The sequence below is a fragment of the Parasteatoda tepidariorum genome, chromosome 12, assembly GCF_982258835.1.
Source record: "Parasteatoda tepidariorum strain Cologne lab strain chromosome 12, Ptep-v5.0, whole genome shotgun sequence".
In the NCBI taxonomy this organism is placed as follows: domain Eukaryota; kingdom Metazoa; phylum Arthropoda; class Arachnida; order Araneae; family Theridiidae; genus Parasteatoda; species Parasteatoda tepidariorum.
The window spans coordinates 39,201,357-39,333,913 of NC_141766.1; the positions used below are offsets into that span (position 1 = coordinate 39,201,357).

The 132,557-nt window shown below is 28.6% G+C and overlaps 2 protein-coding genes across 4 annotated transcripts; one reads left to right on the top strand and one right to left on the bottom strand.

The window, feature by feature from the left end:
* Positions 1-77,950: 77,950 nt before the first annotated feature.
* On the top strand, positions 77,951-120,757 carry LOC107455087 (pyridoxal phosphate homeostasis protein). 2 transcript variants are annotated; one of them, XM_043056392.3, is made up of 8 exons: positions 77,951-78,170; positions 78,837-78,941; positions 82,308-82,343; positions 84,769-84,844; positions 88,477-88,611; positions 90,392-90,651; positions 94,011-94,117; positions 120,586-120,757. In XM_043056392.3, exons 1-7 carry the CDS (start codon positions 78,084-78,086, stop codon positions 94,080-94,082), a joined length of 771 nt encoding a protein of 256 aa, XP_042912326.2. In that variant the 5' UTR covers positions 77,951-78,083; the 3' UTR covers positions 94,083-94,117; positions 120,586-120,757. The 2 variants fall into 2 exon arrangements, with proteins under 2 accessions (XP_042912326.2, XP_042912320.2); XM_043056386.3 differs by lacking the exon at positions 120,586-120,757 and adding an exon at positions 100,337-100,518 and having other exon boundaries at positions 77,952-78,170.
* On the bottom strand, positions 103,621-114,535 carry LOC107455079 (lopap). Of its 2 annotated transcripts, none has more exons than XM_016072501.4 (4): positions 114,347-114,535; positions 109,225-109,310; positions 105,349-105,456; positions 103,621-103,903 (listed from the first exon to the last, which is right to left on the bottom strand). In XM_016072501.4, exons 2-4 carry the CDS (start codon positions 109,289-109,291, stop codon positions 103,758-103,760), a joined length of 321 nt encoding a protein of 106 aa, XP_015927987.2. In that variant the 5' UTR covers positions 109,292-109,310; positions 114,347-114,535; the 3' UTR covers positions 103,621-103,757. The 2 variants fall into 2 exon arrangements, with proteins under 2 accessions (XP_015927987.2, XP_042912337.1); XM_043056403.3 differs by lacking the exon at positions 114,347-114,535 and adding an exon at positions 113,226-113,312.
* Positions 120,758-132,557: the final 11,800 nt, after the last annotated feature.

The following is a 132,557-nucleotide window of genomic DNA, read 5'->3' on the forward strand; positions in this document are numbered from 1 at the left end:
GTGTGAAATCTGTGTGACGCTATACGGATACCATAAATATACTCAACTAAAATTTCATAGTGAACACGAAATTTTAAAAAAAAAATTGCTTAACTTTTGATTTAATGTCTAATCTAATAGCCTATTGTCTGGATCCAATTTTAGAAGGATTTGACATTAATTTTCTGAATGAAAACCAAATTAAATGTCGAATTTACGGAGTGAACGTAAACGTTAACTCGCATTTGCTCACCTCTAAATTCAAGTTTTAAAAACTTAGGAATTTCATAACTATAAATGTAGATTAAAAATTATTTTTCACTGCAATTTTTCATAATTCTTGAGTTACCCAAGTAAGTTTTTATCCCTGTAAAATTTGCTCCTTCTACAACGGAGTAATAAAAACAAAAAAACAAAATTTTCATTTCAAAAAAAAAATTATCTTTAAATAAAAAAAAAGAAAGTTTTATTAATTTAAAATAAAAAATTATGCAATTAGCTTCGAAGATGCAGCTAAGCTTGAAAAACCTAAATGTCACAAAGACAAGTTTCCAAAAGACTTATAACCTTGGCCATAATCTTGGCCTAATTTTAGTACTCACGCGTAATACTGACTTAGTTTCAATCATCAGATTTTGTTCTATAACCAAGTAATCGTACTCAATATAATCGTTAGCCAAGTATCCCACAAATGACCAACGATTAAAAAAAAACACTTCGAGAGAATAAATATCTTATTTCCTAAACAGAAAGCAGTAAACCGTACTTTTCCATATCTTTTCCATTTGTCTTCAATTGCGAAATGCACGGTGCAATATGCAGTACTGTTCACTAAGCAAAGTAACTTGTAATGGTCTAACATCCGGCAGAACATATCGTTTAGTAACTTTTTTTTGTTATAAGTACTATTTTTAGCCATTTTTGTAACTAATTTTCAAACTTAAAGGTTATAAATTCTCAACTATCTTGTGCCAATCGTAATAAACTGTACGTTTGCATTAAATAAATTATCTTAAGAAACTTAAGTGGTAAGATATTACTTGATTTAATATCACTAAATGGAAATAACATTTGAGATGTTTCAAGCTCTCAAAAAAGGTACCCATTTTCAAGACTTGCCTGACGTGAATGAGAAGAAACAAAAGTGATTTGAAAAATAAAGCTAGTCACTATTTGTTTCTTCTCATTCACATCTATAAAGTCTACACGTTCGACTAATTTATTTATATAAACCAAGAGTAAGTTTTGCACTTCCTCCATCAAGTTTTAAATCTTTTTTCCTTTTTTTCCAGATCCCTGTAGATGCAAAATTTGAAGCGTAATCCAAGAATTCAATCCAATTATACTTCATTATATTTTGCCGGCATGAAGAGAGAATCAATCTTGAGCTTCAGATTTAAAAACCATTTACTAAGAATAGAGTAATATTTCTATAAAAACGGTACATATCAAGGTTTAAGTTTGAAAAAAATGATTTCAGTTACGTAATTTGCGATGTATTTTCACTGTAAAATCTGATGCAGGAAATACAATTCATTTCAAGTGTAAAATAAAAATCCAATATCAGTGAATTCAACACTATGCCGGATAAGTTAAATTCAAATTTTCATATTGCAAAGTTTAAATGCATGTGACAGAACATATTGTTTTGTAATTTTTTCAGTTTGAAATGCTTTTTTTTACCTATTTTGTAATAGATTTTTAAATTTAGAAGCAATAAATTCTCAGCTATTTTGAGCCAAACGTAGTAAACTGTGTACAGTACGTAAAATTAAAAATGGATCACACTTAATAACTTTTGATCTAATGATCGGAACTTCACATTCTGGAAAACAATCGCAATGGTTCGTGGGGATGACCTCAACTAATTAATTAGTGCAGACGATATTTCAAAATACGAAATCAGATACATAAACGTACTTTCTCTGAATAAACATGCCTTATTTTAGATGGATTCAAATTTCTGGCCCCCAAAATATAGGGGGTAGCCGCAATCTGGAAGATATGGTCCCAATAGTTTAGTTAGGAGAGCTGTCCAAAGTTTGAACCTCATAATGTTAATTTCACTTTTTGTGTATTTCACCATACATTGAGATCTTTTAAATGAATTAAAAATGCTTGCATGCAATTGTAAAATTTGTTTATCCGAAGATGATTTCATGCAAAAAAAATAATTTTTATTAAATATTTGTTCTATTTTATTATTTTATTTAATAATTGTCAAAAGCCTTTTGAATTGTAAAGTATACAAATTTTTACATTAATTCAACGAATACAATTTTATATAGCAAAATACAAAATTTAATCGAAATCGGTCGAATAGTTCCAGAGAAATAAAATATTTTAAAAAATTGTATTTTTGAAATCCGATTTCTCAGGAACTACTATTCGACCATTTTGGCACAAATTTTGATTTTTGCCATATCAAATTGTATTCTTAAAATTAATGTAAGCATTTGTATGCCTTACATTCAAATTTTTTTCGACTAATATTAAATAAATGATTTTAAAAAATATCCGTAAAAAATTTTTTTACATGGAATCATCTTTTTATAAACGAATTTTATAATTATGTACAAAAATGTTTCAATTCACTTCAAAAGTTCGCGAGATATGGTGAAGTAAAATAAAATTAACATTAAGGTGTCCAAACGTTTGACAGCTTTCCAGACCAAACTATTTGGACCATATCTCCCAGATTGCGGCAATACCCTACATTTTGGGGGACAGAAATCCGAATGTGTCAAAAAAGGGTATGTTTATTCAGAGAAAGTGCGTTTTTGTGTTTGATTTTACCTGCTCGAGACATTAAGATTGAGTCCTAGAACGTGAAAATCCAATCATTAGATCAAAAGTTATTCTGGGAGGTCGATTTATTTTTTTGAAACACTGTACATTTATATATTTTTATTGCTGTTCATTTTTTCGAACATTGACCATTTTCCAGATCACTTATTAATTGTCTGATACTATTCCTCAAAACAGGATAGAAAAACGAATCACTCCTGAATACAAATCCATTTTAAATTAATTGTCTGATACTATTCCTCAAAACAGGATAGAAAAACGAATCACTCCTAAATACAAATCCATTTTAAATTAATTGTCGGATACTATTCCTCAAAACAGGATAGAGAAACGAATCACTCCTAAATACAAATCCATTTTAAATTAATTGTCTGATACTATTCCTCAAAACAGGATAGAAAAACGAATCACTCCTAAATACAAATCCATTTTAACTTAATTGTCTGATACTATTCCTCAAAACAGGACGGAAAAACGAATCACTCCTAAATGCAAATCCATTTTAAATTAATTGTCTGGTACTATTCCTCAAAACAGGGTAGAAAAACGAATCATTCCTGAATACAAATCCATTTTAAATTAATTGCCTGATACTATTCCTCAAAACAAGATAGAAAAACGAATCACTCCTAAATACAAATCCATTTTAAATAATCAATAATTTAGTTCTTATCGTCATTGTACAAAAGAAAGTGTATTAAGCAACATTTTTCAAAATATTGTAGCTATCAGTTACACGTTCTTTTAATTTATTGATATAAACCAAGAGTAAATTTTGCACTTCCTCTCTCAAGCTTTAAATCTTTTTCCTTTCTTTCCGGATCCTCGTAGATGCAGGATTTGAAGCGTAATCCAGGAATTCAATCCGATTATACTATATTATATTTTGCAAGCATAAAAGGAAAATCGATCCTGAGCTTCAGATTTAAAAACCATTTACTAAGCATGGAGTTTTATATTTCTATAAAAACGGTACATATCAAGCTTTAAGTTAAAAAATTTCTATTTCAGTTACGGAATTTGTGATGCATTTTCACTGTAAAATCCAATGCATGAAATACAAATCATTTCAAGTGTAAAATAGAGAACCAATATCAGTGAATTCAACATGATGCTGGATAAGTTAAATTCAAATTTTCATTTTGCAAAGTTTAAATACATGGAAGCTAAGCCAGGTGTAATAGTAACATAATAATTTGGAACTAATTAACCTTCTGAGTAATTAAAACAGAAACTTTAAATTGTTTAAATTTTAAAATTCATGGGTTTTTATGAGTTCAAGGGTCTTGTATCACTTCTGAAAAATTGTTTATAGGATACATGTTTCAAAATAACGCATGTCTGAAATTGCATGGTTTAAATATAAAATTGTTTAAATTGGCAAAGTCAATTAGATTAGAAACTTTCATGTTACCGAACCACCATATTAAGTTAACATATCAAGTTTTAAGTTAAAAAATACATCATCAAGCTTTACATGCATATGAAACTTTAAGTTAAATATATTTCCATCTCGAATAGGAAATTTGTCTTGTATATTTACTATAAACTCTAATGCACGAAATACAAATCATTTTAAGTTTAAAATAGAAATCCTATATCAGTAAATTCAACACTACGCTGGATAAGTAAAATTCAAATTTTCATATCGCAAAGTTTAATCATGGAAAGTAAACTTGATGTATTAAAAATATAATAATTTGGAGCTAATGGAATTTCTAAGCAATTAAAACAAAAACTTAGCTGCGTCGAAAGAAATTCATAGATTTTTATGAGTTCAAGAGTCATGTGTGCCGTTTTTGAAAAATTGCTTATTAAGAACATATTTCGAAACAAAATATATTTTAAATTGCATGATTAAAATACAAAAGCAATTAGATTTACAAAAGCTATTAAATTAAAAGCAATTAAACTTATATTTCACCAAATCATCACATTAAGTTAAGAGCGTATCAAGCTTTAATTTGAAAAATACATCATCATGCTTTAAGTTAATATATTTCTATTTCGGTTGCGGAATTTATAATGCATTTTTACTGTAGAATCAGATGCAAGAAATACAAATCACTTCTAGTGTAAAATAGAAAACCAATATTAATGATTTCAAAACTATGCTGGTTAATTTAAATTCATATTGCAAAGTTTAAATGCAAAGAAGGAAACTACATATAATAAAAACACAATAATTTGAAACTAATGCTCTACAAGAAAAATTACCAAGCTTTTTGGTGTTCCCATAGAGCCAGAAATATAGCGAATTTTACCGTATTCTGTAGTTTTGACCATGCTTTTTTTTCTGGGTGTGAATCAAGTCATGAAAGATTAATGCGTACTCTATTGTACCGGCTGGATGGCTAAACAATAGACAATTCAGACAATGGCTAGACAATTCACAATAATTATCCGATTTAACCGCTTTCAACTATCAATGTAATATGTGGTCATGATTTTTCATGATTTTAAAATAATGAAATTGTATTAACGTAACATGGGCTAATGGTTTTTATTTCCTTATTTATTTCTATTTTTAAAGCTTCTGAAAAATACATTGTATTTAAATTTCTGTGGTTGCATCTAGAAATAGAAGTTATAACTCTAGAGTTTATTCATAAAAATATTACTTAATAATTAAAATAAATAGTTGAAATAAACAAATTTTCATAAAGCTAAGCGAAATACTGCGAAAACTGTTTGAAAATATGTAAGTGGAAATGAAAAACATTGAGATATTTTGCTGCTTTTAAGACAACGAGCACCAAATAATGAAAACATTTGATAATACAGGGTGTTCTCTTATCACTACTCTTACTATGTATAAATAGAATCCTTGCCTATATTGAAGTCGGAACTAAATCATCAAACCAGTTGAATCGCCTTACAAAACTTCGAAGTCCTTCTTGTAGTTTATCTTTCTTGTAGTTTATCTTTCTTTCACACTCGCCTCACTTTTTGTCTGCAATCAAACAGTGTTCACTGCTTTTAATCTTCCATACCTCATTAATGATTAGTCAGATTATGAAGTTTTTCTTTTTTTCCCATTTTATAAACTGACTATCATCGTATGTATAGTTCTGACTTCAAATATTAAAGGATTCCATAAATGCATATTAAGGATGGAAATAATTAACACCTGTATCGAAGTAAACTTGATAAAAATTAAAATAAGTAAATGAAAAATATAAAACGATTATTTGTAGGTACTTTAACTTATTACAAAAAGTATCTCTATATATTATCCTGCAACACCTATTTAATAACATTTATGTTTAAATTTCCATTACTTTATTATAGTTTTTTTTTCTTTTTTAAGAAAAAGTGCTTATAGGATGAATGAAATCCATGCAATAAATATTTCTAACAATAAATAAACAACTAAACAAAGAAACAATCTAAAGAACAATTTATACTCGAAAATTATTCATAATTGATTAAAAAAGTTTTTAAACATTGATTAAAGACAAATCTAAATGAAAAATTCCTTGAAAAGGGTTTCATATTAACAACCCATACAAACAAAGACATATTAGAAAAGAACATATTAATATTCTTTCATATTATACTTATAATTAATTATGAACAATAATATTTCATCATATTAACAATCATTAATGTCTTTTTATAATCATGTCAAAAAGGAAGTGAAGAAGAATAAACATAAAGCAAAACATCGAAGAGAAGTGAGGAAATTCTATTGAAATCTAATATATCACTAGTAACTGAGAAAGATTGAGATCTAAAACCAAAACATGTTTTATTGCATGTATAAGCAAAGAATAGTTTAAAAGCAATGTACAGAAATAGCTCCAAGGTTCGTCATACAATCAAGCTTATTGTAATGCTTTAAATCCTACCTTCCTCACTAGTAATTCGACATATTTCGATAATTCAAAACATTTAATGAGAAAGCTTTTTTACTTCTTTTTTGAAAAGGATGAAAAAAATATATGTTATAGACAGCCATTACGGAACACCCTCCATTTAACAAATTTTAATCTGCAAATAATTTTTATCGTAACAAATTCTTCTGTTAAGCAATGACTCTTATATTACGAAATTCAAATCATAATCTATATAATTCATGCGGAATGAGAAAAACATTTACCTGTGTTACAAAAATAAAATGAATAAAATTGAGTTTAAATCCCTTTAAAAATATCTATATTTCCTATCAATTTAAAATATACCTCAAGCATAAATTTAAAAAGGCCTCTTTATGATGCCGTATAACGTTATTTCTGATATTTTTTCCCCATATTTTTAAGAAATATTTCGTATAAAATACTTTAATGTTTGAATGATAAAATGTAGCATTTATTTTATTTCTGAATTTATAGCAGAAAATGGGTTTGAAATATCACTGGCTATGTATATTGAGAAGCGCTTTATTGATGTAACTAGTTACATTGTTATTGTATGATAAAATTCTTGTTATTGTGCTTCATGAAAATCGTTCTATTTTTATACTGACTTTTAAATTATTCATTCGAGTTTGGTTGAAGTAAAACTTTAAAAAATTTAGGAAGAAGCACTTTATATCTATCCATCCATCGATCTATATATATATATATATATATATATATATATATATATATATATATATATATATATATATATATATATATATATATATATATATATATATATATATATATATATATATATATATATATATATATATATAGATTGATAGGTATGTTAGATAGATATAATTCAATCAAAACACTGCACAACTGCACAATAGAAAATATCCATAAAACAAAGAACAAAAATTGAAATGGAAAGCACTGACGAACACGGCAGAGTCGTCGGAGAGGCATTACCATGCCATCATTGCAGGAGTAGTTTCTGCGGTCGGTAGCAATATACTACAAACTACCATACACCTGAGAACATACAAGAAACAATACCAAGTCAAATGAAGATAATATACTAAGATTCTGAAAATGAAAGTGTAAATAAATATATTCGACTGAAAAGAAAATCGATTTTTCAGAATGTCGCAGGTTTGAGTATTAAATTAGCTTAAAAGCCATAGTGGGAAACCACTAAGCTACAAATTAAATGCCTAAAAATGTTGAAATGCAAAATCTTAAAAAAAATATAGAAAAAATGAAAACCAAATTAATCAATTAGAAATTTAGACGGGCACCTTCATTTAAACCTTGGACATCGCCTTGAAGCACAATTATTTTTTAACATTAATTACATAAAAATGTAACTTTCATAATTAATTTCTTAAAAATGAATTTTATATCAGCACTTGCTAAAAAAATGTTTCCTTTTCATTCCTTACTTAAATGTCATTTTTGTTCATTTTTAATTATAGAAACTGACATTTTTATTATTAAGTCACTATTAATTTAACAGTAAATCATTTATGAAATGTCAAAAATATTATCAGTCAATGATTGAACAAGATTATTAATGTATTAAAATATGATTGGTTTTCATAATCAGTAGTTTAATAAGCATTCATACGCTTGTGTATACCTAAAATAGATTTTTTTTTTAATTTTATTTTACTTTTATTAAATTTTCTCCTAGCAGGAAGTGGTTTGAAATATTTTCTGAGAAGCAATTCTACTTTTATTTAACATTAATATTGCAAAACGTCATTTTCAAAAATAGCATTTCAATATAGAAAATAATCATTTTGCATCAAAAAATCTTGAATGTTTCATGCCAACAAAGTAGCTAACAGAAAAAATATTTTGATGAAAGAATTTTAATCCTTTTCAAAAAAAATTTATGTTTTTTTTTTTCGATATATATTCAATTCATTTTTAATCTTCCCTTTATGTTCAGAAAAAATATTTTCAAAAAATAAAATCGAAATAAATTTAAATATTCTGAATATTGTTTTGCAAAAACAAATGCATACATGTACCTCTCAACATTCTACAGTGAAAAAGCAAATAATATTATATTTGACTTACATACAAAATATTAAATAATGTCATTCATTGATTGCACGTTATTTAAAAAATAGCATTTTCGTTCACAAAATAGTTATTTAACTGCAAAATTGTTGTGATTGAACACTGTTTTAAACATAAAAATTGTAGCTTGCAAAATTATCATCTAACAGTAAAAAAATCTTCAACTTTTTATGTGAGCAAAATAATAAACAGAAAAAGTGCGATAGAAAATATTTTGATTCGGGAATTTTAATCCTTTTCCGGAAATTCTTTGTTTATGTTTTTCTGGATAAATTTTATTCATGCTCCTACTTTTTGACTAAACATTTCTAAAAAGCAACATGAAAAAAAACCGAAATCAAGAATTTCATTTTCAACAAAATACAGATGTATGTGTATTTTGCTCATAATAACAATATTATGCCGAAAATAAAAATATTTGTCGAAAATAAGAACATATTTTAACTTTTAAATTCTCGAAACATGCTGTAATGAAAAAGTTGAAATATGTCATTTTTGAAATTAATAGCTTAATTATCTAGTTTCAGTTATCAATTACTTAAAAAAGTAATTTTTATCAATTCTTGCTAAAACTGTCATTTTTATCATTGCTTACTTAACATGTCAATTTTATTAGAACGTACTTAAAATGTCATTTTGTAACATGACCAAATTAAAAAAATGAACATTTTTAATGTGAGTCAATATATATTTAACATTACAAATTGTGTACAAAATCTGAAAAAATGACTTTTTGTGATTGAAGATTATTTTAAACATAAAAATTGCAGCTGGCAAGAGAATCATTTAACAGCAAAAAAATCTTCAACTTTTTATGTGAACAAAGTAATAAACAGAAAAAGTGCGATAGTAAATATTTTGATGGAAGAATTTTAATCCCTTTCCGAAAACTCTCTGTTTATGTTTTTTCGATACATTTAATTCATGTTCCTCCTTTTAGACTAAAAAAAAATCTAAAAATCAAAATGAAATAAAAGTAAGTTTAGATGTTGCGAATTTCTTTTTCGTGCAAAACACATACATATATGTTCTTCTAAATATTCTGCAATGAAAAAGTGAAAAAGCAGGATCGGAATATAAAAGTGAAACGGGCTTATTGATATCTCGTAAGAGTCAAGTGTAAGAAAAACAAAATATACATATTGAACATTGTTTTGAGAATCTGGTGCTCTATATTCTTTAGTTTTATTGAAGAAACGCCTCTATTTATAAATATATAAAGTGTGATTTTCTGGCTCCAGGGCATAACATTTTGACCTTTTTCCGCTATGAAACAACAATAAATGTAAGCTTCACAATCTTTTATTTTTATTCCGATTTATTTGCTTTGTTTATGCTCGTAAAGTGAAAGAAATAGATTTTATTTTTCAGTTTCTCCATCTTAAATCTCATGCAAGCTTTGCTATATAATTATTTATCTAAAATTTAAAATCAAAGAAGAGTTTGAGCTGTTTAATATTTAATGACCTTAATGGAAAAATCTTAAATTAATTCCTGAATAAATACGAAATTAATTTTAAATGAACAGGAAAGTAATTTTAAATTATTAAGGAATAAGCTTAATAAACATAAAACCTATTTTTAGCAGGTAAATTTAACTTTACATATTTATAATTTGCTTTTAAAGATTACGTCCTATACAAGTTTATGTCAGGTTTAAGAAACGGGAAATTCTCTAATTTTTGATATTACTTAATCCCACATCATAGCACATTAGGAATTTATTTTTATTAAAAAAGTTTTTAAGCAAAACTACCATCCCTTAATCTAATAATTAATGACTTTACTTCAATAAAACTTCATTCGTGTCATAAGTATATGAAAAGAAAAAAATAATCGACATGTTTCAAGCTATAAAAAACAGATATCCATTTTCAAAGATTACCAGACTTGAATGAAGAGATACCAAAATGATTTAAAAATATAACGTAAAGTTGCGAACGAAAAACGAAAAATAAAGGTGAAAAACAAAATTAGAAAAACCACAATAGTCGAAAGAGAAAAGATTAAAAATAGAAGAAGAAAAACCATAGTGGCCAAGAGGGGCAAATCAGGGCAAAATGAATTTCCATGTACTATTAAGTGCTTGAAAAATTTCGACAATTATTTCTTATTTATACATATTTGAAGTGAATGAGTTTTTTAACAAATAATATCTTACACCTTCAGTTTCTTAGGATTATTTAATTAATAAATGATCTTAATGAAAAATTCCGCAATTAATTTCTGAATAAATATGACAATAATTTTACATAAATAAGAAAGTAGTTTCAAGTTCAATAAAATAAACTTAATAAAAGTAAAACCTATTTTTAGCTTTCATATTTATTTTTCCCTTTATGTAATTTGTGTTGCAAGTTTGCGTCATTATACAATTTCATGTCAGGCTTAAGAAACAGAAATTTCTCCCATTTTTAATTAAATTTTATCCCGCGTTATACTGGGAGTTTATCTTTATCGAATTATATCATTTAAACATTATGTAAAATTCCAAAAATATTTTATAAAATACATTATCATCTTTTCATTTTATATCGTAGTACGCAATTCAATATCAATATATTGATCTGTCTACAAGAATTATTTTTATAAAAATCACTGATATAGAAATAAATGATGCATCTATTCTTTACTGACAAAAAACAAGATAAAATAGTTTTCATTAATCGTAAATACATTTTTAATATTATTCAAGAGAGCTATTATTCAAGAATTATTATTCAGAATTATATATCAAAGTAATATTATTCAAGAGAAAGTTTTTAATAGCGTTTTTTGGACAAAAACACCACAATTTCCATGTAAGTGATAAAATATTTAAATATATTATGTTATTTTCAAGTGGAAATTCCGAAAACTTGTAAAATACCTATATGTAAATAATACTGTCACAGTTTGATGTTTAAATAAAATAGCACAATTGGAAAGAGTATGGCTAATCACTATAAAACTGTAAGTCAGGTTTACAACTAGAATATAAGTTTTTCTCCTTTTATTTTGAATAAAAAATTATCCATTGCTGTTAGCCAATATAAGTACGCATCTGGCCTAGGAATATCGGTTGATTACCACTGGAAATATAATGTGTCAACACCTGAGTTAACTTGATTTGCTAATATCAAAAGTTATTGCCGGCAACTTCAAAACAATCCACGTCTTGAAAAGTGGTATTAGATGGTTTATCCATTTACAATAATGCCAAATTGTGATTGAATTATCAAAGAAATAAGTGTTTTACGAAGCTTGAAATAACAGCAAACATAATTACAAAGTACCTATTTCATGATTAAATAAATGTTTTTGAGATTTTTTTTTAAATTATTCAAAGTATAAATTTTCCAAACATGTTGAGGTTCCCTAACGAGCAATTTGAACTTCATTTGATTTTTCACTACGTTTGTTTTTGGAAGTTGTCCTTACGCAATGCATCACTTTTGCTGTCATGAAATATTTTTTTTACAATCAATAAGCCAACAAATTCATAACATTCCTCGTCTTAAAAAACGGTATTAGATGGTTTATCAATGACAATAACGCCGAATCGTAATGTAAATATCAAAAGATTTTAATGCTCCTACGAAGATAAAATAACGGCAAATGAAATTGCAAAGTACCTACTTTAAGATTAATAAAACTATTGCCGATTTTTTAAAAAAGAAAAAAAGAACCGTATTTCGTTTGCAGTATGCATTTTCAGCGATTGTTGAGACACCCTGAATAGCAAATTCAACTTCATTTGATTTTTCACTACGTTTGTTTTTGGAAGTCGTCCTTTTTACGCAATGAATCACTTATGCTGCAATCAAATATTCCTTCTTACAATCAGTAAGCATCTAGTATATCAATCAGCTATTAAATTGCTGCCTGGTCGGTATGATCGATAGATGAAAAATCCAATTCATCCTTGCATTGTCATGCAACTTAACACGAAGATGAGCGTATTACTTTAATCCACTACGGGAATAAACCAGTACCAGAGTAGATGACAAATCCTATTGTTTATCGGTTTTTAAAACCAGATTTGGTTAAAATAGTCAAACTAGATAGCAATGAACACGTTTAACACAATCATGATTACCTCACAGTGTTAGAAATGTCTCGGAAAAAATGTTAAATGGCAATTTATTTATTATTTTTCCATATTAAAACAAAACAGTAAAATTACTATAAAAAGATGGTATTCTAACTGTCTTTTTTCCATATTATTTATTTTGATTTTTTTTCATATATATATATATATATATATATATATATATATATATATATATATATATATATATATATATATATATATATATATATATATATATATATATATATATATATATATATTAATCTCAAAACCAGCTGAGCGAGGGTTCGTATCCTATTGTTGACACCGCAATGTTTCCTTTAAGACGTTAGGAGCTTCCGGTTCTCCGTACTCCTTAATTGGTAATCGTGGACTAATGAAATGCGAAACTCTCTTTAAAACATAGATATCCGCACCAAAGAGTTGTTCAACACAAACTTCCCATCCCTCATGATAAATGGCACCACGTAATAAACTAATAAAGCCATAGTACACGGTTGACTTTACAAAACACAACTCAACCACAATCAAACTCTAATGTCCATTTTTTAACGAAAGGTCTTACGTAACCTAACTCCAATGCCCAATTGAATTTCATTTTTACGGTTTTAAGTCCGTGCTATTTGTAAAAGGTTAGAAAACCATATGGTTTTGTAATTATGACTTTCTAAATCATGATTGTAATCAGCTTCAAACCGCAAAGGTAAAAAAATGTTCCTAACAGTTAATTAAATGGTTTGTTGTATACCACTTGTTTCAGAATGAAAATTTGTACTGTGCGTAACTTCAACAATGAAAAAGTTTTTTTTCTGAGTTGAGAGGTTTTCTGCAAAGAAGAATGTAAGTCAAGATTTAGAAATTGTCTGTAAGAACTGAGCTGCTCAACGCAAATAAGTATAGTATTTGTTATATCGTTATGATTTTAAATATATATATTGAATGAAATAAATAAAAACATAAAAGAGTGATCGTAATAGTGAAATGTTGTTCAAATCAATTACCTGATCCTTCGTTCCAGAAGGATCTCCAGGATCGTGTGGTCTAATGGTGCTACTTGGATTTGAAACATTTAAGAGTTCTTTTAGGAAATTTTAAGGAACTTTATTTCTTCTTCTCATGACTGATTCTTAGATGCTGGTGGCTCCGGACAGGTGGTGTTAACACATACGGGATCTCGTGGGGAAAAACTCACAACTTAGACAAAAAGGATAATTTTCATTTTGAATGAAGATGGATTCCAGTTCATCAACAAATTATTTGAGTCGTGCCGCATGCACACTTGGACAGTAGAACATCAGGAACACGTGTCAAACTTCATTGTTTTATCTTAATGGAACGTGATAGTGTCTTGAAGTTATTTTTGTTAAAATTTTGACTTAATAAATCTCCATAGCTATTTCTTGTGAAAAGGGACAAATGTTGAGCAGAAAGGCAAGAGCCTTGAAGCTATCATAAAAATGAGAGCGATACTTCTCTCTCACGGTGGCTTCCTCGACTGCCGCCAAGAAGGCACGCGGAAAAGCGATAAAAACGATATACGGTTAAAGTTAGGGTAGGGTTAATCGATACGAAAAAAGAGTCAAACAAGTTAAATGAAGTAAAAGGCTATTGCGGTTAAAAAGAACGAAAACTGAAAAAAACTATTGAGGAGTAGAAAAACAACGCACGTGTGATGTAGCAACATCACACTATCCCCCTTAGGAAGAGAGAAAAAAAACTTACATGGCATGATAAAATAAAAAACGATAAAAACAGTTACTTAAAGTGGGTGAGGACCGCAAGGAGCCAACAACATCTCTTGAACCTGCCAAAACAAAAAATACAAAAGACAGTATTGTTGATAAAACAGAACATAGTAACAAAACATCAAACACAAATGAATGTGTAGTTCTTGGATATACATAAAACCTGAGTTCCATATCACATGCAAATTATCACATTAAAATATAAAATTACCAAAATTAATTTTAAAAATTAATTGTCAAATCCATATTTACGAATATCTGTTACTTAACCTACCTAAAATAAGCATGTACATTTCAGCTTTTTTTTTTTTTGTGTGTGGTGTTACATAAAACTGTAGAAAGCTGCATAAAACTACTTGATCATTTCATTCATTCAACCAAAAGCAAAAACACTATCCTAATATGCTTATTCTACCTTTTTTTTAAATTTAAGTAACAGAATGCTGTGCGTCAAATAACATATTTACATATATACAAAAGGAAAAAGAAAATGTGCATGCATATCAACAAATCATGCTTATCACATTTTATAACATACATCATGTTAGAGAAAATTTAGTTATAATAGTAACATATTGTACACTTGAAATTTTGGGTGGTGGACTGTTTACCTACTCGAACCAAACATTTATACATTAAATTTTTAAACAGTTTGTAAGTATAAATAAATACAACTCAAAAGATATTATCACAAGTTCAACATACCAAACTGAATTGAAGTGAGAAAAAAAATCAAAATTATGATACTATTCTGATACATTTAGAAAAAGGTATAAATATTTAAAACTTAAATTGAACAATAATTTAAATGAAAGTACAACTACTTAAAATTTATATTACATAATATTTAAAGATTAGGTCTAGTGAACATTAACTTAACCATAAAATAAACACTACAAAAGCCTTTCAGCTGGAGAAACCGATCGTATTTTCTCCAACAAAAAACTACTCAATCAGAAGAAATTATGCCAGCATAGTCTCCTTAGAATGAGGCAGTAAAAATTTGACAGGTAAAGCTAAGTCAAGAGAACCAATTACTTTTGTCTAGATCTTAAAGAATAATGATAAGAAGCAGTGCTTATAGCAGGTTTTTGATCTGATACAACTAAATGAGGAAGTCTTGGTAAACAAGTCCTCAAACGGCTAATATTAACTTTAAAAGCATCTTGAATTGGGAATTAAATCTTTTAATTGAGACATTGATGTCATTATGAATTTCAGTTATAATAAATGGGCCTAAAAATTTTGGCTTAAAAGTACTTCCAGAATGTAAGTACACAATATCTTTAACATTAAATATCCTATGTTTTGCTTTCTTAAGTTGAATCTCATTTTGCTTTTGTTGTTGTTTTTCTAAATTATCATAAGTTTCTTTATATACAATATTCAAATCATCTAAAAGATTTTTGACATATTGGGTCTTATCTAATTGCTGTGGTTGAATTTTAGGGTCAAAGGTATCAAAAATTAAGCTTAATTCTCGTCCAAAATGCAAAAGATTAGGAGTAAAATTGCTGGATGGATGCACAATACCATTATACAAATTTTGATGAATTAATATCGAATTTTTAAATGACACACCTGCTTCGTTTAAGGTAATTAAAGATGTTTTAATAGACTGATTAATTCTTTCAGTCGCTCCATTACATTTTGGATTTTTGGGAGTAGTATGGGCTAAATGAATACCAAGTGCCTTATTTACACAATGAAAAACTTCACAGTTGAACTGTGTTCCTAAATCTGATAACACCATAGCAGGTCTACCATTGTTGGCAATATAATCAATCAAATGTTGAGAGACACTCTCAGCTGTTAAACTGTTCAATGGATATAATTTTACAAATTTAGAGAAATGGTCCAAAATAGTGAATACATATCCACAGTTTTTAATGGGGCCAACTATATCAATTGATATGAATTCATTGGGTACCCTAGGAATAGGTAAAGATTTAAAAGGCGGTTGGGGTATACTATAATTTTTGGTACGTAAACATACATCACATGAAAGAACAAAATTTTTAGTGTCTCTATAGATATTTTTCCAGAAATATTTATTAGTTAAAAGTTCATATGTCTTTTTCAGACCAAGATGAGTAATGTGAGAAATTTTTAGTACCTTGGCTTGTAAACATTGAGGCACTACTATACATTGAGATAAATTTTTATCATTACGAACATGCATCAATAACTTAGTATCTGAATCAATAATAAAATCTTTAGTTTTTTTAGCATTAGTTAATGAAGGTGAGTTAATCATATCAACAATTTCTAAAATATTTGGATCCTTTTGTTGTTCACTATAAAAGGTGGTTAAAGAAATTTCATTATCAGGGTCAGAATTTTGAATAGAATTTACAATTTGATCATCAACATTAGTATCAACAAAAGGTAAAATTAACTCATTTTCTGAGACTGGATTAAGAGCAGGGGTGTAATGGTCAGGGTCTTGACTTCTACTAAAGTAATCGGCTAATTGATTCTTTGGACCAGCTATATATTTTACTTCATATGTGAATTCTGACAACTGTAGAAGCCAACGAGTTATAATGTCAGCAGGGGATGTTACCTTTTTATAGTGAATTAATGGTTTGGAATCAGTGAGGATAGTAAACTTTTTATATGCCAAATAGTGTTTAAATGCCATTACTGATCTATAAATAGCATATAGCTCAAGTTTTATGGGGGGATAATTAAGTTCTGATTGTGATAAACCTTTACTAAAATAAGATATGGGTTTAAGTTGACCATCAAATTCTTGCATTAAAACACCTGAAATAGCAGTACCACTGGCATCAGTATTAAGGATGAACTGCTTATCCCATTGGGGAAGATGTACAAAAGGCTCAGAGAAAAAGATATTTTGTAATTGATTAAAGGCATTTTGATGCTCTTCTCTCCACTGAAATTTTGAGTTTTTAAGAGTTAATTGAATTAGCACACTAGTGAGTTGAGCATAATTGGGAATCAGGTGACGGTAAAAACCACAAACACCAAGAAACTTTTTGACATGTTGAGAAGTTTTAGGGGGCTTAAATTGAGTTATTTTTGCTATATTAGTATTGATAGGTTTAATGATATTTTGACTTAAATTAAAACCCAAATAATTGACCTCAGTTTTGACAAAGTTACATTTTTAAGGAGAAAAGGTCATATTATACTTAATAAAAATTTTTAAGACAGCAGTAATTTTATCTAACATCTCATCAAATGAGTTAGCACCTATTATTACATCATCCTGATAAGAATATATTCCCTCAATACCTATGTTTTCAATTCATCTATTATTAAGTCCATTAAAGCTTGAAAAATACTAGCTGCTGTTTTCAGACCAAACACCAGGCGTTTGTAGGCAAACGTACCAAATGGTGTTGTGAATGTTAGTATGTCTTGTAGGTTTTCAGGTAGTGAAATTTGATGATAGGCTAGAGGCATGTCAAGAACACTATACATCTGATATTGTGAAATTTCATTAATTAAAACAGGTATTCGAGGTAAAGGATAAGTTGATGCCTCAACGATTGAATTAAGTAAGCGAAGGTCCATGGCAAGTCTAAATTTTACAGGGGCATTTGGATTTTTAGGGTCTGGGCGCTTCTTTACTAAAATTAGAGGACAACTCCAATCGCTTATATTTCTTTTTATTATGCCAGCCTCTTGTAATTCCAACAATTCCTGTTTAACCTGGCCCTGTATGGCATAAGGGATTTGAAATGGTTGTGTTTTTATTGGATTATTAGACCTGAAAGAAATTTTAGGGATGACATGGTCAGTATGACCCAAGGTTTTAACCGATTTAGAAAAAGCAGTAGAGTGGGACATTAAAACAGTAAGTAATTTTTGTTTGTTATTAGGATTCAAATGAGAGAGATCAAAATCATTTTCAATAAGTTGTTCTTTTCTTAATGTTAAAATATCAGATGAAGGAGTAATTAAATTTACATAATCAGTTAAATTTTCCTCAGTAAGTTCTTGAACATTTTGTTCAGAATGTTCCTCTAATTCAGGGTTAAACTGAATTTTTCCTATACAAGTATTTTTGTTTATATGCAAAGTGACATCAGAATTATTTTTAATTACTGTGGTAAAATTAGCACTATCAAAAGTGTGCAAAGAAGCAAAAATTTCAATTTCAGGTTTCTTAATTAGGGGTTCAAACAGAAAAATATCACCTTGTTTACAATTATCATTCTTAATAATAAGATTAATTTGAGTAGACTCATTGGGTTCCAATAGTACTTTCTGTCTAAGAAAACAATTACTTTCACAATGCATAATATTATTACAATTAACAACATCTTTAGAAATTAAAGGTACTTTAAAATTTTGAAATTCAGCAACATTATCTGACGGACAAATTTTTACATTATTTTTACTCAAAAAATCATAACCAATTATTGCTTGAAAAGCATCGTGTTGAAAGTGTGATATATAAAATGGAGATTTGAAATTATTTTTCTCAATTTTAAATGAGATTTCTGAACAAAATAAAAAATTTAAATTGGAATTAATAGTCTTAATCTGCACATTAGAAGACAGAAGTCTAGTTTTAGTATTACATTTTATGATATCATAAGTTGTTTTTGACATTAAGCAAATACTGGAACCACTATCGAGCAAGCATTTTACAACATTGTTACCAAATTTAACATGAATCAATGGAATATTATTATTATTAAAGGCATTATTTGAGTAAGCAATATTTAAATTATGTTCATCATTAGAAACATATGAAAACAGTCCATTTTTATGCATAACAGTATCACTGCCATCGATATGCACTGATTTGTTTACATTTGAATAAACAGTCTGACTATCAGACTTACTCAACATATTATCACATATATTATCATCATTACATTTGTTATTTGGTAGAGAAATATACTGCTGAGAGGAAACATGTCCACCACCATATTCCCTCACATTTAGTTTAACGATTTTGGTGTTGTTTCACCATTATTAAAATTTGGGGCATATTGATTAAATTGTGGAGGTCCAAAAGGATTTAAATTAGGTTGATAATTATCATGATTCTGAGGTATAAAATTTTGAGTAGGATTGAATTGACTAACATTGGGATTAAGATTAGAAAAACTAGTTTGATTGTGAAAATTTTGCCTCGACATAAAATTTCTATCTCTGAAATTATTGTGAGAAGAAGAAAGTTGGGGCATAGATTGCATTTGGTCGTTAATAAATTTTCTACACATGTTTTGCTTATGACCAGGTTTCTTGCAATAAAAACAAATTATCCTTTTGCCTTTAAATGTATTATTCATTCTGGCAAAATTTATAGTTTCAGAGCCTCCATGTTTAATTAAATCACGAAATTTTGTACACTCTGCCAGTGAGTGGGAATCATTGCAGTATGAGCAGTTTTGAAGCAAATTTATTTTATTATTAAGAGAGTCTATCTGATTTTGTATATGTACTAGATCTTTATTAACAGGGACTGAACTTAAAATATTATGGGCCTCGGCTTGTAAAATAGTTTGCTGGGCAGTTGATATACTATGGGCTTTATCAATTAAATCTTTAAAGTTATCTGTCTTTTCAAGCATTAGTTTTTCTTTCAAATTCAGAGGCAAAGCATTTATGAGTTGTAGGGATTTTATTTGGTTTAGTGCTTTTGGATCCGTAACTGAATTATAAGTTTTAGCTACTAGGGTGTTTATTCTATGACCAAAATTTTTGATACTCTCGCCTGGCAATAACTGAATATTATTCAGAGTTAATAAATTAGTAGAGGGGCTATCATCATTTGAAAAGAAAGACTTAATTAGGATAATTGCTTCATCAAATTTTACATTTCTGAATTCGGGGGATGTTTGGAAGTATTGTCTAGCATTTCCTGTTAATTTAGATTTTAAAAACAGAAGAGCGATCTCATCTGACCAGCCATTAAGTTTTTTTAGATCACAGAGCTGTTCCAAAAACCACTCCGGAGACTCGTCTCCATTGTAATTTTGAATCGAAATATTGATCTTTTCAGCCATTTCGTAATTTTTGGCTCGTGTAATAATATTTGCAATTTCAATCATAAAACATTATAAAATGATCATCAATTAAATAAAATATAAAAAATGCATTTCCATTTCATAAACAAAAAAATCAGCACCATACGGCACCATTAATATGTTATATCGTTATGATTTTAAATATATATATTGAATGAAATAAATAAAAACATAAAAGAGTGATCGTAATAGTGAAATGTTGTTCAAATCAATTACCTGATCCTTCGTTCCAGAAGGATCTCCAGGATCGTGTGGTCTAATGGTGCTACTTGGATTTGAAACATTTAAGAGTTCTTTTAGGAAATTTTAAGGAACTTTATTTCTTCTTCTCATGACTGATTCTTAGATGCTGGTGGCTCCGGACAGGTGGTGTTAACACATACGGGATCTCGTGGGGAAAAACTCACAACTTAGACAAAAAGGATAATTTTCATTTTGAATGAAGATGGATTCCAGTTCATCAACAAATTATTTGAGTCGTGCCGCATGCACACTTGGACAGTAGAACATCAGGAACACGTGTCAAACTTCATTGTTTTATCTTAATGGAACGTGATAGTGTCTTGAAGTTATTTTTGTTAAAATTTTGACTTAATAAATCTCCATAGTTATTTCTTGTGAAAAGGGACAAATGTTGAGCAGAAAGGCAAGAGCCTTGAAGCTATCATAAAAATGAGAGCGATACTTCTCTCTCACGGTGGCTTCCTCGACTGCCGCCAAGAAGGCACGCGGAAAAGCGATAAAAACGATATACGGTTAAAGTTAGGGTAGGGTTAATCGATACGAAAAAAGAGTCAAACAAGTTAAATGAAGTAAAAGGCTATTGCGGTTAAAAAGAACGAAAACTGAAAAAAACTATTGAGGAGTAGAAAAACAACGCACGTGTGATGTAGCAACATCACAGTATTTCCCATCGCTCACGATGGATGACATGACTTTAGACTTTATAAACTAATCACACCCCATTCTACCGTCCACTTGACAAAACACAACTCAACCAAATTAATTTAAAGTATTGATAATAGGTTCTTGCAGCTTTTCAGCACACTATTTATGATATAAGAAAACGATGCCACACAGCCAGTTCTAACACTAATCGAATATACTATATTATCCATTTTCAAAAATGCTTTAAAAATTGAAAAATGCAGACACATTCTTGCACAAAAATGCTTCTGACACATTTTTTTCCGAAACTGCGTGGAAGTTACAAGTAGAAGCTCTATTATCAACTAAATCATAAATTTACCACAACTTTTATACATTTCATAACGTATAATTTATTCTTAATAGCCCCCTGTAAGATAAAAAATAAAGAGCAATTTTGTTGAAGTAATTTTAAATTGTATCAAGACAAAGTAACTATTAATTACTTTTAGTTTGTTAAAATATCCAAGCTAATAAAAATGTATTCCCATGTCTCGTAAATACTGGATACTTCTTTCAATTTTTTCTATCACTCTATCAAACGCTTATTTCAAATAATACTTTTTATTGCTTGCTTGGATAAAAGTTACTCAAGTTAATGATGAGAAAAAAATTATAACCACCTTTATTTAAGATCTTTTTACAAGCTCTGGCGCAGATGGAACACCACTTAAAATGAAAGGTTATAATACGATAACATTTTATTACACTACAAGAAAACAAGATAATTTAACTATAAATAGTTAAATGTTTAACAGCCTTTTTCTGTTAGGTTTTTTTCTGTTAAAGTAAAAAGAGTAATGTTTTATTGAAATGTTCAGTGCAATTGAAACCGTCTGGGACCAATAAATGAAATTTGCTTCGTTGAGTGTCATTAATTATAGATGAGTGAGAGCATAATAAGGCGTTATAATTAGTTTCCAGTGAAAAATAATGTAATAAGTTTAAAGCCTTTAATTTATCAAATATTTAATTACAAATAAACATTTCGCCTTTGCTTTAGTTGAGATGGTAATTAACATCAAATAAATTCTATAACATATAGTCCAACTATACAACGTGCAAATTAAAAACGGAACGTCAAAATACCTTTTAATCTAAAGAACGGATTTCTAATATAAGGATTTAAGGATTTTTTTAATCTAAAGACAGGAAGTTAGATTAATTTAGGAAATGAGGCACAAGAATGAGCTTCTTCTGAATAAACGTACTTTTTTTTCTTGACAGCAAATTCAATTTCAAAAATATGGTCCGAATATTTTAATCAAGAGAAGAGCAAAATATTTCAATTCCTTAAAAATAAAGTCTTCCCACAGCATCCCATCGTGAGCCAGGTGCTCATAGAGGTTAAGGCTCAACAATTTCGTGACCAATTACTTAATGGTGACAATGTGGTCAGCATAGCGAACCAAGCTAAATTATTTCCCAAGCAAGCTGCTATACATCGATCTGAAGCTGTGTGGGCTCCAAGTCACCACCAGGGATCGAACCAGAGCTCTTCACAATAACTGTCCGGAGCCTAATTGTAAATAAAATTAATAAAATTTATTTAGTTATAATTTATTTAAGAAAAGCTAATAAAATTAATTGAGAAATATTTCATGTATAACAGGACATTGAACTGTTATGTTAATAAAATTTCAAAGTTTGAATTTCTAGGTATATTTTAAGAAATTCGTGATTATGAATTTTCATTTCTCAAGAACTATTCATCCAATTTTGTCCTAATTTTGGATTTTGCCATTTAATTTTATGTAGTTTAAAATGGTATAAAAACTTGTTAACTTGTTAAAAAATTAAAAAATTTTGAACAATTCTTTAAATTAAATAAAAATAAATATCTTACATTATTATTTTTATGGAAATATCTTTGGATAAAAGAATTTTATAATTTTCTGCAAGACTCTTTTGATTCGCTTAAATCGTCGCAGAGATATGATGAAATAAGTGCTAAGGGAAATTAATATTAAAAGGTCTAAACTTTCGGTCTTTCTTCTAGTTAGACTATTGGGACCGTATTTTCTAGATTTTGATTGCACCTATACTTTGATGGCAAAAAATACCTACAAATTGAAAAATACATACACATTGTTCATTCAGTAAAAATATGTTTTTGAGTATGATTTCGTAACTTAAAGTATAATCTGCACTAATTAGTTAGCATATTTAAGGCTACTTTCGATCAACCGTTATTAAAAGGTTCGTGGTAACCCAGTGGTTAGAAAATCGGAATCCATTCCGGAGGGTCCGGGATCGATCCCCGTCTGCACTAAAAACCAACGAGTACAATTGAGATTTTTTTAAATTGAGGAAAAAGCTTTAATGAATGTGTGTGACGAATGAGTGGTGCTGCCATCTATCCGTTGTTTTCTGAGCTAAAACGTAATTTTCACCCTTGCGGTGTTCTTTTGTCAAACAAAAGGCGCACTTTCCTCACTTAATTTTCAAAAGGCCAATGGTTGGTGAGCTTGGCTTGCACATGTATCATGAGAAACAACAACATCGCTAATCAGATGTTTCTTTTCTTATTTTAGTCGCATCATGTGACTAAAATATGCTCAGTGCATACATTTACAGATTAATATAATACAGGATATTCCTTAATTTATAATCAAGTTCCTAGTATACATAATTTATACTTGTAGAATCAAAATAGCATACATATTTGGGATTGCATATTAATATTTAAGATGCTACTCTGTTGAAACTGCTTAATGAAATTACAGTAAAAAGTATTGGAACTCTGAGTACAGCATTCGTGAAATTCATTTTACCAAAAAATTCTTTTTTTTTTCCATAAAATTTAATACCATAATTTTTGTAGTTATATTCATGTAATTACAATGATTCCGTGATTTGACAGTACATCTTATTTCAAAAGTTACTGTGCATCAGATTTTTTTTTCAGTAAAATGTTACGTTAAAAATGGATTTTACAGAGAAATAATCATACATCTTGAATGCCGGTACTTTTTTACCGTAATTTGATTCGGAATATTTAACAGTGTATGGATTCATTCTAGGATTTGTGGGACTTTTCTAGGATCTTTGCATTTAATTAAATATGGATAGGGGGAAATTTGTATATTTCTAATTGATTTTTTTATTTGCCAAAATGAAGAAAATCATTTAACTATTTCTGACTATAACTATATTTAAAATTTCAAAAAAGGTAAATTTTTAAGTTATTTCGACTTTTAAAAAGACCGAGAACTGAGACTGCAGTTTTGAGTTTTATTTAAAAGGAAACAAACTTGATACAAATCATAAAGAATCATTTTTCAGTCTACAAAACTTGTTTCACGCAATTATTCACAATTCATAAACTATAAAATGCTTTAAATTGAATTAGAATAGGGAAAATTTTGAATTTTTAATGGTTAACTACTTTTATTTCTAGAAAAGCTATAAATGTATTTAAAACTATGTATTAAGGCTTGATAAAATTAATAAAGCGTCCCATGTCAAAATGGATTAAATACTTGAGTTCCATACATCAGTTGAGTTGACTACATAATTTTTAATCAATAATGAATGTTTGAAGAAGAGGCTAAATACGAAAAGCCTTTTATCTCGGTGGCTCCAGACTTCTGGAAACTCTCATTACATTATAGAAAATACTCTTCTTCAAAAATTCGGAATTTAATATTACTAATACAATTTAACTAACCCTATGATTTAGAAGGTAAATCGGATTAAATTAGAAAGAGTATTTTTCCAAAGAAACTGTAGCTTAGAAACTTTAACAACATGCTTTTTTTAGAAGTAAATAATTTTTATAAATCAATTTACAATTGAAATGTGCCTTTCATTATTAAAACAACTTCACAAAGAATTATAATCTATTTTACCGAAAAGTTCATTTTTACCATAATTTTTATAGTAATTATAGCAATTATTTTATAGTTTTTAAGTACAGTGATTTGACAGTACATCTTACTATAAACATTACGGTATATCAGTTTTTCTTTATTGGTTCCGCAAAATTTTACTATAAAAATGATTTTACGGAGAAATCATGATACATCTTGAATGCCAATTCTGGTTACCGTAATTTGATTCAAAATTCTTTACATGAATCGTATGAATCCATTCTAGGATCTGGGGATCTTTTATAAGATCTTTGCATTTAATTGAATGTTAATTAAAGCTCATTTTTACCATGAGATTTTTACCACAGTATTTATAGTGATTATAGTAATTATTTTTATAGTTTTTAATATAATTACAGTGATTTGACAAAACATCATACTATAAACATTACGGTATATCAGATGTTTTTTTTCTTTGTTCCGCAAAATTTAACTGTAAAAATGAATTTTACAGAGAAATGATGATACATCTTGAATGCCAATTCTTTTTACTGTAATTTGATTCAGAATTTTTACAGTATATGAATCCATTCTAGGATCTGGGGATCTTCTCTAAGATCTTTGCATTTAATTAAATGTGGATAGGCAAATATTTTTATAATTGAAAGTAATTTTTTTACTTTATGAAAGACTGAAACTGCATTTAAAATTGTACAAAAGTTAAGTATGCAATTCATTTCAATTTTAAAAGGAACAAGAACTGAGACTACGTGTTTGAGTTTCATTTAAAAAGAAACAAACAGTTATAAATGTAAAAAGGAAAGTTAGGAAATTTATTTCAATTTTAGAAAGAAAAAAAAAGGAGAATTGAGACTATGGCTTTGAATTTCATTTAAAGAGAAAGAAATTTTATGCATATTACAAAAAATAATAATCACACACTGTAAAAAAATTCAAATCAAATTACGGTAAAATGTACAGGTAGTCAGGATGTAGATGCTTTTTACCATAAAATCCTTACAGTAAAATATAATGGAACCAAAACTCTATAATACCGTAATTTTTATAGTAATATTTATTGTAAAATCACTGAATCACTGCAGTTAAATAATTATAGCTGCAAAATGTATTATATAAAACTTTGCGGTAGCATTGGATTTTACGGTAAAAATAATTTTACGAATGATACCTTCAGAATGCCGGTACTTTTTACCAGAATTTATTTCGGAATTTTTTGCCGTGTGTGAAGCGGAATTTAAAAGTAAATTTAATTGAATAAATGGTTTCTATGCCATGCTCAACATTATGAAATTATGAAAATTTTACCTTATTTACCAAATTATAACAGATTATAAAACAATATTTTATTGTTAAATTTAGCAAAACTAGTATCAAAGATCATCGGCAAAAATTACCGTGTTTTTTTTTTTTTTTTTTTTTTTTTTTTTGGTGTTCCCATAGAGCCGGAAGCATAGTGAGTTTTATTATATTCTGGTAGTTTTGACCGAACTTTTTTTTCTTAATTTGGAAATAGCAAATTAATATTAAAGTGAGAAGAAAATATTAAAGTGTGAAAAAAAATATTAAAATTTCACCAATCCATTATGCTGCAACAATGTCTACTTCCCTTAATTTACTTTAATTTTATATTTAACTGCGAAAAATTTCGCTTCACCTTTATTATGTGTATCATTATTTTGTGTATACATGCATACAAAATGTATAATGTGAATTTATTTCCAAAATAGATAACTTTTTAGCATAATAATAATCAACACTGTTAATGAATGCAGCTAATGTCCCATTATGTATAGAATTTTCTTAAATTAATTTTAAGACACCAGCTTTAATATTTCAGTTTAAAAATATTCATTCAGATTTTGAAAGCACAATAACTGATTAAAAATTTATAAGTGTTCTTCCTTAAATGTTGACTTATGTTGATTTAAACGTTAGCAAAGCTTTAAACTTTAGTTCCGATATAACCACTAGATAAAATAATACATGCATTTCTCCAAATATTCTAACTCAACTTGACAAACATTTTTTGATAAGCTCGTGTTTGTATCATGTCATTGGCAGCATCTAACTGAAAAAAGGTAAACAATCTTTACTTTGTCGAAATATTTCTTTACTAGCTTCTTCTTTTATATTGTAGGTTCATTCTTCAAGTAAGTAAAATAAAAAAAATTCTGTGGATAAATTTAGAGCTATTTTTTTTCACGATAAATTCTGCAGACAATGTACCATCAACTAGAGCTACTTTCCCGTTTTTTAGTAAAAATTGCGGGTACTTCTCCATCAGCTAAAGATATAAAGATCAATTCTAGACTTTGTTTAGGGCTTAAATAATCCATACACTGTTAGAATTTTAATCTGAAAATACGGTAAATATTTTTCAGCGGTGTGTCAGTCCAATTAACCATAAAATTTATGGCTAGAAACATTTTTTTACCTTTACGGTTTCAGACCGTTTAGAACTGAACCAATTAAAAAAACTATGAATACAAATCTATACTGTTTTGTAATCATTTACAACTGAGAACCATCACAGCACATTTTTTAAACCAGAAAAACTGGAACTAAATGGACATTGGAGCTTTGTGGGTTCTGCGCCATTTATCAGTGAATGATAGTTTCGTATTCCAATAGTCCAGGATCATCGATTGGAAAGTGCAGAGCACTATACACTCTTCATGACTTGAAAGTAAGGAAGAAATATTGCAGCATCTACGTTGGCCTTCGAACCACCGTTCAGCCTGTCTTGAGATTAACCGATTACCCTCCGAGTTGCAGTATGTAATCAGCTGTATGAAGCAAATGGTTTTCTAAGGTGAGCCTAGTTGACGAGAATGGTTTTTCAATCGCATTTGAAAGAAACAAAGAATAAAAGTTTTTTCTCACACTTAACAGTTAGAATATTATCTTTTTTATGCTTACTTGACTGTTTTCGTTGAATATGATAAATAACACCTAAATAAATTTTACCATTTTACCCAGAAATTTCTAGTAGTGTATATGGTGTAAAAATATTTTTTCATTCAGTAAAAATTCAACAGAAATGGAAGGCTTGGGCAGCTTTATAATTAATACCCTTCTTACAATTGCTTTATTATTATCTTCATTAAAGTTGTTATTATTCTAAATTTGATATTTTTTTCATATTCATATGAATATTCATATCCATATTTTTTTCATGTGAACTAGAGCAAAGACTTTCAGTCCTATATGCACTTGAAGAGGGAACAAAATCGTGATGAAACGATGCAAGCAAAGTCAATATGCAATTTTAGTTTTTTTAATTCGTGATATCTGTTTTGTATCATGTAATTAAAATAATCTGAAATTCTAAGTTTTTCTTCGAATTAAATTAAATTATTTTATAATTTGCAGATTCTGGGACATTTGATTGACGCAAAACGCGCTTCTGCAAAACTTCATAAACCTTACAGTTTTAGAGCTCAAATTTGCGATATTGTGATGATTGGTGCTGATGAAATATTTGCTACATTTTATTGAAGAAGAGATGTAATATTGTTGGTTTGCAGGGAAAAACTTAATTTTGTGGAGAGAAATACTTACCATTTCCATCTAGTTCGCCCCTTTGAGTGTTAACGAATAATATATCACTCAAAGCAACAAATTGAAGACTAAGGCTGCTTGCATTAAGAATTATTTTTCATACTTAAATGAAAATAAAAGAGGATCTCCACATTTAGATGACAGGTTATCTGCTCCATAGTAATTTTTTTAAAAATACTGAACTGTAAAAAGTAGATAGAAAAGTGCAAACTAAAAGTAGACAGAACCTAATCAGTGCACATTCTCCTTCTTGCAAGTCGTAATGCATAGTGGTAATTAAACGTTTTAACAAAAATCCCCCAGCATGACTAAGTAAAGTATTGTAATGTTAGTAATAGCTATTGATTAACGCCTAAGTTATAATTCTCCTTCATTTCAAGTTTTCAAAGTTTTAAATGCTTTCGAAGGGGAAAATTAGTAATGATCAGCATATAAAGTCATATTTTTACGATTCTCAAATATTTGTGTAATTGTGTTATCAAATAAAGAAACAATAACTATTTATAGAATTTCATTTCCTTTGCAAGATTTTCTTAAATAAAGAGCTAATTCATATTTTTATTGAAAAAATAAAAATAGCTAAAGGATATTAAATATAAATGTAGTTCGTAAAAGAAAGGATCGTATTTTGGCAAAACACATAGATCCTGCTAAAAATTAGTGCAAAGAAGCCCTTTTGAGTAATTAGAGGAGCATGATAAGGAATGCATTTTGTTGGTCAGATGCAAAAATATACACCTGAGGTAGAAATGAGATTATGTTTTGCACTAAAAATAACCTCATTTATAATCCTCAATTTCAACCTCATTTACACTTCAAGAATCAACCTCATATATTACTCAAATAATTTCAGTTTTCATCGAGAGAAATTATTCACATTGCAGATGTGCGTATTTGTTTGAAGTGTAGAAAAAATAATTCATGCATCTCAAAAACAACATCCCTAAGCTAAAAGTAGATTTCCATCAGCATCAAGTGCAAATAAAACAAATTCATACACTTTGATTATACATCTTTTAAAGTTGTTTTTGAAATTAACTTCGAATAAACCTCAAATCAACCTTGACACCTCAAGACAACCTCATATAAACCTCAAAAATACCTTACATTTTTGTAAGGGTTATTTTGTTTTTAAAATAAAATAAACACTTAAAATAGTTAGAAGCACGTTTACTTTAACTGTTGAGGAATAAAAAAATACAAAAATTTCTACATATACCAAACAAATTAGAAATAAAAATATCTTTCAACAATAGATTTATCTATTATTTGTTACTATTATAAGTTAAAATGTTCCTTTTCGAATAACATGTTTTGAATGTTATTTTGTTCTTAAAATAAAATAAGCACTTATAATAGTCAGAAGCACGTTTCTTTTATTTTATGAGGAATAAATTGTATAAAAATTTCAACACATACTAAAAAAATAGTAAATAAAAATATCTTTCTACAATAGAATTATCTATTATACCTTACTATTGAACGTTACTGTTATAAGTTAAAATGTTCCTTTTCGAACAACATCTTTTGAGTGTTAATTCGTTTTTAAAATAAAATAAACACTTATAATAGTTAGAAGCATGTTTACTTTATTTTATGAGGAATAAATCGTATAAAAATTTCAACACATACCAAAAAAATAAGAAATAAAAACATCTTTCAACAACAGAATTATCTAGCCTAAAACATTCTATTTCATACATTTATAGAATTCCGAACTCTAACATCTCTTGATATGTTACATAACTTGGACGATACCATTGTCATACATTATTAGAGTCGTAAATAAATTTGACAGTGCGGGGTCTGTACACAATTTCGTTGGTCTCAATTCAAACATTGAATTTAAAGCAATAAAAACATGTCAAATACTGGGAATAAGTCTTTTTGATATGCTAAGAAAAAAAAGTAAAAATAGTTCTTTTAAAGCTTATTCGATTTTCCCCCACACGGCAGGGAATAGAAATACTTTTTTGCGAGCTTTATAGAGAGGATCCCATTTCAAAGTTTGCCAGAATAAGACTTTTAATGTATTATGTTTCTAATAAAATAAAAATCTGTTTTGATATTGGATATCGCTATTCTTAGAAATTTACTAGAGAGTATTTGTAATGGAATTTAAAATGTAAGAATTTGCCCAAAATGTTCGTGAGTTAGTTATATTCTTTTTAAAGAATCTACATTTGGGATTTTCTTCTCTTGGTAGTTCTATAATACAAAGTGATGTATGGAATATTTATCCTTAGAAACGCAAAGAGAATAAAAAAAAATTTTGTGCTCAATTTTGTACACTGTTGGAGAATTTTCATTTCAAAATTACAGCAAAATAACGAACAGCAATCTGTCCATTCAATTAAAGATAAAGTTTAGAGTGAGGTACATTTTTTCCCTTTACAGTTTTGAAACCGTTTGTAACTGGTATGGTTAAAAAACCGTGAATGCAAAACTATATGGTTTTGTAACCATTTGCAACTAGCATAGTTTCTAAACCATAAAAATGAAACTCAACGGACATTGAAGCTCTGTAGGTGTAGCGCCACTTGTACGTTGTTGATTGAAAATTTCATATTCTAATAGTCCAGGGTCACCGATTCAAGACTGCAGGACACTAGAAACTCTTCATGTAATAATGAAATCGAAGAATTATTAAGATGGCAATGCTGGAATTCGAACACCTGTTCAGCAAGCTCATGAGATGAACCGATTAGCGTTCTCAGCTGCAGTATATACCCTGCTGAACTGAATAAAATGACTTCATATGGTCAGCTTAGCTGTCACGGATAAAATTCTGGTTGTTACACGGTATTAGTTAAGAAGCAATCAATAAACGTTTTTTCTCCCACTTAACAGATTGAATATCATCTTTTTTATAGTTATTTAACTGTTTTATTTGAATATAGTATAATAATAAATAAATAAATTGCTCTTTAATTATTTTTACAGAGAAATTTCTAACAGTTTATTTATAATTTTACCCAGTGATTATATTTTAAACAATTTTTCTAAATTAAACGCTTTCACTTAAAACGGAACTTCATGATTCGTTAAATTTAAAAATAATAACTATGATGTAACTTGATGTTTAGAGCTCCTCTTCATAATTAAACCCAAAAGGTGCTAATGTTTCCATTTAAGGAACATGCTCTTTCATTTTCCAACAGATTAAAAGCTTAATTATTTCATTCATGTTATTTATTTCACAAACCTTAAAGGTCAGTGCTTTTCATAATATATTAGGATAACAAGAAAGTAATTTCGGTTCTTTAATCTATAATGAAACTTTAATTTTTTTTTCTCTACAAAAAAAAAGCTTTAATCCGTCAAATATCTTCCATTCTGTTGAATGACATGTTTGCCATCTTTCTGATAACTTCATAGAAACAATTTACCATCCTTATCAATAAAATCCTCCACCAAATTCGATTTAAAGTCATCGTCATTACTGAAGTTTCAACCATTTAAAAATTTGTAAACTGTGATATAAATTATAATCCAATGGTGCGAGTACAGGGCTATATGTGACTCGTAGACCTCAAATGAATTGTAATCCACCACGATAATGCGGGGCCTCACACATCTCTAGCAACACGTTTGAATTATTGGAGGTTGGTTGGGAAATGGTGTCGCGTTTAGTCCCACCATTGCTCATAAAGTTTAAAAAACTTTTTAAACTGTAAAAACTTCAGTAATAATAATGACTTTCAGTCACGCTTGGTTAAATTTTTTTCAGGTAAGAGTCAGAGCTCGAGATCATGAAGTTGAAAGAAAATGACAATATTTCATTGAGGAAAATTAAAAAAGTAGAATGGAAGGTATATGAGTAATGCTCATTTTTTGTCTAGTAAAATGGAGTTTTATTTCACGTTAAAGAACCGAAATTATTTTTTAATCAATCCAGTATATAATCATAAATAATTTTATTTAGATTAGAAAACGTTCAAAAAAATTGCTTTAAACTATTAAACATAGTTGTCAACTATTTAAACACAATTGTCACGTGACTTATAAGAAAACCATGTTTTCTCGCAATTACAATTTGTTGCTTTTACGTTCCTCGGCTGTCTAATTCTTTCGCCTCTTATTTTTCAATATTTATTATAACTTAATAGGAGAAAATACGAATTCATCAGACAAATATCTAATCCATTTTTAATCTATTTTTCCTTAACTAAAATATTAATTTCCATTTAATGTTGTTACTATTTTAAAATAAATAATAATTTGATTTATGCTGTACTTGGGAGGATTAATTTATTTGGCTAATTTGTTAAATGAACTATATTGATGGCTTATTATATAATATTAAAAATATTTAATTTGAAATATTTTTCGGCTTATTTGTAAATTTAATTTTATTAAATAATGTGTGCAATATTTTTATATTAACTTGCTGAGCAAATTTGACAGGAAGATTTATGCAAGCAAGTTTTATTGAATTATTTTTAAATAAATTTTATTGAATAACTTTTTTACGTAAATTAAATTGTTTCTGAAGTAATAATGCTCTTAAATTATTTTAGTATTTTTCTCCAATTACTTAAATGAACTTTACTTATTAATTGTTAGATCAATTTGTTTGTTTATAAAATAAATTGTTTAGTGTATTTAATTTAAATAATTCTTTGGTCTATTGGTTAAATAAATTTATCGACTTCTATAATAAAATATTTAGTGCATTAAATTTGATTTTACTTTACTTTAATTTCATACTATCAGAATTAAAAATATCATAATTATAAGTATCTTATTTCAAAAGCTTTTCAAATTTCAATTTAATATTTGAAATGTAAAATAATACTTTCTTTACTTTAAAATACTAATATTTTGCAACGTTATTTTGTATAATATGAACTCTGTCGCCGGACTGGATAAAAACAATTTAAAGATTCATGGAAACTACTGCTAGACATTTTTCTCTTTTTCTTAACAGCCTTTAATTACCCCATGTTGCTGTAGTCAAATATGTTTTTGTACGATCTGCTTTTATTAAACGGATAATTAAATTAATAATAGTAAACTAATTACATGAATACCGTTATTTTTTTGCGGTTATAATATCTTAAGTCTGAAATTCTGAAAGCGAATACATTGGAATTTTTTTTTCATAGTATGTTCTTTAAATATAGTTATATATTTAAACTATTTTTAAGTATATAATTACATTTGTAAGTAGTAATTAAAGCAATAAAAATAGTAATTTTAATGGAAAATTATATGTTTTCTCTTCAATGATAGCTTTAAATAAATGGTGATATACAAAACAAAAAAGCTATATATTTTGTTAATATTTCATTGAGACGATTATTATCTTATAAAACAGGGAAATACTAGACATTATTTAAATTAAACTGATATTTAACTCAATGGAATGCTTTGACGTTTAACTTGTAAAGTTTCGCAACTTTCTGATATTGAATAACTCCAGATAGATACAGTTTTTTTCTAATTTGTTAGGGAATTCAAATTTTATTTTTCGGTACATAAGACTTTTTTATTATTCCTGAGAAGATTAAACAAGCCATCAAAGTCATTTTTTAATTTTTCTGGAAAACATTTTTGATCAGTTGTTTTATGTCATTTTTAAAAAAAATTTAAGGAATTTAACTGAGATGATACCCCATACTCGTGAAATTTTCTTGACAGATAAACATGGTATGATAAGCAAACGATTAGCTTTTCGGTGTATCTATGTTAACCCTTTAATGGCCCCTTTATTTCTAGTAAAGGTAAATTTAAGTATTTTTGGAATTGAAATAGCTTTAAGAACAGTAATTGATATAAAAAAAACTCATTTAGTTTATAAAAATGCCATTTTTTAGGTGGTAAATATATTTAGCATAACCTATTAGGAACTTACTGACTTTTATTTCTCTTTATTTATAAAATAAATTCCTTAAATGCTACAAACTTCAAAGGGAATTATGTATTTTATTACTTTTATACGTTTTTTAAAAGTGACAAATGGTTACCAATTTTATTCAAACTCACTTCAAGAAAGCTGAAGTTATTGAAAAATGGAAACCTAAATTAAAAGTGGTAAAACGTGGTGGTAGGTATACTTACCACGGCCTTCAAAAGGGTTAAACGGGCAGCAGAGGCGACACCTGTAATGCGTATAAAAACAAGGGTTCGACGGCAATTTTCTCATATTTAATTCGAGCGTTGTTTTCGACTTAAAAAGCAGTTGAAATGCCTCGAGAAAAAATAAGATACGTCTGCCTACAACTGTCTGACTTTGATTTGGGAAAGATTCCTGCCAACGGGGAATTGCGATTTATCGTGCTGTATCACTGCGGCTCATGTTGACCGGTATACCTTAACTGTCCACGGAACATAGAATAGGTGGATTCAGTACTGTCATACGATATGCCGTGCAAGATTTTAGCAACCTCCAATACTAACAGTCAAGAAAAAAGACCTCTTATCAGCTTAACTACAAAGGATCCCACTACCACATTATTAACCATGAGTATAAAAATTAAGTTGTTTGCAGGACATCAAGTTTGTGCTTATACAATTCAACAACGTTTGCGACAATATGGACTGCCAAAGTGGCTACCGAGGCTTCTGAAATCATTGACGCTGCGTCCCAGTCGGGTACATCTTTAGTAATGAGATCAAAACCATAATCGAGGTGTTATTTTAACAGATAAATGTCAATTCCGTATACAGTGTGATGATTCCGGCATTATGGAGAACGCATACTTGCATGCAAAATCTTACGGAAACTTATATTCCAACTTGCATGCAACATCATCATAACGAACGCTATTGGATATGTTAGTCGATTACCTTTTGTATGCATTCCTGGCATTTTGACGGCCAACCGTCTCATTTCAGGAGTGTTAAGATCCGTGACTCTGCCCTATCTTTAAGGCCTATCTAACGTTATTTTTCAGCAAAATAATGAGCGACTGCATGTTGCCTGCATTGCTCTGACCTACCTTGTTACAAAACATAATGTCACCATGGCCAGCAAGTTCTCTTGATTTTTGAACAATTAAAATATTAGTTAATGGTTGTCTGGTTGCCGAGTATCTGACTAACCACGTCGCACCAATTACTAATGCCAATGAATTGTAGCAGAGTCCTGTTTTGACAGAGGTTCCCGAAAATGTCATATAATCTCTTGACTTCAGTTCCAGGTGATTAAATACTGTTATTTCTGCAGGAGATGGAAACTTTTGGTACTGATATCTAAGGGCCTATATTCTTTAATTTCTTGCACCCACAAATTATTTCACTTTCCACTAGATTGTATGAGTCCAATAAATACCATCCTGCTATTTGAATTTCTTAACACTTTTAATAGCCTGTTATGTGTCTGTGTTGCCAGCAAAGCAAGAAATGTCTGCATTCTATGGAATGCCTAGACAAGCAGCATTTCTCATTCTATAGAATGCATATACCTAATGCTTAGACATTCCGTAAAATGGGAAATGCGATTTAGACAAAGTATGGAAAATAATCCTGAAATGGCTATTATATAAATAACGTGCATTCCTTAAAAATACAAATTTTATTCTGAAAAATTTATGAGTGTCATTAAAAAATTAATTCAAAATACGTAAAGAGAAGAGAAAGTTGTACAAAAAAATATTGCCTCTTCGGGAGAACAAAACTTTCAACAAAAATATAATAAGAAATTAATATTAACCTACTTGTTGCAAAATAGTATGCATGAATGACATTTTGAATTACATTTTATTACATTCGAAATGAATCGGAGATGTATTTCATACTTTGCCGGCTAGTTTCAGGCATGCATATATATATATATATATATATATATATATATATATATATATATGTAATGTATGTATATATATACATAATGTAATGGCCCTTCGGTATATATATATATATATATATATATATATATATATATATATATATATATATATATATATATATATATATATATATATATATATATATATATATATGTAATGTATGTATATATATACATAATGTAATGGCCCTTCGGTGTATATATATATATATATATATATATATATATATATATATATATATATATATATATATATATATATATATATATATATATATATATATATATATATATATATATATATATATATATACACCGAAGGGCCATTACATTATGACCACCCTCCATCCATCTACAACAGTGGGCTCGCCTAAGTTCTTATGGTTTCTCGCCCAGGAACAATGTTTTCATGGAGCACATTAGGACCCATAATCCTCATAGAACAATCCCATACGTCTGTAAGCTACTTGAACATAGTTACAGACCAGATTCACCCATTCATGGCAACAGTTTTTCCTGCGGGTGATGGTGATTACCAGCAGGATAATGCACCATGTCATAAGGGTCGAATCGTCGAGGAACATTCCTGTGACTTTCAAGTCATGTCTTGGCCCCCAAATTCACCTGACCTTAATCCAATAGAGCATTTGTGATCCTACTTGGAAAACCAAATTCGTGCTGCCACGCTACCCCCTCGTAATGTGAGGGAATTGCAAGACCAGTTGGTGAGCGCTTGGTACCAGATACCTCAGATTACCTATCAGCACCTTGTGGAATCAATGCCACGACGGGTACTAGCAGTTTTGAGGGCTAAAGGTGGTCCTGCATGTTATTAGCTGGATGGTCATAATGTAATGGCTCTTCGGTGTATATATATCTATATATATATGGTACATGGCGGTATTGAGTATGAGCAGTTGATATTTGCTTAGTGTACTTATATTTTGCTCAAAAAAATTTTTATTCAATGTAATATCTTTTTTTTCTATTAGATTAGTTTGTCTTCTAAGAAATTGATGATTGCATACAAAAATTGTATTATAGCATTTAAAAATATTTATGAAATGTCTTCAGACTTTTCAAAAACACAAATCAATAATTTTAATAACAACAGCAGAATAGCGTATATTTTTATTTTTACTATATTTTCTATTGAATCTTTACTGGCATGTTTAGAAATTCTTCTTGAAAGTTTCATATGTTCCACCTATTTTTACATTTCTAAAATCCTTTGCTTTATAGTAACATAAATAAATTTAAATATTTAGAACGTAAATAAATTTAGAAACTGCAAAAACTCGAAGAAAATTTTTAATGTCTTAATATTTATTTCTAAAAATTCCTTTTACAATGGTAAATTATGAAAGCTATAGATATATCTAAAAGTTTCCTTCTAAAGTTTCTCATTTTCACAATTTTTTTTTTCGCTATTACCATTTGTCAGTGGGTACTGAATACAAATTATTTTATCCAAACATTAAGTTACTATGTTAAACACAAGAAACTCTCTAAATTATTATGCACTAACATAGAACATTTCTGTAATACCATCGAAACATAAAAACAAATAACTATTCTTATTGCGTTGAATAAATAAAATACAATGTATTAAATTCAATGGGGAGGGGCACAAAATATGCGCATATTCGCAAGAATCGTAGTTGTAAACATATATTTACAAGTTACTCAATATTCAGAGTTGATTAAATTTAAACGTGACTCTTCATAAGAGTTTATAGAAATGTTCTAACAATGAATTCTTTGCAACTGAAAGCTTGAGTAAGTTAAAGGTAACTCTTGTTGAGAGTATAACAAGAAACTGCAATGTTATACTCTCATAGTTAATATTATAAAACTTCAATGTTCAACTAATTATTATTTGAATTAAAAGCTGTATTGCAATGAATCGAGATAACCGTAATTAATTCACGATTAATACGTATATTTAATTCCTTCGTCAAAAAGTATGAAAAAATTGGGAGGATAGAAAAGAAAACGCAATCAAGATCTAACGAATCACTATTTGGGACGGCAGAGTTCTAAATATCAAAATTAGTTTAATTGCCGGAAGAAAATTACAGATTTTTAAATACTCCCTTTTCATCTCCTAAGTTTCCCTAATTTCATCTGGTAATCAGACAGATTTTATTCCCGCTTTCAATAAAGATACTTTAGATTTCGATTTTCTTTTTTTTCCTTTTATTTAAACAATAACAAGTTGAGACCCCTGAAGTGTATGTGTTTTTACTTCATTTATGACAAGGGCTTTAAAAATATGTTTTAAGGGCAGTAATTACAATACCAAGTATAGTAAAAGAGGCAACGTTAAGTAAAAATCAATCATTTTATTTTTTTTCATACTTTATATGTTGACAGCTAAAGTAAAACTATGTAATTTTCTGTTATAGGAAGCGGTGAATTGAGTGTTGAAACATGAAGATTTCGAATCATTTCATCTTGAGTGGCAAATCAAATTTAAAAAATTGAAAAATATTTATAATTAACTGAAAATTCATCCGTTAACCTTCAATGGTATAAGCAAAATCTTTATACTCTAACTTTAACTTCATACTTCTCTTTTAGATGTCGTATATTCATAAGAGTATTAATAAATTTGTTTTTTAAATAAATGTCTTCACTTTTCTGTCCTTTGCATTTGGTTAACCACTTATAAATACGATTTTAAAAAAGTTGCCTTTTAACCTTTAACACGCTGCGGTCAGATGAGATTACTAACGACACAAATATCATATGATTTGAGGAGATGATTGATTGATTGAGGAGGATAGACGTAATTGACAGTTTTCTAAAAACATTACAAAATAAAATTAAAAACAACTTGTGAACCTGCTTTTTTGATACTGTGTATATTTATTACAAAACTTTAAAAAAAAATTAAATTTATCTAATAAACAAACTGAGCTGTAAAGATATCTTCAAAGGGTTTTTTGTTTTGGATAATGAGCTCGAATTAAAATGAGCATGGCAGTAAAGTATGAAAAATTCGCTGCACAAAATTTCGCGTGAACAAAACTTTGAGAGGACAAAACTTCACGAGGTCAAACATTCTGCAAGTAAAAAAACTTCACAAATTCAAAATTTTAAAATAATAATAACATGAAATTAATAATTAATCCATGCATTTAATTTCATAAAAATATTTTATATATTATATAATTTTAGTAAGTTCAAATGCATAATTTATTTAATTTCAATAGTAAAAGTTTTAAATTAAATACTTGCTTATATTTTATTATTTATATTTAAAAAAAAATAAAAAATTCTAAATGTTAATTAAGAAAAGCTATTGTTTCAAAGCTTTAAAATCATAATTAATGTATTTGCAATAAAAATGAAAATATTAAATTGAATATTTTTTATATTTAATTGATATAATTTTAAAAAATGGAATAAGAAACACGTTATTGTTATTTATCAAAGTACATTTTTAAAGCTTTAAATTCATAACCAATTCAATTTTAATAAGAAAAATATTAAATTAAATATTTTATGCTTTATTTTGATTACAAAAATAGAATAAAAAGCGCTTAATGATAATTTAGGAAAGTTAATGTCTTAACGTTTTCAGTTCACAAGTAATTTAACTTTAATAAAAGTAAAAATATTAAATTAAAAAATTTTATACATTATTATTTTAATTTAAAAAATAAAATTAAAAACTCTTAATGTTACTTTAGAAAAGTTATGGTTTACAAAATTATGGTCCAGCGAAGTTTTGTAAAGACGAAGTTATAGATCGGCGAAGTTTTGTTCACGCAAAGTTATGGATCGGTGAAATTTTATTCACGCGAAGTTATGGATTGGCGAAGTTTTATTCATGCTGAGTTACGGATTGGCGAAGTTTTGACCTTGAACCGAGATTGGCGAGTGGGGAAGATGGGTTTTGAATCCTCGTATTTCATAGTGTGTTTTTGGTATGCGTTGTGGTTTTGTGCGATTTGTATAGTGAGGTGTGGTTATAAATATCAAATTGCACGCTTGCAAATTTAATGTTTTTTTTATTTCTATCAAAAAAGATCTCAAAATCATAAAAGATCGAAAAATTAAAAATATTTCGTTGAATCACGATGGCATAGTAATGAAAGCACTGAATTATTATTATGTAAGACCAAGATTTTATCACCGGTGGTTGCTAGAGTTTTAGTTAGAGAGTGCCACAAAGTTTTAGATGGACTAGTACTTTTATTTTATAACCATTGTTCAACAGCCAACCAAATTTTGGGCTTAAGACTACGAATGTTCAACTCTGTAGTCTTGTAATTTTGAACCCAATCCCGAAGACAATCGAACTGCTGGATCAAGTGTTGGGAGAAGTTTTCCTCGTGGATAATTTTTTGATGGAACTAATCCGCATTTGTGTTACAAGGAGAGGAAAAACCTCCCATGGACAGCCTGCAACAAAAGGACTCTAACCCACAATCCGTCTACCATTCAGGATATTTTACGTCAGCACTATGGTCGGTGCTATCCGGGGGTGGAATTCGTATCGACCAACCATCGCTGAGATTCAAACCCAGATAGACTAGTGTTTACTGGTTTGAGAAGAAGAGGCTGCCGTTGCATCTCTTGATCTCTAATGTTCTCTAATGTTGATTTATCTCTATTTCGTCTCTTTATCTCTAATGTTAATTAATCTCCTTGATATCTAATGTTGATCTTGATTTTGATATCTAATGTTGATCTTGATTTTGATATCTAATGTTGATCTTGATTTTGATATCTAATGTTGATTATGACCTTGATCTCTCAAGAGATCAAGGTCATAAAAGATCGAAATGTTAAGAATATTTCATTTAGTCGCAATGACATAGTATGTAAGGCACTGAATTATAATTGCGAAAGACGGTGGTTGCTAGTGGCCCACCCAGCTTTTGCATTAACTAGTACTTGTTTGTTAGGAAGTCGAGGCGACCGTTATAATGCAATGCTAACCCCATTCCCACCCTTTTACCGTTGATTTCAAAATTATTAAGCTATTAGGTAAACCTATAACAGACTATTTCAAACGGGGTTTATTTTTTTTTTAAATATTTTGCTATAAATGGTACTTTATGCAGTTTCAAAATATAAACTCTTATTTATAACAATGTAAATTAAACACTTCTGTCTAAAATCTTTAAATATAAAAATAGCCTAGACTAAATCCTATAAAGGTATTCTTAAATAAAAAGGAAAGGAAAGCTTAAATTTAATAAAGAAGAAGTTTTTCCAAACTAAACACTTATTTCAACTTCAAATACATTTTTCGGGCGTTTAATGGAATTTTCCAAATTAAATCTTTAGGCTATTTCCTCATTTACTTTATTTTTAAACTATATTGATAATATTCCTTGATAGCTCAAATTTTATTTGAATCTTAAAAACTGATCTTTAATGAAAAAAAAAATTTAAAAAACCTCACATAACTAAGATATTCTTTAAAAAAAATAAAAGAACAAGTTAAAATCAGTTTTTTGTATTTTGGAAAAAGATAAATTTTGTAGCACACTCTAAAATAAAAATTAAAATACCTCCAGGAAAATCAAATATCTCCATCTTAATATCAAGAATAAAATAGTTTCGCAAGAAGAATATATTTTTTATTGAATCGGCGCAAACCGTTTTTGAAGGGATTAGAAGTTAATTGTTTTTAAGGACTAGTCTAGTTCTTTTATGTCTTGAAGATATAAGTTTATGCAGATTTTTTTATTGGTTTGAAATAACAAAGAAAAGTTCAGCTTTTATTAAATATACCACTGTGCTGAAAAAGTGGGTCCATTTAATTCGTTCGTGGACATTTTAAAGAAAAATACTTATAAGTTTTGCTTTTAAAAGAATAAAAGGTATTTCTTATTTTAGCGCAAGTATTATTATAATATGTAACGAAGAAATTAAAAAGTGATAAACAATTCTATTCATTAAAAATCTATGGGATTATGCTTTATACAATTCTTAGAAAATCATTTTTAACCACACTGTTATAATTTTCATTCTAAAATTATGGTAAAATAGCCAGCAGCTGTCTGTCCATCCAATAAACTGTAAAGTTTAAGGTAAAATACAATTCTTTACCTTTACGATATTTAAACCGAGTACAACTAGCACGGTTATGAAACCATGAATACAAAAATATGTGGTTTTTTAACCATTTACAACTAGAATGGTTTCAAGACCATAAAAAAGATAATACTGATATCTTTTCACTGATATCTATCATGAGATAATAATACTGATATCTATCATGTGAGAAAGATAATACTGATATCTATCATGAGACTGACAGATCAGCTCTATCGGCTATAATATGCACCCAACTGCAGGAACTAAGTGACTTCATTAGGTGGGCTTAGTTGGTGCGATAAAATTATAGGTTTTTTTTACCGTAAAAGCAGTTAATAAACTGTTTTCTCAAAGTTAACAATTTATATACCATCTTATTTATGGTTATTTGATTGTTTTGTTTTGAATATGGTAAAATCACAATTAAATAAATAGTTATTTGACCATTTTCTCCAAGAAATTTCTAACAGTACCAGAAAGGTATGAACTCTCTTTTCAAATTCGAAATGTATTTTGTTTTGAAATGCATTACCGCGCAATAGTTTCAATACTATCAGATTTCCCCTGAAGCTATGCGAAATATGGTACTTTAATGCAATAATCACGTAGCTGCTACTTGTTGGTTACTAACTCTCCTGTTTTCTTTATTGAAATCATGCAAACTTCAATACTTTATTGCAATGTTCGACAGCTGCTCCATGTAAAATACCTTCCATTCATTTCTGTGTCAATATTGTTCGTAGAAACAGCAAAGAATATTTTTTTAGTTAGCCGTATTAAAATGTAACTTTTTAACAAAACTTTGTTAACTGCATCCTATTAATCAGAATACTTCTGAAGTTAGGTAAATATTTTGAAAAAGTTCAACCAAAATATAAATATTACAAGCAAAAATCATCTGTTAAAGGCTTGTTTTTTTTGTCTCTTTTTTTTGCAAATGGCATGAAATTGGATCCGTAATTTTGGATAAATTAAAATGACCCGTATATATGAAACAGTGATGACTTCTGAAAGAGGTTGCTTTGATTAAGGAGAAATTTAAGACAAAATTATGATAATTACATGATGAAATTGTCTTTTTACTGCATTCATCTGAAAATTTATTACTTTGTATCCCTTGAAAAAAATTAAAAAAAGTAGGTCAAAATTATCCAGTATTCATATGTGTATATCTCTCCCTTTAAAAGATTTTCAAGATTTTTCTAAATGCTTTAATGTTCATAATACTTTAATTTTTTTAATAAGAAAAATGTAAGCTGTTTTTCAGAAATTCCTTAAGGACTAAAAATCTTAGGCTTACAGAAAGACATTCTGCGAATTTTAGAGAAAACTTTAGCTTGATAATCTGATATTCCCTGTGGTTTCTAAGCAACGGACTCCTGAGAAGAAATCCTTTTTAAATCACGTTTTAAATCTCTTGATAGTCACTTCAGTATTCTTAACAAGTAGACGCGTTCATAACCAATTTTTTTTTATTCATTTCTCTACTTACAAAAAAATCATTCCCGCAGTTCAGCAGATTTTGATGTCGTGATTTATTTTCTGACTTAAAAATTTTTTAAAAGCATAATTTTAAGGAGGAATGGTTACAGATTCAATGTCTTCAGTAAACTGAATCTATAAATAAGTCTTTTTCTTTAAGATGGCAAGTATCTCTTTTAAGTTGTTCAATGGTTGGTTGGTTGGTTTCATATGCCTGTTTAGGCAGAGGAGTGCGATTGTTCTTGTTTTCCAGTGGCACCATCTATGTCCAAGAATTCGACTTCCGCCACACCCGTTTATAGGGCGGACAGATTCATTCATCCACAGATCGTAATTTTGACCTGAATCAGAGAACGATCGATCTCCAATCCAGTACCCCTGCCTCAGAGGTATTGATTTGTTATATGAACATGGAGGACTTTGCGACTCGACAGATTTAACTTGCATCAGTCACCATTTTACTACACCGGCCGGTCTTCGGTCGGTGGGGTTCGAACCCACGAACTTTCGGACATGGGTCCAGCGCCCTACCGACCACGCTAGCCCGGCCCCAAGTTGTTCGATAAAATCTCAATAGATTTGTCAGAACACGTGACATTTTTTAGTCGATAATGCCATATGCTTTAGTATAATTGAAATACGTGATATTGTCTCAAAGGATGGGGGAGTTCTGGTGGCGCAGACGTTAAAGGCATAGTGTGCAACCCTGGTTGGAAAGCTGGGGATAGTGAGCTCGATCCTGGCTGCTGACAAACAACCGGCGTATGTACGGAACAAGGTTCACGATAAATCTGTCGTGTATGAAAGTTCTCTCGTTGGTTGTGTTGTAGAAGTTTAGAAAGAGGGATATCAGCTCAGGCCTTGTTCACGTCATCTAACCAGGGCGAAATTACATTGCATTCCTGCAATGGACGTTTAAAGATCGACCCATTGAAAATGGCGCTAGGTGCTTGGTCATGGTTGAGTGATGATGATGATTTAAATTAAAGCTATTACAAATTTGGTTAAATATGTTTAGCAGAATCTCTCAGATACAATTTTTGAAACTCGTTGATCAATGGAAAATTTTTCCTTATTTGGTAAACTATTTAATCAAGTTTCCCTTTTAGTGTGACTTAATTTCAATAAAGAAAATTTAATCTCACCCTTATCAGAAGAGTTTTATCCGAAACCCCTCTTTGCATGTTGGTTACTAATAAAGTGAACAAAATGATTCCTTGTCCTAGTATACAAACCTAGTCCTTGTAGTGAATGCTTCTCCTTGCATTAAACCACTCGTCTCTGTAGAAAACACTATAGGTGTTCATGTAAAGATTCTTTGTCTCTGAAGGACACCTTAATTCTTCATTTCCGTAATTCCTCCCTGTAATTCTGTTGTGAACCCATGTCCCTATAAAGAATCCCAGTTCCTATAGTGAACGATAGTCCTTGTAATGAAAACTAGTCCTTGTAATGAGTAATAGTTCCTAAAGAGAATCCTAATTCCTGTACAGAATTCTTGTATCTGTAAAAAAAACTGTAGTCCTTGTTAAGAACTTTATTTCCAGCACAAATCCCTAATCGCATTAAGAAAAGACCAAAACCAACAAATGTAGATTGACGTCAGATACAGCTGCACGATTATAATTTTAAATACAGATTAATCAAAATTATAATTCCTAGTTTACCATTGTACTATTTGAATATACATATTGTCTGAGTTAAGGAACCTGTTCTTCCCTTTATTTTACAGTAGGAATTTTAAAGTAAATAAATGTGTCTAATTAATACATACATTACAATGAAAGTATATTATGTTTAAATCATAAATGAAAGTGTTTATGCATATTTAAAATGAATGAGAGAAATTTTAAACCATAAAACCGCATGAAGATTAAATGATAATTTCAAACAAACCAATATTTCATACTTAAAATACCTCGCAGATAAGCGCACATTTTATCATTAAAAGAATTTTAATTTCAAGATTGTAAATTGGCATAATTTCCACAAAAGCCACTAATATAAATATTTTAATTATTCACGCATTTGTATTAATGAGGTTTTAGAAGATTTTACTAGAGAAGCTCATAAATTAATTTGACGAAATGTAAATTTCGAATGAAAGTAAATTTAGTAATCTTCGTTTGGAATGATATTCGAATGGAAAACGGATCGTTCTATTGAAATAAATAAACCTTTTCCCGTGTCTTTCAAATGTTTTAAAATTGAAACGGAAAATTCTCCATTTTAACAGCATGCCTATCAGTGATTAAGTTAATCGAATTTGTCAAATTAGAGGATTATGGTGGATCAAAACTATGATTAAATCCTATAAGGCATGCAAAAATTCTATGCCAGACGGTTGCAATAAAAGGATAATTATTTAAAATCGTACTTCTGCTCTGATTTGGCAATAAATTGTCACCGTTTGAAATCCAATTACAAATAGGCATCGATTTAGATTTTCTAAAATTTTCTATGTCTTAAAACCAAACTCCACTGTTGTTCACATTTAAAAAACTTTTGGATATGTATCTATCAAAAAAATACATTACGTGTTGTAATTTTAGAAAACTTTTGGATATGCGACTATCAAAAAACATGCATTCCTTGTTGTAATTTCGGAAAAATTCCGGATATATGACTGTCAAAGATATATTCCGTGTTGTAATTTCAAAATCAAGTGAAGAAAGAAACAATCAATAAAGTTTTAAGTTTTAGAATAATTTTGAATGTATCACTATCATTCAATCTATCTATTGATTGACGTAAATAAACCTTTACTCGTCATTCAAATGTTTTAAAGTAAATTAAATTAGAAATTTCCTTTTTTAATCAATACGCCTACTAGTGATTTGGTTAATCAAATTTGTCCAATTAGACTATTATGGTGCATTGAGACCATGGTTAAATACCGTTGGGCGGGCAACAATATTCTGACAAACAATTTATAACAAAAAAAAATATTTATTTAAACAATATTTAAAATATTTATTAACAAGCAATAAAAAAATATTTATTTAAAATCATAATTTTAGAAAGATTTATCAGGTAATTACCAGCGTTTGAAATTTCAAACACAAACGTACACCGGAATTATCTTTGAAATGCTGCTCTAGAGTAATTAAGTTTTCGATTAATTTTTTGATCTATAACTATTAAAAAGAACATTTTAAATTGTATTAATAAGGACATACTATTTGGCTTTATTAACAAGAACATTTCCTCAGAATCTAAACATAAAATGTCTTGTTTAGACACTGAAATTTTATGTCTAGACATTGAGGAAGGTTCTTGTTTGTAAAACCGAAACTATAGTATGTCTAGTTCTGTGCTATTATTTGAGATTTTTTTCACGTTGTCTGTTTCATACTTAAGTAGCACAAAGTACACCCTATTCTCAAAATTCAAAGATAAAAGTATGATTATATTTAAAAATAATTCTTTATCCAAATGGGCATTTCTTGATGCAATTTAAAAATATAGAAAAAACTAAATTAAGAATAAAGAATTTTAATGTCTGTGCCACTACCAATGTTATATTAGTGGAGGGAACGTAGTTGTCAATTGCGCGTCATCCGCCTATACTTTTCAGGCAAGCTCTCTAAAGATGAGTGAGCTGCCTGCCAACAAAGGGGAGGGAACCCCGGAACTTCGTAACTATTCAGAGCCTTAACAACTGAGCCACCGTTAGTCACATATTCATCTAGTACAATGAAATTATTAAAAGTAATTTATAACTTAAATTATATTCCTCTGAAAAAATTTATTTTATCCCGAAATATTCAAAGAAATTTAAACAATACTTTAAATATATACTTTTTACTAAATATACCAAATTTAGCTTTATCTTCTCAATGTCCTTTTAAATGCACCGTTTATCTTTTCTCTAGGTTACATAAATCACATCAATTCAGAAAGCTAAGTCCCGGTCATTTATCAAACCTAACTTAGCAATATCGCTAAAAATAACATTGACTTCAAAAAATATTGTAAAGATCGTCAGTAAACTCAAAAAATGATATATGTTTTGAAGGATTTCTAATTCAGCATTCTCCATAACTTTCAAAACAGCTTCTTCATGTGAATTGAGTTTGAAAAATCGTATAAATGTATCGAAAAGAAAATGAAAATTTTAAGTACTTCGGATAAAATATTAATTTTAAACTTTTGTGAGATTTGTGTTAGAATATTTATGTTAATGGATTAAGAAATACAAAAATAAACCGAATTCTTAGTTTATAGTTTTTATAGAAACAAAGAAATGCATTAAATCTAAAAACTTTACTCTGATACAATTTTCATTTAGTGTTTTTTTTTTTTAAATTATATATTTTTGTCAGAGTTTAACGCCTAAAACTTTATTTAAATCTATATTAGATATTTAATCGAGTGTCCAAAAAATACCCACTAATTTTAAAAATCCATTTAACACTGTTAAAAATTTCTCGGAAAAAATAGTTATGTAAATTTTATTTAATTTTTAGTTTACCATATTCAACCAAAAACAGTCAAATACCCTTAAAAAAAGATAGTATTCCAGCTGTTTACTCTGAGAAAAATCATATATTGACTGCTTTCACTTAATACGGATAAGCAACCAGAATTTCACTTGAGGCCAACTATGCCCACCTTCTGATGCTGCCAAGTTCTTTGAAGCAGGATACTTATTATAGCCGAGAAGCATTGCCGCCACCATATTTCTTCTTTACATTCAACGCATGAAGAAGTTTTAGTATTCTGCTCTCCCCAATTGGTTACCCTGGACTATTAGAATGCAGTACTCTCATTCACGCATCTATAGCTGCACCACAAAACAGAACACAAAGAAGTGAAGTATTTCCCATCACCAGATAAACTAATTAAACTACATTCTTCGATTTATTTGACAAAACACAACTCAAATGAAACCTTACTCAAAGGCCATTGCACATCGGAAAAACTATCTCTTATGTTCAATTAAATTTTTTATATTTATGGTTTGGAAACCATGCTAGTTCTAAATTGTTAAAAAAAACATATAGGTAAAACAATTCCTAACGTAAACTTCACAGTTAATAGGATGGACTGACTGCTATCGGATATTTTAAAGTAATTTTTGAGTGAAAATTCTATCGCTGCTTTGCTCGAATGCTTTGAAAATAACTTCTTTTTATGGAAGTCAAAAAAAAAAAATTTTAATCCGTCACCCATATAATAAATTTGCGGTTCTTAGTTGGGGGAAAAATGCAGAAAGTTATTTTTTGAAACTAAAAATGTCATTTAAAAAGACGAAAGTTTCAATATAATTATCATGTTCGGCTATTAACCACCTAGTTTTTGAACAAAAAAAATTATAAGCTTGCTTGCTCCTCTTAATATGATAAAACATTGAAGATCTTATTCTTATACTTACGATTAATATAATTATTCCATTAATTGAATTATATGATTTTACTTTTATACATTATTTATCTAATTAATTTTATATTAGATTTCTAATTAACACTACTCAATTTCATCATGATTTTTTTTAAGGATTCGAAATTCATCTTTTACTTATCCCTGAAGTTTCCCGAGAATGAAGTCATTACGAACATTGAATGCCTTTCAGCAATGGAACCTTCCTCAAATTACTGAATTTGCGCTATTTTTAGATTCTTATTTCAGATGACACAAACATAATTTACAAATTTTTTATGTATTTAGAATTTATGTCATTTACGAGAACGCGATCGAGTTTATTTATAATGAAAAAGATCTTTATGCACTCATGAGCATATGAAAGGAATAAGCTTTTGAAAATCTTAAATGATGTTTTAATAATTTGAGTATAATATGATAATTTGAGGATAATAACTTGAGTATAGTATGAGTATTTAAAGTTGCTCTCTTTTATATTGCACATGCGTGTAAAAATTTAATTTTTTTTTCATACTTTTGTAGTGAATCGTATATGGCAACTAATGAAAAAAAATCTGATTTAAATATCTTATACATTTAAAAAGTTTCAAGTAATTTTTGAAGTAGCTTTTGTACTTTTTAAAAGAAAACTAGAAAAGGATACGGGGTTTTTCACAAATTATATTTTGTTCTATTAAACAAGATTGATTAAAAATGACACTGGCCTTGTGGAGGGATCTTCCACCATAAAATTATGTTTTCTTTCACATGTTTTCGTTTCTTTTGCCACACATTTGTGTGTACGGATGATTACTGTTAGGTATTATTATTTGTTACTAAATTTTGTTGAAATAATAAATAAAATTGAAAATAACATTTGTAGAAAACCCTTTATCAATTGAAGCTTTCTGTTAAAAAGTACAAAAACTACTTAGAAAATTACTTGAAACTTTTTAAATTTTTAAGATAGTCAAATCAGACTTTTTTCATTAGTTGCTAAATACGATTTACTTCAAAATTATTCGAAAAAAAAAAATTTATCTTTTCGCGCATGCGCAGTGTAAAATAACTACTTTGAATACTCATATTTAAGTAGTTTATACTCAGTTTTTAATGATTTTTTTTAAATTTTAAAACAATGTCTTTGCTAAGAATTTAAAATTGCTCCAAAAATATTGTTTAATTTTATTGAATATTTTTTAAGTTACAGTAAAAAAAAAATGCAAAGCAAAAACGTTTTTTCAAACAATGTCTTTTTTCCCATAAATATATAAGCTAGGCTTTCAAAATTTTATGCAGCTATTGCAAATAACAACCAAAGTAATTGATGCAAATAAAAATCTTATTGGTTGATTTTCTGGCACAGGATGTTCAAAAAGACTTGCTTTCTTTCATAATTTATTGTCAGTCCCTCAAACCTCTGAAAGTTTAAAGCTTATTGTTAATTATGAAAATTGCACAAACTAAGCACCTCTGAAAACAAAAGATAATCATTTTAGTATATCTTGAGAAATTTAAGAAAATATCAAAAACTGAAAATGTCTCTCGCATTACTGTAGGGTAGTGCATTCTGTAGTACTGAACTTCACTAACTTTACATTTCAAAATGCGACACGCTGGTGTTATATATAAAATCAATGTGACGATATTACAATATCGTATTTTTCATATTCATAAATTTTTTAGTTCAAAAAAGATATGAATATTGGATTCATTACATATTAGAAATAATCTGATTTTAAACTCAGTGATACAATTACGAACTCCAATAACTTTACATTTCAGAAAAAAAAAATCTAAATGTAGAGCTTATAAATAAAGAATTCCATGATAAATTTCCTGCGAAAATAGCCTGTTTTTAGACTCAGTAACTTTGTTATGAACTATCATAATTGTATATTTAATATCTATAAGACCTACTCGCTTATTTCTTAAACAAAGGACTGAAATATGTTCATCTGTCATCGAAACAAGCTACATATTTCTGTAAAAAAATGTCATTTTTATTTTCAAATATAAGAAATATATATTTTTTTATGAGTGAGAAAAATTTTTTTAAGAAATTTTGAACTTATCCTTTATTTGTATTGGTGGTGAAGACAATAGGTTTAAAACAGCGATAGAGAGTGTTTGCATGGATTACGATCTGCAAACATTTTTTTTTTTTTTCAAAAAAATTGTTAGTTCGTAAAATGCTGTCCTAGTTCAAATGATTTTCTTAGGATGAATAGTGCATCATGTGGTAAAAGGTATTCAACCAAACTGTGAAAACATTTCCATTATTTTCCGAACTCAGTGAAGCGAAATATTAAAAGAGATGCAAGAAGTATTAGAAAAGGAAGAATAACGACACCAGGAAAAAATAGATATCAAAATAAATACTTTGAAAAGAAAAAATTTATAGTTGAAGCGATGGAGCACATTATATAAATTGTTTCATTCAAAAATATTTGTAATAATAAATACTCAGTGTTTCAAGAAAGCTTTATGAAAATAAGCATAAATTGCAAGTCAATTTACAGTTATTTTACTTCTCTATATAAGATGTTCATTAAATTAATCCTTTGAAAAGAAAATATGTACTTTTCGAAAACAAAGTAAATACTTTGAAAAGGAATAAATGTATATTTTAGGCAAAAGAATATATTCTATAAATTGTTTCCTTTGCAAGTATTTGTGATAAGACATACTCAGTGTTTCAAGAAAGCCTTATGAAAATAAGCATAAATTGCAAGTCAATTTACAGTTATTTTACTTCTCTATATAAGATGTTCATTAAATTAATCCTTTGAAAAGAAACTATGTACTTTTCGAAAACAAAGTAAATACTTTGAAAAGAAATAAATGTATATTTTAGGCAATAGAATATATTCTATAAATTGTTTCCTTCGTAAGTATATGTGATAAGACATACTCAGTGTTTCAAGAAAGCCTTACTAAACTAAACATAAATTGCAAGTCAGTTTGGAGTTATACATCCTCTATATGAAATGTTCATAAAATTAGAATTTTATTAAGCAAAATACTTCAAAATGTATTTTGCTTGGTAAAATTCAAATTCAATACATAAATTTGAAAGAATGGAACATAATATATCAATATAATTAGCTTATTTGTAAAAGAAGAATTCTTATTATTTGAACTAATATTATATAAATTGTTTCATTGAAGAGCATTTGTGATTAAAAAAAAATACTCAGTGTTTCAAGAAAGCTTTATGAAAATAAGCATAAATTGCAAGTCAATTTACAGTTATGCCTCCTCTATATAGGATGTTCATAAAATTAATGCTTTAAAAAGAAAATATATACTTTTCAAAAACAATGTAAATACTTTGAAAAGAAAAAATATCTATTTAAAGCAATGGAACATATTGTCTAAATTATTTCATTCAAATGCATTTGTGATAAGACATACTCAGTGCTTCAAGAAAGTCTTAATAAAATAAGCATAAATTGCAAGTCAATTTGGAGTTATACATCCTCTATATACATGCTCATAAAATTAGAATTTTACTAAGCAAAATACTTTAAAAAGAAAACTACATATATTTGAAACGATGGAACGTAATATATTAATATAATTTATTTAAGAAAGAAGAATTCTTAGCATTTACGATACAAAAATATTCATTATTTCAACAACAAAAAACTCAAACAAAAAAACAAAACAAAACAAAAAAATAAGGATGAATTGCAAGTCAATTTGGAGTTCTGCATCCTCTATATAGGTGTTCATGAAATTAGGACTTTAAAACTTTAAAAAGAAATATACATACATTTGAAGCTATGTATATTAATATAAATTATTTTATTTAGAAAAGAAGAATTCTTAGCATTTGTGAGGAAAAATATTCAATATTTCAAAAACAAAAATCTCCATGAAAGTAAGGATAAATTGTAAGCCAATTTGGAGTTTTGCTTCCTCTATATAGGTAGTTCAGAATGTATGTTTTGACGTCACTCTGGAAAAGAACTAAAAAAGATACTAGAAACTTAATAAAAACAATAAGATTAATTTTAATGATTACAAAAGATATTCGAACTAGATCCTGCTGACGTCATTGCATACTTTACAACTATGTAAAAACGATTTCTGGACGTGCTCGCAGATGCAAGGTGTGCTTTTAAGGTGACAAGGGACTTTCAAAGAAGCAAAAATTTACCAAAAAATCGATATTTTACATTTTATATTTTTGAAATCTTGGCATTTAACTGAACATTTTTTTAAAAAAATTTCTAGAATAAGAGCAAAATTAATGAAGTTATGGCCATTTCAGTTTTGACCACGCCTCTTTGTTTACCTTTTTTTACCTGCAGGTAACTGCTAAAATTAGTTTCGTTTAAAATTAGTTTAAAATTGGTTGAATATTTTGTTAATTTTTTTAAAGAAATTTAAATTATGTAATTATTAAACTAGTTCGTTAGACAATATTTATAGGTATTTATATTAAAAACAAGAAATATTTGTTCAGAAGTAAAATTTGCGATGAAAAAGTAGTAAATGTCCTTTTTCTCAAAATGTCTTTTTTGACAAATTTACAAATTTCAAACTGTTCCAGCGTAATGAATTTTCATTCTATTGACCTGAGAATTTAATGCTATATATTTATGAATATTATTAACATTTTGTTGGAAAAGTTTTTTGAATTAAGTGAATAGAATTTTTTTTATACATGATATTTTATAGAGGTATCATGATTTTTTCCTAAAAATGTAGGTTTTTTAATGTTTTTTTAATGTCATTTTTTTCTAAAATAAAAAATAAAAAAAAGTACTCCCAACAATTTTTTCAATATTACCTAATATGTAATATTTTAAAAGAATTTTGTCATTTTGACAAAATTTCAGACGCAAGGAGCAATATAAAAAAAAACATAAAAAATTCAAAAATTTAAATTTTTTAATTTCTTAAATTTTGAAATATTTTTTTGTAATTTTGTATAAAAGTTGTTTTTAAGAATATAAATGTATTCTGAAAATTTCCTTGATAATTTCAAAAAAAAATTTGAAAGTCCCTTGTCGCCTTAACGTGTGCTAAAATAGTGACAATCCACATTGACGTTTTCGTTTCCTCATTTACAACGTGATTTGAGATTTCTATGTTAAGTTTTCACCCTCTTGTTCTCTTGATGCCTTTTATCAACCCCTCCCCCCGTTGCTAGGCAACCGAGAAAAGTTTTATAAAATTCATTGATTTTACCCTCCTACAGTATGAAATTTTTCCCTGTGACAATCAAGTAAGAGACTTGTACGAGAAGGATTTTCCCCTAAACACTATAGAGAGTGCTTTTATTCTGGTATTGCTTCAATGATTGATTGAACAACAAATTGCATGACATTAAGCCATTCATACACGGCGAAACATTACCTTACAGAATGGCAATGGCATTTCTGGTAAAAAAATAAAAACATTATTTTCAATAATAAAACTAAAATTTACAGTATTTAAGTCATTCTTTAGGTAATCTTTCATTCATATGGTGTGGATTACTGAAAATTCTGGTTTTCAAAACTATTGTTGTTATTACCACGCATTTAATAAAAGACACAAAACTGAAAACGAAATTCAACCGAATAAATGGTTTTCAACTGAAAACAGTTTTGAAAAACCGGGTTTTTCACATTAAACCGAATAAATTTCCAAATTTTACGATATTTACCAAATTTTATCATTTAATATAAAATTATATTTTATGGTTGGTTTTACCAAAACCATTACCAAAGCGCTTCGGTAAAAATAAATTGAGCATTTTGGTGTTCCCATAGAGCCAGGAATACGGTACATTTTACCATATTCTGGTAGTTTTAATAATACTTTTTTATTCAGTATACTCAAATTATAAACAGTGGCCGGAAGACCTCGTTTCTAGACCACATATTGGTTTACACCTTAACCCATACGCATCAACAAATTAATGAAGTAGCATTTATCATATATTTTTGAGCTTGTAATTTTATATTACTTTTTCCAAAAAATATCTGATATTGGCCTTAAACCTTCACCCATACGCATCTTCAAATTAAGGAAGTAACATTTATCATATACTTTTGAGCTTGTAATTTTATATCAGTTTTTCCAAAAAATATCTGATATTGGCCTTAAACCTTCTCCCATACGCATCTTCAAATTAATGAAGTAGCATTTATCACATATTTTTGAGCTTGTAATTTTACATTAGTTTTTCCAAAAAATATCTGATATTGGCCTTAAACCTTAACCCATACGCATCTTCAAATTAATGAAGTAGCATTTATCATATATTTTTGAGCTTGTAATTTTATATAAGTTTTTCCAAAAAATATTTGATACTTCATACTTCAGAAGGTTTTTCCAACTCTTTCACCTCTTGTAAAAGAAATTAAGAAACATTTTAAATTGTTTATATTCAGTTGCGTTTTTAAAACATTTTTATAAAGATAATATGCTTTGTCTGATGTGAAAAGTCAACAACTTCAAAGTTACTTTATCGATCAAAAACCCATCATTTTCTACTCTTCTTGTAGTAATATTTTCTTCCTATAAAGTTTCAATGTTGAAATCGGTCAAAATAGCCCTATCATCGTTTTATCCAAATTCATTATAGATATGTTTACCCCGAAATTGCTTTTCCGCATTTTCAAAAGAAAATCTCAATTCCCTATTTTTGAGCTGTAAATACTTCTATTTGTAACATATTTTTTCGGAAAAACAAGAAAAATAAAAATATCTTTAAAACCATATGAAAGAGTTTTAGAATAACTTGATAAATCAATAAATCATTTTCTACATAGTTTATATTTCTTTCTTTTTTTCCTATTTAATTCTTATCCGTGTCTTAATTTTACCGAAACCATTTCGAAATCGCTTCTGTAGAAATTTCGGGGCCTTTTGGTGTTCCCATAGAACCAGATACAAGACCAATTTTACCATATTCTGGTAGTTTTTACCATACTTTTTTCTCAGTGTTTTCTGATTTAGAACAGTAGCCTTAAGACCTCAGTACTAAACTACACAATGGCCGCACACCTTAACCCATACCCATCTCCAAATTGATAATAAAATAGCATTTATCAAACTTTTTGAGTTTGTAATTTTATATTAGTTTTTCCTAAAATGTTTAATACTTCACATTTCAAAACTTTTTTCCAAGCATTTCACCCACTGTAAAAAAAATTTAAAAACATTTTAAATAGTTCACATTCAGTTGATTTCTCAAAAAATTTTAATAAAGATAATTTGTTTTGTACAATGTAAAAAGTAGACAACTTCGAAGTTAAGTTATCAATGGAAAACCCATCATTTTTTATCATTCTTATTGTGATGTATGTATAAATAAGTTTACGCCGAAATTGCTTTTCCGTATTTTCAAAAAAAAATCTAAATTCCCTATTTTTGAACCATATATACTTCTATATATACTTCTATTTATAATGTGCATTTTTAAAAATGTAAGAAAAACATCTTTAAAACCATAAGAAATAGTTTTAAAATAACTTGGCAAATCAATAAATCGTTTTCTACATAGTTTATCACGCTTTTTTTTCCCTCAATTTGTTCTTTTCCGTGTCTTTAAAAGCGAGCCATAAAAAATCGAGCAAGTTAAAGAGTATCAAAACTTGGATATACGCATATTTTTCATCCTATAAGCCTTCGGGATCCGACAAGAGGGATTAATCATTATCGCAAATACAAATCAATGAAATTGTCACTTCATTATAACAAAGATTAAGCCACACATGGTATAACCTTGAAATCTATACAATCTTTAGTATTTAAAGTGACAGCGAAATAACAATTAAAATAATCTAAATTTGTTTCATTTTACCAACACTTAAAAATTTCACTACCAGATTCAATTAACCATTTTAAAAATCTCCTGATGCGTTAGTAGCAGAAACAAGACATATCATGTTACTTAAAAATATTAAATTTATTCCATTAGGAAATCTTTTGATACATTTTATTACATATAAGTTTTTCTAAAATCTAACTTATATTTTTATATGAACACATGATTGTACGCAATAATTTTCTGAAGCATTGCAAATTTTCACCATTTATTCATCGTTTTTCAAAAAAAAAAAAAAAAAGAAACTTAAAAATAGATACGTTCAGAAAGTTTCATTATTGAAAGTTGTATGACGTGTTTGTCTTTTTATTTACATGTTTCTTTGTTTGACTAGCATTGATCTAACTAGGACGAAAAAAAATAATAGTTTAACTATTATAATTTTCTGTAGACATCATTTTCACTCCATAGCATTAATTTTCATTCTATTGTACTTCTCACGTTTATGTTCCAAGGCAATTTGAACCAGTTTAATTATTTTTTCTAAACAAACAATATTTTTGTTATGATGTTGGATATCATAAATTAAAATGATTAAAGAAGATAACATTATAGCTAAGTTTATTGAAAATACATCTTGTTTACATCATACTGAAGATCGAAGTTACAGTGCTTATTCAAAGATAAAAGTTGAAGTAAATGTTTACATGTTGCAATATATTATCTATAAATTGAAGTAGAAGTTAATAAACTATATTGATTGATGGATTGATAATTTACAATATATGACATGCCCTTTTTTTTTTTTTTTTTTTTTTAATAAAATTAATAACAAGTAAAGTTACACAATTTAAATTAAGGTTAAATTAATATTTACAAAACCATAAACTAAATAAAAAAGTTTACCAGATAATTCTGTGTCTGATTTTAAAATGGGTGGAAAGAATAAGTTTAAGTTCGGTAGCGCAAAGGTTTATTTACAGTTCTATGGCTGCGTCTTGGTTCGGAAGTTGGTAGGTCAGTTTGTTTAGATGCAGGAGAAATTTCAGGGCCAGCATCGTAAAGATCTTCTACGGTTCTTTCATGGTTAGTTACAGTATCACTTTTGAATGGGTGTATAAAAATGCGGTTTCTTACATAAACTCCTCCATTTTTTGATTGGATAGTATATGTTCTAAATGAGTCTTTCTTTATTATTTTCCCTCTAACCCATGGTTCTTTTGGCTTTAATTTGAACCAAACCTGTTGATCCAACTTTAGTTCGGGTAATGGTTTGCGTCCACGGTCTGCATATTTCTTTTGATCTTGTTGTCTTTTTAACAGTTGGGCTTTCTCTTCTTTAATGTCAAAGTTTGGTTGAAGATTTTGTGGCAGAGATGGAATAAAAGATCGCAGGCGCCGACCCATTAAGAGCTCTGCTGGTGATTTGAGACCTTGTGTCGGTGTAATTCTGTAGTCCAACAAGACTATATGTAAGTCTTTACCTTCTTCCTGTGCTTTTTTCATTGAATTTTTGAAGGTTTGGATAGCTCGTTCAACTTGGCCATTAGAACATGGCCAATATGGTGAAGATTTACTGTGGAAAATATTCCAGCTGTCCAAGAAAGTTTTGAATTCATTTCCATCGAACGGAGGGCCACCATCACTCACAAGCTCCTCGGGTATACCATGGCGGGCGAATACACATTTCATTGCATTGACAACGCAAGCAGTGGTTGTTCTATTCATGGGCTGCACTTCAATGTATTTTGAGAAGTAATCAATTATTAGCAAATATGTTGTTTCCATAAGGGTTAAAAAATCAGTACCCACTTTCTGCCAGGGTCTTTCAGGCAAGTCCCTTAGTAGCAAAGGTTCTTGTGCATTTGCTCTCTGATGCTTCTGACATACTAAACATCTTTCTACAAAAGTTTCTATGTCTGTGTTCATTGTAGGCCAATATAGGTATTCACGGGCTTTGGTTTTACATGCAACAATGCCTCGGTGACCAGTGTGTAGTTTTTTCAAAACATCAATTTTTGCAGATTCTGGAATGATTAAGCGACTTCCCCTACATAAAAGACCATCTTCAGTTTCAGTTATCTCATGTCGACAATGCCAAAATGGTCTTGCTACTAGGTTTACTCTACACTTTTCACTAGGCCAGCCATTCTTAACAAGCTGGCTAAGTTCTTGCAATGCTTCATCAGCTTTGGTGGCTGATGAAAGCTCACTCCATTTGGATTTAGTTGCAATGGCTAGTACTGTCTCAGAAGTAGCTAGTGGTGAATCACACAGATTGTCATTAAAGATATCTGGACAGGTAGCTCGTGACAAAGTATCAGCAACTATGAGCTGCTTTCCTGGGGTATATTGTAGAGTAACTGTATATCTGTTCATGCGCAAAAGCATTCGTTGAAGTCGTGGTGATATTTCATCATATGGTTTTTTACTTAGTCCAAGAAGGGGTTTGTGATCAGTTTGTACAAGAACATGTCTGCCATAAGTAAAATAATTGAACTTTTCTAATCCAAAGATGATAGCTAGAAGCTCCTTTTCTATTTGAGCATATCTTGATTGTGCACTAGAGAGTGTGGCAGAGGCATATGCAACAGGTTAGTTTTCTTGGGTTAATACAGCCCCTAACCCTCTTTGACTAGCATCTACTGACAGGAGAACAGGTTTTGTTGAGTCAAAGAAGCTTAGACAAGGAGCTTTCATGAGAGCACACTTAATTTTTTCAAAATCTTGCTGCATGTTCTGATCCCATAAGAAAGAATTACACTTTTTCAGAAGTTGTCTAAGAGTATGAGTTAAGTCTGATAGGTGACTTGTGAACTTTGCTTGATAAGTCACCATTCCCAAGAATCGTTGTAAGGCTTCTTTGTTTTCTGGAGCAGGAAATTCTTGAATAGCTTTTATTTTCATAGGATCTGCTTGTATTCCAGTTTCCGATATGATATGCCCTAGGTATTTTATTGATGGCTGTGCGAGTTGAAGCTTTGAGATATTAAATTTTAGGTTTTCTTTCCTAGCAATGGTGAGAGCCTTTCTTAAAAGCAAACAGTGTTCATTTATGTTTTTTGAACTTAAAGCTATATCATCAAAATATGGTTGGATTTGAGGTTCATTCTCAAAAATTTCCTCCATTGCTCGTTGAAATTCTTCGGGAGCATTGTTAAGCCCAAAAGGAAGGACTAAAAATCTATATCTTCCCCATGGGGTGGAGAATGTTGTCAGATAGGAGCTTTTTTCATCTAGTGGAAGTTGCCAAAATCCATTTTTTGCATCTAAGAGACTAAAAACTGTACAACCCTGCAAGCTGGTAAACAGTCTTTCTGATGTTGGAATTGGGTAATGGGGCCTTAGGATAGCTTCATTTAAAGGTCTCGGGTCAATGCATATCCTCAGTTTTTTAGGACTGTTCACAACTACCATGCTGCTAACCCATTCTGTAGGCTGTTCAACTTTGGCAATAATGTTTTGTTGCTATCGATAAATGGAAATAACAAGTAAGCTTGACCAGATTAGTATTTATAATGCTTAGTAGGCAGTTTAACTTTACTCTGACACCATGTTATGATGTTGGATATCATAAATTAAAATGATTAAAGAAGATAACATTATAGCTAAGTTTATTGAAAATACATCTTGTTTACATCATACTGAAGATCGAAGTTACAGTGCTTATTCAAAGATAAAAGTTGAAGTAAATGTTTACATGTTGCAATATATTATCTATAAATTGAAGTAGAAGTTAATAAACTATATTGATTGATGGATTGATAATTTACAATATATGACAATTTTAATATTAGTACTTTCTATTAATCATTTTAACTCATTAGAAAAAATTTAAATTTCAAAGATTTATTTTAGTTGTAATTATCTTTTTATCAGATTTGGATTATTCTATTAATTTTGCTTTCTCTCTGTCTCTCGCATTTATGTTCCAAAACAATTTGACCCACTTCAATTATTTTTTCTAAACAAACAATATTTTAACATTATAGTATCCTTTTGACAGATTTAGATTATTCTATTAATTTTGTTTTCTTGCCGTCTCTCTCCCACACAATTTTGAGAATTATTACTTTTTACAAGTTTAGCTGAAAGTATACTTTATGAAAGCAAACGATAATTCTATACCTTAAACCTCTTGAGAATCAAGCTTTAAATTATGACAGAAAATGCTATTTTTAACTTATAAATTTGTAGCTTAGAAAAAAGTAAGCTCATAATTGCAATAAAATATTCGTTTTCTTCTATTCTGGGACCCAATTTCTTAAAAATTCTAATTTCATCAAATAATTATCTTTTCTTTTGTGAGGATACGAATTTCGTCAAAAAATGCATTAGGCTTTATGCTGTTTGTCATCTAGCCAAATTGATTATCAATTACAAGATATAATAAGAGCGTAAATGAAAGATATCTCAGTCACTACCCAGATTCAACATCAGTAAACATGCTACCAAATGAGTACACTACCCTCTGTATCATCCCGGCATACAATGTTTGCTATTTTAAAATCACGTAAAAAAATCTCCTAGAATTTCTCGCAGAATATACTGAGATGAAACACAATTAAAAAAGTAGTTTCCTCCAATCATCTCTCGTGTTTTGTCAAAAACTCACGTGATTTCATGACAAAATAACTGTCAAAAATAACGCAATATAATTTTAAGAATAATTATTAAAATCAAGAATTTTATTTCTGAGGGTAATCCTTACTTGTTTGAGGACACGATTTCGACTAAAGCATTAGATTTTTACTGCTATGTATAGTTTAATACAATTGCTTATGAAAGACAATATAAAATCAAAAGAAATGTAAGCGAAAGAGTTTTCTGGCATTACCAATTACCAGGATTCAAACCCAAAAAATCTGTATGTCAAGTGAGCCCACTACCCTCTGTACCATCCCAATATATTAATACCATCTAGGGTAGCCAACATGCACTAAGATGATTAATCCATTTAAGACTACTGATGCGAAATGCAAACCTTTTTTTTTACTTAAAAAGCACTTTATGAAAAAAGTAATGGAACATTTATGCTTAGACTAACCTGATATTTTCTAGTGTTGGCTACCACTTTTATTTTAAAATATCGCAATTATCTTATTTCATATCAATGTTTATGTGCAAGTCTAATAATAATATATTATGCTAAGCACGAATTTCATGTTTCTCCAAGATAAGTTACAGGAACGAAATAATAGAGAATTGAGTAACCATTTTTTATTTTTCTGAAAGAAAGGATCTCATGGAAACGTTAGTCCATAATGGGTTAAAATGGAATTGTTATATATTTATTGATTATTGATATAGATACAATAAATTTTCCTCTAATGAATCTACCAATGAAATACTAAAATCAATATTTCAAAAATGTAATTTAGCATTAGACAATTGCCCATCTTTAGATTTTTGAAAACGTTAACAATGTTTTGGAAATATTAATTGATAAGCAAAAATTGCCAAAGAACGTAGAAATTTACAACCTAATTCAGCAACCACTTCAGCTTTAATATTTAAGATACGGAATTTCCATGTATGTTTTAGAGTTACCGAATTATTGTAGTGATCAAGGAGGATTTATAATAAATTTGAAAAAAAAAATGTTTAAAAAATTATAATAAGAAAAACAAGAAAAACTTTTGTTATAAAATAAATTTTTCTACAACTTTAACTATTTTTGCGAGCTACTGGGAGATTTGAAATTACTGAATAAGACAGTGTTTATATAGCAAACATATTTTTAAAAAAATAACTATTGTTCTTATTGTTACAATCATTTTTACTCTTATTTCTTTTTCTGAAAAGTATTTCTTCATGTAATTATGGTAAATATATATATATATATATATATATATATATATATATATATATATATATATATATATATATATATATATATATATATATATATATATATATATATATATATATATATATATATATATATATATTAGGTTTTTTTAAAGTATTTTTAAAAAATAACGAAGTAGATAAAATCTTTTTTAATGAAAATAAAGGAAATATAGATTTCTCATCTGCTTAGTTATCTTATAATTTTGTAGGAGCTTAGCGCCATCTTTTGACAAGGCATTGAATGATTGAGACTGTTTGGCTGAAAAAACATCACAACATAATAAAGCCATTTAAACAATAAAAAATATGTAAAATATTGGATTAAATTTTTTTTCCTACTTATAAACTAATATCTTATATCTAATAACAAATAAAACGTAATTCCTTCTGTAAAATGTTTTTTTAACATCTGAGAAAACAGCGATTAAAAAAATTTGATTGTATTTTGGAAAAATACAGTAAATCACTGGAGATGGTTTTTAAAATGATTTTTATTTAATTTTACAAAGTAAAAAATTTATTTAGAATATCAGTTGTTTCATATTTTTTTAAATAAATGTAGTTAAGCATTGTTATTGCTTAAATTAATATGAATGCCATTTACGATCAAAATTCAATTCCTATTCTAAAATTTTTGAATAAGTACATTTTTTCCTTAGATAAAATAATGAATCTTGCAATATGTCCAGATGCAACAATGAATTTATACACCCCTGATATTGCATTAGGACATTCCGTTTAGCATAGATTAAATGCACAATCAAAAAACGAGTACCAAACAAAAAACAATCAAAATATGTTTTTCGAGTACCTTATTACTAATTATTATTATTAAGGCTCGGTTAGGCAAAATAGCCCCTCGGGCAAAGAACATAGAAAGGAGTACAGGGGTGGACAAAATAATGAAAATACATCTATACTAATAAATTTTTTTTACATTTCCCAAGAAATACTTAAGGAATCATTTTATAACTTCAGAAATGTTTGGATCATGCGATTTCTCATACTTATTAATAAAGTTTAAAGCTTTTAGTGGCTTGAGGGACCGATAATAAATTACAAATGGAAAATAGTGTTTTTGAACACCCTATGCGAAAAAGTGTGGCAATAAATTTGTAACATATACAATTATTTTGATCATTATATGTAATAAGTGCACAAATTTAGTAAGCCCAGCTTATATTTTAAGGAGATATGGAGATTTTTACAAAATACCAATTTTTTTTTTGTCTTAAGTTTTTTTTTTTTCGTTTTTTTTTTTTTTTTTTTGCTATAACTTTAAAAATATTCAATAAAATTAAAGAACAATTTTGGAGCAATTTAAAACTAATTACAAAATTTTTTCTTTAAAGTTTGAAAAATAATTCGTTGATAACTGAAATATATAAGTAATTGAAAAAGTTCTTTTATATTGGGCGTTTAGCAAAATTTTTTTTCATAATTTTATAGTGAATTGTATTTGGTATATAATAAAAAAAAATAATTTTAATTTGAAAAGTTCAATTTAAAAATTTTTAAGATATTCAAATCGGACTTTTCTTATTAGTTGCTAAATATGATTCACTACAAAATTAAGTTTAAAAAAATTAATTTTTCCCTCTAATGGATTGTATAAGAGAACTATTATAATTGCTCATACCTTTAACAGTTTTAAACAAATTCATCTCAAATTTTTAAACCATACTTTTGTTATTTACTTTAAATTGCTCCTGAAATTTTGCTTATTTTTATTTAACCTTTTTAAAGTTATAGCGAAGCAACGTAAGACAAAAAAATTATTTTTTTACAAAAATGTCTAAATCTCCATAAATAATTAAGCTATATTTACGAAAGTTAGTGCAGTTATTACACATAACAACCAAAATAATTGTTACAAGTTACAAATTTATTGCTACATTTTTTGGCTTATGGTGTTACAAAACACTATTTTCCATTTGTAATTTATTGTTGGTCTCTCAAACCTCTAAAAGCTTTAAACTTCATTAATAAGGTTCATTAATAAGGCATAGCTGAAACACTTCGAAATTTAAAAAATGATTCTCTCAGTTTTTTTTGAGAAAGATCAAAAAATGCATGAGTAAGGAAGTGTTTCCATTATTTTGTCCAATCCCTATATATTCCTTACCTAAATTGACCATATTTTTGTCTAGCTCAGGTTAGCTCCATTCCAGAAAAATTTAAAAACTGGTAGAAATAGGTAAGAGAACCAAAATGTTTTAACTAATTACAATCAATCGAATAGATTTGTAAATTAAATATCTGTTTTAGAAATGATAAACTGAATTCCTACAATTGACATGAAATTATGAAGCATATAAAATTTACAATAACTTCATTTAACATTTGTCATAAAGTTGTACATTTTTCCAGGCTGTGGCCATCCTGCAGCTTCAGAAAATTCTAGAATCTTTGCTACAATCAGTAACAAAGCGCGAACGCGGCCGAAAAAAGAATCAAAAGCTACCTAGTTCCTGGATCACGATTATGGTTAGAATTCTCTATCAATTCATAACCTTTAGAAAAATTTCAACTCGCAAACATTCTAAAGAATATTCTGTCTATGAATAGAACTCCTCCCGCGGCAGAGTATGTTGCTGCTATGGGAACAAGTTTAGTATATTATAGAGAGGGGCCTTACGATATTTTTCTCACCAACCCCTGTTAAAACTTGTCCGAAATGTTTATCTTATCTGTAAATAGTTCTACCTTGTAACCAAGTCAGCGATAATGCTACACACAAATGACGAGAGGAGTCTTTTACATAGACAAACTGTTTGCTTGTTGTTGTTGTTGTTTTTTTTTCCTTTAATGTGGAGCCCGTTAAACTAAAATTTCTGTTAAATTTGCTCCGTTTTCAACCAAAAACATAATAATGATTGGTTTACTCCAAAAAGAATTGGTTTCTTGTAGCAAGCATTTGAGCTCGTTGTGGATAGCGCTTCAACAATTTATATTTAATTGATTGTTTCACTACGCTTTAAATATTATTTATGCTATTGATTTTTATGTGCTTCATAAAAATCGTTGTAAGAGCAACTTCAATTTATCTGAGAATTTATACTCTCCGGCAATATTTTTTTTTCTTTCAGCTGTCAGTACATGCTTTTAGTGTAGAGTTTTACTGAAATTTTGCAAAACACTTTTTTTTAAATTCTTGTTATTGCAACGAAAAGATGTTAAAATAAACAACGCTTTCTAACATATATCTTTTAGTTCGCTATTAAAATTGAGTGTAAGAAAGATTTTCGTTTTAAATTTATAACATTGAAAATGTAATACTTTATAGTTACGAATAAATAATAGAATCAGTTATAATGAATAAAAGTTTCAGCAACACTTTTGTTTTCCAGGAGCACGTATCATCGTTGCTCTATACCAAATTATTTCGTATGCCTACTTTAGGAACTAAACATCATAGAATGTAGTTACTTTTAGCAATCAATGTCTCTATCTTTTTTCCTACTTTTAAAACTAAAAAAACTACAGAAACTATCCTTTTGTTGAATATTAGCTCAAAGAAAAAATATTCACTTTCAAAGAAAAGGGGGAAAAAATCTCGTAGATTACCAAATTTTTAAAAAATATAGCTTGAGCAAATAACAAAAAGAAATACGAACGGAAACGAAATAACTGCATTGTGTCAACAAAAAATACAATACATTCTAGTATAAAGAGGAATAACAGTACTTTTACTGAAACGCTTTTCTCAATAAGCTACAAATATGAACTTCCCTTCTTTGGCAAGAAAAAGGATGCAAGAAAAAAACGAACTTTCATCCATTCCCCGAAAATGACAGATTGCGTCAATGTTTGGGCTTTCAAAAAAAAAATGAGTAAAATAAAAGCTGAAGCTTCCCACGAATTCATTTCTCCCTTCCTTCGATTAATTTTCGAAGTGGCAAGGACCAGTTATGATTTATTGCTTCGTAAATTGCTTCTGATCTACACGTTGTATTACCTTGAAAGTTTCTCTTTATGTTTGTTCTTTCGAACCATCAAGAAGATTCACTCGATTAAAATGCTCACTCATACAGACTTGCCTTTTTGTCACTGATACAAAGTAAATTGAGTAAGAAAGGAGAAAAAAATCTCCACATTCTTCAAATATTCGATTAACCTATACTTCCCGGAAAACAAACATAAAAATTAGTTTCAAAAGGTCTTTCTTCGTTGTCTCATACGCTATCTGGCCTGGACAAAAAAGAAAAACGATCGTTGTTAATGTTCCAGATTTCTTTTTTTTATTATTATTTTTTTTATTGACGAAACAAAGATTTGAGTTTTGTGTTAATGTTTGTGGAAAAAATACTTCCTATTATTTGTTAAAAACTGAATTAGTGACTTCAGAGTTTTTGAAAGCTTTGAATTCATTCAAGTTATTTTTATTTATTTATTTTTTTTTTTTTTAGTATTTTAATCATAATTATTAAAATTTCTAAACAATAAGCAATCAGAAAGTTTTCTTACCAGTTATGATCAGCAGACGCTTAAGTGGATAATAAGAAGTAGAATTTTATTTAAAATTTTGAGCTGAACCAGATTTCTCCAACTACCTGTTACAAACAAATTTATAAGAAATTTCAAAAGACATGGAGTCTCAAAAATACAGCGAAAAAGCAATTAGCAATCAGAAAGTTATTTTGCCAGTTATAATCATCAGACACTTTAGTGAATAATTTGAAGTAGAATTTTAATTAAATTTTTAAGCGGAACCAGATTTCCTCAACTGCTTGGTGGGAATTTAGGTGAAATTTTACGATGCATAGAGTCTCAAAAATGCAGCAAAAATTATTTAGGAAAGTAAGACCCATCATAGGCCCAGATTCCAGAAATCTTCTAGCCTTCAGCGGGTGCTGCTGATAATCAGAACATCTATAGATAATTTTTCAGCTCAGAATTTTCAAAAAAAATTTCGCAATACCTGAAGATTTTTTTCCATTTAAGATTTAAGAAACAAGACAAAAGAAAAATCATTTTTAACTCCTAAACTTAATTACTTACAATTTGCTATTCAATAATATTTGTCCCTAACAAAATTTATTTACCAATCTGCAAATGTATGATGATTATGCAAATGATGCCGATATTGCTTTATGAGAAGGATGATTTTTTTCCATTTTTCATCTTTCCACCCGGAGATTTTTTTTCCATTTGAGATTTAAAAAACAGGCCTAAAGAAAAATCAGTTTAAACTCCTAAACTTAATTAAATACCATTTGTTATTTAATAATATACTATTTGTCCTTAACAAAATTTATTTTCCAATCTGAAGATGTATGATGATTATGCAGATATTGCTTTATGAAAAGTAAAAAAAATTTCCCTTTTTCATCATTCCATCTGAAGATTATTTTCCATTTAATATTTAAAAAACAAGACTAAAGAAAAATCATTTTTAACTCCTAAACTTAATTAATTACTATTTTTTATTTAATAATATACTATTTATCCATAACAAAATTTATTTAACAATCTGCAGATGATGCGGATATTGCTTCATGAGATTGAATCGAAATATGATAACTTTCAAAATATTCTACTAATAATTAACTTAAATAATTTTTAATTACGAAAAATATAAGATTTAAATGTAAAGATTTTGAAAATAAATTTTTAATTTCCGAAAAATCTAGCTGCTTGTTTATATACTGTGTACGGACTTATTCAATTTTTTTAACTTTCAAAAGTATTTTTTAATTTTTTTCAAACTAAGGAGCCGTCGTTAAGCGATGTCACACTTTTTCAGTAGTTTTGACCCCCACCTCCCCTTTAATCATAAAGTTACACTTTATATACCTTGCCCCCCCCCCCATGTCACATGTCACGCTATATTACATAAACATGTTGTACTAGCAGTATAGAAACGATACACACGTTATAGAACATATTTCAAATTTTAATTTTGAACGTTTACTTTGATCAGAATTGTGAGCTTAACAGTTATAATAAGATGTGTATGCATTTTAATGAAAAATATTTAAAAAAATATTTAATCTGCTGATTTTGAATGTTCTTATTTTTACCTAAAAGTATGATATCACCATTTGTGTTAAATCCTCCCAGCCCCTTGTCACAACTGTCACAATTTCCTTTATCTCCAAGAGTGATATCAGTTGTGAACAGCCCCTAAACAGATATATAAAATCTATTTCAATCAGTTATTAAATATTTAAAAAAAATTAAACAGCTATTCAGAATTAGTAGTACTATAAGTATCAGTACTTTATTTGCGTCACACTAGAACTGCCCAATGGGCTATTGAAGGTAGTTTGACATTCCTGAGAATGATCCCAACACATGCCATCTCAACTTTGATCTTTTTCAGAGGGTATGGCTGCTCCGCTTTGATAGACCGACGACCTTGCGCGTAAAGTTTATGGTGGAACAGTTTAATGAAGAACGATACCGCAACCCTCGGTTCATTTGCAGACTGATCGAAATTGTCACCCACCAAATCAAAATTGTTACTGAGACTTAATTGATCAAAATTGTTACTGAGCACAGCCAAAGATACTTGACTGCGATGATCTACTGAAAGCCGTGTCTTACGATCCATCCACTGTGGAACTTAGAATTAGCAATTTTGAAATATAAAATGAAATGATACAAAAATAAATAATCTCAAATTATTTTTCTTATTTCTAAACACTTTTCGGCCTTACATCATTTTAAAATTTGTTTACTTATTTGACATATTACGTATATCTGGCCACCTGTACTGTGTGGTTAGTTTAATCTTCACTTACCACGATTTAGGCGGAAGTTCAATCACCCATTCTAAAAACTGGATATCAGTAGGATTGTGCTTTTTCCGATTCTGTATTATAATTGGTTCAGAATCCCCTATATTGTTATGTTCCCGATTGTTTCAGTCACATACTTGATCAGATTTTCACAATTGACGGTTGGGGAGTATGGTACGGAAAAGATTATTACTACGCCCATCTGCCTTCCGATATAAGTTGTAGCAGTGCATTACATGTATGTGACAGTATTGTCTTCGGATTATCATTACGGATGAATCCTAAAACGTTGCCAATGGTATCAGAGTGTAAACAATAGCAAGCTTCCTGAAATTGGATGAAAAATTTAAAACATCCACTTTCGTTTTCGCAGAACGAAATGTGAACATCCCCGTTATTTTGAAGAGTTCCACTAATAAAGCAATGATTCAGAGTTTAACCCAACATTATCGTGATGTATCGTATGATATTTCAAAATTTCCTGCCTGTATCTCATCAGATTGCGTATCGCTATTCTACTATTCTAAAATCACTATTCTAAAGAAATTAGAAAAAGTGAAAGAAAATCATTCCCGCAACAGTTTGTTTTGAGCCAAGGCGGTCATAAAGATTAAGGTTTTACAATTTCGAAAACAGCGCCATGATTGTGACAAGATGGTAAGCATTGCACAACACCTTAATTATTCATACAGTGGCAGTCAAAAGTATTCGTACAATGAATTTTGAAGTGCTCATCGCTTCATAGTATTTTATTAATTATACTACGTCATTAAACACAGATACCAGGCAGGGCCGTCTTAATAGCAAGCAGGGCCCCCGGGCACGGAAATGTTTTGGGCCCCTATTACTGTTTAAAATAGAACTAAAAAACTTCACATGCATAAAATTAAGCATTTTTAAGATATGCAATAATTTTAACAAAGTTAAATACATTTTTATCGCCCCAAAAACTCAATGCACATAAAATAAAGCATTTTTAAACTAGGCATAATTTTTCTTAAAAAAATGAGATGCTAACAAATTGCAATCCTCAAATAGTAAGTAATTTTCAAAACGAAGAAGCTAATTAAAATAAGTAAAATAAAAAGCATAGGGGTATTGTTTATTGTTTATTTATACCTCGTCCCGCCCTAAAAACTTTTTTGTATTTTATTTTGTAACCGTCGCTGAGCAGTCGACCCAATTTTTGGGTTTACGACTACCAATGTTCAATTCCGCAGCCTTGTAATTTTGAACCAATCCAGAAGACAAGGAAACTCCTGGATAGGAGTTATTTGACTGTCATACCCCCAGAGGTATGACTTGTTATGGGAACATGGAGGACTTTGTGATTCGACAGACTTAACGTGCATCAGTCACCATTTACTACACGGGGAGTTTTCGGCCGGTGGAGATCAAACCCACGAACTCTTATACATGGGCCCAGTGCCCTACCAACCAGGCTATCCCGGCCAAGGGTTAAACAATTTTTTCTTTTTCTATTATAACCGTCATTGAACAGCAGATCCATTTTTTGGGTTTACGACTTCTAATGTTCAACTCTGTAGCCTTTTACTTTTGAACTCAATATAGAAAACAAAGGAGCTCTTGTATCAAGTATCGGGAGAAAATTTGGCTTCGTGGAGTACTTTTTCAGTGGAACTAACCCGCATTTACATTACATGGAGATGAAGACCACGAGAGCCTCCCACGGTTAGTCTTACGGCAAAGGGACTCTAACCCATGATCCGTCTGCCACTAAGGATATTTCACGTCAGCACTGTGGTCTGTGCAAGCCGAATGCAGATTCGTATCGACCAGCCATTATTGAATTCGAACCCGGTTCACCTCATTGGAAGGCGAACGCTCTATCCCCTGAGCCAACGCGGCTAGGGTATAGCAGTTAAAAAAATTCAAAAGTTATGAATTGTTTCGTCAAACTATTAAAAAGTCAGTTATTATAATATTAATATTTAAACATCTTTCAATGCATATCAGACATAACCAGTTTAAAAGTTGCTGTCGTATGATTCGAAACACTTTCAATTATTACTTTAATTAACTATAAATACTGAACAGAGTTGGTTGAGAAGCATATTTAGTTGTTGTTGTAGTTCATTTACGTCACACTGGAGCTGCACAACGGGCTATTGGTGACGGTCTGGGAAAGATCCCTGGAGGATGATCCGAAAACATGCCATCACAATTTTGATCCTCTGATGAGGGGATGGCACCCCCGCTTCGGTAGCCCAATGACCTGCACGCGAAGTCGAGCACTTTACGGTAGAACAGTTTAACGAGGACCCATACCGCACATGCTCGGTCCCTACGCAGACTGATCCAAGTGGTTACCCACCCTCACACTGACCGTAGCCAGTGATGCTTGACTTCTGTGATCTCAAACATATTCAGAGACATTATCACTTAGGGAGTTGAGCACCTAAAAACTTCATTTTAACGAAGAAAAATAGATTTCGGCTGACTTTTTATTTTTCCGAGTGATAAACTATTCAAACTGTTGGTGTTTGCATGGTAATCAGTCACTATTCTTAGAAAAAAAAATGCGCACTTTTTACACTAGTATATATATCCCAGAAAGCATGCAACCTTACGGCTACCTTCTGTCGGAATTTTCTTCTTATTGTCGAACGAAAGTTTTTGTACTAAAAACCTTTTTTTAATAAGGCAAAAATATTTCAGTTTTTAAACCTTTCATCCTAAAAGGATTACAAATTATTTTTTAAGACTTTTTTTTAAAAAAATAAGTGTTGTCTCTTAAGTAAAATGGTCACTTAGGTCCATAATGACGGTTTAGTTGACGTCACACTAACGATAGGATCAAACTGCATTGCTCATTAAAATTTCATGACAAGGTGGATTTTAGCTGAGCATGCAAGACTTTGTGAAAAGAAAGGTTTAAGGGTATTTTCACCTTAAGACTAGCTTTACTAAAGGATTTTTTTCACGCTTGAAAACTCTTAAGTCAACCTCGATTTAAGGTTTTTATATAGAAGGTTGTTTTCAAAGGTTTTGGACCAGGGTAATGTGCTTAGAATAGAGCAGATTGCCACAGATCTCGTTTTAAGGTTAGAAGATTTACACGTAAGCCGCATAACCAACCTTTTCGGGTATACATTAAAAGGTTTTTGCTGAGTGAAAATAAACCATATTTTGCTATTTGGAATTTATTTTAAAAATTATATAATGCAAAGTTGTTTATTCTTAGTTGTTTTTTTAATATACAATTTATAAAAGGTAAGATTCTCAAGGGCCCCCTGAGTGCCTGGGGCCCCTGGGCACTGCCCGGGTGTGCCCATGCGTAAAGACGGTACTGATACCAGGCCTTGTATCCTTTATTTTTGAGCAATTTAATCAAAAGAAGTTTTCTTGTAAAACAATTACAGAAAAAAAATATAAAAAATAGAAATTAATTATCAAAACTTTTGTGTCAAATGTATTCGTACACTTAAGAAATTTCCCTAAAATTATATAGTATATCATAGTTTAATACTTAGAAGGATACCCTTTCGCCTTAATTATTGCTTTCATTCGACTTGGCATTGAATCTACCAACTTCTTCGTAATATCTGGTGTAATTGATGCCCATTCTTCCAATATGGCGGTTTTCAGCTGATTTTTATTTTTTACTCCTCGATTTTTGATTTTGTCGTCTAAAATACTCCACAAATGCTCAATAGGATTCATGTCTGGTGATTGTGGAGGTGTGTTGAGTCTTTCGGGAGTGTTATATAATACCCAGAGCTTAGCATTATAAGCTGTATGCTTAGGGTCGTTGTCTTGTTGAAATATATAGAGTTTGAAGACCCATTTGTGAAGCGCTAGAATTTAAATTACTTTTTAGAATGTCAATGTACTTTTTGTGATCCATAATCCCATCAATGATGTGCAATTTACCCACTCCATGTGCGCTCATACATCCCCAAACTAGAATGTTACCACCGCCATGCTTTACTGTCGCACTCAAATTTTTTGGTTGTAGCTCTGTATTCTTTTTACGCCACACAATTTGTCTGCCATCAGATCCAAACACGTTAAACTTGCTCTCATCTGAGAATATAACCCTGTTCCAGAAATCAGGATTTTTATTAACATGCTGTTTGGCGAAAGACATTCGTTTCTTTCTATTAACTTCCGACACAAAAAACTTTTTTCGAGATACTCGACCATGGAATCCTGATTCGTTAAAAGTGCGGCGTATAGTACTTACCGAGATCGAAATTCCCTGTTTGAGGAGTTCTGCTTTTACTGCCGGGGCACTCAATTTTGGATTTTTCTTAATCAATCTTACGAGTAAGCGTCTGTGCTTAATGCTGAGAATTTTTGGGCGTCCACTTCGTGGAATATTTTCAACAGTATTGCGTTGGCAATGTCGATCTATAACACTCTGCACTGTAGATCGGGGTCTTCCAATAGCAAGTGATATCTTTCTTAAAGAGTTATTATGTAGTTTCATTATCAGTTTTCTTTCAGCGAGAGAAGTTTCTTTTCCCTTCCGAGCCATCTCAATTTAAAGCTGTATGATTGACAACAAAAAATGCGAGTTTCAAAGCTAGTAAGCATTAGAATGAAACAGATAAAGCGGTAAAAGTAAGAATAATATAAAATATCGCCAAATATATTCCCACAAACGATATTTTTGGCGCACAAATTGTCTTAATTTTATTATTTTTCAACTTGAAATGTGGATGTACGAATACTTTTGAAGCACGAGGTTTAGTGGTGAGATTCAAATTCTCACTCTATCGAGGAGCTCTTTATGACCAAATTTAAAAATTTCCTCTTAAAAATTCAAATCATTCATGCAACAACTTGAAAAACATTAAGATTTTTTGAAAATTTCAATTAATTTTTACGCAATTTCAATTTTTATTCACTTTTGAAGTTAGTAATTTAAGTGTACGAATACTTTTGACTGCCACTGTATGAATCTAGGTAGGCTTTAAGCCATCTCTGGAGATCATACTCCAGTTTTTCGCAATGGCAGTTCAGTGCCGCCAATCAATAAATAAAACAAATCAATTAGGTTATTTAATTGTTTGAACGTCCCGCAGTGGACTGATAGTTAAGACACGGTTCCCAGTAGAAAACCGAAGTCAAGTATCACTGGCTGCGGTCAGTGCGTATTTGAGTGACCACTTGGATCAGTGTTTTTTATAATCAGTCAGTTTTATTAACATCCCATCTAGAAGGAAATAAAGCCACAAAAATAAATACATTTCTCAAAAATGCATGAGCAAAATGGGGTGTGACACTTATAAAATTCATTTTATAATTAAATTTTTCACCTCAAGTTTTGTTCTTATTCAAAGGCAGAAAAGAGGCTAAACTGATTTAGTTGCTCAACAAGCTCTGTTTGAAGAGGAACAAGCAAGCTTCAAGACCTGTATATGTTTAGATTTTGGTCTAAGTTGAGACAGATATTTACGTTTCATCTGTAAGCGTGGTAAATAGTTACATTCACTGCATCACAGAATGAAAAGATGACTAGTTATCCATCGGTACAATGGTGTTAGGTTCTAGGAAGAGAAAATAAATTCAACTCGGATGTTATTCTAATTTTTTCACCATTAACGCCATCAGTTATAAGCATTGTACTTGGTATAAAAGCAAAGGGGGAAGAAACCATGTGCTTCAAATTATGTAAGTACCAGTTTGACTGCAACGATGCTAATATCCATTGCTACCATTATGATTCCGATCTTGAAATTGTGGAATCTTAACTTTCATAGCCTCTAGGTCGACTGCTTCGCAATGGACTGATTGTAAGGACACGGATGCCAGTAGAACACGGAAGTCAAGCATTACTAGCTGCGGTCACTAAGTGGGATGTTGACCACTTTGATCAGCCTGCGTAGGGACCAAGAGTGCTCGGTATCGGTCCTCAATAAGCTGTTCTACCGTAATGTGTTTAACTTCCCGTGCAGGGCGTCGGGCTACCAAAACGGGAGATCCATTCCCGCTACAGAAGATCAAAATTTTGATGGTATGTCTTCGAATCAACTTCCGGGATGTTTCCCAGACAGTCTTCAATAGCCCATTGGGCAGCTTTAGTTTGACGCAATCAGAGTACCTACCTCTTGCCTGACTACTGGCTGTTCCAGGAGAAATTTACGTTTTTTAATTAAAAATATTACTAATAAAAGCACTTTCAGATATAATTCTGCAATTTATTTATTTATTTATTTTTGGAGTTAAATAAAAAGTTGCAAATTTTTACTTTGCACCAAACACTTGCCATTTTTTAGAATTAAATCTTATATCGTTTCATCAAAAATAATAATAATAATTTTTAAACTTATATTAAAAAATAAATGTTAACTTATTATTTCAGTGTTATAATTATTACTTTAAATTATCATAGTTAATTATGAAATGAAAAAGTTACTATTCGAATTTATATTAAAATACTTAAACTTTTATTTAAAAATTTATTAATTAGTTTATTAAAAAGTTTATTTAAACTTTTATTAATTGAATGAAATTAAATATTATATTGCTTCAAACAGCACAAATATTAAGTAATTGGCATTTTCCTTAAATATTAAGATTGTATTTTAATTATTATAAGCATAATTAAAGTAAAATAAGTATGCATAACACTCACAATCGCAGGGGAATTCGAACCAGCTCCAAAGACCACAAAGTGTTTCCATATGGGAAAAAAACATTACATCAGAATTATTCATGATTTATGTTATACTTTGTTTAGTTTTTTAACTGGAGGAGTATAAGATAACTCAACCAAAAATTATCACATGTGGGAAATGTGGGCACAACGGTGTTGGAGGACGAGATGAAGCTCGATATTTTTAGGCGTCAAGAAGGCTTTTTCCTTTGAGTAGAAATGAGTGAATACGCTCGTTGCTGCATATTTCTAGCGTTACCTTGCTTTTTTAACATGAATTGGGGAACGGGAAGTACTACATTTTTATATTTTTATCTGTAATGTATCAGCTGTAATTTATTTTTAAACCTAAAAAGGGATTGAAAATACGAGAAATATTCACAAAGTTTAAACATGGTTTTAAATGTGTGTGAAACCATTTTTTATATATTAGTAAAAAATATCTTACCCATTCTATCTAGCAAACTCAGTCATGAGGGGCTAGATCCCACAAAACCCTTTTGATTGCTTAAATTTAAAAAAATATAAAACAACCTTATTTTTATACATTTTCAAAAATTGTATGTTTTCTTTTAATTTCTTTTTTTTTTCTTCTTTCTCTTAATTTTCCTTTCCATCCCGCTTTACCTCATACACTTAATATAATTGTTTTGCTTTCAAATTTAAAAAAATAATAACAACTTATTTTCTTTAATTATCATTGCATTTTTTTCGAATATCAAAGCGTATTGTGTTCATACAAACATTTGCAGTTCTTGCATTATTTAATCTAGGCATATCATTTGCATATTTTAATCTAGGTAACCCTTCTGCCTCACCTACATTTATTTCCTAAAGAATAAGCCTTAGTTTTGTGTGAAGATTCCCAAAATGGGTTAACTGTCCACACGAACAGAAAGCAAAGCACATTGATAACGTAATCAACATAACATTCAGCGCTAGTTATCGGATTAAGACTGAGAGTTCTTGAACGCATGATTGGTGATTGAAATGAGCTTCAGGTGGCGTAAAGCAGAACTCTCAACCTAAGGCAACTCTTCGCATGCTTTAATCATGAGCGCGTGGAGAGTCATAAGAGGAGGAAGTCTGTAAGTTTCTGTCTTGATTTTCAGTTATATTAAAAACTTTTAAGTTATGAAACTATATGAAACTGAAAACTACATTGAAAATAGTTCTAAAAGAAAACGTAGTGGAAATTTTGAAAAATATTTTAAATATATATTGACATTCCTATACAACTGAGAAGAGGGAAGAGTTAAAACATGGAACCGGTCTTCTCTCTAGATGGCGCATTTGAGCATTGCAATTATGTTGAGCATTCTAATACAGAAGATTGCAGCGCCACATTCAGAGGACAGACGTGCAAAGCTAGAAGCTAACTAGAACATGTATTCTGCTTTAAAAGCAATCATCAATCACTCTGATGGTTTGATTTGTCGGTTTATGAAATCGAGAAATATCACTAAGTAAATCTTTTTGAATTTAATTCTTTTAAACTTGAAAATTTTCAGAAAAATGGCTACATCTGAGGTTTTTGATATGCAGAAAGCTATTGATGATGTTTTAAGAAAGGTTGAGGAAGCACAGGAGCTTCGTTTAGAGGTACATACATATTTAGAATGGTGTTCTGTTTTGCTTTTTAAAGATCTAATTATGGACAGTAATATTTTATATTCAGTTTATTCTCAAACATACTTCATTAAACCACACTTGATTTCTATATTTTGCTTATCTCTGTAAGTTGTTATTTATTTCCTCATCGTTTGATTTGAATTAGAATGTTGTTACTGTCTGGTGGCGTCGTTAATTTCGTTTTAGTTTTTAGATAGATTAGACAACAAAAATTTCGATCGTGTTATACATTGTTTTATTTAATAAAGAAGTATGATCCTTGCAAAGCATTGTATCCTAATCATAAATATGAATTCATTAGTTATTTTTTTAAAAGCTAGCTAAAATCTTATGTGCATATAGGAGAGAACAGAGTTACAACTACTTTTTCTATAAAACCACTTGAATAAGTTTCCTGTTAAATTGGAGCAAAAATCAAGAAGTTTTAATTTTTTTTCTCTTAATTTAATTTTTTTCTCTTTCATCATTAGTTGGTGTTGAACTAACTGCACAATCAGTCATATTTAGTTTAAATATGTATTATGTAAATATAAAAAAAAATGAAACCTTTATAAGGTATTCTATTAATTTAATGAAAACTTTTATAGAATATTTTTTAATATTGTTGCTTTTATTATGGTAATCTTTTTTATACAGAGTGAATTCTTCGATGTCCGTGTGGTGGCTGTTTCTAAAACCAAACCCAAGGAAATGATAGTTGAAGCGTATAATTGTGGATTGAGGCACTTTGGGGAAAATTATGTAAGTTTATCTTAAAAAATGTAATCTCTTTCTTATTTTATGTGATGGATTGTGGTCTTTCTTTACAGTTACCATGTGTTGTAATGTCACCTAGAACTAAATCTTGAAAGAATACTATTAATTTTAAAATAATCAATGAATTTTATTAATTGAAAATAATTAATATCTAGAAACTAAAAACTATTTCTTCTATAAAATTAAAACTTAATTTAATCTATCTCCTCACATTCAATCAATCTTTTGACCGTCATTACTTACTATTATTACGTAACTCTCATTACTTAATAATGTTTCTTAAAGTCTTGAGGAAAAGTGAGAAGTTTCCCTTTTCTTGGCTTATCTAATCATAAGGTATGTTATAAAGGGTTACTGCTTGTCAAAGACCGCATGGCTGAATCACAACGACATTGTCGCAGGACATTACAGAGTTCTTGCAGAAAAATTTGGTTTTCTTTTATGCAGAAATTTTCAAAATTTCTTTATCTCTGAAATTATATTTAAAAGATGCCCTTTTTGCTCATAGGAGTAGAAAGAATTGACTGGATTTTTCTATTCATATATGGGTATAAGAGAAATAAAGTTTAAAAAAAATTGGTTTTCTTTCTGCGGAGGTTTTCAAGAGATTTTTATTCTGCAGAATCATTATATAACAAAACTTTTACTACATTTTTCAGAAGATTCCATTTATGTCCATCTGAGGGTGCTTGTGATTTTTAGATTCTTATTTAGGAATAAAGAAATTTCGATAATGACTGGTTTCAGCTACAATTTCAATTACAAAATATAAGGGGAGGAAGAAAAAGCTATATCGCTGTTGAAAAGATAGTTCCGTTTTAGAAATCATGTTCTTGAAACTCATTCTGCAAATCACGCAGATAGTTTCAAGTATACCATATTTACTGTGAGAGGGGATTTTATTATAAATTATGATTAGTAGCAAAATAATGTCCTACATTTTTTTTTAATTGGGTTGAAATGAAATCAATCCAATATTTTTTTTTTTTTTAATTACACACATGAAAATTTTAAATCACGCATTTGAGTATTCACTTTGTTGATCAGAACTTGCGCCGATTCTATTGTAAATATATGTAGTGTTTTACATTTTTTTTTTTTTTTTTTGCAATTGTTGCCACGAAGTTTTGCTTTGTTTTTTCAAAATTCCAATGTCTTTCATAGCTCAGTTATTATTACTGTGAAGAAATATACTAAAATTATTTTGGCACTCGAAATTTGAATTGCGGATGCAAGATATTGTTCTTTGGCACGCTCGTTTAGCGCCAATATTCTCGTTAATCCATGCGGTATTTCAAAAGTTCTTTCGGCTGTTCATTGCTACGAATTTTCACATTTAAAAAACAAATTCCGATATTTTTTTTAATAAATTTTAATTATACGCAAAACTCGAATCAATTCTTCACTTTTTTTGTGACTATTTTATTGTTTTTGTTTTGTTTTTTTTTTCACTTTTTAATGCTAGTGCTACCGAATTGCAGGGTTTTTTTAAATTCCAGTGATTTCTCAGTTGATATTATTTCTACACATAAAATTTTAATTGCACATTTAAGTAATCACTTTTTGATACACTCAGTTTATGCTGATACTACTGCAAATCTGATTTTTGGCAGTTACTGATGTTGATTTTCGCAAAGTTTTTAAGTATGCCGATATATTTCTGACAATAAGAGAGATTCAAATCACTCATATGAATATTTAATTTTTAAGGCAATCATACTATCACTTTTTTGTGAGGGGCATTTATTTCTAGACTAGGGGTGCACAACCTAGAGTCTGCGGGCCACATGCGGCCCGTCGACTGTTGATGTGCGGCCCGCAGAATCTTCTGAAAACAATAAGAAATTTCTTTTAATTTGGTTTTTGTATAAACATTATTAATTTTCTTTTATTAAAATTTATATTACTCTATGAAGTGCGTTTTTTTTTTTCACTTTTATACTGTAAGCTTCTTTATGGTTAGAATTTATATCTTTCCCCGATTAGGGGAAATTATATTATATTATTTATTATATATAATATATATATATATATACTATATATTATATATACTATATATTATATATACTATATATTATGTTATTTATATATCAGTTATATTATATATATATATATCAGGGGTCTGTCCAGACCGAATTTACTACCGTTTAGCGGTACCTTCACAAATTCAACTTTAGGAAAAACGGTAGTTTCACAAATTTAATTTTAGGAAAAACGGTAGTTTCACAAAATACTTTTTTTTAAAAATGTTATTTTTGTATTCCTTAAGAAATGATAAATCCATATTCTTGCCATATTTTTGTGTTGGATTTTTAAATATAATTTTTTATTTTTCACAGTTTATGTCTAAATTTTTACAAAATAGGTACCTCTCAGAAAAACCTAGACAGACCCCTGTATATATATATCAGTTTAAGTTAAATAAATTCAAATATACAAAAGTATTTAATTTTTTGCAAGTATGCTAAGTTAAAAATTTAACTGATTAAAATATTTGGTGCTTAGGACACTAATGTTTAGATAAAAATTATCATATTTGCTGCTAACATGACTAAATAAGCGTGCGGCTCTTCATTAATCTACCTGCTGTGCAAGTGGCCCTTCATTTAAAAAAGTTGTGCATCCCTATTCTAGACAGTTTTTAAAATCACATATTTTTAATATGATATTATGTATTACAATAGCCGATTCTGGAAAAAAAACATGCCCTTTTTAAAGAGTGTGGTTCACATGATTTCGACGTTGATCTTTTTTTTTTTTTTTTTTCGATAGTTATTGCTATGGATTTGACTTCTAATTACTTATTTTTTTGATGTGATGATGATTTGATTAAATGCAAACTGGGAAATAATTAGTGTGTTTTCCTCCGATAAAATGTGAGAATATCGCCCCTGTTATTGGAATAAAGAAAAATATTAAATATTCATTTTTAAATAAATTGTATACCACTTTATTTCATACAAATTTTTTTTTTTTGTTTTTTTTTTTTTTTTTGTTATTTAGTTGAGTAACTGTTGTTTAAATTTAACAGAAATATATATTTGTTAGTTAGTCAATACTTAATTTAAAGTAATAATTGGTGTAAGAAATATGACTGTTAGTGTAATTAAAAGATGTGATTTTTTTTTCTTAACATAATTTCTTTTACGGTATTTAGCATATTTTTTATCACAGTGGAGTACGATTTCAGATATTTATTAATTTTTCAGGGTTTTAGGTATTATTTTAATGTGTATGTAAAAACTCTCTAAGCATAAATATCTTGATCTTGGTTATTTGTTCATTTAAAGGATTTCATTTGTTCTTCATATTTTGTAAAAAATAATTTAGTATCATTTTTGTTTTTCTTAGGTTAATGAATTGGTTGAAAAAGCTTCTGATCCGGAGGTAAATTATTTAAATATATCAGCTTCAAAGTAATGCCTTTAAATTATGTACCACGTATTGCATTCACTGAATCAATTGTATGAGAAGCCTTGAGTCATTGGCATGACTCAAATTAATCTTAAAAAATATTTTATTAACTTCTTGACAAGGTAATATTGAATAGTAAGTGGTAAAAAATTACCGCATCATGACCACCTATTTTAACAACTAATATGAAATTGAGAATCCTCTTTAGGTTTAAAGAAAGTGCAGATAAGTTTAATGTTATGAATATTTTTATTATTCTGAATTCTCCTTACATACCTTAAAAAGAAACTATTATTTATAATAAAGTTTGCTCAATATGTCAACAATCCCTTATTTATTTATTTTTTCAGAAATAGATAAGCATGTTTATTTATTTATTTCATTTTTGTAATTAAAATTTAAAAAAGTATTTTGGTACTTTGTTAAGCTTTTAGTGCTAATCTTTATTAAATTAAATATAATGATGCCTATTTAATAGTTTGATGTATATTTTTTCAGAAATATTAGTTAATCTTTTGTTATTATTAAGCAAATTATCTCTGTTAATAAAAAAAATTGTTCCACAACTCTAGTCTTTTTTTTTTTTTTTTAAATATGATCTTTTTAGAGTTAATTATTTATTTTTTTTATTTATCGTTTTCATTTAAATAGAACCAAATAAAAAATATTAAATTTTATCATTCTTAAGCTATGATTTTGTTCTTTTTTAACATTTTTGTAATGCATTTTTTGTGTTAAAAAAGCAATTTGACAAAAAGAATTCATTTATAAAATTTTCATTTTATTTTATTTAATGCTGCGTTATGTTACTAAGTAACTTGTAGACCTCTTAGTGAGCTAAAAAAAACAGGATAATTGTTTTTTTTTTTACAATATACATATATTATCTTGCTTTTAAAAAAAGGACTAACCACAAACTGAAGAAAAAAAGTATAATCTTAAATACAATAAAGACCAATTTTATTGCAAAAATTGCTATTTAATTCTAGAATGACTCCAAAAAAATAAGTTTTAGCAATTTTTCCAGTAGAATTCTTTTGATAGAGCTCCAAGTGATTCATAACAATTTGGAATCGATATTTGAAAAAATTTAATGGTGCTGTTCATTAAAAAAATAATCAGTATCATTTAGTTAATAATTTTTCATACCATCATTCGGGGCTACTTTGTGCAGGATTTTGCAGTTTTTGAACTTTGACATGTAGAAAAACTATGTTAATTCAAACTTAAGTAAAATTTATCGATATTATATTCATAACTGGACTCGGACGAGTGAATTTGATCAATATTGGCATTATTTGTATGTAATATTTACGAATAATAAGTCAAAACATACCTTGCACAAAGTAGCCCCAAAATTGCAAATCTAACTTTGTGCAGCGATAGGAATTCAGTTTAATAATCATGTTTTTAGTAAAATATTGATATAAAATTGTTAAAAAAGTTAATTGTTGACATTTTTAAAGACAAAGACATCAAGATATGTAAAGATATTAGTTTGAAAATAATTTTCAGCATTAAAAAACCATATTTTTTTTTTTAAGAATTTTTTCTTAAAAAGAATGTTTAATTCAAAACATTTGAGTTCAAACAAAAGGAAACCATATACATTTTTAAACATTAAAATGGATGAAATTTTAAAAATAATAATTATTACATATTCATTAACATTTATAATATTGTTAAATTTGAACATAACATCCTTGAATGAACATGACAGAACTTGCTCTTCAGTTTCTGTCAAAATCACCTGATGTCCGATAAAATATATTTTTATGTGTTAAATTGTTTGATTAATTCATTAGAAAAATCTTTGTAGAAGAAAAATAATAGTTTACCAGGAAGTTTCACGTGTTTCTTGTGAATTTTATTAGTGATAGTATTTCTGTGGATTTTGTACTTCCGAGAAGCTTCTGCAATCGGCATACCACCAGCAACTGCTTGCAAACATTGTTGCAGCTTTTCTAAAGTGTGTTGTGCAAGATGTTTCATAAACACCTCCTTTAATATGTATTCTTTGAATTCTTATCAAAAATTTAAAACAAAAACTTTCAGTATGGAGGCTGAAAATTATTATTTGACAAGGGAAAAATCGAAAACACTATCAAAATATGACAAATCACAGTACAAAACAGTCATGATAGTAGAATGAAACATAGAGAAATTGACGGTTGTTGAGATATAGAGAATTGACAGAAGGCAATTGTTAGAAACACCCTCGCTCGAATATCAATTTCTGATCCCAGTGTATATGCTTTTCCTGTTTCATTTTTGATAAATATTCTAGAAATGTACATTAAGGGATGTATTTAGGTAATACTCTGACTATTTCAACAGTTGTAAAGTAATTATGGTGTATATTTCTGACTATTTATGTGTTGTATTTATTTTAATTCAGATATTGGAAATGTGTCCTGAGATAAAATGGCATTTCATTGGTCATTTGCAGACAAATAAAGTGGCAAAGCTGCTGAGTATGTTATTTAAATTTCATCTTTTTAACATTTATAAAAAATACTAACATTTTAATTCTGTTTATAATTTATCTACTAACTTTTAATTCAAAATGCTACAAACAAAAGACATAGAATTTACACTGATCTTTTCAAGCAAATGGATCGTAGTTTAGCCAATTTTTTGAAATATAGCTCTGAATATCTGTCTGATAGATCAGAAAACTGTTCTGAAAGACTTGTTTATCTCAACACATACTGTGTGAAAATTTTTAAATTATATTCTTGTGTTTTTTAAATCCTTATCATAGAATTTTAAGTGATCAACCTAAGTATGATTTTTCTTTATCTAAGAAGTCAGCTTTTGATGTACAAGGATAAAAGAATTCTGTGAAAAAGTGGAAAATCGCCTTATTCTCCTAGTTTTTAAAATTTCTAACAATGTTCCAAAAATGTAATTTTTCAAGGGGTCCAATTATTATAGAACCCCCCACCCCTTAACTGCGGAAACATAAGCCGCTTGAATGATGCCGCACCTAGAACAAACTTTTTTTTGTTTGCTGTAGCCTCCTGAAAAATAATAATCGTCAGGAGAAAATGGATGGAGCTTCAGAGGGTGGTTGGTTGCCTTTACAACCACGACTTCCGCTGTAGAGAGGAAAGATTGAGTTTCTTGGTTGTTGAGTTCTTAACAGTTTTGTTTCAGTCGCCGATATTTGATCCAGGGCTTTCCTCATTAGTGTGGTTCATATTCAATTTGTACATCCATTCATTATAATTCTCTCAACTCTGCTAGTTCTTATTTTTAGGCATTCCTGCATTTGCCTGAGCAATTAGTTTTCTGTTTACTTGTGTCCTTTTTCATATGATGCATCATAAGATGAATGTATTTCAACAATTGAAGTTAATTTGATGGGCGAACACAAAGTGTGTACGATCGATGCTGCTGGAAAAAAATTAACTCAAGTTTTGATTGGTTAAATAAAGCAGTCAAAGTGACTAAAACTGTTAGTAACTATCTATCGGAAGCTATTGAGGTGGAAGTTAGAGACTGTTTTAATTTGAAATGATTGACTGGCAATTAATTTATAATGATGATTATTAAGCCCTATATATTGCTTAATTTTCCTTAATATAGTAGTGGTCGAAGAAGTTTAAAATTATGTTTAAAAAATAATTTAAATTTCACTATCTAAATGCGACTGCCACTTTTAATATAAAATCAAAATCTCAATGCAGAATTAGAAGCTATGTTTTTATATATTTTATTGATATCACAGTATTACAGAGAGCACTCCCTCCCTCCACTTCCCTAATGTTGTAAATGCTCGGCTTTTTCTATTTTTTACCACTTTCATGCCGGGATATATTTTTCTAAATCTGTTATTTTACCACAACATAAGTAATTGAGTATGTAATCACACTTATTTATTATTAATACATATCCATCTGGCAGTCAAACCTTACTAATATCTGCACAAATCTTCTAAATACTTTAATTTTATTCCAACTTTTGAAAAATGTCCTATTATTATTTATGTGTTTTACATTTATTACAAACTGTTTAGACTTTTTAAAAGATCAATATTTTTCTAATGAAATCTTATTTAATTTCTCGGCGCAATATGAAATCAATTCTAAAATGCATAATTAATCTTCAAGGCTCTTCAGGTTTCCAAACACTATGTATTTTGAAGCATACCTCCTAAAAAGATTAGTTATAAATTACAAAATGCATACACATACCAAGCTAATAGTACAGGGCTCCAACTCTAAACTTGTATTTTTAACTGGATAACCATTGGGATATGTATCAAGTGACGAACAACATGCTCAATAAGCATTTGCAGTTTATACCAGAAACTTAATGAGCGTATGTATCTTAATATGTGTGACCAATCATTATGTGTTGTATACTGTGAGTAAACAGTCATTTAGACTAATCCTGTGTAACATTTGTGTACACGTAATGTGTAATATTTTCTCCCTACAAGAATTACTTGGGGTCAGATGTCTTCTAAACACATCTTGTAATTGTGTTATAAAATTAAAGTTTAAAATTTTTTTTTGTTACTTAGGTAAGCAGAAAATAGAAAAAGTACGGAATTTTTTTATTAGCTGTCAGCAATGAATATCAAGCAAATCCCTTAAAACAATGGTGTCAATTTTATGTACAATATGTTTTAAATTTTTACCATTTTAGAAATTCTAGCTACAGAATTGATATAATGTTAGTAGTAGTTTGCATCTAACTAAGAAGTTATTGCTTCAGGTTTGATTTCTGTCTTTGGTATGTTGTCATAGACAATTTAGTAGTTCTTCATCTGGAGTCAATAAAATAAATAACTAACCTATAACCTAATAAATAAATAACCTCTCGAGTAAATAAAATAAATAACCTATATTGGCTGAATAATGAATATAAAATATCCAGGGAATGTGATAACTTTATAAAAGGCCAATATTGGTTGTAAAGTGGCTGTAAAATATCGAGTGAATTGGATAATTCTATACATGACCAATATCAGAAAATAACGTTGCTTTGAACACTTATTGAGCAAAGATTTGCATATATTAGTTCCAATAAGGGCTCAAGTTATTTTACTGCTATGGAAGATTGCCCAGAAGCTTCTTTCTTTTTTTTTTTTAATAAATTGCTCAGTGAATCTTGAAGTGTGAATTGCAAACTTCCAGTGAGCTGCAGCTTCATTTTAAAGGCACAAAATTAAGCATAGTTATTACTCCACCTTAATAGTGGATTTTACCCAGAAGGCTACTTGGTCTTTGTAACAAATCTGATTAAAAAGTAGCAATAAAACATAACTGTGTATCATATGGATTAAGTAATATTTAGACTTTTCCTGATAGAATTGATGTATATACTTTGATTAATGTTCCAGTGCGCAATAGGCTTTTGGGCAGCTTCAAGGGCTAGTGTCAGATCAACCTTAAACCTGGACAACCTTTAAAAAAAAAAAGATGGAAAAACTAGATAGATATTGAGTTACTGAAACTAGATAACTCAATATTTTATTATTTCTAGTTATGTTTAAATTTTAATAATTAAATTTTCTAATTATACCTTTGAAATACTTAACCTAGATATTTCTACAACTAATCTTGTGTGACACTTAATAGTTGGTGTTCTAGATGGGCAACCTTTAAATTAATTGATAAATTTATTTTTAAAATGGGTGTTTTAAGTTATCTATTTTTATACTCAGGAGCTGATATTAAAAGGCCTCTCCTGAAAAACTTACTAATAGCTTTAGACTCCGCAATCATGATTTTAAATTAAAATCGCTACTAGTGTATGCATAAAGCAAAAGTGTGCATGTTTTTCCTTATCTGGTGCCTTTTAATTATTAAAAAAACAAATGTGTTTATTACTGTACATGAAATCAGGGGTAGATAAAAGTGTGCAATTTGTAGGTGTTGGGGATTTCTGGTACTAAGAACAATAAAAAAGCAAGTTTGAAATAGAATAAATGAAAAATTATTTCAAAAATGATTGAAATTTATGCATTAGTTATAAATTTTAGTTTTACTGGTAAAGGTGATTTGACTACTGACATATATCAGTTCTTACTATGTCTCTAATGTAATTTTAATAAATATTTTGATATAAATAATCTTTCTTTTTGGTTCTTTAGGTATTCCGAATTTATACATGGTGCAAACAGTTGATTCTACGAGGCTAGCAGATGCTCTTGAACAAAAATGGGCTGCAACTGGTAAGGAAGAGCCGCTGAATATAATGATTCAGGTCAACACAAGTGGAGAAGAAGGTAATTTATTATAAATTTTATGCTGGCATTTCTGTTCATTTCCAGCACTTAATTAATTTTACAAAATATTCAAATTGTAAAAGTATTAAAGTTAAAATTTATTTTACTTCCTTATTATTTTATATGGAACAAATTCTAAACATTTAATGTCTGCATAAAATTATTTTAAGCACAGAAATATACACTAATGTCAAAAAATTAAAATCGCAAATACATTGTATCTCATTCTAAGTTTGAATTCTTATTATCTGATATTTTTTTAAACAGAGAAAATGCATTCTGATCTTTGATATTATTTGAAATAATAGTATATAAGAAGATTAGATGTCTTGGATGTTAAATGATTTTATTATTTTGATTTCAAAAAGTAGTGATCAATAGAGCTGCCTATAACAAATGGCATATACCCTTTCTCATTTTAAAATATATATATTTCTGTGTCTGTTGTTGATTTAATGTTTGTTTATAAATACCATTTTTTACTCTTCAACATATGCCAGAATATAAAACTTAACTCTTTTAAAATAAAATTTTATTTGAATGGTAGTATATGTCACTGAAACTATCAAAATTTTCATATCTTTGAAATTTTGGGCATATCTATTGAACTTCAACGAAATTTTATATTCCATTTAGGCCACTGGCATATTTTATTTTCTTCTGATTTTAACTAGAAAACCTAGCTATTTGGCTGTTTTATTTCTAATTAGGCAAATTAAGTGAAAGATTGAGATTGGTATCATACTAACCTAGTTTGCAAAAGCTCTTCATCACAATATTTATTTTTATAAAAGTTTGAATTGTTATTGTTTTTTTATCTGTTATTAGGAATGGGTTTTTTTTATCTATTTTAAATGAATAAAGTTTAACATTTTGATGTTAATTTGAATATTCATTGAATTTAATATTTTTCTTTTTAAATCTTTCTACTCATTTTTTAGTATTTAAGTAGTAATAACCCTTAGGTACAAAAAATCTTGTTTTTAGAGTGATTTAATTATTGCTCTGGTTTTGAAATCTTGGGGGTCTGTTTAGAAGAAATTTAAACCCTTTAATAGTTCCTTCACAAAATATTTTAACATAAAAATGGATCCTTTACAAAATACTTTATCTTTCAAACAGACCATTCACAAATCTCTTTATCTTCATAATTAATGTTGTGCTTTCAAATTAACTCTTCCCAGTAAGAAACAGTTCTAAACAAACTGCAAAGTTTTATTTTCTTTGTCCCTCTTCATACTGTTCATCCTCTCTTCCAAATACTTTATTATTTTCTAAAACAAATATTCAAGATGAATAGGCTGAATTGACAAATATTTGTTGCATTCCTGATCCCTAATTTAATATTAGCAATTGGTATTTACTTTTTAAATATGTTTTTTTTTTTTACTGTAATTTTACAGTATTAAGCATAATTTTTTATCTATTTAAAATTTAGTAACTAAAACTCCCTGAAAGTCAAATATTTTTTTTTTTTTCAATTTTCGCAATAATAGGACAATATTTGCGCAAATTCATATTAGTGAAAGAACTAAACTTAATGCTAATTTTTGATTCAGAAATTATGAGCAATTTGTTTACAATTATATAAAAACAGAACAACATGATCTTTTACAAACGTCTGGACGAACTCCTAGAAATTCCTAAAACATTTTAAACAACGTTCTAAAAATGGCCTTTAAATTTCTTGACTCTTTTTTTTTTTTTAATTATGTACATCTGCAATATTTAGTTTCTTGAAGATAGATAGGTGTATAATTTGCTTCTGTGTTCTGTTTAGGTAAAAGTGGTATCTCTCCTGATCAAGTGATAATGCATATTACTCATATTCTGGACAAATGCCCTCATTTGAGTTGTCTTGGATTAATGACTATAGGATCCGCTGGCCATGATTTGTCTTTAGGACCTAATCCTGATTTTGAATGTTTACTTAAGTGCAGAAGATCTTTACATGAATCGCCTAGAATTATTGATCCAGAGGTTCTGTTTTTGGAGACTTGCGAGTTAAGTATGGGAATGTCTGATGATTATGAGCATGCTGTAAGTTGATTTAATAATTCTTTATATTTTAAATACTGTGTAGTATACTTATTTTAGGAATAAGTTAAGCCTAACTGTGAATTTTCATTTTATCTTAATCAATTTAAATTATTTTTCAAACAGAAATACTTAATCTAAATAAGATAGGGTTCTTTTTTTTTAATTATACATTTTTTTTGCTTTCATGTGAATTTATTAAGTGAGAGGGGACTAGTGTAGACAAACAGAATATTTTTGTTTTTTATCAGGATAAAGGATTTTCATTTTGAGTGATATATTTACAGATTCCCTATAAATTTGGGCTGATTGGCCAGACTTGTTACGCTGTCATGTATAGTTGCAAAGAAAAGCACTAAATTGTTAAGAAGCAAGTTAAAAAAAGAAAAGTCGAAAGATATTATGTTGAGAATAAATATGCTTATGACATTAATTAATGGATAATGAGCTTATACAAATGAATAACTACATGAAGCTATGGTGAACTCGTAGTGGTAAGGTTAGTGTGAGCTTGATAAGGTTAACAGTCTTTTAGTGGCAAGGTTGGCTTTTTGCCGGCAGAAACTGGTTTTTGCCATGCCAGTGGCAGAAACTGGTTGTAACCGGCAAAAACTGGCAGAAACTAAAAAAAACTTCTATATTAGTTCTGGTAATTGCTTAATGACACTTTGTTTAAGTAAACTGAAAAATGTAACTGTAACAAACTTTGTAATTCATCGTTTGTAAATATATATTATTTTGTTTATATTAAATATAAAGAGTGCAGTGCAGTATTTCAAATATTTATATTAAATAAAGAAAAAAGTAATGTAATAATAAATATAAATACTAAATTTTAGTTTATTATATTAAACTTTGAAATTCAGTAATTATTATCATTTAACTCTTAATGTAACTGAATAGAGCTACTTTCAAATAGTTTTTTTTTTCTTTTCAAGACATAATTTGCATGGCAACAATCCAATTACATTTTCTGGATTGAATTCCTAATAAAGCCATATGAAACACACAATCCAATTATTATAACAGTAACAGTTTTAATCTTTGCTGTATGTAAGAGGTAATATAATTGGTTAGATTCACTGATTCATAAATGTAAACAGCAATTTCACTGATCACTTTGTTTAACATTTAAATGTTTTTTCTATGAATTATCCATTGTATGTCAATCTCAGTACTTAACTTTTATGTCAATTTCTGAATTTCTGCCACAAATGTGGCAGAAAAGGGTTTCTACCATGCCAGTTTTAACCGGTTTCTACCAGTGGTTTTAACCACCTCGGCAGAAACTTGCCAAGCTTGTTTAGTGGTAGTAAATTTTTATTAATACTAGCAGGAATTTCTTTTTTTTAAAATACCACTTTAAAGCTTAGAAATCTAGTAGCCAACAGTTTTCATCCAGATATATTTCATTAATATAATATATAGTGGTAATGAGTTTGTTTTATATTAGTTACCACTATTACATTTTTTAAGAGACAACCTCCTGATATTTAGTTGCTAATTTATATTTATTTTATAAAATATTTAATTTATTTAAAATTTTTCTATATTTTATTTATTAAATTGAATTAACTTTTGTAAAGTGGCAAATTTAATAAAAACTCTAACACATTATCTAAGGCTGCACAACCTGAAGCCTGCCTCAGCACCTGGGCAGGATTTCCATATCCTGATCTGTGGCAAAATAATTGCAAAGCCTTGGCAACTTCCGAGCAGTGCTCCACAAAAATCTAAAAACAAAACACAGAAGGGGACTAACAGAAAGGATATAACTCATAGCCACCCCTATAAATGTTTTTTTTTTTTTTTAATTTCGAGTTTAAAATTTAATTCTTTCTTTGGTGGTTGTAGTTGGTGCTGCAGATCACGATACAAAAATATTGCAAACATCTGAACATAATGTTAAAAAATTAACATAGTTTTTATTTTTTTTTATTTTTTTGAATTACAACAAAAAAAAAATGGTCAGATAGTTTGAATTGAAAACTTGAGTCATCACTTTTGAGTACTCAAATTGCGCAGATTCCATCATAAATCTGTATGAGTTTTTATCGCATTTTCTGCGATTATTACTATAAATTTCTACATAGTGTTTAAAATACTAATATCTTTAATATGAAATTATTTTGGTATCAAGTTAGTATTTTCTATTTACTTTACTTGTATCCATTGTTAATCTAAGTAGCTTTTCAGTTGTGTTTTTGACAGTTACTTGTCGGATTTCTGTATAGTTTTTAAATTCTCGATATTTTTAATCCTACTTCTTAATTTTCTTTTTTACACATTTTAATAGTTACTTTTGATGCGCTTTATTTTGTGTCAATTTCATCGTAAATCCAAGATAGTTTCTATTTTTTTAGCAGTTATTTATCCACATTTCTACATGATTTTGAATATCCCGATATTTTTGATATATATTATTATGACTCTCGAATTGCGCAATGAAATAATGGTTTTATTTTTACCGATTTCATCACAAATCTTGTGGTTTTATTGTTCTTTTGTGATAGTTGATTCTGGATTACCGAGAAATAATTTTTCAACCAATATTAAATACAAATAAGATACTTTTGTTTTAAAGATGTTTCTTTATTTGTAGAAATTTTATCCGAAGATATTGTGCTACTGTCTCATTGAATGCCCACTACCAATATGCCACTCTTATTAGTAGAAAGTTTTTATTTTAAACATGTCTCACCTTTCTGCAGAGCACTGGAAATTCTTTTCCAGAACATAGTTTGAAAAATCTGTGATTGAGATAATACACAAAATTCGTATAGATTTATAAACTGATTAGAAATTGAAGTGAAAATAAACATTTTTGATATTTCACAATTTCTTTCAAAATAAGCATATATCATATTGTAGAAAATATATGAGATATAATCAATGTGACAATCTCATATATTGATTATGTAGATTGTCATGTTGTAGAAAAAAAGCTTTACAAATTTGATTAAAGCATAAAAATTAATGAATTATTAATTTATATTATCTTTTTTATTCCATTAAATTGATACATAATATTTACCTTAAATTTATTGCTATAAAATTTGCAGTTATAATTATCTATCTCTTTGTCTGTTTTCTATAATATTGTTCTAATTAACTATTTCACTTAAGAGTAAAAGTGAGAGTACCTATGTGTAAGGAGTATTAGTTGTGTTTTAGAGTCCCTGTTAGAAAAGAGAAGCATCTTCAATTCACCTTGCCTTTTATACCCCGAAATAACTATTTGATCTTACTTTTTTTTTTACTTTGAATTAAACTGTCACTAATGCATAATAAAATTTGATACAGTAAATAATATATAGTGTCCTAGCTTTCATAATGTTCTAATAAATTATATTTCATTTAAGGTTGAGTTGGGAAGCACATGTGTAAGAGTTGGTAGATGTATTTTTGGAGCTCGTGATAAAAAAGAACAGTAAAAAGTAAACTACTTAAACAGAATTCTAGTCTTCCAGTAAGTGACTTTTTTCTTGTAATTGATTAAATAATTTAAGCTTGTTATACAGATATTCTGATTAGTTTTTTAAAATGATCTATAGCAGTATGTTTTCTTTCTTTATCCTCCATTTTTATTGAAAATTTAATCAAATTTTTACGTACTTTAAAAACTCTATCTAAATCTAAGAAGAATTTGATCCATTTTTCACTGATTAATTTATGTTAGGCTTATAGTGGTAATTGCTGTTTTTTTTTATTTTGTCCCAAAATCATTAAAAAAAATCTTATTATTCTAAGTTTTTGTTTGTTAGTTATTTAAAGCTATTTTTTATAATTTTTGCAGCAAAAACCGATTTTTGTTTATTTTATTATTAAAGACATAAAGCCTTGATCCATTTTCCCTATATCTTTTGTTTTCCTGTCCATTTTATCTTGTTTCAACAGTCCCATTACAAATGCTATTTGTATAATGTCCCTGATGAGACCATTTCCAAAGCTAGTGGATTCCCTCATCAATATTGAACATACATTTTACGGACATTGGAGAGGAAATTTTTTTTTATTATGACATTAAGAGTATGTGTACAGTGGGAGAGGTAACAGAGAAAACCAGTTATACTGGATTCACTTCTTACTGTTCTAAATTTTACCTAGAACATGTGTGTGAATTTGAAAAAAGTAAATGTAGTTAGAATCTAAAATAAAATGACAATGGAATATTCTATGTAATTTAAGATTGAATATTTCAATTCTTAATTACTATAAATTTATGTAAGAATTTTGAACTGTGTGAATTCTTCTGTATTATAACCAAAAGTGTAGCTACGGTTTATGACAAATTTTGTCTTTGAACCCCTTTACAAGATTATGTCAGACATAAAAATGTCCGGCTTTTAAGGACCAAGTATAGAAACTAAAATTCACCCCTCTTGGTATGACATTGTAGAATGCACATTGAAGAATGTTCTGCAAATTTTAAATCTTGTTTTTTAAACCAAAGTACCTCAATAACTTCATAAATTTTCTTTAATAAGACATATGTGTGGTGTGTACTTTATTTGGTGTGTATTATTTAATATTTGGTGTGTACTTTAAATTGATCTTAGAGTAGCAAGAAACTGAAATTTTGCTTAATTTTTGAAATCATTAACTGCCTTTGCCAAAACTAGACAAGTACAATATTGGTGGGAAAGAAAGCCTTCAGTATATCAGAATCAAAATCAATTCATAGATTTGTGGTTACTGTGTTTAAAAGTTCCACAAACCACAGATTTGGGGTTTGTGGGACTTTTATGGCTCAAATTTTAAGGCCTGTACCTATTAATTGAATACAGAAACAACTATGGAAAATCTGTAAATTATTTTTTAAAACTTTGATTTAGTTAAGAAGTTTAAATTTTATATAATAGCAGAGAAAATTTTAATATATATATTTGTCGGACATTGCTAATTGCTATCCAGGAAAGTGGAGTATGTACAGGGTGGCCATCCACCTAGAAAAAGCAGGGAAATTTGGATAAAAACCTGGAAAAATCAGGGAATTTTAAAGAAAAGCTGGAAATTTTTTCTTAGAAATTTTTTTAATTTCACTAATTTTAATTATTTGCTAATTTTCTTAATTTAAATTATTTCATCCATTATACCCACATTTTTTAGATGGAAATATATCTCCAAACAGTTAAAATGTCATCGACTTAGCTATACTTTTCTTGCATCAAGATTTGCTCCATTATAACCCTGTTAAACAAGAATGTCACATTAAATTCTCTCATGGTTTCTGAACAAATGTAGAAACCTTTGATTTCTATGGAGACTATGGGACTGTAATTTAAGAAAGGCAAAGATTGTGCTAGACGTGGTTAGGATATTTGTTTGTTCCGATGCTTTGGTGGTAGTTTTTTTCTATTTTGACAGAATGAGTCAAACTGTTTTTGTATTTTTAACTTAATAAAATTATCCAAAAATTAGTTGGTTATAATTTAATAATAATAGATTTTATAATGCACTCTTATTCTGAAAGCTTTTGTGTTCCCATTCAAAGGAATCTGCAAATTATTTTTTCTCAGCAAACTAACTAATCATACATTTCTTTACAATCTCTGAACAGCAATGTTTGTTCACAAATTGTTACAATTGTTGCATGAATGCTAATTTTTTCTACTTCATTTTAACCTTTTATAACATATTTTCATTTTAAAAAAGTTTTTTTTAGATCCAACTATATATTAATATTTAATTTTACTGTTTTGTTGGTAAATATTTGATTTTTAATTCAAAATTCGAATTGTATAGTTATCACTATATCAAAAGTTCATAAATGTTGCTTGCGTTCCAGGGATGATATTTCCAAAACTATGCCTCCTTTTACCCTAAAAAGTTGACAGAGACTAGGGAATATATAGCTAACATATTAAATGATGTATAAACATAAAATATAAATTTCATTAATTCATATGTGTTTAGTCGGAAGAAGAAAAATGTGACCGCTGTTCAAGATTCTAGTTGTTAAAACAAAAACAATTAACTATGCTAAACTAAAAAACTGTGTGTTTAGATTGGAATTCTTTAAATGTTTTAATTTCAAATAAGAAAAAAAATCCAAAAAGTATAAAATTTAAAGAATTTTATTTTTTTTTTCTATTGAGTATAGAACAAAAAATTTACAATTTTACATTTGTGACATTATTTTTGTATACTGAATCTCTTAAAATTATTGTGCTAATTCAGAACAACATTATTTAAAAATTTGACTTGAGATATTGGTTTAATCAAAATATGATCAATGAATTTTATAAGAAGCACTGAAAAAATGCAGTATACAGTGCAGCTTTGTATTGAAATGTAATTACAATGACTCACAAATGTGTTGGTACACTTATGACTTTCAATGAAATAAGATTAACCATTAATTAAAATGAATATTTCAGAATGGATATTTAATTATAAAAAATGTATTCTAATCTTAACAAAACTGTATGAAATATTTTAAAAACCAAAAGAAAAGTTTATTTTTAAGAAATCAATCATCAAAAAGTGACAAAAACTATATTCCGCAAAAGTCATTGTACACTTTCAAAAAAAAAAAGCTCTTGTCTATTAGTAAATGACCTAATTTTTCATTAAATTAACATTTAATAGAGTTTTCTTCTCACATACAATAGTTTTTAAAAGCATGTAACTAGTTTTTTTTGTCATGGGAAATTCTTGCAGAATATTTTTTTTAAATTTTTGCAGAAACTTCTACAACACTCAATTGCATTTTTATGAATTTTCCACAAATTTTATAATTTTAATCTCTGATATGAAGTTCTTCTTTTAAGCATTTTATCACATATTGCACAGTGCAATTGAATACAATAAGCTAATTTAGCATATTTATTACTGATTTACTTCTTATGATGAAAAATAATCAAATTTGGTCTATTGTTTTATTACGACCACGTGCCGTTTTTAAATGATAAAATTACATATTACGGAATTAGCAAGCAAAAATTAAAATATAATTTTGCTATCATATGTTTGATACTAAATTGCAAATAAATAATTAAATAAAAAAATTAAAGCAATTGACTATAATTTTTATTCTGAAATACCAAAAACCTTTAACTGTACAATGACTTTCGTTGTGTAAAATTTTTGTAACTGTTTGATTATTGGTATCTTAAAAACTAATTTTTGCTTCGTTTTTAAAATATTCCATGCAGTTTTGCTAAGAATCGATTATACATCTTATTATCAAATACCCATTGTGAAATATTCATTTTAATTAATAAATTTTTATTTCCTATTTCATTAAAAGTTAAGAGTGAACTAATACTCTTTGAAGCCACTGTAATTATAAAAGTTTATTGATATATAATTACCTGAAACGGTTTTCCTTTGCTAAATGAAAAGATATTGAACACTACTTATCCAAGGTTTTATTGGTCACTCTGTTTTTGCCATTTTGTAGGTACACTTTGAGCAAATACTACTTAAAGAAACACATTTAAAAAAATTATTCCATAAAAACAATATATTCGCCAAGCTAAACATATTATTTTCTCCGCATATTTTAATTTTTTAAAAATTAATATTGTTACAAAACATAAAAAATAAATAAAAATTTCTTCAACATGCATGATATGTGAAAAAAATGACATATTTAATAATATAGACACTTTTCTTATACACATCCTACACTTTATAAGAAAAAAACAAAACCCGGAACTGGAAATTATAAGATTTTTAACTGGAAAAATCAGGGAAATTTTAAATCTGATTTGAGTGGCCACCCTGATACATATTCTTTTTTTTTATAAGCAACCAATATGAACACTTCAGCTCACTAATAGTTTAAATATTTTAAGTAGGTAAATACATAGATAATAGTTTTTTTATTCACAAATCTCTTTTTACTTTTGAACTGTTAGTGAACTGAAATGTTCCTATTGATTGCTTAAAAAAAAGCATTGGAATCAATACCTCACTTGTCTGGATAGCGATGTCAGATGACTTAATAAGTATGAGCCAAAATTTGCTCTGTTTCTGTCAAATTGGTTGTGATTTCTTTCTATTCAAAATAGAAATTTACACCAGATAATATATATCTTGCCTAGGTACTATTAGGTATGTTTTGCCACCACTCTCCCTCAGTAAATTTTAAATAAACATTAAAGCTCACCTCAGGGGTGAATGTTAGCTTCAGATAAGGCTTAATCACATTTTTAAAACAATTTTCTGTTTTTCTATAACTATTTCTGTATCCAATTACTCAGGTACAGACCAAAAAGTTTTGGGCCATATTGTATAAAAGTTGATTCAGTAACCATATATTTGCAGATTGATTTTGTTTCTGCTATGGCTTCTTTTCCAACAATTCTTATAGATGAGTTTTGGTGAAAGCAGTTAATAACCTTGAAAGTGGTGTATAATTTCAGGTTCTTGGTGTTTTAAAGTTAATTTTAAGGTAACGTCAAATATACACCACACGTGTTAATGTGTTTAGATTTTATTCATTAGTAATTATTCACAGAAATATATGCCTTTATAGTTATAAAGTAGATTTTGACAAAGTCTAAGAAAATGCCCTTATTTTGAAGATTTTTGAATGACCTTTGACCTCCAATGTTAAGGTCCACAAAAATTACTCATGTTTTAATAGTTAGTGTGAACACCAAAGAATGTGAAATAATTTTCAGTGTTTCACAAAAAAGTACAACTGGGTGTAAATAGATGTGTTTTTCTCAAAGTTCCAGATGATCTTTAGTTTTGACCCCATAACTCCCCTAAGAAAAAAATGTGTCTAATAGTATTACATAAAGAACAATTCCTGAAAATTTCAACAAAATCAAAACTCAAGTAGTCAACCCTGCCTGACCCTGCTTAAAAAAACTGGTTCTTAAATATTAAATAGCATATATGTTATGCCAATATAGTTTCTATTAAATAAAGATATTTTTTAATCAATATGATGATGTTGTTAAAGGTAATGAAAAATTATTATGATTAAAGAATGAACAATAATTATAGACTACCTGTTAAAATTTGAAGTAAATCAATTTTAAACAAAATAGAAGTTGTTGAATATGTAGTTAGCAAATGAAGCAGGTGGTATCAAAAAGAGAAAAATATTTATTGAGAAAATGTGTTATAATTATTATGTTACATGAAAAATTGTGTTATTTGAGTTTAGCACCCTTTTGAAGCTATTTCCAAGGGCAAATGTCTTATCTTGCATCCCTTCTCCCTAGCTATGCAGCTGATTTTATAGGAAATCTTATCTTCAGAACCAACCAATCAACTACTATTCTGGAATTTACTGTAGAGGAAAAAATTATCTAAAAATTGTTACCCAGCTCAAAAGCCGAGTATTACACCTTCTCAAACAACAATTATATATATATGTATATATATATATATATATATACACACACACGGTTATTTTTCAGAAGTCATAATATTAGCCTTTGAAGGCTCGCAATGCAGTTGTAATAATCAGTTTAGTTTTCAATTTGTTTCAGAAAAAACAATAATCGTTACTCTTCTAACCATTTTTATATTTTATGCATTATTTTATCACTGATATGATTGATAGGGGTCTTTTTATCTTGAAAATGTTCTCTTTCACACTATAGAACTGCAGTTTTTTATTAAAATATTTTATTTCTGCAGAATTTAACTTAAAATTGCCATTTTTACATAGGTAATTTTTTTTTTCTAAAATGTTTATAATTTGAAATTTTTTCTTCTTCAGTGTCAAGAAATAATATTCTTAATTTCCTATTGCTGTAACTCATATGTCGACGGCGTGCTTTCATCACAACAAGGAAACTAGTCATTGAATTAGCTCAATTTCATATTATGTGCATGTTTTTCATTCAAATGTCTTATATCCTGTTTTTTATATTTGTTTTAATAAAGGATTTTTGCCCTAAATAGTGAAGCATATGTAACTTTTATTATAATAGTGTCGCTTTTTTTAACTACTCGCTCAGATTAAAAATTCTTAAAACTGATATATTAGAAGAAAAATTAAAAGCAAACCCGGATATACGAACAAGCCACTCCATTTGGAACTTTCATTGTTTACTTTTTTTAAACACTCAGTAACTTTGGAAGTTTCTTTTTGTTGATATTATTAATTTCGCCTTATTCTTGTCATATGAAAGTTTGGGATAGAAATAGATTGCTTTTCTTACTGATTTTCAACTTTAACTAGCAAGAAATGACATGTTCAAAGCCCAGGTTAAATAAGGGGCTAATAAATATTATTGAAATAACTTTCTTTTTTTTTTTTCAAATAATAGACTGAAATAAAATTTTGATAAGATAAATAGGAATATTTTTTCTAAGTTCACCATATTAAATATCTTAATTAAAGCATTTCCACTCCTGCTGTCCCATTCTTAAAATTCATAGGCCTTATTGAATACCAGTTACTCTATACTAAGATCAACCTTAAATATGAAGATGTTATTTTTAACATTTTCTGATGCATTAAAGTTAGATTTTAGTTATTTTGCAATAGAATGATCAAGTTTTAGATATCAAATGTATATCCTCCTGGAACTGAGCATCTAATTTGTTGAACAATATTTGGTGCAATTTCATCACTTAAAAAATAATATGTTTTGATTATTTTTCTGTTAGTATACCCTTACAAAGCGATTGTGTATGTAAAATTATAATTGGATTTACCTTCATTAGTCAGAGTCTTTAATTAAAATCGAAAATTTTAATAAAGGTAAGAAATTTGGTTCAAATAACCTTTTGTATAGTATTTTGACATATAAATATCTAATTTAAATCAAGTAGGTTTTGTTTCATGGCCAAAATGTAAAGAAATACATAATAAAAATTTCCTGCAATAACCAAAATGGCTGAAAAGTTATAATTTATTATGTCAGAATTAAAAAAATCGAGTTTGATTATTAGATTTTTAAAAGAAATTATTGTATTGTATTAATGTATTGATTTTATCAGCTGTACTTTCTTCTCACGCTACACATTTCTTTGTAATAATTACATTTTCTGCCCCTATTTAAAGCTTGAGTTTTAAGGAAGAAAAATAATGAAATAAATCATTTTTGCAGTTAGCATTCAAACAATAATTTTCATTTTTTAAAAAAACAAGGATATTTTGTTGTGATGCATAAAATATGTCATGAAAAAAATTTACTTTATAGTCATAACATTAAAACAAAAAATTTTCACTTTTTAGCTTTTTTACTTAATTTTGATTTTGCCTACTATTAAGTTTCATGACATTACTTTAAAACATTACTTTTTAGATCTAGTTATTTTGTTATTTTAAAAAATCACACTGAAGAGTTGTCTTAACGAATGAATGCAAGTGATTTTGTACTAAATTGTTATCAAACAGTTGTGAAAGAAACACATAACTTTTTGAATTTTTACATCTGGTCCATAGTTACACCGCTGCTGTTTGTTTTCTAACATTAAAAATAGTTTTCCTTCAGTTAAAATTAATCTAGATTTGTAGAATTAACCATTATTTTCATGATAAATTTATTAGTATGTTCCTTGACATGACTGAGACTTCTGATTTTTCAATATTTTAACTGAATTCTATAGTGTAACTGATACACCATGATTGGAAAGCAAACTAATGGTCTTATAAATTTGTATCAATGGCTGTATAAATTTTATTTTAAAATAGTTCTATTTAAGTGACAAATCCCATGTATCTTTGATGTGTTATTGAAGTACTTTGACTTAAGTTAGACTTATTTAAAAAGAAGAAAATGACTTTCCCTTTTAATCCCTAGCTTGAAGCCCTAGACTGTTAAGCATTGGATACAGTTCTTTGTTCACATTATATAGTTTAGTTTGGTTTGAGATGAATTGGAGTAGAGTAGTACCTTGCAAGCTTAATATTTTTAAAAAAAAAGGTATATAATATTAAAAAATCCAACTGTTTTCAATTTAAAAAATGTCTTAATCCATTTAATTATTTTTGATGTGGCTGATACTTCTGATTTTTCAATATTTTAACTGAATTCTATAATGTTTAAGTAGATTTTTTTTTTTTATATAAGTAATTTATCCCTTCTTTGAGTTTCATAAAAATGGTGAAGCAAAAATTGCAAACACCTGCTAGAAAAATTGTCCGTTATGCAAAAGTATTAAGACACATGCAACTCCTCAAAATCTTAAAGTATGCTGTAGAACACACATGACTTACATCACAATCAAAATCATTAAACTTGATTTTGTAAGTCTTTTTTTTCTCCTGCCACATGCAATTTATATAACAACAGCATCTATACTATTTCATATTTTTTTCAATTAGGTCACATATTTTTAAATGATCTCATAAACGAAATGCTAAAAAATTATAGAACTTCCTAGAAATATTCCTTGGTAATAGCCAATGAGCCGTGGGTTGAAAACGAACTATTGGTCTCCTACATTTTTATCAATGGTGGTATAAATTCCAGAGTTTAATTATTTTTGGTTTTTTTTCTTTTTCAAATTTTATCATATAATCAATTTGTTTATTAAATTTTAAATAAAAAAAAACTTTATGTTCATTTTTTGATTTTGAGTTATAATGTTTATCAAATTTGTTCTACAATTTAATTTATTACTACAGTTTCCAGAAGTAAAAACAAATTTCTTAAGATTTGGCAATTTTGAAGTAAACTTAAACTTCTTTTTTAAATATAAACATTAAATTTTAGTTTCTGGATTTTTTCTATGTTCACTATTTTGAAGAATTTCATTACATTTTTCTGTGTTTTAAAATTTTTGCTTTTAAATTAAAATTTTGTGCATTTTTAATTAAAAGTTTTATTTATTTATTTTTTTCATTTTTTAAGGAAATTTAAGGTTATTTTGATTTCCTTGAAATTTGTACTTTAAATTCATTACTTTTTTTTTGTCTTGTACTTTTTACTCATTACTTTTCAAAATTGAAACTTTTTACTCAATACTTTTGCTTAAAATACTTGCACTTGTTACTTTTTAAAAGTAACTTTCCCATATATGCTTTTCTTTTCATAAGATTAAAAACACTTTGATCTAGTTGAATAGTTTTTATTTAAAACTAGCTTTGTAAATATGAATGAAAGATTTATTTGAATAAATTAAAACTGATTAATACATAATATGATATGAAAAAGAAATTGCTATTTTGAAGGCTCCTCTCAATTTTAAGAATATTTGCTAGACGTACAGTTTTCGAAAGTAGTCTCAACCAATCCAGCACGATTTATATTTAGAGTATCCAACTTGTTATAGATGGTTTCTTTATGTTCTTCTGATAATGTCTTGTTGCGTGATAATATCCATAAGTTCTCTAAGCAAAGATCAAGACAAATAAAATGTTAAGTCATATTAAATAGATCAAACTCATCAATTTAAAAAGAAATTGTTAATAGAGTATTTTTATGTTTTTAATTATCCTCTCTTTTTTTTTAATTTGCAAATTTACACATGTACATTACATTTAACAACAATGAATATCATAATATTTGAAGTTCCAATCTTGATTTTTAAAAGAGTCTCGTATGAGGAATCTTTCAAAAAAATTGTTCAAAAAAATGTTATCCTTTACCAAAAAGAATAATAAAAGATAATAAATAATTATAAAAGTTTATTATCTTGTGTAGAATTATCTTTAGATGAACAAGTTTTATAATAGTATATTGTGTCTTGTTTTTATAAATCTGCGCAAATATCTGCTCAATCCTGCACAAATATTTTTCAATATTAAAGGTTAGTTCCTAGACTCTAATGGCATCTTAATATGTGAATATCCAGTCAAAAGATCAAAATTTATTAAAATATTCTTTTATTTTATTTTGAATCTGGGTAATTAGTTTTTTAAAAGAAGCAGATTAATTAATAACCCAATGTTATTATACATATTTATAAAATTATCAGAAAGCTAAAAGTGTATCCACAAAGGTGTTTTCAAATTAATGTTTAAGATAAGAAAAGTTTGCAAATCACGATTTAAGGGGGCAAGCATGTAGAACAACGAAACCTGTTTTGCACATCATGCTTGCTGTAGTAAACAGAGAAGAGTTAAAAATTTATGTAAGAAACACCGTTAAGTTTCAAATAGCTATCAAACAGGTTTTATATGCTTTCTACACCTTTCTTCCATTATTGTGATTTTATCAAATTTCAATGGCATTTTTGTTTTTCCTCGCTTATGTATTATTTTGCATTCACAGTGCCTATAATTTTCTCATCACTATAAAATATCACATTTGAGTTTACTTGGGGAAAAAATGGCTTTGATTTTTCTTACACTTATAATTTCATCTTATAAAAATTATGATATCCCCTTTTTGCACAAGGATATATTTAGGATGTCAAATTTTTATTAAATTTTCTCAAAACCTTGTGTTTCAAATGAACCAAACAGAAAAATCTATTTAATTCTCGTCTGGTCTCAACTTTTATACATACATTTGGATAGACAATTTATACAAATTTCTACTTGTGCTAACAACTGTCTGGCTTCGCAGTTCCCCTTCTTATTACATAAGGATATAAAATAGAGTTCAGTAAAAAAAATGAGGGCAAATGGTACATGTATTTGGGTGTTTGCTTATATCGAAACTTAACGTAAAAAAATTTTACAATTTTGGTGGTGGATAAAAAATATATGGATACAAACTTTATCCAAGTCATTTCTTATCTCAATGTATATATCTAGGGCAAGGATTAAATAAAAATCCAAATTCGAATATAAACTAACCTTATTCGATTTCTATAATTTATGGTACTGACCTGTATGTCCAAGAATAGGACTGTATTTTGGTGATTCAAAACATCCCCAAATAACAGCATAATCATCATAATTTGTATCAATAACATGGTATTGCAGAAATAATTGAACTGAAATATCAATAAAAAGATATAAAAGATTTCATTATTGTTCTTTAAATTGAACGAAAATAAATAAATAAAACTTTATAGATATAACCACTTAAATATAAACCTCATAAGACCCTTAGTATATACCCTTACATAAGGGGTTAAAGTGCAAGGTTTAGGAAAATCTTTAAATGCTCCTATATTCTCTTGCCATTGAAAAGACAATCTAAGTGCTTCACAATAAATTTCAAGAAAAGCTACTTCATAAATACTTTCTTTCTATTGCACTGTTGTGAAAGCTAAAATGAAATTTCAGAAAACTAATAGAACTAAATTTATTTTTGAAAAAAAAATTTTTACATTATGTAGCTTTCTTAACATTGATAACCCAAGTCTCTTTGGAAACACGGAATAGCTAAAGAATGGCATAAACATTATTTCGTTAATTGCATTATTAAAAAATGTGTATATGTTTTTTATAATTAAGATGATAACCATGTTTGTGGCTGGTGGCCAATTTTTGAAAGGAACAATATTAAAGTAATGTCATAATAGTTCTCTAAATTTAACACATTAGAAAACAATTTCCTTATATCTTCAAAAGATTAATTGCATTTATCTCTTTCTTGTTTTTAACTTTGGTGAATTCAAATCTATGATGATTCATGAAAAAAATTTTATTTCTCTGAAATATTGAGGTGAACTTTTTATAGATTTCTAATTATTTAGGGGACATATTTTCCCGCTGTCCTCCCTGCCATCAGTACCCATGATGTTAACCAACAGAATAAATTATAGACATAATTTAAACAAATAATTGCCAGCTTTTTCCTATTCTAAAGCTTTTCTTATATCTCTGTGTTTTGTTTCTTTTCTGTATATTTCTTGATATACTCTGAATAGTAGAAGATTAAAAAATTGAAGGTTAAATGAAAGGCGTTTGAAAGAAAAAAATCATCTTTGTAATCAAATGTATTTTAACCCCTTCCTTCTCACCCCTGTCAAAATAATGGGAGGGGGGAATTTGCCCTCTTATCTTTCATACAAGTGATATTTCTGGCTGCAGACCTGCCAACTCTGAGGCTTTAGGCCTGAGTTTCAAACTTTTGTGTCCAATCTCAGTACCTCAGGCCAGGGGTACCCATTCCCCCCAAGGCATATGGGTGCATCCTACAAAGACTTAGAGCCCCCATTCCAGTAAACACAAAAATAATTTTATCTTTTATGTTAGCAAAAAAAAAAAAAAAAAAAATATTTCTTCTATGATTGTGTATCATATTAATGTAACAGTGAACAGTACTTTCTCAGAAAATAAATCTTGTTTTAGGTTAAAGTTATTTACAAAACTGTGAAGTGTTTAATTTTGAGACAATTATTTAAAAAAAATCATTACTTAAAGTTTTATTTGTATGTGATTATTACATCACAGTATGACAGGTAAAATTATTGGATTTGAGCACGTTTTTAGAACTCCTAAAACAGACTCCTAATAATTTAATTAAAATCTTTAGATATAGTTTATTTTGTAAACTTCAAACCAGTTTTTGCATATTAATAAATTTTTAAAATATTTTAATAATAATGTTATGTTTTTGAATTATTGAGGGAGAGAGACTGGGAGAAATTGAAAGTTTTGGATTTTTTATTTTAATGAAGCATATATACTAATATGTAGTTTATATGACTATCAGATTTACAGCAAAATATACACAAAAAATGGCATTAATTTCTTTAAATGCGTGTTTTTCTTTTTTTAAACATTTTCAGATATTACATAGGTAAAATAAAAATTATTGATGAAATTGCTCCACGGAAAAAGATTTTACAAAACATCCCCCCCCCCACCCCCCGAAAAAAAATACAAATTCTTGAAAGATATAATCATTTGACTAGAAATACTCCCAAATTTTCAAATATACCTTTAAATAATCAAAAATATCCTCTAAGTGGATTTTACTCTTAAAAAAATTGCAAATATCTAAAATATTTTGAGAAAAGTACTCCTCCCAAAATGTCTATAAGGAATTACCCCCTAAAGTCCTTTAGAACTTATTGATGAGAGTTTAAACTAAAAACAACACAAAATGAAAATTTATAAAAGTTGAAATTTCCGCAAGTGTTGCAGAATTTTTTAACAACCTAATATCTACTTAATGGTAATGGTTTATATTTAACTCCTTAGCATCTTGCTTATCTATGTCAGTTTTTAAGCTTATCTCAAAACAGATTAGTTGAACTATGATCTAGAAATAAAAATTCAAAATTTATTTTTCTAAAAGAAATCTTGAATCTTATTTCTTGAGTGTTATCAAAATGAATTATCCATGCATTAATATTTTAATACATGAGAATTAAAAGGATTTTGTGTGTCCACTACAAAAAATGTAAAAGACTTTACATACAAAAAATTTAGAGAGTATGAAAGGAATAAAGGATCAGATAAACAAGTGACCATGATATTAATAGGACGCTAAACCACAGGAGAAACGTTTCGTTGCAAATTCTGTTTCACCTCCATTCCAGGACCTACGCTAAGTACCTCAAATTATTAGCCAAATATCTAAAGTATTAGGCAATTTTCAAGATTCTTAGCCAAAGACAAAACTTAAAAAAAATTTATGATTGATTTTTTTCCCGTAAACAACTTCAAATCAAAATGCAAATTTACTATAAATTGAATTATTTTATGAAATGCATATTCTAATGATGAGTCAATTTGCAGTTGGGAAAGAATAATTGAGCAATGAATGGAAAAGAAATAGGAATAGGTTATGGTTAATTTTTGATTACTTCTTAAACTAGAGTGGTAATAATATAACGAGCAGTGGCCCCCATCCCCCCAAGCTCTTTTGCAAATTCTAAATCCCCCCCCCCAAACTATTCGTTTTATTTAGTGTAAAAATTCCCCTCCAAGCTTTACGTGGGCGCATCGTGCACCCACCTTCCCCCCTGGTGGGGCCCCCTGATAACGAGAAAACTGAAACAACATTATTCTGATGTCACGAGAAAATATATTTTCTGCCAAAATGAATGATAGTATGCATCTTACTACCACTTAATCTGTCACTGCGATTTGGTGACGAACATATTAATCTGTATTTTATATTTTATGATAGTTTGTCGCTGGCTTACGTAATCTCTCTTGTTGCTTATGCTTACATTATGTAGATTTATTATAACTCTTAATTGGTTAGGCGACAAGTCTAACGGAAATTACTGTAATCGAATAAAAAATGCAGCATTTGTACAAAAAAATTCCTTTTGACCTTTTTTTTTTTTTTAGGATTATGGGGAATATTTTCTTTTCGGGGGAAAAAAAGCATTCATCAAAAAAGCGCCAAAACACAATTTCTTTCACCGAGATATCTATTTTTCCGTATTTGGGGAATGTTTAGCGCAGGCCCTGCATTTGAGATAAAAAGAGTATAGGTATATCTAGAGAAAATGTTTTAATATTTTGAAGAAAAAAATTACAGCATTTGAAACTTCGTTGTTTACTCTAGGTTAACCTGAACTCATTTGTTTCTAAACTTATTATTTAATGTAGGTGAATTTGCCATGAGGGATTACTCCCACGATGTAACTTGCGTCTTTTTAAATCCTGATAAAAAGTTTTGAAAAAATCATGTCCAAAAAAACCTTCAATGGTAGAGGATTTGTATATGTTGGGGACGTTGGTTACGGATTATCTGAGGTCACTTTTCTGACGGTTAAAAAATTGTATATTAGCTAAAAGGCGTTATTCATAAAACGACAGAGCTTTTAGAGCTTACTGATGAAAATACTTACGTGGTCCCATGACAAGCTCTAATTTAGCAGGTGCTTCTCCTCGAGGTGTATGCAGATAACCACGCATTAAAGTTACTTTTCGGTTTCTAAAAAAAAATAATCAAAATCAGGTTATTTTATGCCATGAAGAAGTAACTGTATTTTTGTAAATCTAAAAATTTAAGGGGTCACAGTACCTTTGCAACAATTTTTTAAAATAAAGGTATAATCATTCATTTTGAGGATGCTTTACATGCTCATTTAATTTATAATCAATAATTTATCTTCAAAAAGTAATTGAACTGTTGATTTTTTTTAAAATTTTAAAAAAAGTTGAAAAAATTCTAAATTTTTAAATCCCTAAGGCTTTTTTATTTTAACATATTTTCAAAAAAAGTCTTTTTCATAGTGCTTGCAATATTTATCTTAATAATTTTGTGCATTCATTTGTTGATATTTCAATTAGAATATTTTTTATAGATTATTTTGTAAAAAAGTAGAAAAAAAAGTGTAAAAATTCCTGTTAGGTATATATAACATGCCGTAAAAATTGTAATACCTCATAAAATGCTTATTCCATGCACAGTTTAAATAAGTGTATTATACTCAAGATAAAAAAGTTTATTTCAAAGCTTTATCTTAAATAGAAAAAATTCCTTAGGGATTTAATTAAGATTAAGACACAAAATTATCATCTATGCGAAAAAGCACTTTAAAGTCAGACTGCTGAGCATTCATAACTTTTTTAAAAATGTAGATAGAGAGATGAATTTTTTTCTGTACATTTGAAATACTTTGAAGTTTTATTATAAGCAATAAAAATTTTTTTGGTATTTTCGTCATTTTTTGGGTACTGTGACCCCTTAATAAATAATTTTAAAATTAAGAACGTTTGTTTATTAGTCAAGAAAATAATTCAAAGGCTTGAGGTAATACAATAACATTTCAAACTTTTTCCAAAGGTTACATTTTTACTTCAAGCTGTTCCTCAGTATTGTTTCCAGATATATATTTACCAGTTTCTGATAACAGCCAATACACTAATACATCCTATTGTTTACCAAAAATACTCTTCTGCACTATTATAAAAAGTGTGGCAAGGAGAGCCTGGTTTGCAGGGTGCTGGACTCTCGTTCGAGGCACGGGAGTTTGAATTCAGTCGGCTGAAGTCTCCCCCTGTAGTAAATGGTGACTGATGCGTGTTAAATCTGTCGGGTCACAAAGTCTTCCATGTTCCCATAACAAATTATAGCTTGGGGAGTACTGAATTGAGATTGATCTGTGGTGAATTTTATTATCGACTATATCAACCTTCATCTATCAAAAGGTACCTCCTGATGGAATCAAGTTAACACGTCTTATATACTGGAGAATTGGTATTTAATATTTATAGTGGTAGTTACGCCACAAATCGTTCTCTGGTTCAGGTCAAAATTGCGATCTGTGGATGTATGAATGGGTTTGCCCTATAAACGGGTATGGCAGAAGTCAAATTCTGAGCCATAGATGGTGCCACTGAAGAGCAAGAACAATCGCACCCCTTGCCTCAATTGTCTGCAACAACAACTTTAGAAAAAGTAGCTTATCATGATTATGGAACATGAAACTATTTCATAGTATTGCCTGCAAACAAGGTCAATGCTGGAGAAATCATGTAAACATTATTTAATATTGTGTAGTGGCTTATCATGACTATGGAACATCAAACTATTTCATAGTATTGCTTCTATACGAGGTGAGTGTTAGGGAAATCATGTAAGCATAATTCAATACTACCACTGAACTCGATTCTCACCTATAGCGGTTAGGAAAGGAATCCGCTCGATTTAGCAATTACAGTGCACTCTCGATTATCCGGGTTAATCACCGGGACAGGTCGCACGGATAATCCGAAAACTCCTTTTATTAGAGAAAAATTAAATTTCAGTACAAAAAATATAAAAATTACTGACATTTGCATGCATAACATCAAACTAGGAATTTTCCTTATTAAAAAATGTGTAATGCGTCTTCGCCATATATCGATACACATATTTTACGAACCGCAGTAATGTCACCGTAATCAAATCCTCCCATATAATCTAATAAAGTTTCCACAGAGCAACAGAATGAGAAATTGTATTTCATTCATTTACTACATCTTCAGCATCAGTTACTATCATCACTATTTGATATAACAACATAACGATGTCTTCATCAGTCAAATACTGGAAGCCTGGCTCACATGTATCACTTTGAAACCAATCTTCTAAATTTTCTTCATAAGGAATTTCGAAACCTTAGATTTCTTTTGCTTGTTCGAGAATACTGTTATCATATTTTTCTTAAACATCTGAAGAGGATTGTTCATCAAGCGGTATGTATGATCTTTCTCCAAGATCGTGATAACGTAGATGATTTTACCTTTGACCATGCTGCTGAGATTCCATATACTGCAATCCAATAACGAATATTGCTACCAGAAATTTGGTAGTGTTATAACTTCATGAATCAAATTTTTTTTAATCTTGAAAATGTTCCTCTTTATATTTTTTGTGTGACTCCGGAATGAGCACGGATAATCCGCAAACCGGATAATCCGCGCACGGATAATCGAGAGTGTACTGTACTTTGATCGTGCACAAATGCATCAAATTACTGAAACACTGATTTCGTTTTTTTTTTTTTTTTTTTTTTTTTTTTTTTTACCATCTGAACATATTCCACGGAATTTCTATGTGATTCATGTTAGGTGATTTTGTGAGCTGTGTGTGAGTCTTCCTAAAACCTGTCACTTATACTTACAGCCCACTACAGTTTGGGGCTTTTATCTTGTATTGGAAAAAATAAGGATATCGACAGTAAGACTGAAAAGTTGACTTGCAGCAATTAATTACCCAGAATATCAAATTAATAAAATTGTGCGTGTTTGCCGTCAACTTAATGAGTGGACCTAATAATTAGTATAAAAAACACCCCGACGCCACCTCAAGTAGCTGATTCTTTTCATGCAAACTCTTTTTTTTGTATGGTAAACTCTGTCTACAATACGTTAAGATACGTTTCAACTCTTAAGTAAAAAATTTCTTTTACGGAAATTTTTTAGAAGTGCAATATTAAAAGAATTTTGCACATTCACGTACGAAAGTTCTGGACTCTGCATTTACTTTTGAATCATCTCGGCTCTCTACTGAGTTTGTACAGAATCTATTTATGTGAACGTGCGAGACAATATGTTAACAGTTTTTTTGGAATTTTTTTCTTTAAATAAAATAAAAAAGCCACAGTTAAGTACCTCACACTTGGGGCAAAGTTTAAACTATATATACTATCATTATCTGGGCTTTAGAACGAACAAATATTTTAAAAATTATGAAACTTTTTTTTTAAAAAAAATCGCAAATTTGGTTACATTTTTTAACTAGATGAGAATCATCAAAGTCAATTTATAATACTTTTTTTAAATTTAAGAACCCAGATAATACAGCTGGGAATTATATTTTTTGAATAAAAAAAAAATTACATCATATACCCTTTTTATATGAATGATTGACAGTGTAAAGCTAAACGCAGATAGCGTTGGGAGGGGGGGGGGGGTAAAATTCGCCATAAGACTTCCGGGTTACCACTTTCGACTGATTTTTACGCCTAAGCTTGAAAAAACGCACCATCCAATATTATTATACTTGTAATGTTTTCAATATAACGCGTTCTTTCAATATAAGTTTCAACGAAATAAACAGCCAATGAATTGTTAAGACTTCGCAAGCTTACTATGATGCTGCCCAAAAGATAAGAAACGGTGCTATTTTACACAAATATAGCCAACTAAGGGATAACACACAAAACATGGCTACTTATTAATGCTGTGATACTAATTTTCTTAAATTTGTTTTTGACTCACGTCCTGTTAGAATTTATAAATTACTGAAAACTCTTATGATTGGTGAAATTTAAACACAAATCACAATAATAAAACTTCCTAGAATCTTAAGCCTGGTTACACATATCCTCATAAACATAACATTAGCGGAGGGACTCACCGGAAGTTTTCTTAATTTTTTCCGATTTTGGGAAGTTTGTAATTCTTTACATTCAACTAACCATCCATTCGTTGAAATTTTGACTTTTCTTCATTATGACGTTTCACGCCATTTTCAGAATTATAGAGGACGCTGGTTAAATGTAGACTTAATTCGCGATCGCAACACTCAAATACGCCAATCTGGGGAAAAAATCAGTTCCATGTCTCTTTCCTTCCCTCTCCTCTTCTCAGTTGTATGGGAATATGCCAAAGAATATACTTAGGGAAAGAAGGTTAGCATCCTTAGATGTAATGTAAACCAGTCCCCAAAGTTTGGTGTTGTCCCTGTGTATAAAGTAAAAATCAACATTTAGGGGCACAGTAGCAGAGGTTCTTGAAAAGTGTTTGCACACCAACCACTGGGGTTGGGGAGGGGAAGAAAAGTTCTGTTTTTGTTGTGCATTTTTACTCTGTTGAGTACTATACTATTAATTAAGATATTTTTTTGATAATGCATTCATATCAACGATGTGGATTAAATCTGGCAACACATTTTGACACAGAAAGATAGTATGATTTGGCGGGAGGCAGCGTACCCAACCATACATGTAGAGTTGTCCAAAATCCGGTACACGGGTGACGTACCTCCTGACTGCCACTTTATTTCTTATGCTCCTGCGCTGGATCTTAACATATGATGCTCTCCTTAATTTAAATATGTTACACCCCCTCTATGTTGTTCTTCTGATATAGCATACCTCATAGAACTAGCGTTAGTTATGTATTCGACAAGCTGGACTTCTCTCCATTCTAAAATTTCCACGACGCTTTATTTTAGAATTATTTTTAATGCAGTTCTTAGTTCCACATAGTTTCCTACCTTAAATTATTAATCTATTTAAAAATCAAAGCAGAAACTAACGTATTTCCTTCTCCTATAACTATCTACACGCTGATGGTTAGAGCACGCGAAGTATTGCCATAGTTTGAGAATTCTGCTCTGTGCCACCTGTAGCCCATTTCAATCGCCAAAAGTGTATTATTGGCGAAAATGTGTTATTTTATGTGACGACAGAACCTTCGAAAAACAGCCTTAAGTTACGAAATCTCACTCTTTTAAAGAAATGATGATTAAATTACAATATATTGACTCCTGTCCGTCTAAAAGAAGCTCTTAGTCTTTCCTTGTTCGCTCCACTAATCACTGTTTTAGCACATTTCAGCCCACCTTCTGCGAGAGCAAATGTACGCTGGTTTTCATACCAGACACCATCAAACTAAAAAAAAAAAAAATTATAATAATAAAGTAAAATCATAATCATTGTTTCCATTAAATAATAAAGGAACTTAAGGCAGTATAATTGTCACGATAAGCCACAATTTCAAATTGTCCAGAAAAACGTTTGTGTTTAAAAAAAAAAAACACGATTTTTGAGTGAGGAATAAGATGTTTTTGTATACTGCGCTGTTGCCGATGGAACTTTTAAACACATTCAAAAATTTGTGATTTACCTATTTGGTTATTATTAAGTGGTTTGCTGTTAAAATGTTGCATCTGCAAAAAGCGTGACTTATAACTTTTCCCCGTTCTTTAACTATTAAAAAGATTGCTTGGATCATAACAATGGCTAAAAAAGAAAAAAATTATAATTTTTGATGCCTTATCATGATCTGATTTTCGCTCGCTAATATCCCCCTCAAATTTAATACATCAATGAGGATACTAAGTACTTAGTGGTAACTCATTATTAAATAAGGCTAACTATGAATTAAGTAAAGAAATCAAGCAGAAAAACGTATTTTCTTTGTTCTTTTTTTTCCTAAGAAATTTGATTTTGACTCTCAAAATATAATTCGAGTTACATAGCCAGGAGAGCGATTAAAAGTCTGGTCCCCTTGCTGTTAATTTTATTTACTTATTTTTAATTTTTGAACATTTATCAAAATATTCTTGCACCCATTTAAACTTGTTTACCCAAAAATATTTTGTGCAAAAAATAATTTTTACGAAATGTTTCTTATGTTTTACTACTTAATATAATTAATGAAAAAATTTCTTAATTGCAAGACATTTAAATTTTGACTCCCTCTTAAATAATTTAATTTTTAATTACAAAATCTAGAATTTCAATGAAAACAGTTAAATAATTCCCCAGAAATCGAAACTTCAACAATTATAATTTTACTTTAACAGTCTTAAAAATTTTCACCCGATTTTTTCAGCCTAAGTAGTATTAATTTTTGATTAATTATTTCTGCTACTAAAACTTAAAAATATACCTTCATTTGCAGAATTTTTTTACTTGAAATAGCCTTATAACAAGAAAATTAACATTTTTATTTAAAATAAATTAACTGCGTTGATGAGCTTTTGATTTTAAGCATAGCTCAAAATGCATGTTTAAAAACATGGACTTAGTTCAAAATGCGCTTTTATGAAAATGGACTCATTGCAAAATAAGTATTTAAGAAAATGGACACAACTCAATGTTCGTGTTTAAGAAATTGAACATAACCTTTGATTTCTTTTTTCAAACTCCTTTTAAAAATAATATTACAGGGCTTAACAAATAAAACCTAATAAATTCGAAATGTCTAAAGTTTCCCATTTATATAAACCACTTCTTTTTAAATGTAGTCTTTTTTAAGAGACTTTAAAGGTCTGTAGTTCTTTTTAAATGTTTGCCACAGGTCTTATAATTTAATAATAGTTATCGTAAAAATAAGTTAAAACTTGTTGAAGTTTCATCTTTTAAATTCTACTTTATCGTGTTAGGATCTGAATGCGAAGAGATCATTTAGGAAAAGTTGCATTTATAAAGTACGCAGTCACCCCAAACCCAGAATATTGCTCCGTAACAATCTATTTACTCGAAGACTGAAAAAAGGCTTTTGAAAAAAAAAAATTACGTCACAAGCCTGTAAAAAGGGCTTTTACTATTCCTGATATTTAGAGCCCCACCTTGCGAGGATTAGTGAAAAATAACCACGTGACGTAAAGAGCCATTAATCATGCACCCGAATTTCGAAATTGTCTTCCCTAGCAATTGGCAATCGAAATGGGTTACAGGTGGCTTAGAGCAGAACTCTCTACCTATGGCAACACTTCGCATGCTTTCACCATTAGCGTGTGAGGAGTCATAGGATAGCGAAGTACGTTAATTTCTGACTTAATTTTCAAGTAGATTTAGAACTTTTAAATAAGGAAACTATGTGGAACTGAGAACTACATTGAATTAGCTCCCAAAAAAATTGTGGAAATTTTAAAAAATATTTGTGACTATTAAATACGAAAAATATTAAGAAAGCGGAAAATATCGTAGTGCATTCCTATACAACTGAGAAGAAGAGGAGAGGGAAGGGTCAAGCCATGGAATCTCTCTAATCCCCAGATGGTGTTCTGATCGCAATGGCTCGCCTGAAAGCAGGCTTAGAATAATCGAGGTGAAATATCAAGTTTCCGTCAGTTTTGTGACGTCATTAGCCTGATATCAGGACTAAGGCTACTAATTCAGGGGCTCTAGCAACACCTAACCAGGCCTTGTGTAAATGGGGTGTAATAATTATGCATACAATGTGTTTAAAAATATGAGCAAAGTCTCTTGTTCAGTTGTTAAAATTTCAGTTAACATTGAAAGGGGGCATTTTGTGCCGTGTCCGTATTTCTAAATTTACATTTTGAGCCAAGTTTATTTTCGTAAACGTGGATTTTGAATCATGTCCATTTTCTTAAATACGCATTTACAGCTATGTCCAAAATAAAAATATATAGTACCCCAAAAAATTATTCCTTTTTCGAAAAACAGTATAAGATATTGGGCAAAATTGATTTACAAATTTATAGACCAACGTTGTGCGAGACTCCTTGTGGGTATAAATGGAAAGAAAAAAATCCTTAAAACAATAAGCATTTGTTTGTTCGCGATTTCTTACATTTTGACGAGACAAAACGATCTCAGGAAGAAGAAGGAAAACTAGTTATCACAAGCTACCTACCTTTATTTTTTCTATGTCAAGCACTTAAAAAAGTTTTAAAATCGAAAAAAGGTATCTTGTAATAAATATTTTTTTTAAAATTTTTAATCGAATGTAAATTGTGTCCTCCGTCTGCAAGAAAATTTGAACATACAAATGCGTTGTTTTAATCATTGTTTTCTTGGCTCTTATCTCCACAAGAAGCCTGTCTATTCATACTAAATCAATAATTCTTCAACTTTCAAATTCTTCCTCATATCGTGTATGGTTTTTGAATCAAAAACGCTAATGCCACAGTTTCTACCAGGTGGCACTGTAACTGGTCTCATCTGATAGTGCATATCTACTTTATTACGTAGTCTCCACTTATAGCTATAACCTTTTGAAAGTTAACGTGGAAACTACGAGCTTTATAAAGCAGTCTATACATGTGACAGGATATCATACTATATTTATAGCAAGTTTACACATTCCAGATTCAAAAAGCTCTTATTTTAGAAATTTTTACCGAATTTCTTGAACGAATAATCAAAACTTTCTATATAGCGTTCGTTAGAGAAATAGGCATTTTTAATCAAAAATTACCACATTAAACTGAGAAAAAATATGTCAATACTCCCGGAATATTGTAAAATTTACAGTGTTTCTGCGTTATGAATTTGGTAAAATTAAGAATAAAATATGGTTTTATAATATGGGATAAAATTTGGAAACCAGAATTAACGGTAAACTGTTACCATGTTAATGGAAAAATTACCAAATGAATGATTTAAGTACCGTGTATTTTGGTTTTCATTATCAGAATGATGATGTTTTTTTTTTTTAATCAGAAATATCCTTATCATACAGTACGGCAATTTTAACAGAATTTTTTACTCCATGTGACAAATATTATAAGAGATGTTATAAGATTTCATTTTTGCAAAAATAATTAAAATTCAGGAGAAAATAGCGTTGCATACTTTAGTCAAAACCATAAAGATTTTGGCTTTTTAAACCGTCTAAATTTATGCCAAATCACAATATTTTATTAAACTGTCTCTGCTTTTTTTTTTTCTTTTTGTAGCCTTACACCTTATTTTGTGGTTTTGCATCTATCATAGAGCATTAGAGAGAGTCAGAGTAACATTAGTAGAGTTAAAGAGAAAGTAACATTAGTGGAGTAAACAACGCCATTTTTCATACTGTGGTGATTTTGTTTTTCAACTTTTCGTAGAAAATAAAATTAAATCACCACGTTTATAGTATTTGCAAATCTCACAACATGTTGGTTATAGTCCGGGATAGCCTGGTTGGTAGGGCACTGAGCCTATGTCAAAGAAGTCGTGGTTTCGATCCTCACCGGCCGAAGACTCCCCGTGTAGTAAATGGTGACTGATGTGCGTTAAATCTGTCGAGTCACAAAATCCCCCATGCTCCCATAACAAATCATACCTCTGGGGGTACTGATCCAGGAGTTTCCTTGTCTTCTGGATTGGTTCAAAGTTACGAGGCTACGGAGTTAAGCATTAGTAGCCGTAAACACAAAATTGGGTCGGGTGTTCAACGATGGTTATAGAAATAAATAAAAAAAAACATGTTGGTTACGAGCAATTAAATTTTTAAAGTGGCCGGATCACGCTTTTGTTCGAAAATGGCATCACTACTTGTGGGAAGGGGTCCCGCCGTGGACTGATCGTTAAGACACGGTTCCCATCAGATCACCGAAGTCAAGCATCACTGGCTGCGGTCAGTGTGCGGGTGCGTGACCACTCTGAGTAGGGACCGAGGGTGTGCGGTATTGGTCCTCGTTAAACTGTTCTACCGTAAAGTGCTCGATTTCGCGTGCAGGTCGTCGGGCTACCGAAGCGGGGGTACCATCACCTCTGCAGAGGATCAAAATTATGATGGCATGTCTTCGGATCATCCTCCGGGATGTTTCCCAGACCGTCGCCAATAGCCCATTGTGCAGCTCTAGTGTGACGTAAATGAACTACAGCAACTACAACTTGTGAGAAGGGAGATGGTACGGTATCGGCTGGCGCTGAAGGGCCTTTGAAAAATTGCTGAAACTTTTGCCTTTAAATAAGTTGATTTTTGATTTTCTTAATTCTTATTTAATAATTTATTCTATTGATAATTCATTGCAGTCTAAAGATATATAACTACATTAATTTTCTGGTGTGTTGATTAGCCCAATATTAATAAAAAAATTATTTAAATGTAAGAAATAGCTGTTCAATATAGAAAACAATGGCTACCATTTACTAAATTTTAAAAAGGGACTTCTGACAAGAAAAACCTCAACAGTACAACTAGAATAAAGTTTTTCTAAGACTAGGTAAAAATATAAATACAGCTAGTTGCAGGCAGTATTTTGTTTTGTTTATGTTACAAATGTTACAATGCATGTGATTAAATAAATATTTCTTTTAATATTCAAAATTAAAATAATTTTTACAATTCGCACAATTTTGTGATAATTTCTTTTAGAGTTAAAATCATGGAAATGAAACCTAATGCTAAAATTAAGTGCGTACAAGTGAAACGAAATCTTTAACCTATGTCAAGTAAACGTCTAAACTAAGTCAATTGAAATCTGAAGAATCACTATTGAGGAAGACGGGTTTAAAACCATTAAAACAAAGTTGATTACTGAATGAAATTAAAGGTGTTTCGTATAATCACATTTTACCTCCTCTCAGTTTCCTCCAACAGTCAAACAAGTTTAGATGTTTTAGAAAAATGGACTGTTATTACAACTTAACTCTTTAGTCATTGAACACAGTTTTTCTCTTGTGCAGAAACTTTGGATTTGACTTTTCTTATCTGTTTTTTTTTTTTTTTTTAACTAATTGATTTATTGATATCGATTTTTGTTATATAAATTCAATAGTTAAAAAAAATAATCTATTTAATTTTATTTTCATGAATTCTTACTAGATTTTTAAGCCTTTGATTACATGAGTCCAATTTTTAAAAAAATAGAAAGAAAAGACTGTAAATAATTTGGATGACTGCCCAATTTGATATAAAGTTATGTTCCATCGAACGATTAGAATAGTACAAATAATAATTACCTTACCTAATTCAAATATAAAATGGATACTTATAATAAATACTTATTGAATACTAAAAAATTTCCAAAATGAGAGTCATGTTCTTACGAAATATGCAAAAAAGGCAAAATTGCATTGCTGCTTAGAAAACATTTTTTGTACATAATTTCTTTGAATTACTGTTGACTCTTCTACAAAGCAGGATCTAATTTTGTTAAATATAAAAGTTTCTCAAGTTAATTGCTTGGATTCATTTTAAATTAAAACTAGACCAATTTTAATTAAAAGTTCATTATGTTAAAAAAATAATGCAATTTAAAATAATGATTCATCATGTTAAAAAATAACTTTTTTTTATCTTTTCAGGGTCAAAATTTTTCATGACATTATAATCAGTACAAGTTGCTGGATAAAGCTGCAAACACCATGCCAAACTTATACAAATTATGTAAAAAAAAAAGAAGCAAAATTTCATTGCTTGTAGATAAAATTTTTGTACATAATTTCTTTGAATTACAATTGCGCTTTCACAAATCTAGTTTTATCTGGTTTTAATAATAATTATTATTAGTGAATTGATTGAATTCATTCTGAATTAAAGCTAAACCAATTTTAAGTACCAGTTCATAATGTTAAAAAAATAATGCTATTTGAAATAACGATTCATAATGTTAAAAAATAACTATTTTACCTTTTCAATGTCAAAATCATTCATAACATTGTAATCAGGACAAGTTGCTGGATAAAGCTGCAAACACCATGCTAAACTTATACAAAATATAGAAAAAAGGCAAAGTTGCATAGCAGTTTTAGAAAACATTTTTAATTATAATTTCTTTGAATTACGGTTGGCTCTTTCTCAAAACAAAACCTAGTCTAGATATCTTTTGAGCTTTTATACATTTCTATTGTTGTTCTAATTTGAGATTTACCCGGAACAAAATCGTGATTCTTCTGTCCTCACATTAACATTGACCTCATACTCATCTTATAATCAGTTGACCGGATGATAATGTTAAAAATCTTCTTTTAATGTTTGGGTTTTATTTGATCTAGTTCTTCTTTATTTTTCCTTGTCTCATTTAAGATGGTGATTGCTCATAGAGATCAAAGGAGGCCCAGGTACCCAAGTAGTATGTTATCAAAGGGTCAAAAATTTAAAAAAAAAAGGGGGGGAGGAGACTTGAAACAAGGTCTAGTGTTGTTTTCAGGGAGCATTCTTCCAGCAGAATTCTCCCAGTAAATATATTTAGGTTGTTCTCCCTATATATTCCTCCAAATCTTGTTGTTTAGATCTATTTATTGAAAAACTATTTTTTTTATTAATCATTGGTAAAGAAATGCCACCATATTTGTGACATCACACACACACACACACACACACACATATATATATATATATATATATATATATATATATATATATATATATATATATATATATATATATATATATATATATATATATATATATATATATATATATTGTCTGTTTTAAAAAATCTGAAATTTTTTTATAATAATAGTTTTTACTTTAGAATTAAAATATGGATTCTTCAGGAAGTACAGTTTTTTCTTATTATTACAACCACTTTTTAAATTTTTTCGGGCGCGTACAAACTCTGTTGCAATAAAGCAATTTATTTGTTAAATTTAGTCGCGGTTTTAAAGAAAAAATACGCTAGGTCGCTAATGGATTAAAATTCAACTATATTTTTTTCGAATCGAATGGGAAGAAAATCAAATTTTAAGTATACGACTTTTTTAAGATTCGATTTCTCAGAATCTTTTCAACCAATTTTACTCAAATTTTGTATTTTATCTTGTAAAATTGCATACTTTAAAATGAAGTAAAAAATTTTATACCTTACAATTCCAAACTTTTTTTTGACTATTATTAAATAAAATAATAAATATTAATAATAAAAATAATAAATATTAATAATAAAAAATAATAAATATTAATAATAAAAATAATAAATATTAATAATAAAAATAATAAATATTAATAATAAAAATATTTACTAAATGTATTTTTTGTAAGGAATTATCATTGGATAAACGAATTTTATAATTGTGTGCAAAAATTTTTCAATTTGCTTAAGAAGTTCTCGAGACATTTCGAAATACGCAAAAAGTAAAATTAACATTAAGGGGTTTCCTTGATTAACATAACCTCGAACCATTATGATTGTGACCTAGAACGTGAAAATCCGATCATTAGATTAAAAGTTATTCATGATAGTCCAGTTTTTTTTTTTTTTTTTTTTGGCGTACTCTATAAATTGATAACCTTAAATTTCAAGTTGAATAAATAAAGAATATATTGTAAAACTTCAATATTAAAAATAAAGAGGAAAAATTTCTCGTAAAACCGTTTCTATCTTTTCTTTCTTTCTTTTAATCAATGCACTTATTTTGCTTAAATACTAATTTACTTTTTAAAAAAAAGTTATAATAAGTGAATTTCAAATTTTATTTTTTTATGTATAACTATTTTGTGATAAACATGATTCTCAGGCACTTATTTCTAAGAAAGAAATTTTGACACCTCTATTTTAGTCTTATATGCATGGCTTATAATTGTTTCACTATAAAATCTTCAAAAACTTCTTGTACTTACGGAAAAAAAACTTTTTGCACGGAGTTTTCAGGTTTTTTTCATGTGTGCAAGTGCTCCATTTTACCCTTTCATAACAGGGGACGAAAGAACCTTGACAAATGGATAATCCGCAAATGTGTGTGTAATATTAACTATTAATAAAATATAAAGAATTATCACCCTTAATAAAAAATTATCACCCTAATTTAAGAATTTTAGTCAAAAATGAAATCAAATAAGTATGCTCATTAAACTTTTCTGGCTCAGTGTAGCAAAACTAATTGAACAAATGTTATTAACCTCTAGAAATGTAAAACTAAAAATGTTGCTTTTAGAACCACTAGAAATGTTGCTTTTAAACATTTTCAGATTTTTAGCATCAAATGCAAAAGCATTTAGCAGATTATATGAACTAAATTATGTTGCTTCATTTAGCTGTCACTTATTGCCTAAGATCGCACTTGCTAATGTTGAACTTCAGTAAATTTTCAATCGAAAATCGCTGTTCTGGAAATGGTTAATTCACTGCAAATTAAAATTTAAGCATGTAAAAACTAAAACGCTCTCAAGATCTGTTGGATCTCTAGAAAAGTAGAAGGAAAAGCATCAAAACTAGTTTGAATGCCTGAAAAAACTTAAAATGTTTTTCTAAAAATCATCTTTCAACTCTTCTCTCTTCCCACCAGCTATAAAACAGGTTTTGTTGTTACCAGTATCGTCCTTTTCATTACTCACTAGTTAGGTTTCAACGAAGTTTTTGTTTTTCTTCACTTAAACATTACTTTGTCACCTCTGATAAACAGAATTTGTCTTCATTTTTGACAAGGATTCTAACAATATATATCAAACGTGGTGTGTACGGAACACTCTATACATACTAATGGCCATTAAAAGTATTTCATGAAGGTGTGGTGGTAGTCTACTGTATATTTCAATTACCATACTAGAGATATGTTAACAGCTGGTGGTACATTAAAAACTAAATTTGTAGTAGTCAAATTATACTTGAAACTTCTAAACACCTCGCGTCATTTTTAAAGAGCAGTTTTTAAAAAGGTATATATTGGTTACACAATTGTTTTACCATTATTATTTATATAGGAGAAATAAGACATTTACACCTGTCATAATATATATAAATGATCAGATTTAAAACCATATACAGCTGCGTCTTGTTGAAAATAAAACTGTAGCTAACGAAGTAAAATAACCAGTTAATTTGGAAGTAAATACAATGCCTTCTTTCTTCCATAAATTCAATTTTCATATCTCTGCAATAATTGTGATATCCCGTGAAAATTGCACTTTAAAAATGTTTATAAAATTCTTGTTCTAAATAAAGTCAAAAATATACTCGTGTTGGGGTCGGAAATTAATATTTAAACGTAGAAAAACAAACAATTCCGTTGAACCAGTTTGATTGTTTAAGAAAACTTTGAAATGTGTCTAATAATAGCCTTCCAAAACCTCTTTATTCTCTAACTGGTTTTGATGTTTTTCTATCCCGCTATCCTCAGTTGTGATACGTTAAATTTTAATTTCGATAGCATTTTTTTTTATTTGCTTAGTATTAATTTGCGACTGTGTATACTTATTTTTAAACAATTAGAACAATTTAGTTATCCGACTCGTTGAAAATCAGCAATTTCGTCGAAAATTCTGATTTTTTTTTCTTCTGTATTTGTTCTCCCATCTTTAAAAATAAAGTAATAGTTTTTTTTTTCCATGTTCAGACATTCTTCGGCTATTCCATATTTTAAATACATATTCAGAAACGTTGATTTTGAGAAAACCGTTTATGTTAATACACATTGCAAAAAAGAAATAATAATAATATAGAATTATTTGATACTTTTTATGTAGATACTGTATAATGTAAGCTATGTTTGGAACTAAAATCTAAGCGTGAATTATTAGTTTTATCATGCTTAAGAAGGAATGTTTAGAATTTTTATTTAAAAAATCAATATTGAGCAATGTATTTAGTTCTATTTCATTATATATATTTGAAATTCTTCAAAGATTTTGGTCCAAAACACAGGTAACCATATGAATGATCTAGAAAAAAAAATACTTTGATACATATACAACAATTTGTAGATCTGTTGACATAATAAAATTGCTCTAATTTTCCCTTATTTTGAAAAAAATATTTTATAAAATTTTAAAGTTTACTTTAGATTTATAATTTTAGTGCCCCTGCTTAGCAAAATAAAATTTCAATTTTAATACTATTTTCAAAAAAAAATTTTTGTCGAATCCAATCGGATACCTTAAGAATAATAAAATATTTATAATAGGCACATCACATATAATAAAAAGCTATGTTTTACTGTAGATGAGATCAAACTTTTTGGAAAGAGCTTTCGAGGCTCATAATAAAATTAGTTTTTATATCAATTAATAATAACTTAATTATTCTTTAGTATAATAGGAACAATATCAATTTGTCATAAAAACTAGAAGATAAAGCATATATAACATTCTTTTAATTAAAAGCATTTATAGATTTGCGCACTTTGCCAGCATGAAATTAAATCTTTGTAGGTTTTTTAATTTCCTTTACAGAAAAAAATTTTTTTTTAGTTATCATTTTTCTATCTTTTTTTATCTATCTTTTTTTACATACATACCTGTTTGACTCTTAAATAAATCTGTAAATGTTTAGTTTTTAAATAAATCTGTAAAGTAGATTCATTTTAAACATATTTTGGTTAATGAAATATTTCTTTACTAAAAAATTGAATTGAGATTTCAATTAGTACTCATACATTTTGGAATTTCAATATTGTAAATTTAGCGTTTTTGCTATTGATTTTTGTTAGAAGGAGGAGGTTCCAATACTGATCGTCAAGGGCCGAATTAGGTCCCTGCTTCAAAAGCTGTGTAATCCTATTTTTGTATATGAGTTATATTTTTGATTAAAAATAATAATATATGCTGTAAAATCAACAAAAATAAAATCACGTGATTCATCATGCTCATGATTATCAAAATAACAAAAATGAGCAAAATTAAGTACCACATAATTATACTTGTTGAGCTTTACAAAATTTTTTCAGAAATCTAATGTTGTCAAACATAAAACATATAAAAACTTAAAAGTCTTATTTTTAAATATTTAATGTTCTACGTTGATTAGCATGAATAATATTTACTTCTTATTACTAAAAACTTCAAATTATTTGACAATTTTTTCATTAAAAAGTATTAATTTCAGAAAAAATAACTTCGATAGGAATAAATTTATGTATAAATTATAGGACTTTAAAAAAATACAAAAAAAGATTTTTTTTTCTCTTGATAAAAATATAATTAATTTATATTTTGGATCACTTGAGATTCGGAGACGTTTCGTATAAAATAAATAAATAAACTACAATCTTTTTATGTTACAAAGATGCAGTAAGTCTGAATTTTTTTAAAATTAGGTATTCATTAAATGCAGCTCAAATTTTCTAGGACATATCATTAATAATATATCAATCACGTGATAATGATTTATGATGTCTTTTGATTTAAAAATAAATTAAAATTTTGGGACATTTATTATTGCTGTGTAATTAAAAAATGATTGTGGTTATTTAGAGCATTATTATTAGAAAATATAGAGCATAAAATAGCATAGTCATACATTTCGAATCATGGTAAACTAGTTTTAAAAAAATAAGAAATTTTAGGTGCTGGAACTACATTTGAAAAAAAAACCTTTTCTCAAATATTTAAATATTTCTCTTCAAAAATATAACAATATTTTATGAAATCAACTGAATTATTAAAAAAATGAACAATCATGGAGCTCTTTAGTTACAGGGTTTTATAAAATTAACAGGGAGCATCATTTTAAATATTACAATTTAAAAAATATTAAAATTCTTTAAAAAATAAAAAACAAAATTCTTTAAAAAATAAAAGATAAAATTATTTAAAACAAAATTATTTAAAAAAAAGAACAATATTTAAAAAAATCTGAAATCAATTAAACAATTTTTTAAGTTCTTAAAACAATTTTTTTTCCATTAAAACCATTTGCAAATACATGATAATATTTTAAGAAACCTTATTTAAGAATAAATAACAATTATGGAGTTTAAATATTAGAGAATGATTTAAAAATAGCACTTGTTATTTGGAGCTTTATTACCAGGAAAATAAAGGAACAAATTACAATCAAATATCACAGGCATTTATTTCAAATCATGAGAAAGGAATTTTTGGAGTTAAGAAAACATTTAAATTCTTTAAAATATTCTAAAATAAGGAAATATAAAAATTAAAAAAGAAAAATTTGAAATATTTTTAGCAAAATTTAAATTTATTTGATGCAAAAAGAATAAAAAATTATTTTTGAAATCTTTAAAATAAAATTTAAAAAAAGTTTTCAAGAAAACTTAAAAATTTTAAAAGATTATTTATAAAATTCAAATTAATTTAATGTAAAAAAGTAAAAATTCTTTTGAGATCATTAAAACCACTCAAATGCAAATGTATGATAATATTTTATGAAATCGTCTGATTTTATAATCTATTAACAATTACGCTGTCTTACTGCTTCAGGATGATCTAAAAGTTACTGCATTTATTTGTAGTAATTACTATTGCTAGTAAACTATCACAAATTCAAAAATTTAACAAAATTTAAATTTATTTTATGTAAAAAAAATATATATATTTGAAATCTTTAAAATCAAGTTTAAAAAAAGTTTTTAAGAAAACTTAACAATTTTAAAAACTTTTTTACGAAAGTCAAATTAAATTAATGTAAAAAAATTAAAATTCTTTTTTAGATCATTAAAACCAATAAAATATAAATGTATGATAATATTTTATGAAATCATCTGATTTAGAATCTATTAACAATTACGCTAGTTTACTGCTTCAGGGTAAGCTAAAAGTTACTGCATTTATTTGTAGTAATTACTATTACTAATAAACTATCAGAACAAATTACGTCACTTATCATTTTTATATCAGATCATGGGAAACAAGTTTTTAGAGTTTAAGAAACATTAAAATTCCTTAAAAAATTTTAAAACGTTTTCATGGCTACATTCATATTTTTTCATAATATTTCATTTTTAAACTATGTTTTCCCGTTATACATTTCTAATAATAAATCTCAGATTACCATGCATTCATCTATTATGATGATATTTTAAAAGCATTGATGAATTCTTATAGTCTATTTTATATTCATGTATATCAAATTAATAGAATAATATATAAAGGCACTTACTCTTTTCATTATTACTTTAAAATAGCGTGATTCATTGTAAAATTATTTATGTTTGCCTTTTACCAATATTATTTAAAAATAAAGAGTTAAACACTTTTTTTAATTACGTTTTAAAAGTGTATTTGGAACATTTTATTTCACAAATTAAGTATATTATTTATAGAAATTGTATTTCAATAAATATTAACATACAAAATATTATTGAAATGGAATGTTTTATTTTAAATAATTGAGAAATTCTTTTAAGCATTTCATTTCTCAATTCTGAATATTGTGCTCAAGTATATCTATTAAAATATATATATATATACTGATGGAATTTTAAAATACAACTAATGTATAGATTACAGATACTTCCTCATATCTTAAAATCTCTAAAACCAATTATTGTGAAAATTTTCACTCACGTGTATAATGGGAATAATTTTTTTTACATTAAGTGCCAATATCAATGACACAAAATGCCAAATATTATTGCCAAACAATGGATTTATAGAAAGACTTTGAAAATGGGAAGATAAGATCTTGTTGCATTTTATACATTTGCTTCTGAAACCGAAGCAAACTATTCTATTCATGGGTTTGTGATAAAATACGTAACATTTCTCGAATGGAATATGTCAAACGACCAATTCTTTTTCCTTTTCGTAAATATCGCTTGCTTTTGCTGTCAATCATGGAAAATCGAATCTGATATTTTGGAAATAGGAAGTCAGGATCTTTACATATTCGCTTCTGAACCAAAAGCAAACTACTCTGATCATAGGTTTGAGATGAAACAGTTAGTCACACTTTTCAAATGGAATTTGTCAAACGACCATTTCTTCTTCCTTTTCGAAAATATCGTTTGCTTTTGCTGTCAACAACCGAAATCGAACCAGGAGTCGTGGGCAAGGTTGTCATATCCATCGATGCTTGTAAAACTTGCGAAGATGGTTGAGTCCCGTCAGTATAATTGCTGCGTTGCATATTTGGATTCCACAAAAAAACATAGTACAGAGAAAGTACTATAGCTGCCAAGGACACGGAGAATACATAAGCAAGAACAGTAAGTAGTCGAACTAATTTTTTATTCTGCTTTTTTTCTTCGTATATTTTCGATCTACTAGTCTCTCCTGGAAAACGAATGTCTCCATCAGCAGTAGTCCCAACTCCCAAATCTGATTTGGGATCATGACTACCGCCCATCTTTTCTTCATGAAATTCCTCGCTGCTCTCAGTCAACATTCAGATACTTTTCTGAAAGCTCCCGAACGTTGCTTTCACTGCAATAACACTATTGATCTGGGACACTTTGAAAGGTGCGCCATCTACAGTGAGGTTAGGTAAATGAAAATGGAGCTTAAATTAGATACTTTTTAATATTAAACAAGAATGTGCGTGTCCGTTCTTCTTTGGAACTAAGCTTAATGATTGTTAATAAAAGAAGCGACTGCTAAATGAGATTTTCTTTGAAAAGACTTTTGTATTTGCGTTTTTGTCGAACATTAATATAGAAACTTTTTTTAACTTATTAATTTATATTCATTTTCTTTTCATGGTGTGTGCTTAAATATAAAAGTTTATTAAAAGCTATTTAGAAATGTTTGCGCACTATCTGTGGAAAAAAATATCTAGGCATTTTATTCGTCTGATAGGATAATAAACATTGCTCGTGACTTTAAAAATGTTTGAGTTTTTTTTTTTTTTTATTCCTATAATTTAAACTGATGTAAAATTCCGTTGTAAATTTTTTGAATTGCTTAGCTTAATTTTGAAACATTTATTAAATTTAAAAGAATTTCTTTTGATATATCCAGCAATATGTATAAAAATTCTGTGACAATAAAAATAAAAATTCCTCATGAGTCACAAATCGCGACAAAAAAAAACAAAAAAAATCTTCGAATTATATCTATTGAAGCATAATAAGAATACAAATTAATACATAAATCAGTTTTCTTTTAATTTTAGCAGTGTTTCAGAAAATCAAAAAAGAAGAAGAAGAAAAAAAGAAAAAAGACACTTTTAATACTTTTTTTATGCAAAATCATGCATTTCGATGGACTAAAATCACAAAAAGTTTTAATAATAATTATTTCAACAAAAAAAAAATACACATTTATCTTTTTAATTATTATATGAAGCTCATATCAAACTTATATGAAAATTGATTTTTAAAAAATGAGACGCTATTAGCGTCTAAAAGTAAAAGAAGAAAATTGAAAATTAAGAGTAATTTTTTGGGAAAAAATTCTAATTATGTAAATTTCCAACATAATTGTTATAAAACATTAGAAAACTATTTTTTATTTTTATTTTAACACTGTATAGAAAATATTTTAAAATCACTTTTAAGCCTTTTTTCTATGCAAAATTATGCATTTTAATGCACTCAAATAACAAAAAGTTTTAATAATGATTATTTCAACAGCAAAAAAATTCTGAGTTATCTTTTTAAATCATTATATGAAGCTCTCATCAAACCTATAGAATATTAATCAAATATTGAGATGCCATTTGCATCTGAAAGTAAAAGAAGAAGATTGAAAATTAAAAAAAAATTACGAATAAAAATCTAATTATGCTAATTGCCAACATAATTTTTATAATGTCTTTAAAAACTGTTTTTATTAAAGAAAATTTCGATACTCAATAGCAAACATAAAATGTCTTTGTTTTTTAGATAAAACTATTTATTCGAAAATTTCATGATTCTTCAGGTTCCGTGTACTCTTAACTCTTTATGGTGTTTTTCTTTCTAGTAATGTTATATTAAAATATTTTTGGGGTTGAGAATGATTTATATAAAAAAAAATTCATCTAGCTTATTCCCTAAAATTATTCTAAATTTGATGACCATTTTTTTTTTCAAAATTTTACTGGACTGAATTGGCCATATACTTGAACTTCTGTATTTATCAATAACTAAATTTATAAATTCTGTGTTTATAACTTCAAATAAACTAGGGAAGAAATTATCAAATAAACGAACTCACGCCACACATGAGAAAATAGCTTCCCAGCTTTGGCCTATCTTCTTGATCCCATGCTAACCTTTACTGTTACCCATATTTCGTAAACAAAGTCTTTCATTTTTTCGTATTTTCTGGAGTTATTAGCAGATGGCAGCACAAACCATACCTGGGACAATAGCTTCCCATCCATATTTAATAATTCATGAAGTTGGTAGTAAGTACTTACCATAGCTTTAATAAGGATTATTCGAGTTTTTGGTGCCATCGTTTATTAAAAGGCTACTAATTATATTATAAATAAATATTAGTAAATAATAGCATTAATTTTTGGAAAACAAAAGCTTTTATTATATATAATTATCCTATAATAACAAAAAACGGGTTATTTTATATGAGCACCCGAAAATTGAAATCAAAAATCAAAATAAAAATAATATTTTTAAAAACCACGTTTTTGTAGTGGAGAATAATAATTAAAAAACAAAAATTTGAAAAACGAGAAACGTGGGGAGCTAAAATACATAACTATAATAGTATGTGTGCTCATGAGAATATGTGTATGTATAACTGTAATTGTATCTGAATGTGGATGTGTATGTGGAATATGTTTGTGTACATGCATGTGTATTTGGATGTATATGTGGATGTGGTTGTGCATGTGTATGAGTAAGAAAATGTGTATATGCACTGTTATGTATTTCATGCACCCCACGTTTTTCGTTTTTCAAATTTTTGTTTTTTAATTATTATTCAAAAACGTGGTTTTTAAAAATATTATTATTATTTTTTTTTGCACTCACTTCCAAAATCTCAATTTTTTCACTCACTGTACACAAAACTTTTCAACTGACATGTGACACTAATTTGAAATAATCAAATCGACAACAAAGGACAATCGCGAAAATATTAATTTCTCTTTAATTTTATTTTACTTTGTATGTCTTTTTTCTCCTCATTTTCATGCATTGTCATCCAATTCTGAACTATGTGCCAAATTTTAAGTCTGTAGCTAGTCGGGAAGTTAGTTTAAAATTGATTACAAAATTCCACCCGAACAGATATACACGAAGGCAAGTTGATATAAACGTGGTAATAAAGAAAGTACTCCTATATGACTCTCTAAACCAGGAGACGCCAATCTTTTTTGATCATCGACCCCTGAAAATTTTATAATTCTTTTATCGACCCACTTTATATAAAAATGATAAGAAAAGAAACTTACCTGTTTTTCAAATGTTTTAATTTATTATGATAAATTCAAATTTTCACATGAATCAATGAAAATATATGCTTGATGACGCTTGACCAGATTATCATATTTGGTTTATAATTTGTTACTTTCAGCCTTAAATCGCTTTAAAGCTCCACATTCAATTTATTTTTTCGGCTTTACTAAAACTGTATTAGCATTTCTTTATCTACCACCTCCTCCCCATCCCCTCCTTCTCTTAACTAAATTACTTATATTTCTAACAAATGTTAACATTTTTAACTTATAATCTGTTAGAGAGATATTATTTATACTTACTTAAGGATTATAAAA

Coding starts and splice junctions, on each gene's coding strand:
- LOC107455079 (XM_016072501.4), bottom strand. CDS start 109,291: ATGCGTGGTTATCTGCATACACCTCGAGGAGAAGCACCTGCTAAATTA. Junction 105,457..109,224: donor AGAGCTTGTCATGGGACCAC/GTAAGTATTTTC, acceptor TTGATATTTCAG/TTCAATTATTTCTGCAATAC. Junction 103,904..105,348: donor TCCTATTCTTGGACATACAG/GTCAGTACCATA, acceptor ATCTTTGCTTAG/AGAACTTATGGATATTATCA.
- LOC107455087 (XM_043056392.3), top strand. CDS start 78,084: ATGGCTACATCTGAGGTTTTTGATATGCAGAAAGCTATTGATGATGTT. Junction 78,171..78,836: donor CACAGGAGCTTCGTTTAGAG/GTACATACATAT, acceptor TTTTTTATACAG/AGTGAATTCTTCGATGTCCG. Junction 88,612..90,391: donor CAACACAAGTGGAGAAGAAG/GTAATTTATTAT, acceptor TGTTCTGTTTAG/GTAAAAGTGGTATCTCTCCT.